The sequence below is a fragment of the Vitis riparia genome, chromosome 17, assembly GCF_004353265.1.
Source record: "Vitis riparia cultivar Riparia Gloire de Montpellier isolate 1030 chromosome 17, EGFV_Vit.rip_1.0, whole genome shotgun sequence".
NCBI lineage: Eukaryota > Viridiplantae > Streptophyta > Magnoliopsida > Vitales > Vitaceae > Vitis > Vitis riparia.
Genome location: NC_048447.1, coordinates 1,727,327 through 1,871,505, shown reverse-complemented (window position 1 = coordinate 1,871,505; position 144,179 = coordinate 1,727,327). Strand labels below are relative to the sequence as shown.

The 144,179-nt window shown below is 36.2% G+C and overlaps 7 protein-coding genes and 1 long non-coding RNA gene across 10 annotated transcripts; 3 read left to right on the top strand and 5 right to left on the bottom strand.

The window, feature by feature from the left end:
• Positions 1-31,821: 31,821 nt before the first annotated feature.
• On the top strand, positions 31,822-33,342 carry LOC117904786. Its single transcript, XM_034817544.1, has one exon. It carries the CDS (start codon positions 31,822-31,824, stop codon positions 33,340-33,342), a length of 1,521 nt encoding a protein of 506 aa, XP_034673435.1.
• A 58,328-nt stretch (positions 33,343-91,670) lies between these two features.
• On the bottom strand, positions 91,671-100,124 carry LOC117904785 (secreted RxLR effector protein 161-like). Its single transcript, XM_034817543.1, has 2 exons — positions 99,692-100,124; positions 91,671-91,855 (listed from the first exon to the last, which is right to left on the bottom strand). Exons 1-2 carry the CDS (start codon positions 100,122-100,124, stop codon positions 91,671-91,673), a joined length of 618 nt encoding a protein of 205 aa, XP_034673434.1.
• A 2,182-nt stretch (positions 100,125-102,306) lies between these two features.
• On the bottom strand, positions 102,307-102,965 carry LOC117905111. The gene is made up of 2 exons (XR_004649655.1): positions 102,686-102,965; positions 102,307-102,578 (listed from the first exon to the last, which is right to left on the bottom strand). It is a non-coding gene; the product is annotated as an uncharacterized LOC117905111 (long non-coding RNA).
• A 6-nt stretch (positions 102,966-102,971) lies between these two features.
• Positions 102,972-103,382, bottom strand: LOC117904784. Its single transcript, XM_034817541.1, has one exon. It carries the CDS (start codon positions 103,380-103,382, stop codon positions 102,972-102,974), a length of 411 nt encoding a protein of 136 aa, XP_034673432.1.
• Positions 103,383-118,217: 14,835 nt separating this feature from the next.
• Positions 118,218-119,021, bottom strand: LOC117904783. Its single transcript, XM_034817540.1, has one exon. It carries the CDS (start codon positions 119,019-119,021, stop codon positions 118,218-118,220), a length of 804 nt encoding a protein of 267 aa, XP_034673431.1.
• A 10,603-nt stretch (positions 119,022-129,624) lies between these two features.
• On the bottom strand, positions 129,625-132,045 carry LOC117905244 (uclacyanin 1-like). Of its 3 annotated transcripts, none has more exons than XM_034818199.1 (3): positions 132,006-132,045; positions 130,923-131,130; positions 129,625-130,311 (listed from the first exon to the last, which is right to left on the bottom strand). In XM_034818199.1, the coding sequence occupies exons 2-3, from the start codon at positions 131,101-131,103 to the stop codon at positions 129,842-129,844; spliced, it is 651 nt and encodes a 216-aa protein (XP_034674090.1). In that variant the 5' UTR covers positions 131,104-131,130; positions 132,006-132,045; the 3' UTR covers positions 129,625-129,841. The 3 variants fall into 3 exon arrangements, with proteins under 3 accessions (XP_034674090.1, XP_034674091.1, XP_034674089.1); XM_034818200.1 differs by having other exon boundaries at positions 130,923-131,140; positions 132,006-132,033; XM_034818198.1 differs by lacking the exon at positions 132,006-132,045 and adding an exon at positions 131,534-131,586.
• Positions 132,046-136,453: 4,408 nt separating this feature from the next.
• On the top strand, positions 136,454-137,023 carry LOC117904780. The gene has a single exon (XM_034817536.1). The coding sequence runs from the start codon at positions 136,454-136,456 to the stop codon at positions 137,021-137,023; it is 570 nt and encodes a 189-aa protein (XP_034673427.1).
• Positions 137,024-140,457: 3,434 nt separating this feature from the next.
• Positions 140,458-142,983, top strand: LOC117904779. Its single transcript, XM_034817535.1, has 3 exons — positions 140,458-141,318; positions 141,379-141,868; positions 142,868-142,983. The coding sequence occupies exons 1-3, from the start codon at positions 140,458-140,460 to the stop codon at positions 142,981-142,983; spliced, it is 1,467 nt and encodes a 488-aa protein (XP_034673426.1).
• Positions 142,984-144,179: the final 1,196 nt, after the last annotated feature.

The window sequence follows — 144,179 nt, the reverse complement described above, 5'->3', positions numbered from 1 at the left end:
AAATGCAGGTGATGTGGGCAATCTTAGACTAACCTTCTCATTTCACCTTTAGGAGCCTTTAATTTGAAAATGACACTGCTGAATTTCCAGAAGCATGACACCATTCACAACAGATACTGTAATCATCTTCTTCAAATCCCTCTAGAACTAAACTAAGCAAATGGTCCTGAGATTTTGTTGAACTCTTCTAAAATCAAACTGAAACCAAACCAGATAACCTTATTATTAATTGACCTTTGCAGCTATCATATAATATATTTAAGGCTTTTCAAATAACCATGTCATTAAAGATAATAAATGTCCGAGAAAGTTTAAATACCTCAGATGCTTCACAAGGACAAAGCTGAATGCATGGGGCTTCACAAGAGTTCATAATGTTAAGATATGGACTCACACATTCTTAATTAATGATTCATGATTAAGCTATTCGAATTATAGACATTTAATTTAATGTTCGTTTTAAGAGTATGGGCCACCTTATGTGTAGAGCCCAATGCAATCACGGGCTTTAGATGATGGGCCTAAGGCCCGTGAGGGCCAATAACTAATGGGTATGGTCCCTAAGGCAGCAGGGTATAAAAGGGCTTCGGCTTGTGTCTTTTGGGATATCACATCCTTTTGAAAGAACATAATCGTTCTCTCTCCCGCTCCCATTGCCTGAGAGAATCAGAGAAAGGTGGTGCCCTCCATCAGCCTTAGAAGATCCATACCGTCTTCATCAAAAGTGTCAAAATGGATTCAGGTTGGTTCCTATCTAAAGACTGATTGATGAATATATTCTGTATGTGTGTTTTGGTGTTAATGGAGAAGACATGAACAACTGACAATGGTATCAGAGCACTGGTTCCATTTTCCCCAAAACCATATTCAAGTTTTCAAAACGGGAATCAAACAGATCCAGGACCCTTTAGTGGATCCTAAACAAAATAATAATAATAATTTAAACATTGAAGGCGCTGTTCACGCGCCTTGGAGGCACGCTACAGGCGCCGTTCAGGGCGCTACTCCGGCGTCATTCTTGACGCCGTTCAGGCGCCATTAGGAGCGCCGTTCAGGCACTCTTTGCTACAACGTTCAAGTGCCATATGCAGCGCTGTTGGAGGCGTCGCCAGATCCGCTGCAACGCCGGTGGCATTGCGCCAATTTGGTGGTTGTGGAAGTGTCATCTCTAGGTTCACTCTAGGCGCCGTTATGGTGTCACTGCAGTGCCATTTCAGGCGCACGTTTCAGGCGCACTGGTGGCACGCTGGTACGCGCTGGTGGTGCGCGCTTCAGGCGCTTCAAGCCGCGCCGTTGAGGCACGGCTCAGGCACCGCTGTTGAGGTGTAGTTCAAACGCGTTTAAAGCACGCCGCTCCAGCGCCTTCAAGTGCTACTTTCGGCGCTGTCCGCAGCACCATTAAGGCGCCTTTGGGTGCCACTTTAGAAGTCGTGCTATTGGAGGCCAACGCCATGAATGGCGTTTTTTGATTTTAAAAAAAAAAAAAAAGGTCACCAAGGGAGTCGAACCCACGACCACAAGGATGGAAGCCTTGTGCTCAACCAACTAAGCTATGGGAATTTTATATGATTTTGTATTATAAATATTTATGATTTTGATAAATTTTTGTAGAATTTACCATTTCTTATTACATTTGTGTTTTATATTTTAAAATAAATGAATTATGTATATTGATTGCCAAAGTAACTTATATTATATAATTGATTTATTTTACAATATCTAAACATGTTATTATTATTATTTAAAATAATCGGCCCAAAGGAATATTATTTTAATATAAAAATAGGTAAAGTAGTCATAAATATGTGACATATAATGTTTATCTTGCATTGATATGTTAGTCCAAAGACAGGCATATTGTGTTTGATTTTATTGTCAATATTTATGAATTAATTTTGTATAAGGATACCAATTACAAGTTAATATTTTTTGTCCAAAGACTGAATATTAATGTTTGTGCTAGGTATCTTGCATGATGTTTATTTATTCATATATGTATGATGCTTATGTGACTGATGGTGAGTTTATTATTATGAATTCAGCATCTTCTATATCTGCAAATGTGAATAACATTCCTGTGCTTAATGGCACAAACTTCAAGAAATGGAAAGAGCACGTTATAATTGTGCTCGGGTGCATGGATTTAGACTTTGCATTAAGGGAGGATCGCCCTTCAGATCTTACTAGTGCCAGCACTGCTGAGCAAAGGTCTACTATGGAAAAATGGGAGCGATCCAATCGCATGAGTCTAATGATTATGAAGCACTCAATTCCAGAAGCAATAAGGGGTGCAATACCTAAGGAAACCCAAGCCAAGGCATTCTTGGACGAGATAGCAAACCGATTCGCTGCAAACGAAAAGGTTGAGACAAGCACTATTCTTAGTAAGCTTGTCTCTATGCGATATAAAGGGAAAGAGAATATCAGGGAGTACATTATGGAAATGTCTAATCTTGTGACGAGACTCAAGGCACTAAAGTTAGAGTTGTCGGAAGACATACTCGTGCACTTGGTCTTGATCTCTTTGCCTACATAATTCGATCCATTCAAAATCAGTTATAATACACAAAAGGAAAAATGGACTTTGAATGAGCTTATTGCTCAATGTGTGCAAGAGGAGGAGAGATTGAAGCAAGAAAAGATAGAAAGTGCTCACTTGGCTTCCACATCTTAGGGATTTGGTACCAACAAGAAAAGAAAGAGGGACAATAAAGGAAAACAAACTGCAGTTTCTAGGACATCAAAGCAAAAAGAGCAAAAGAAACAAGATAAGGAGATCACTTATTTCTTTTGCAAAAAGGCTGGTCATATGAAGAAGACATGTACCAAATACGCTGCTTGGCGTGAAAAGAAAGGTACACTTTTCAACTTTGTTTGTTCAGAAATTAATTTAGCTGTAGTGCCTACTGACACTTGGTGGATAGATACGGGTGCAACTACTCACATAAGTGTCACTATGCAGGGTTGCCTAAGGAGTCGAATGCCAACTGATGGTGAAAGATACATCTATGTGGGAAATGGCAACAAGGCTGCAGTCAAGGCTATTGGTCTTTTCAGATTACAGTTAGACTTTGGATGTACATTGGATTTGGAAGAGACTTTTGTAGTACCGTCGTTTAGACGGAATTTAATTTCTGTTTCATGTTTGGACAAATTTGGATATTGTTGTTCATTTGGAAATGGAATGGTTAGTCTTTATCTAAATTCAAATATTATTGGAACAGGTAGTCTAACAGACAAACTATATAAATTGAACATAAAGGCCACTAATGGAAATGAAACCTTGCATTCAAGTAATTATGGCATTAAGCGAAAATTAATGAATGAGAATTCATCAATGTTATGGCACAAACGTTTGGGTCATATTTCAAATCAACGAATACAAAGACTTGTGTTAGATGGAATTCTCCATCCACTTGATTTCTCAGACTTTCAAGTCTGTATAGAGTGCATTAAAGGAAAACAAACAAATATGAAGAAAAAGAATGCCAATAGGTGTAGTGACGTCTTGGAATTGATACATACAGACATTTGTGGTCCATTTCCTACCCCTTCTTGGAATGGACAACAATATTTTATCACTTTCATTGATGATTACTCGCGTTATGGGTATCTTTATTTGATTCATGAAAAGTCTCAGTCATTGGATGTGTTCAAGAATTTCAAAGCTGAAGTTGAGAACCAACTAAGCAAGAAAATAAAAGCCGTCAAATCTGACCGTGGAGGTGAATATTATGGTAGATATGACGGATCCGGAGAACAACGTCCAGAGCCATTCGCCAAATATTTGATGGAGTGTGGTATCGTTCCTCAGTACACCATGCCAGGGACTCCGAGCCAAAATGGTGTAGCAGAGAGGCGAAACCGTACTCTTAAGGATATGGTGAGAAGTATGATCAGTCATTCCACCTTACCAGAATCACTTTGGGGCGAAGCCATTAAAATTGCAGTTTACATTTTGAATAGAGTACCAAGCAAAGCAGTAGCCAAAACCCCATATAAGTTATGGACTAGCAAGAAACCTAGTATTAGGCACTTGCATGTCTAGGGTTGTCCAGCTGAAGCCAGGCCTTACAAGCCAAATGAAAAGAAATTGGACTCCAGAACAGTGAGTTGCTACTTTGTAGGGTATTCCAAAAGGTCGAGAGGTTTCAAATTTTATGACCCCTCATCTAGATCCTTCTTTGAAATGGGTAGTGCTAAGTTCATTGAGGATGTTGAGTTAAGTGGGAGAGAACCATTAAGAAAGGTGGTCTTTGAAGAGGAATATGTTAATATTCCTATTATTACTACTGGACATGGTCATATTATGGTTGATGACACTATTCAGAATGTACAGTCGATAACAGGGATTCAAGACACACCTGAGATTCCTCCTGCTCAAGTTATGGAACCGATTCAAGTTCATCAAGAGGTAACTCAACAACCTCAAGAACCTCAAGTACAATTGTCACTAAGGGGATTCACTAGAGAAAGGAGAAGTACAATTTCAGATGATTATGTTGTATATCTCCAAGAACATGAGTTTGACATGGGTTTAGAAGACGATCCAATTTCAGTAAGTCAAGTCAAACAAAGTTCTAATTCTAAAAAGTGGATAGAAGCCATGAAAGATGAGATGAAATCAATGAAAGACAATGGTGTTTGGGACCTAGTAGAGTTGCCTAAAGGTGTAAAACCGATTGGTTGTAAATGGATTTTTAAAACCAAGCGAGATTCAAAAGGCAACATTGTTAGGTATAAGGCACGCCTAGTTGCAAAAGGTTTCACTCAAAAGGAAGGCATTGATTATAAGGAGACCTTTTCACCAGTTTCATCAAAGGACTCCTTTAGAATCATCATGGCACTTGTAGCTCATTATGATTTAGAGCTACATCAAATGGACGTTAAAACTGCGTTTCTTAATGGCAACATTGATGAAACAATATACATGCTGCAACCGGAGAACTTTGAGTGTAATGATTCAAAGCAACTTGTATGCAGATTAAAAAGGTCCATATATGGTTTAAAGCAAGCATCCCGACAATGGTACCGAAAGTTTGATCAGGTGATTACTTCATTTGGTTTTAAAGAGAACACCGTTGATCAATGCATATACCTCAAGTTCAGTGGGAGCAAATTTATTATCTTGGTGTTATATGTTGATGATATTCTACTTGCAAGTAGTGATGTGGGACTTTTGCATGAAACCAAGCAATTTCTGTTTAGTAAATTTGACATGAAGGATCTTGGTAATGCATCTTTTGTGCTGGGTATACAGATCCATAGGGATCGTTCAAGAGGTATACTTAGGTTATCACAAAAGGCCTACATCGATAAGGTGTTGAATAGATTTGGAATGAGCAATTGTGCACCAGGAGACACGCATGTAGCAAAAGGCGATAAGTTTAGTTTGCACCAATGTCCGAAAAATGAACTTGAGAAGAAAGATATGGAGAGATTTCCTTATGCCTCGGTAGTAGGAAGTCTCATGTATGCACAAGTTTGTACACGTCCGGATATTGCGTACATTGTTGGAATGTTAGGCAGATATTTAAGTAACCCAGGTATGGATCATTGGAAAAAGGCAAAACGGGTTATGCGGTATTTACAAAGAACTAAAGATTACATGCTCACATACCGTAGATCAAGTCACTTAGAGATCATGGGATATTCGGACTCTGATTTCGCAGGATGTCTTGACAGTAGGAGATCCACTTCAGGCTACATCTTCATGTTAGCTGGAGGAGCAGTTTCATGGAAAAGTGTTAAACAAACACTTATTGCTTCTTCCACCATGGAGGCAGAATTCATAGCCTACTACGAAGCATCAAACCATGGGATATGGCTGCGGAATTTTGTCACTCAGTTACAAATAGTTGATGGGATTGAGAAACTGTTGAGAATCAACTGTGATAATAAGGCCGCAGAATTATATTCTAAGAACAACCAAAGTTCGTCAAAGTCCAAACACATTGACATCAAGTTCTTGGTTGTGAAAGAAAGAGTTCAGAGTCTTCAAGTATCGATTGAACACATAAGCACAAACTCCATGATTGCGGATCCGCTCACTAAGGGTTTGCCACCCAAAGTATATCATGAGCACGTCACACATATGGGTGTTGTACACATTGATGATGTGCCAGTATAGTGGGAGTTTGTATTCAGACTTTGTGTTTATTTTCTTGATGTGATATTATGTTGTGTTATTTGTACAGATCTTGATTTTAAAGACTATTGTATTTGAATTCTCTGAATTAAAATGATGACTTTCAAAAGCACTTTAGCATCAAGTGTTGAAAGTGGAATTTGACTATTTTTAAGTCATAAAGTAGGACCAATTGGAAATAGACATATTAAATATCACATTCTATGTAATTTCCATGCTACACATCCATACTTGATCCATATTGCTAATTTTGTTAATATTGTGATCATTGTTGGGTCTAGTTATAATTATAATTAACGAAGGCCGCTTTAATCCTATGTTAACTTAATTAGTAGATCAGATTGTTTAAGGATATTAAGATAGAATAGCAAGATGAGCTCGATAAACTACCATCATGAACATTGTTTGGTAACATGTGTGGTCCAAGTGGGAGATTGTTAAGATATGGACTCACAGATTCTTAATCAATGATTCATGATTAAGCTATTCGAATTATAGACATTTTATTTAATGTTCGTTTTAAGAGTATGGGCCACCTTATGTGTAGAGCCCAATGCAATCATGGGCTTTAGATGATGGGCCCAAGGCCCGTGAGGCCCAATAACTAATAGGTATGGTCCCTAAGGCAGGAGGGTATAAAAGGGCTTCGACTTGTGTCTTTTGGGATATCACATCCTTTTGAAAGAACAGAACCGCTCTCTCTCCCGCTTCCATTGCCTGAGAGAATCAGAGAAAGGTGGTGCCCTCCATCAGCCTTAGAAGATCCATACCGTCTTCATCAAAAGTGTCAAAATGGATTCAGGTTGGTTCCTATCTAAAGACTGGTTGATGAATATATTTTGTATGTGTGTTTTGGTGTTAATGGAGAAGACATGAACAACTGACACATAAGCCACAGACTGAACTATATAAATATGAAGTTATGGGCCATGATGCTACAAAAAGACCTATATAATGTTAGTCAAGAAAAGATCACACCAACTCAGAATAATGAAAGCTATTTGAGTTTTACCAGAGAATTGGTGCCAAGTTTTTTCTAAGAGTTCACCGATTTGCTTCTCTGAATGCATAAATATCCTGAGTTTTCAAAACCTTACCTGGCATGCCATTGAACGTATGGGAAAGGCCCGCGAGAAGCATCTTCTTCATGGTAAGATTATGCCACAAAGACAGTACATTGAACCCGTTGCTGAGGGAATTTTTCACTTCAAGTGTTTTTTTCTCTCCTGCATTTTGAGAAAAAAGTATATGTTACCATATGAAAGAAAAACCGAAATAAGGCTAATCAAATTAGGATGTGTCTGGTGAATGGGAAGCAAACCTGACTACAAAAAATGAAGGAAGAGCAGAAATTTGCTCGTATTTGCTGAACAGTTAATTATACATTGGAATGCAGGGGATGCGGGCAATATCATGCCGGTCTTCTCCACTCTTTGAGTATTGTCGGCTTAGAAGTGGACAGTTCCTGATGAAAAGCATTGAAACTGTAGAGGGAAGAAGCCCTTCACTTGGCAGAAATGAGTGGAGCTTAAGGCACTCTGTGAATCTTAGCTCTTTAAGAGAGGTGAGGTTCTGAAGACCAAGGGAGACAAGGGCTTTCAGATTCTGGATTGTGTCTTTGGAAAGATGTGTGAGAGTTGTAGGAAGAAGTGGGAAGCCCTGTTTGACTGAGAATGAGACCACATCCGGAAATAGGCCACCAATTCTGAGTCCCGTAAGAGAGGTGAGTCTGTGGAGGCTCCAATCATATTGGGGTGACTTGAGATTCGGCAATCTTCAATCTGAAGTGATGTGAAGCTGGGACTCAAATCGCCCTCCTGAAAGGACTTCAGACCTGGACACCTTCGTATACATAAACTTTGAACGGATGAGAGGCTCTGCATGAGATGAGATTGGAACTCCAAATTCACACATTTTCCAAATTCCTGTGGGGAAGCAGACTAGCGATGGACAGTTCCGTATCTCCAAGTATTCAAGGAGACAAGAGCTGATGTTGTTCCCATATGTCAATATTCCATTAGGTAGCCACTTCAAACTCGCACAACAGTTGATACTAAATCTTCGTAACTCCGGTGGGAAAATCCCTGGAAGTGACACAAGTTTTGGGCACTGCTCAATTCGCATATCTGTGAGAGATATGAGTCTCTGCAATTCATCTCCCAGCTTCTCCATGCAAGCAGAGTCATATATCTCCAAATGTTGGAGGGTCTCCAAGAACTGCTTAAATTCCTCTCGGCAACTTGTAATTTCCTGAATGTTGAATATGTTGATGAGGGAGCTGAGATCAGCCCCATCTCGTGTAGACAAGTGAGCCCTGCAACATCCTGTTAAACTTAATTTGTAAACAGATGCAAGTCTTTGAAGTGGAATTGCCAATTCTGCACATTCACATACATCAAGCTTTTCAAGGGAAGGTGGATGACAAGGTGACTTGATCAATTTTGGGCAGTTCCTTGTCCTAAACTGATGAAGCCAAGGAAATGCCCCAACTTCCTCAACCATATAAGGAAATGACCAGTTTTTCCATTCTGGCATATCCTCAAATATTAGAGTCTCCAAGGATGAAAAGGGCTTTACAGAAGGAGAAACCTCCCCATAAAATTCAGCACCATCCCTCTTCAAACCATCCATTCCTGTGATGCACAAGTTCCTGAGTGATGATAATTGCCCAAGAGATGCTAACGTTGTGCAGTTTTTGCAATTTCTTAGATTAAGATCCACCCTATTTGAGAATGAAGAACTTTTTATCCAACTTGGGAATTTTGATCCACCATAAAATGAGACCATGAGCTTTTTCAGATTCGTGTGAGGTTCTAGTAAGTCTAGGACATGCACTTCATCCCTTTCATTTCTTGAATCACTGAAATCTCTCGCCCACTCCATCATTAACTCTTGGAGTCCCTCCGTGTCCCTCAGAATGGCATCACATGAAGACCAAATATGCCCCGCTGTAGACCCCCATGTGGGGCTTGTTTTGTTGCAACATATTTGGCCACGTGTCACTCTCGGGTTGGCTATTAGTGGAATCAAATAGTGGATTTAGAGGACGAATAGGAGAGCAACACCTGTAAAGATGAGGAATATTCTAGAAGAAGGAGCATGCTTTCTGTTATGGAGATGGTGGGCTGCAGAGACTGTTGAGGGGCAAATCCGGGAGTGAGGAAAGCTAAGAAAAGGATAACATATTTCTAGAGAGAGGGGATTTTTTGCCAGGAGCGTATGAGAGAGGACTGCCAGCTGCATGGAGGGGTAGTGAAGGACTGCCAGCTGCATGGAGAGGTAGTGGAGGTTTGCATCTGCAGGGGGGAAGTGGTGCTTTTTGGTGCAGGGGGACCTTTTGCCGTTGGAGGATATTTTTTTTGGAGGCAAGCTAAGAAAGAGAGAAGAGAGAGCTTGGGAAAAAAAAAAAAGCTTCCGAGAGAGAGGGAGAGAGAGAGAGCTAGAAGGGCAAGTTTTCTGGTGAGGTGAAGACACCAAACAGAGAGATATTTGTGGGTGAGTTTGAGAGAGAACCAGAGAGAGCAGGGATTTTCCTAGAGCCGGGAGGAAGAGAGCTGTGAGAAACAGAGGAGATTTATAGTGAGAAAAGGAGAAAAAGACTAGAGAGGAAAACAGAGGGGGGCAGATTGGGTATAGGTGAGGAGTGATAGCAGAGAGCTTGAGGAAGAGAGGAGTCTGCTTGCTCATTTCTGCTAGAAAGAAGCTCTCCCAGGTGCGGGCATGGTGGATTTTCAGCTCATATTTTCCTATAACATTGTTTTTCATGTCTTTTTCTATGTGCTTAACATTGTTTTTCATGGTTTTCCTGTGTGTTTAACCCTCATTCACTGTTTAGATATACCTGCCTTGCTAATATCTCATTGTCTTGGGTTTCATTTGAAGCTACCGCGTACATGGATTGTATGAATTGATTTAATCTTCTCTTTCATCCCACCTGTTTTGAGCCCATAGATTGATCTTGTGATGAGACTACATGAGTTCTCTATCTTTCATGATTTTTATTTTCTTCTATTTTTTTTTTCTTTCTTTCTTCTCTTTCATTATTTGTTGTTGCTCAAAGAGATGCTCTGTTTCTTCGTAACTGTTTCATCAATACCTTGCATGAGGCGAGATTTATGAAAGGGGATACCACCTAATGCTTGGCTCATTCTGTTTGCTCTATCACGGGTACACTGTATCTCGTTGCTTTTCCTCCTCCATTTCTGGTATTTTAATCTATATCTTGGCTTCTGGTTCACATTTCTGGATTTATTTTGGACCCTTGGTTTTGTAATCTGATTTGTGCTTGAGGGAAGAAGCCCTTGGGGGCATGAATGACAATGAATGGAACATTCAAGTTCTGTAAGTTGTCGGATTCAACAATAACCCCTGGCTTCAGAAAAATGGAGTTTCAAGACGCGTCTATCATTGCTTGCCTGCTGAGAAACCACTTGAGCCAGTTTGTAGCTGCACCAGATTTGGATGAGCGTGATGTGGAGCACCTTGCTTTTCCTGACTGAGAACACGGTGGAAAATTATATGGCTGGTGAACGGTGCACATACCATTGCAAAGCAGAAGAATTATGATGTTTTCAATGCATTGGAGGCCATGCGAAATGAAACCTTTCTCAAGGAATTGATATTTGGACCGAAGAAAATGACAGATATCTTCATCATTGGCTCCTATTGATGTTGGAGAGGAGATTGACATGAGAAGTGCTCAAGCTCAGATTGATCTTGCAAGTGGAAGACTATGGTCTTAGTTGTTGCGTTTCAAACAAGAGGGATTTCTACTCGGTGCTAGGAGCCCTTCAGGCTCAGATGTGCATGTTTCTTCCAGTGGCATTGTGCAAGGGCATGCATACTCATTATTGCAGGTAAGAGAGGTAGATGGCCACAAGCTTGTTCAGGTTTGAAATCCATGGGCAAATGAAGTTGAGTGGAATGGCCTTTGGGCGGACTCATCACCTGAGTGGACTGAAAGGGTGAAGCACAAGCTCAAGCATGTTCCACAGTCAAAAGATGGCATATTCTGGATGTCTTGGCAAGACTTTCAAATTCACTTCCGGTCAATATATGTTTGTCGTATCTAGAACACTATGCACAGGAATGGCCAACCCATGCTCAATTCGCTTCTAAACCTCTTTTGTGTCCAACCTGCTGCCCACTTCCCATTTGTTCACCATACTCCATGTCTTCCTTTCCTCATCTGATCATCATCTCAGACTTAATCCTTTCATGCCATCATCATACCCACATCTCCTTCTTTCATCCTATCACCCAACCAATTTCTCTCATTATCCATCCCACTAATCATAACCCGCACTTTTCGAATGGTCATGCATGGTGTTCTGGGTACAAGCTTGGGGTGCACAGCCCATGTTCCATGTGCATGCATGAGCTTGGCAATGACAGATGTCTCGTTTTAAAGCGGATGGCTACTTTTCACGAACCTCCATACCCGTCCTTCATACCCATTCTTTTCATACCCACTGACCATCTCTCTATGCTCATATCAAACCCATCATTCCACGCCCCACCATACCCGCATCTATGCCCAGCATACTCATTAAACCCGACCTTCACCTATCACATCCAAGATCAACACCTGTCCCAACTCCCAAACCCCAACGTCTTCTCTTGGAACGCCATCATCAACGCCCGCATCAATTGTGGAGTATGGGAACACGTGCTCAACTGGTTTAACCGCCAACTCTCACTCCCCAGCGCGCCAAACCCAAATGTATATGTATACCTCGCTCATCAAGGCCTGCGCTGGCCTTGAGGCCATAGCCGATTAGCCTCAAGGTCCATGCTGTCGTGATCAAACCTGGGATGTGACACAGGCGGCAGTGCTGGTGGTGGCTCCGTCAGGTTCGACATTGGCAGCAGCGGAAGCAACATGCTCCGGTTCTACACTGATGACGCTCTGGGCTTGAAGATTGCACCAAATGAATTTTATGGCAGCTTCTCTCGTCCTTCACGTTTCCTGATTTTCGGTGTAGTTGCAAACACAAGGCAAAAATGCAGAACAAAGAGGATCAAAACATGAATCTATACATCCCTAAGAAATGTTCTGCCACAAATAGGCTAATTACTTCAAAGGACCATGCATCTATTCAGATAAATATAGGGCATCCAAAGATTATGCTATTATCGCCAGCCACAACTCTGATGATGGCACCAGCCGGATCAAGATCCCATCTGGGGTTAAGAAGATTGTTCCAAGTAGATGCAAAGAGAAGGTTGGGCAGGTTTGCAGGTGAAGAGAAGTGTATTCCACTAAGCATAGGCGACTGTGAGCATGTTTGCATGAGATACTGCCACGTGGAAGATGGGATTGATTAATGCACTAGAACAAAGGCAATTGTGATATGTACAGAAGATGGGTGCTTTAGAAGTGTCTAAGATGGTCCATAGACATCAGGTGTGGCGTCTGTTCTCTTGTATATGGCTATATGTTGGAGTGTTCCACGTGCTTGCCAATATGTTGAGTCTCGTATTTATTGGAATTCGGCTAGATCAAGAATTTGGGTTGGGGTAAACAAGAAGACTTTAACAGCATTGAAGCTGGTTGGCAGGTCAGTCCAGGTCTTTATGGTGACGACGAATGCAAGGCTATTCACTTACTGGATTAGTGATGTATATCAGGCCACAGGATGCGGAAATCTTCTCTGTTCGGGCTTTATTCGAATCAACAGTGAAATAGCAATGGGTGCAGGCATATCTCTTATTTCTGCGTTTAGTAATTCGCAAATACGACATCAATATACTTGTCTGAAAGTTCAAGGAACCAAATTTGATGCACCACAGTGTTTCCATAGTGTCGTTTTGACTAGTTTGTCATATCCCTGAAGGAGAGCTCGTTCAGACTACCCAAGTACCGGAATGGCCTGCTTACCAACCATCTTAAAAGGGTCCCAATAGCTCCTTTATATTTTTCCCACTCCACTCTGCATGGTGCATGGCCACCTTTAAGCCACGCGTCCTCTCTTCCTCTTGTTTATTTATTTCTTTATTTACTTATTTTTTTATTTCTTCATCTTTTATTTTAAAATAGATTCTGAAACTCTAGTTTGCAAATATTTTTTTTCAAATTCTTTTTTTAAAAAAATAGTTTCATCTTTTTAATTTTTCATCCTTAGTTTTTTTTCGTTTAGGTTCCAAGAATCCGCTTTTCAATAAAATTTGGCCGTCATTTTCTTTTTGGCGATCCACTTTCGTATTTTTCATGATTTTAAAACATTTTAAAATAAACATGAATTTAAATTCCGTAATTCCAATTAATGGAATTTATGGAATTAATTCATGCAAAATAAAACGGGCTTTGGTGGGGGCCCTACATAAATGACTGTATAATTGATTGATTGATTGGTTTTGCATGATTGATGTTATTCTGCTCTATAGCATGCTCGAAAATATTCCTTAATTGTGCACTAACCTCACTTCTTGATAGCGCATAACGGCTCGTTGCCCAGGTACGCACCTATTCTCACTTTGGTCACCCTATATACATGTATTGATTCCCATATGTGCATGATCAATTCGGGTATTCATTGATTTCTTTGTTAGATGCCACGATTGCTTCATTTTATTAGTAGAGACCCGACTTTAGGGACTTAGAGGGGTGCTACGGTCTTTACCGTACCTTCCCAATAAGTAACCTGACCCCCGAACCTGATCCGGTTTTTCGCAGACCACCTTTTCCAAAATAAGGAGTCACACTTAGGGTTTTTCTTTCTTATTTTGTTTACCCTTTAAAAATAAAACAAAAATAAGTGGTGACTCCAAGTCATTTTCTTAAATCAATAAAAATCAATCATTTTTCAAAATAAAAATCAAGCTCGCCATCGAGTGGGAAACGCATGAGCACGAAATGCGGGGTCCACACCCGCATTGTGCAACCCTGAAATGGAAAGCTTCCCTTGAAGTTTTGACAAATTCCTCAGTGCGGTTATCCCTAATCACTATAAGAAAAAACGTTAACCATGATGCTTTTTAAGTGTCAAGAAATACATTTAATGCCGTTTCCCCAAAGTGTCATCTAGTAGCCTGTCATAATAAGTATTTGCCTACAATGACACTTCTAGAAAGCGCCATTGAAGAAAACCTTGACGCTTAAAAAAAGTGTCATCATTTGTAATATCAAACTACATTGACACTTTTATAAGCGCCATTGTTGAGTATAAGCGCCATTGACAATGGTGTTTCCCCAAAGCGTCATCTAGTAGCCTGTCATAATAAGTATTTGCCTACAATGATGCTTCTAGAAAGCGCCATTGAAGAGAACCTTGACACTTAAAAAAAGTGTTATCATTAGTAATGTCAAACTACATTGACACTTTTATAAGCGCCATTGTTGAGTAGAAGAAACCTTGACACTTTCTATAAGTGTCATTGTTTAGCAGTTTCAAATATTGAACTATAAGGACACTTCTAGAAAGCATCATTGAAGAGATCCTTGACACTTAAAAAAAGCGTCATTGTTAGTTGTTCACACTACATGTGGTTACTCTCATTCCTTGACACTTAGTAAAAGCATCAAGGAAGATAATTTTTTAATTTTAAATTTAGTTTTAATTTAATAATTGTTGCACCTAATTTTTCACCTGCTATTGAAATAACGCATACACATAAGAAAAAAAATTATGTACCAATGAAATTAGTTGTTGCACTTAATTTTTCACCTGGTAATACATTTCCAAATTGCAGTATTTAATCACAAATCGGGAACTTCTATTTTATAAATAAGAAACACAAAAAAGCTAAAATATATTAAAATAACCAAAAAAAAAAAAGTCACAACTTTAATGTTTAGTCCCTTAACATAGTCCATTTTTTCTTTACATGCAACCCTATTGTGCTTTGGTCTTCAACATACTCCTCCATACTAGCTTATCCAACTACAATGTTAATTTCCTAAAAAAGATGACCTACATGCACAAAAAACTAAAATCAATTACAATTTCAAAAAAAGATATATAAGTGAATACTTCTAAAAATAGATAGAAAGAAATGACAATAAAAATATAATAGGAAAACAAGTGTGTATACCAATTGGCATATGTGACCCTAAGAATAATTACAAAAAAATTATTATCAATAGTTAAAACACAAAGTAAGAGATTAATCAAATACGGGACAAGAGAACATCAACATCAATAATCCATTAAATCTTTATTATAGCCCAAAAGAAAATAGAAAAACAAACCAAGTTTGGGACAAGAGAATATCAACATTAATAGTCCATTAAAATATTCAATTAGGCATTGTCTAATAGCAATAGACCTCATCGAATGCGCAACATTGACAAAGGAAGGTTTTTTGAATTCCAATTTATCTTAACAGTACAACAAACATAATTAATAACATAATCAATATATAATTAATAGTAAGACATGATGGGCATTATCATCCTTACAAGAGAGTAGTATAAGTTATAAAAAGAATGAGATTAGGTTTTCTTCCTCATTTTCTATATAAGCTTGAACCGCTGCCTTTGCTCACAATAAACTTCGATTAAGTTCGCAAAGCTTTTAAGTTGCCTATTTGTGGAGGCATTTCCTGTAATTGATCTGTGCCTCTGATATCAAGATGCCGTAGATTAGTTAAGTTCCCAATACTCTGAGGTAACTCAGTTAGACTCTTGCAGCCATGTAATAGCAACGTTTGTAAATGTAAAAGAGTAACCACTGATTCAGGTAACCCTTTGATTGCAGTCAGGGACAAATTAAGATACCGCAGATACATGGAAGTACCAATTGAATGTGGTAGCTCACTTAACTGATAACCCCTGATAGAGAGAATCCTTAAGCATTTGAATTTTGCCAACAATTCGTCAAGGACCCTAGTAGTTGAGTTGCAAACTGCTTCATTATCTTCTGGTGCAGCAGTTGGTAATATTGCTAAGAAGGTTCGTAAATAATTTACTTCTTTGAAGGTTTCAAACTTTTTTAACACTTCTACAACCTAACAAGTGAATGAAAACTGATAAGTTCTTTCAGAGATGACTTCGTTGTAATCCCTCTCATCCTCCAAGACGTAGTACGTATGTCCCAACAAAGGCTCGAGCTAAATCACAAATAAGGCCATGCATCACAAATTTTGACACGTTGATGGATTGTTGGAAAAAGGACCTTTTGAGCAACTCACGAAAATATTCAGCACCTAAGTCTTCCATTTCCGGATTTTCTGCTGGTTGCTGAATTAAACCTTCAGCCATCCATAAGAGGACCGACTCATTTACCTCAAATTCACAACCTCTTAGGAATATAGCACAGTAAGCAAAACATCTCTTCAATTGGAAAGGAAGATAAGAGTAAGTTAATCTTAAACGTAGAAGAATGTATTCATCTGCTGCAGTCCACATTTCGCTATTCAATACAGTTTCCCATTGATCGGATGGTTCGGACTGTAGAAGTAGAGACCAAGCGCATTTGTAGCCAAGGGCCGCCTAGACATATTCTTGGCAACTTCCAAATTTGGATGTTCATTCATATTTTGATTTTTAAATGCATTTTCAGCAAAGAGTAACCAACAATACTCTTCAAACAAAACTGCTTGGTGCAGGTAAACACTCCCATCATGTATAGCATCTCTTTTCTTCAATCATCATGGCAAAATCAGAGATTCCTACAGATTTCTCAAAGGCAGATATCTCCAATCCCTATTTCACTCACCATTCAGATCACCCAGGTTTGGTTTTGATTTCCAAATCTTTGAATGGAGACAATTATTCGGCTTGGAAAAGGGTTATGATTCTAGCTTTAAATTCCAAGAACAAATTGGGTTTTGTTAATGGCTCGATCAAGGCTCCTTCAGAAGAAATTGATCCTGAAGGTTATGCGACTTGGTCACGATGTAATGACATGGTTCACTCCTGGATCGTCAATACTCTCAATCCAGAAATTGCGGATAGTGTAATCTATTATTCTACTGCTCGTGAAGTTTGGGAAGATCTCTGTGAGCGATTCTCTCAGAGCAATGCGCCTCGCATCTTTGAAATTCAGCGAGATATTGCTTGTCTTCGACAAGAGCAACTCTTTGTCTCTTCCTATTACACAAAATTGAAAGGCCTGTGGGATGAACTGGCTTCCTACAACGTTGCAGCACATGGGGCACAACAAGATCAACAAAAATTGATGCAATTTCTGATGGGTTTGAATGAATCTTATAGTGCTATTCGCGGGCAAATCCTCCTGATGAACCCTCTCCCTTCTGTCCGCCAAGCATACTCCTCTGTCTCTCAAGAAGAAAAGCAGCGCCTCCTCACTTCGACGAACACAGCAGCGGAATCTGCCGCAAGTGTTGCTATGGTCGTGCACAGCAACGACAAGTCTTCGGCAACTTGGAAGGACAGAATAGATCGATCGAACACAGGAAGGATGGAACCGACTAATCGCCCCTCTGGTTCTCAAAATTTTCAGGTGAATCGGTCTTCTCAGGGACAAGATGGCAAACCATTTTTTGATCAAGATCGGCGCCGCATGGGTTCTGGAAGAGGACGCCCCTAGTGCTCGTATTGTGGAGATATGGGTCTTTGGGTCCAAAAGTGTTTTCAACTACATGAATACCCACCAGGCCATCCTAAAGCAAGAATGAACTTAGGCTCAAACTCAAATCAGAATAAAAGTTTTTCTGCGGCTAACCAAGTTTCTGAGGCAGATGAAGGGAAACATGCAGTTGCATTGTCAGAAGCCCAACTCAAGCAACTTTTGTCACTTCTTAATAACCAAGATGAAAACTCTAGTTCCAAAGTGAATGCGGTAACAAAGCCAGGTTTGTCCAAAGTCGCTTCCCGCAATTGGATTATTGATAGTGGGGCGACAGATCATATTACTTCATCCTCTAAGTTATTGCATAAAGATAAAAATTGCTCGTTACCGCCCGTATTGTTGCCTAGTAGAGAAAAAACGAATATTATTACAAAAGGGACTTTGCCTCTGAATTCTGTATATTATCTGCATGATGTCTTATTTGTGCCTACATTCAAAGTTGATTTAATATTAGTTAGTCGTTTGACAAGAGGTCTAAATTGTTCAGTGACGTTTTTCCCTTATTGGTGTATTTTGCAGGATCTGGCTACGAGGAGGACGATTGGTTTGGGTAAACAACGTGACGGACTATACTATTTGGTGGCACTAGCGACAGAGAAATCTTTAACCAACCATTCCTCATCCACAAACCAACCAGCCTGCAATCTCGCCATCTCTTCCACCGATCTCTGGCACAGTCGCTTAGGTCATGTATCACCTTCTCGTTTGAGTTTCATTGCCAAGAATTTTTTGAATTTTTTTGTTCAGTCCAATAATGCTTGCCCTATATGTCCTTTGGCTAAGCAAAGTCGTTTACCTTTTGGTACTAGTGCTATTTCTTCTACAAAACCTTTTGAGATTATTCATTGTGACATTTGGGGTAGTTATCGACACCCTTCTCTGTTTGGTGCCCATTACTTTCTCACTATTGTTGATGATTATACACGTTTCACTTGGATATTTTTAATGTGACATAAAGATGAAACACAATCACTTTTAAAACGTTTCTTCAACTATCTATTCACACAATTTGAATTTCGCATTAAAACTTTTCGAAGTGATAATGGTGGAGAATTTACTTCACTTCGTTCTTTTTTTCAAGATAATGGTGTCATCTTTCAGCATTCTTGTGTTTACACGCCTCAACAAAATGGGGTTGTGGAACGTAAACATCGTCATATTTTACAAGTAGCCCGAGCTTTGAAATTCCATGCTCAAGTTCCCACTCAATTTTGGGGGGAGTGTTCTCTCACTGCCGTACACATCATCAATCGGTTACCTTCACCAGTATTGTCTTTCAAAACTCCTTTTGAATTGCTTTACTCAAAACCACCTTCTTACTCCCATCTCCGTGTTTTCGGATGTTTAGCCTATGCCACCAATGTTCACACCTCTCACAAATTTGATTATCGTGTCATGCCATCCATCTTCATCGGTTATCCTGTTGGTCAGAAAGCATACAAATTATTTGATTTATCAACCAAAAAGGTCTTTACTAGCCGAGATGTCAAATTTCATGAAGATATTTTTCCTTATGTCTCTCTCAAGCCCAACTCTACTCTCCCTTCGTTGACCCATAATTCTGGTCTGATCCCCTTGGTGGCCCACGACATTTCTTCCTCCCTTAACTCTACTTCTCACGCATTTTCCCCTCTTCTTTCCAACCACACAAGCACACCATCTCCCATCACAGAAAATGACGACTTTTCCTCTCCTTCTCGACCTTCCGAACTCGTTATCAAACCTTCTTCTCAGATTGATCCAAACCCTCCACCATCGCCTTCTACAACTCTAGTATCACCTTCTCCGGTGCCACCGTTTGCATCCATCCCGTCCGCTCCTCCAGCCGAGACACCCATCTTTTCACTAGAAACACACTCACCCAAACCAGCCACTCCGTTCCGTTGCTCTAGCCGCCATATCGCCCCGCTAATCAAGCTCCACGATTATGTTTGCTCCCACGTTTCCTCCGATCAATCGTCTTCCTTGATTCCAAGTCCAACTAAAGGTACACGATATCCACTGGCCAATTATGTTTCTTATCACAGATATAAGCCTGCATATAGATCTTTTGTTGCTCAACATAGTGCTGTCACTGAACCCAGGTCTTATTCGGAAGCCGCCGTTCATCCTGAGTGGCAAGAGGCAATGCGTTCTGAATTGCAAGCTCTCCAAGCTAATGGCACTTGGTCTCTCACTCCACTTCCGGCCGGCAAGACACTGATTGGCTGTCGATGGGTGTATAAAATTAAACACCGTTCAAATGGGTCTATTGAGTGTTACAAAGCACAATTGGTAGCGAAAGGCTTTACTCAATTAGAAGGTGTCGATTATCAGGATACCTTTTCCCCCACTGCCAATATCATATCTGTCCGCTACTTGCTTGCATTGACCGCAACCCGTGGCTGATCTCTTCATCAAATGGATGTTAACAACGTTTTTCTTCATGGCGACTTACATGAGGAAATATATATGTCTCCGCCGCCAGGGCTTCGACGACAGGGGGAGGAACACTTGGTATGTCGCCTTCATAAATCACTCTACAGTCTGAAACAAGCTTCTCGCTAGTGGTTCGCCAAGTTCTCAGAAGCTATTCAATCCGCCGGTTATGCACAATCTCGAGCCGATTATTCTTTGTTCACCAGAAAACAAGGCAAGTCCTTTACTACCCTCTTGATATATGTTGATGATATTCTGATTACTGGAAATGATCCTATGAGCATTGCTACAACAAAAAAATTTCCGCATAGTCATTTTCATCGGATTTTTATTGAGGTTTCTTGGAATACTTTCTTGGAATTGAGGTTTCTACTTCTAAAAATGGGATTTTTATTTCCCAACGTAAGTATGCATTAGAGACTATTAAGGATGCGAGATTGTTGGGCGCTGCCCCTATTGATACACCTATGGAACGAGGATTGAAATTGTCTGATAAGAGCGATTTGCTCAAGAATCAAGGTCATTATAGGAGATTGGTTGGAAGGTTAATATATCTAACTGTGTCGAGGCCAGATATCACTTATGTAGTTCATGTGTTAAGCCGGTTTATGCATCAACCGAGAAAGGCTCATATGGAAGCAGTGTTTAGAGTTGTGCGTTATCTCAAGAATGCACCTGGTCAGGGTCTGTTCTTTTCTTCGAATAATGATTTCAAATTGAGAGCCTATTGTGATTCTGATTAGGCAGGTTGTTCACTTACTAGAAAGTCCACTACAGGCTACTGTGTATTCCTTGGACCTTCACTGATTTCTTGGAGATCAAAGTGACAGAAAACAGTGTCACTCTCTTTAGCCGAAGTAGAGTATCGTGCAATGACAGGAGCTTGTTGTGAGTTGACGTGGCTTCGGTACCTTTTGAAAGATTTGGGTGTTTTACATTAGGAACCTGCCTTGCTGTATTGTGACAACAAGGCAGCGTTGCACATTATAGCTAACCTTGTTTTCCATGAGCGTACTAAACACATTGAGATGGATTGTCACTATATTAGGGACAAGATCTAAGATGGTTCCATTATTACAAGACATGTGAGCTCAGCACACCAACTTGCAGACATTCTAACCAAACCATTGGGAAAGGAGATTTTTGCTCCTATGATTCGCAAGTTAGGAGTGCAAGATATCCACTCTCCAACTTGAGGGGGAGTGTTGGAAAGTCAATCTTCCTAAATCTTCCATATTAAGAATAGATGATATGTATATGTTAGTTTTCCTATTGTAATTCCTGACTTATAGCTGGATAGTTTAGAATATGGTAAGCTGATTCCTGACTTATAGAAAAAGATCTCAAACCTCCTTGTATAAATACACACTTCAACATCAATAATATAATTCAGCCAATTCTCTATGTCATTCATCTTTTCAAAACAACACCCCAGAGGAAGAATAAAGAGCAACACCTTCGACAGCTTCCATTCGTGATTTCAGGAGATGGAAGAGATAGAGAGAGAGAGAGGGATGGAAGGCGGAAGGCGTGCATAAGCAACTAGAAAAGTTGTTAGGTGGTGTTTGTTTTTTTACTTAATTCTAAATAGAACTTTAATACTTAATAATATTAAATATTATGTTGTTTATTTTTATGGTATTTTGTTTCTATTAAGTATTAAAAAGTAAAGAAAAACCAATATGTTATTTTTTCTATTTAGAAAAAGTTACATATTTTGGTTTTTTTACTTAGTAAAAAGTTTATAATAAATTATGAAAAAGTAAAAAAAAAAAAAAAGAAATTATCTAAATTCTGAAAACAAATTACTTTCAGCAAAAAATAAAAAAAAAACTAACACCATTAGTGTCTTGTGAAAGCTTTAGCAACTTAAAAGGCCATGTTAGGTGAGTGGGAATAGGAAGCGGGAATGATTATCCCCATTCCTTTTCTAACTTAAAAGTGATACAAAAATGGAAGGTGCAAAGTTATTTTTAAAAATTAAAAAATCAAAAACTTTTTTTTTTTTAATAAATTGATTTTGAAAATAATTTTTTATTTTGATTTTATTAAAAAATCATAATTTCAATTTATATAATATAAAATAATTTTAATTTCAAGTCTTAATAAAAATAAAAATAAATTTATGATTATAAATAAATTAAAAAATAAATAGTTTTTAACAAAATATAAATAGTAATATTATAATAAAATCATAAATTATATTTTTAATAAATATTATAAAAAATAATACTAACATCCTATAAAAATATAATTAATTTATTTTGTTAAAAATCAATAATAATAATTTAAAATTAATCATTGTTAATACTGTTTTTAAACATTATTAAATTTATAACTCTCCTTTTAAAAATTACTTCTCAAAAACAACATCAAACAATTATATTAATTTTTATGCCAAACTCCTACGTATAGTTATGAATGATATTGACATTAAAATGCATGTAGCATCTTTCTCAATTCTACCCGATCTAATTATCCTTTTCCCTTTCTCTTTTTTTTTCATTCATGCTTATGTTATTTTATTAATAATCTTTTTAACAAGCCATTCTTTTTTTTTTTTTTTTCCTTTTGAAGCAAAACATAAAATGGTAAACAAAATCGTACGCATTTCTAAAAATTATTATATTAAAAGATTTTTAAAAAATAAAAATATAATTTAAAAAATGCGTAGCTTTAAGTAGATTCGGAGTATATGGATAATATATTAAATATAATAAATTTACCTGTCAAATATTTAAATGATCCATATTAATATTTATTTAATTTCAAAGTCATTTGTTAATGCACACATTCTTTTATACTCCAAGTATCAATAATTTAATTTTCTTTTATACACCAATATATATAACTAATTTAAAGGTAAATTTTTTTTTTTTCAAAAAACTAGTTTTACATATATATGAATTTTATGTGGTCCATGTGTTTATTATTATGTAATATTTATTTAAATATTATGGTTTAATAAATAATAAAGCTAAAAATCCTATTAATCAATTTTTGAGAAGTTAGTTTTTAAAATTAAAACCACTTTGATGGAAAGTGCAATTCTATTTTTATAAGGAAACTAATCCTCTCTTCATCCTATAAAATAAGCTATCTATTTCATCAATAAAGAACAAGTTCAAAGAAGGTTATTTCAAGCCACATCTTTTTTGGGGAAAGCTTAAGTACCAAAGAGTTGGTCCATTCATTGTTTGCAAGCTATATCCAAATCGAGTATTGATGTAAAGGTTAATGGGCTTAGTCATGTCAATGGCTAGCTAGTCCAATGGTTTCTTATTTATCTACTTTCCTTTGAATTTTGATTTTTTTTTATTTTTCTTTTAGTTTCCATTAAATAAATCCATCTCAACTCTTTGATTTGTGTTTTGAGGACTTTCCGGATAGATGGAATGCATAAAGCAAAGGAAAAAAGAGATTTAATGGTTCATCACCAGTTTGCACATTCATGCCAAAAATAGGGGAATTCATGCCAAAAACAAGGGAGTTTTCATAGCTTTGAAAATGCGAAAAATGAGTCTCTCTCCCAATTCGCATGATCATGCAAAATTTTTACATGACTGTGTGAAACTGATAAGGATAGTTGTAGAAATTTTATGCCTCTGGACCATTTCGCATGACTATGCGAAAGTCATCTTAAGGACTGCAATAAAATGAACCATCTGAACCACTTCACACACATGCGAAAATTTCACGTCTGTGCCAAAAAAAAAAAAATTGCAACAAATATAAACCTCTGTTTCATTTCGCACCATTAAGTGAAAACAAGCCCTCGTGCCAAAACTCTTCGTCTTCGTTGGACACGAGAAACTGAAGAGGTAGAAGACCATCAGTCATTTTTCCCTTTCATCCACACTCTCTCATATCTCTTCCTTGCCCTAAACCATGATCAAACATCGGGAACTCTCATTATTTTCATTTTTTAATTCCGAAGATTTACTTCAGCACTCTCAGTATTTCAGGCATTTCATGTATTTGGATTTCACTCATCTCTTTCTGAAATTGCAAGATGAATCTGGATTGAAAAGTTTGATTTGCTTTGAGAGGTTGCTGTATTTTTTTACGAATTTCGGACAAATTGATATCCTTTATTCCAATTATCATTCAATTCATCAAATTGTCTGTTTTAATTTTTGGTTTTTTCTTGTTATAGATGGGGAATCAAAAACAAAAATCAATGGAAATTGAGGAAGAGTTCATGGTGGTTAATGATGGAAATGACGAAGACGTTGGTCTCGAATTTCCTCCGAGATTCTTCATCTCTAAACTTCCCATTTCTGGATATCCAAACCAGAGGGATGTCACAAGATCTTCACTAGATAAAGGCAAATCAAAGATGCTTGTTCCTGAAAAATTACCGGTGAAGAGAACATGAAGCATCAGTGTTCAAAATCCTTCATCTTTTTCGACATCCCTTGCTACTCCTTTAGTTCAGCATGCTGTAATTCAATCACCAGTTACTGAAGTCCCTACTCCTATTCCAGTTACAAAATCTGTACCTCCACCGAGCCAACCAATTCAATTTCAATTCATGAAAGCCCCAAAGAACAAACTAGCCATTGGTACAAGAGAAGACTGCTCAGGTAGAAAATTCCATAAAGAATGCTACTATGATTTCAAGGCATTTGTTACATCTCCTCTTACTAAATTCTCCATGGAGCTGTGTCGTCAATATTTTTTGGAGCCATTCATGGTACCTAGACCATTCTTTTATTCTTACATAATTTAGGAATTTTACCAAACCATGACTAGCAAAGAAGTCTAACCTCCTTCAATGATTTATTTCGAAATTGATGGGAGACTAGGTATGTTGAATACTGAAATGGTAGTAAGAGCCTTGGATATTCCTCTTACACCTCCAAATCCAGCTGAGTTTCAACCTATTACTCAAACTAAAGCTGTTGAAATGGTTCGGATTATCTCTCAAAACCAATCCACCAATACACATGCAGTGTTGATGAGAGAAATAGATTCCAAATTCTAGTTTTTGGATTATGTCCTACACTCCAATGTTTATCCTTGTCAACACGCAATGCAAAGGCAAGAACATATACTAATGGCATTATTTAGAATTGTTAGTGGGCAATGATGGACACCTGCTTAATTATTCATGGCTACCATATTCTATTTTGAAGACAAGGTGCATTTGAAGAAATTGCAAAGAGCCAAGAAATATCCGTTATTCTTCCCGTGGATGTTGGGGAGCATCTTGGAGTACTATAGCTTCCCTACTAAACCTGGAAAAGAAAATAAACATCATTGTAGGGAAGTCTACACTGTTTCCAGATGGTAAGGAAGTGTGACCAAAATCGAATCTACACTCACAAGTGCTTCATTAACTACTGATAATGAACATCATTATGTGCCTTCTCCAAATTTGATTCTTAAAGATTTTGGTGATGGGGAAGATACACCCCCAAGACCACCAGTTGCCCCCACACCAGAAGTTGCTTTTACTTTTCCAAATCTTGATGCAGCCGCACATATTTTGGCTAGTCTTTCATCTACACCAAACATAGGTCCTTCATCATCTGATGGCTATGTACATATCTCAGCTGAGGCTTTCAACCAACTCTTAGCTCGTTTGGACACGATTCAAGAAAATCAAGCAAACATCCTACTCACTTAGCAGCAACTTGTCCAAAGAGTTGATGAACTTACCATGGTCATCCAACAATGAAAATATTCTTCCGAGAAGCCAACTAGTGTTCATGATGCTACTCATCTATCCATCCCAACTACACAAGAGACTAATTCTTCAGAGAGGGAGTCCACAGTGCCTACCACTATTGTGACACGTTCAAAGATCACCCCTTCCCCTCCATCTCATGATTAAGGATAGGGAGTGCCCTCTACTTTTCTCCTTGATCGTCACTTTTTCATTACATATACTCCTTGACTTCCTTTGTGTTTTTTTTTTTTTTTTTGTTATGATGATAGTTTTCACTTTTTGTTTCCTCATTTCCTACCATACTTATACTTTTATATTGTTTTTGTTTCAATTATAGACGTTGAAAAACAATGTTTTGCAGCTACCTTTCCCTTCATTTCTTTGCATTTTCTCGATTAACATTGAGGACAATGTTTAGTTTGGTTGGGGGGATGATAGGAAAGGAAGAGAAAGAGGTTTCTTGGTGATTTAGAATTGTTTGATTTTTTTTTTCTTTTGTTTGTTTTGATTGTGATAATTTTTATTAGCTAGAATTCTTTTTAAAACAAATTAATTGATAATTTTTTGAGAAGAACATAGCACTTATGTTTGATGAATGGGCATTCCTAGCTTGAAAAAAGTTGATTTGGAATACCAGCCCATTTGCTTGATTTTAGAAAACTTGTTATGTTGATTGAATTTTATTTAACTTTGAAGTTTTCACTTTCCCAATAGTCTTTTCTAATTGAGTCTTGGCACACACTATGCACTCTAGACCCCTGATATAAGATGAAAGACTAGTCTAACCCTAAGAGTTGGACCCAATTATCTTAGTAACTTGAATCACTTTTAAATTGAGTTGAGACACCTTCAAAAGAGGCTAATGAGCCCACCTCTCTAAGGAAAAAAAAATTGATGAATAAAAAGGTTGAGTTATGCTTATCTTGAAACCCGAGCAAGGTCTAAGGGGTATATGGCCCAAAGGTCTTTGAAGCTCGGTGCCCTAAGCCATTTTGGTTGGGAGTCATCGACCTCAATGCTCGTTACATGGGTGGATAGGTGGAGTATGAGCTCAATTGTAGGTGCTAAGATATTAGATCATAATTTAAGGAGTCCAGGGTGAAGTCTAAGAAGTTAGCGGCTGGTTAAATAGTCCTATAAACTTGGTGCCCTATGCCTTATGGTTAGGAGTCATCGATGAATCCCCGCTACATGGACTGTATACTTGGAGATACCTTTAGCATTGCATTCTTACAATTAAACCTTTGATATATATATATATATATATATATATATATATATATATATATAAAGAAATAAAGATAGGTGCATTCTTGACCTATGAGAGAGTGTTTTTTGTTGCTTAAGATAAATTGAGCTAAGTTAGGGAGAGGATTAGTTTTGAGTACTATATTCGGGGGCTAACCTAATTACACTTAAGAATTGTTTGGAAAGATTGTTTGGGGAATGAAAATGGATATGTTTTTTATGCCTTGATTTGCATGATATTCTTTCTATTAGAGATAGTAAATAAGTTGGGATTTTGTTGATACCTATGGATAGTAGGGTGTGCTTGTTTATCAACCATTTATGCTATGGAAATTTCAAAGATTTTTTTTTCAAATGATTTGCTTATGTGACTTATGATTTCGTTTGTTTGGTATTGTTTTTCTTTCCTTTTGTCATACCATTGCTAAGGGACTAGAAATGTGTTGGTTGGGAGCAATGATTAATACTCAAAAAAAGCATATTTTAGATAATAATTCTCATGAGTTTCACATCTTTTGAGTAGTAATTATGCCTAAAACACTCAATTAACATGTTATTGCCCTTGCAAGAGTTACAAACAAGTTTTATGAAGTTTTGGAGTCATTTTAAGGTATGATTTTGATAAATTGGTGACAAAAGAGATAAATCAAATTGAAAAGAACAAATAAAGTTGATGAAAATCCAAATGCACAATGAAAGAAGTAATTCAATTGGTTTGGACTGGGATTTTGAGTTGATTTGGAGGTGATTGAGGTAGATTCAAAAGAAAGAAATGGAAAAAATGATAAAAAAAAGGAGTTGAAAAATTAAATATTTCCATTTCGCATGACTATGCGAAATGGACTAGAAGGTATTTGTGCTACAAACCAAAGGGAAATCTCAAAGCTGATTTCGCATGATCATGCGAAAATTTCACACAACCATGTGAAATGCTCCAAGAAGGTGAAAATTGTTGCTGTTGCATTTGTGATTTCACACAATCATGCGAAATTGCTGGATCTCGTGTGAAATAACCATTTTATTACTAAACTAAAGATTTCTTGGTGAAAAAGCCTCCACAAGACCTTTAAGATGATGTCAAGTGTCCACTTGACCTTGGTCTATAAATAGAAACTTGATTTTATCATTTGAGAGTTTTTTAGATATTTCTAATTTGTAGAATATTCCAGATTTTCTCTCTTAAGAGAATTCTCTATTATCCTTCATTTTCTCTTATTTTCTCTCATTTTCTCGCTAGCCAAACATGCCTTGTGAGACCAAATCTCCAATCATGAGTGGTTAAATCTCGTTTTTCTCAGAGGAATGAAGATCTAGAGGCAAGATCTATGGTGAATTAGAGAAATGAGCTTGAATTGCAAAGGTAATTTGATCTAATTGATTGATTAATTGAATTTTGGGGATTTTTCTCTTCAAATTATCTTGGATGATTACTACAATGCAAACTAGGTATATTCATTAAATTCTTAAAGCTAGATTTGATGAGATTGAATAGTTGCATTGTGTGAATCATTGGAAGATAATTTAAGATGAATTGAATATATTATTTGAATTGATCTCTTGGATTAAATGACCTAATTTGAAGAGAAATTTGATCTAGATCTAAAGCTAAATCAAAAATCGATTTAGATGAAAATTTATGTTTTCAATCTAACTTGATGAAAATTAGATCTCAACATTTATTCACCATGAAATTTGTTTTCTAGAAAATCCTAACTTCGAGAATTTCATTTCCTATTAATTTTCTTATATTTTAGTTTTTCCTCTCAATTTGAAATCATTGTTATTTTGAACTTTTATCATGAATTGTCAAATTATTTTCACTTGATTACAATCATTTCTTCTCCTCTCATTCAAGCCTTAATTATTGAGAATAATTCATCCTAGTGGATGACACCTAAAAACCACTATACTACAGTAGTTTGTACTAAAACCATTTTTTGATCGGATACAAGCTACGTTAGAATAGTGAATTAGGTTATAAATTTTGTTTTGATCCAATAAACTACGAAAAAATCCAAGCGATCATTTATTATTATTTTTTATTCACTATTATTTAATTATTTTCAAAGCCCATTTGGTTAATGTTTTTGGGCCTTTTTGTTATGCATTTTGGGCTAAACTTCTCATTTTGGAGAACTAATACTGGTCATTCATCTCAAGACCACATCCCCACAATTCATTTTCTTTAAAAAAAAAAAAAAAAAAAAAAGACAAAACAAAACAAAGACAAAAAAAAAAAAAAACAAAAAACAAAAACAAAAAAACTCCAAATCCCTAACTTCTCTCTCGTCCCTCCACAGTTTCCACTTCACATTCCCCTTTCCTCTCCTTTTTTTTTTCTTCTTCTTCTTTTCTCCCATATTCTCTTCTCCACTCACTATTCCTTTATGTTTTTTTCCCATTTTTTAGGTCCCTCCCATTTCCTTCTTTCTTTCCTTTTTCTTGTCACCTTATTTTGTTTTTGTAGACCCTCTATTTTTTCCCTTTAGGACATGTTTTTAAGTTCACTTCCAATGCTCCATAATGGCTCCTTGGTGGCCCATTACTACTCATACTACTTACCCTTTTTTAGCCACCTTGGAGACTTTGGTTGAGGAATTTATCTAACCCCAATTGTGACTCTTAGCAGCCCAAATTTAGATTTAAGCTTTTCTTTCTTTTTTGGATAGCTTCTAGGTCACTTAAGCCCATTTAAGCACACTTGGCCCATTAGGCTCCACCTTAGGCCTACCTAGGTCACTTAAGCCCAATTAGGCACACTTGGCCCACCTTAAGTACACTTAGGTTGCCTTGTAAGCATTTTTTGCCTGACTTATATGGCTTACATAGTTCGCATGATTTGTATTTTTAACACTTGCATGTGTTTGATTTCTTATTTATTTATCTATTTATTTATTTAGTTATTTATTTATTTATTTACTTATTATCTATATAGTTATTTGTTTACTTTTATATATTTATTTGTTTTTAGAAAATTGCATGAGATCAATTATCTTATCTCTTTTTATGATTATTATTATTATTATTATTATTATTATTATTATTACTATTACTATTAAATGTTTTTACTAATATGTACGTAAATAAATTTTTAGTAAGTTATTTTTTATTTTTTTATTTTTTTAAGGTGCTTTTAATATATTTGTGGCAAGTTAAGTTTTCTTTTTTTCTTTTTTTTTTTTTAAAAAAAAGGTGTTTTAATTACTATATATATATTATGCCAATTTGATAAGTTATTATTATTATTATTATTATTTTAAAGTTTGTTAATTTTTTTATTTTTTTGAATTGTGATTGTAGGGACCCATCCCTGATGACACGTGGCACACGTCCCCTGACGATACGTGGCACGTGATCCTATCCGGAGTATCCACATCCAGATTTCCCCGAGAGAACACGTGGTGCACTCTCCTCTCCGGACCCCCTGAAGTAAGAGCACACGAGACTCGCAAAGCATCACATCCGGACCGCCGCCAGTACTCATCCGGCGACCTTTCATATTCTATCCGGATATGTTCATCCGGATCACCGACCAAACCAAGCATGCCTCACTACGTCATTCTGACATCCTGTCACAATCCATATTCCGATGTCTGCAGAGTGAAAAGACAGAAGTGACAGCAAGTCACTTCCCACGATCTCTGACAGCCGTTCGTAGGATGAGGATGTCCCTGCCACTACCTAGTGGCATCATGGTAAACCAAAAAGCCTTCCATTATTTATGGAGAGAGAATTTCTAAATGCTATATATATAAACCTTCGCGCAAAGAAGAAGGTAAGCTTTTCCAACACCTAGTAAAAGGCCAACTGTGCCAACTGCTTTTATCTCTCTTTCCATGGTTGACAAAACCATCGGAGGGTGTGTCCGGACACCCCGTCCGGACGCCTTTTGCAGGAACAGCTGAATCAGGAATCTATATTGGTTGAGATCGTACGTCCATTCATTTGGCAACTACATGGATCATTGGGAATACGAGGCCTCAACATTGGCGCCGTTTGTGGGAAACTTTTTCGCTGATTCAGTAACCAGCAAATATGGCCACACCTTCCCAAAGCCGTTCATCTGGTAGAGGAGAGGAAGATAATTCTGAATGGCGCCATGCCATTGAAAAAAGGCAGTTAGCAAGCGAGCGACAACTGCAAACTCTCCTCCAGGAGACGACAAGGTTAAGAGAGGAAAATGCAATATTACAAATCCAGGCGTCATCGACGGGGCCTCCCCGTCGTCAGCAATCTAGAGGCCAAGTAGCCAACTCAAGGCCTCATCCATAGTCGATTTACCCCGAAACAGCGGGGGCAATCCCTGAAACACGCAACGCTAGGCCGCATGAGCCACACACACCCATGCCTCGAGCTCCCCGTGAAGAGAGCTCAGATTCCACTCATTTCTCATCAAAGAGACAGCGTGACAGAAGATCCCAATTGTCAGGCGCTATGCGTGCGAGACTGGGCCCCCAGCAACCTGGCAGGCCCAAGCCACCAATAACCACCACAGGGGGAGTGCACCATGATCCTGCGGTCACCCCATACCATAGAACGTTCTCCCGCACCGTGACCCCTTGGTCACCCCCATGGTGCAGAACGTTCCTCCGCACCAAGCGGTACGAACCATTGGGAAGAATCCCCCGAACGAGCCACTCATGGGCTCCATTAGCAAAAGGCTGGATGACATGCTCTCCACGCCTTTCTGCTCTCATATCATTCATTACGAGCCCCCAAGGGGGTTCCTTGTACCAAAATTCTCCACATACGATGGGTGCAGTGACCCCTTTGACCATATCATGCATTATCGACAGCTTATGACGCTCGATATAGGCAACGACCCGCTGCTATGTAAAGTGTTCCCTGCCAGTCTACAAGGTCAGGCTCTCTCATGGTTCCATCGCCTACCTCCTAACTCTGTGGATAATTTCAGAGACCTTTCAGAAGCTTTCGTAGGACAATACCTATGCTTCGCTCGGCATAAACAAAACATTAGCACCCTGCATAACATAAAAATGAAGGATAATGAATCCTTGAGGGAATTCGTGAAACGATTTGGCCAAGCTGTCCTACAAGTGGAAGCTTGCAGCATGGACGCCGTCCTACAGATCTTCAAGCGAAGCATCTGTCCAAGCACTCCATTTTTTGAGTCACTAGCTAAAAAGCCTCCCATGACGATGGACGACTTGTTTCGACGTGCGAACAAATACTCAATGCTTGAAGATGACGTACGGGCAGCCACCCAGCAAGTGTTGGTTGCCGGACAGCCGTCCAAGGGTAATACAGAAGGAAGCGCCAAACTTCCGGACAGGCCAAGGCCATCCGATCGAAGGCAAGAAGGGCCAAGCCGCCCGGAAATGCCACCCCTCACACCCCTCTCCATAACTTATGAGAAGCTTCTCCCTATGATCCAAAGCATGTCCGACTTCAGGTGGCCCAGACCCCTCGGATCGGATCCATCCAAAAGAGATCATAGCAAAAAATGCGCTTACCACAAGGAGCATGGCCACACAACGGAGACGTGCAGAAGCCTCCAATATCTGGTGGAAAGGCTTATAAAGGCGGGACATTTAAGGCAATACCTCCGCTCAAATGCCAGAGATAAAGACGCCTCCCGGAGCCACGACTCTGGAGCCCCCGTGGTTCTAGTCGCCCCCAAAGCCGTCATAAACTACATTAATGGAAGTCCGTCGGATGAAGAGATAAATTCCAAACGAAAGAGGCAAAAATTGTTACGAGAAGCAATGGTGCGTGAGCGCGTCAACTCCATCCGGCCTGGGATAACCGGAGGAAGCCCTCGCCCCATAGACGGGACAATCACTTTTCCACCAGTAGACCCTACACGGATATTACATCCGCACCGTGATGCCCTCATTCTATCCTTGGGGATAGACAAATTCGACGTAAGACGCATCTTAATTGACCCAGGCAGCTCAGCCGATCTGGTGCAAGCATCAATCATAAGCCACATGGGACACAACTTAGTCGGTCTCGAAAACCCTGGAAGGATTTTGTCCGGATTCAACGGGGCATCAACTATTTCCTTGGGAGACATTGTGCTGTCAGTCCAAGCTGGACCAGTCACTCTCAACGTTCAATTTTTGGTGGTACAAGATCTATCACCCTTCAATGTTATCTTGGGACGCGCATGGCTGCACTGCATGAAAGCCATCCCCTCCACATACCATCAGATGGTAAGCTTTCTTACTGAGGATGGGCAAATCAACCTGTACGGCAGCCAGCTAGCCGCTCGCCAATGCTACCAGATAGCAAGAGAACCAGGGACCAGTCAGGAAGACGAATCTCTCCCTGAGTCCACTCCCACACTTGACCAATAACAGTCACTGTGTCCGACGGACAGAGATCCCCCGGTAGCAGATCCCTTACAAACAATCCAAATTTCGAAAGAAGATGCTCACCTTACTCATATCAGTTCCCTCTTAACGCCTGAAGAAGCCCAGAACGTCGAAAACGCCCTCCGGCAAAACCATGACATTTTCGCATGGGCACACTCTGATATGAAGGGAATCCACCCCTCAATAGTCTCTCATAAACTTAACGTTTTACCAACAGCGAAACCCATCCGGCAGGGGGTTAGACGTTTTCACCCGGACAGACAAAAAATCATCTGGAATGAGATCGACAAGTTACTGGAAGCCGGATTCATCAAAGAAGTGGATTATCCGGACTGGTTGGCAAATGTAGTAGTGGTACCCAAAAAAGAAGGCAAATGGCGGGTCTGCGTTGACTACACCAACCTCAATAAAGCGTGTCCGAAAGACAGTTTCCCCTTGCCACGAATAGATCAAATTGTGGATTCCACTGCGGGGCAAGGGATGCTCTCCTTCCTGGACGCTTTCTCCGGATATCACCAAATCCCCATGGCCCCAGATGATCAAGAGAAGACAGCCTTCATAATGCCACACAGACTTTATTGTTACAAAGTCATGCCATTTGGCCTCAAAAATGCTGGCGCTACTTACCAAAGACTGATGACAAAGATATTCAAACCTCTAATCGGCCGCACAGTAGAGGTGTATATTGATGATATCGTGGTCAAAAGCAAAACCCGAGAGGAGCACGTTCTCCACTTGCAAGAAGTTTTTCACCTCCTGAGGAAATTTGACATGAAGCTAAATCCTTCTAAATGCGCCTTTGGCGTAAGTGCTGGAAAATTCCTGGGATTTATGGTCAGTCAAAGGGGGATAGAGGTTAGCCCAGATCAAGTCAAGGCAGTCATAGAAACACCACCCCCCAGGAACAAGAAGGAATTACAGCGCCTCACAGGCAAGCTTGTTGCCCTAGGGCGTTTTATAGCCCGTTTCACCGATGAGCTACAACCCTTCTTCTTGGCAATCCGCAAAGCAGGAGCAAGCGGATGGACGGACAGCTGTCAAAACGCTTTCGAAAAAATTAAGTGGTGCCTCATGCAACCACCCATCCTAAGCAGCCCCCTCCCCAGAGAAAAATTGTATATGTACCTGGCTGTCTCAGAGTGGGCAATTAGCGCTGTCTTATTCCGCTGCCCATCACCCAAGGAGCAGAAACCCATCTACTACATCAGCGGAGCGTTAGTAGACGTAGAAACCAGATATTCAAAGATGGAATTAACGGCCTTACCGCTTCGAAGTGCCGCTCAGAAACTCCGCCCCTATTTCCAAGCACACCCGGTGGTCGTGTTAACTGACCAACCCCTTTGCAATATCCTACACAAGCCGGACCTAATCGGGAGAATGCTTCAATGGGCCATAGAATTGAGTGAATTTGGAATCGAGTTCCAACCCAGATTGTCCATAAAAGGCCAAGGGATGGCTGACTTCGTGCTGGAATACTCCCGAAGGCCCACCCAACACGAGGAGCCAAGCGAAAAACAATGATGGACTTTACGGGTTGATGGGGCCTCCCGATCGTCCGAATCCAGAGTAGGGCTCCTGTTACAATCCCCAACCGGAGAGCATCTGGAGCAAGCCATCCGGCTGGGGTTCCCCGCCTCTAACAATGAAGCAGAATATGAAGCCATCTTAGCCGGATTGGACCTCGCTTTGGCCTTATCCGTCTCCAAACTTCGGGTTCATAGTGATTCCCAACTTGTGGTAAGACATGTTCAGAAAAAATATGAGGCCAAGGATGCACGCATGGCGCGATACTTAAACAAAGTAAGAGACACCTTGCAGCGATTCACCGAATGGACGATTGAAAAAATCAGGCGAACTGAAAACTCACGTGCCGACGCCCTAGCAGGCATAGCTGCTTCTCTTCCCATCAAAGAAGCTATACTATTGCCTATATATGTGCAAACCAAACCCTCCGTCACAGAAGCCTCCACTTGTAATGCCATTGAGGAAAATGAAACAGACGACAAAGGCTGGATGAAAGCCATCATCGAATACCTCCGGATAGGCACCCTGCCCGAAGAAACCAAGCAAGCACACAAGATCCGGGTGCAAGCTGCCCGCTTCACCATGATTGGGGGGCACCTGTACAAGCGATCCTTTACAGGCCCCTACCTCAGATGCCTAAATCATTCAGAGGTATCGTATGTATTAGCTGAATTGCATGAGAGAGTATGTGGAAATCATACCGGAGGTCGGTCTCTAGCGCACAGGGCCCATTCGCAAGGTTATTACTGGCCTACGATGAAAAAGGATGCGGTGGCATATGTCAAAAAATGTGACAAATGTCAAAGGCATGCCCTCATTCCACATATGCCATCAGGAGAATTGAAAACAATCTCAGGACCCTGGCCCTTCGCACAGTGGGGCATGGACATCGTAGGACCTCTACCAGTCGCACCCGCCCAGAAAAAATTCCTGCTTGTAGCCACGGATTACTTCACTAAATGGGTAGAAGCCGAAGCCTATGCTAGCATCAAAGATAAAGATATCACCAGATTCGTATGGAAAAACATTATCTGTCGCTTTGGAATCCCCCAAACCATCATAGCCGACAATGGCCCACAGTTTAAACTTTTTCATACTACTTTAAACTTTTTTCACATATTTAACTCGTTTATATAAATATTAAATAATTTTAAAATATACAAGTTTCTTAATATTTGTAATTATATTTGACTTTTTTTTTTTTCATAATAAAACCAAATTCTATTAAAAAATTATTTTTTAATTTTATTTTTCCTTCTCTAATATTTATCAGGACCAAATATGATCTAATAATGGTTTCTATTTTATGGATTTTTTTTTTTTTACTATCTATGTATGTATGTACGGAAACACTTTTTTCCAAGAAATGTAGCTGGTATCAAAGGCATGGCCCACCTAGCAAGTGGCTGCCCTCCAACTCAAGCTTTAACTCATAAGCTGATGAATGTGGTGATGGGCTTTGAATTAAGGATGATGGAGAACACTCACAAATGTTATCGGTGCAGAAGAAGTTGTCTCATAGACGTTTCCACTAATAAGAACAACTAAAGGCCTAAATGTCAAAGCCATGGGCCTAAATGTCGAAGCCATTTGCCTAGAAGTTACATCAAAGTATGAAAATTAATTCCTAACTAAAAGACTGATATTGTTTTGTTGGGTGGTGGTCTTTTGCTTCACACATACTTTGAAAATTCATCTCTTCAACCTTTTTCCTCTTTCTAGAATTCTTTTGGTCTCCCTTTTACCGCGTCTTTTGGAGCCATCCAGTGCTCCTTATCATTTTTGTTTTCCAACTTTGAAATAGTATGAGCTTCGTGTTTGAAACTGCTCACTCTTTCCAACATATTTGTAGATTTGGACCACTAATAATTTAGCACTTTTTTTAAAAAGTTTATGAATAAAAAAAAAAAGCACTTTTGTTTAATATGTTCATGAACCATACCCTTCAAACCAAAGCATATGTGTATATGATATTAAGAGTATGTTTTAGATGTCATTTTTAAAAAAAAAAAGTTAGACTTGTTTGTAACATTTGAAAATGTTTTCTTATAAAAATTAAACGTTTTGCAAAATTTTAAAAATTGTTTTTAAAAACACATATCCTATAATCACATGAAGTACATAATGATTTTCAAAATTTGTTATACACCTGAATATTAAAAACACGTCCAAATACCTTTTGGTGGTTCGAAACATCGATTGATTTTTGGAATCAAGTGTTTGTTATATAAGTAGTATCAATAGCAACAAAAAAAAAAAACAACCAAAAATACTATGAGGAAGATGGATCACTTCCCCTCCAAATCAAGAGTAGCAGCAACTTGCTTAGCTGATGGCTCCAAAACCTCTTCGATAGCTGGTGAGCTAGTTAACTCAAACTTGCATCCCACATCACATTCAAGGGGTTTGACTGTTCTCCACTGGCTACTAGTGAACATCAGAATGGTAGTGCCCCTTTTCCAATTGCCCTTTATTTATTTATGTATTTTTATTTTGGTTCTGCCACCTTTGAGGAGCACCCATGGAGGAGCTAGATAGCACTTCTTTTTGGGGGAGTGGGGGACGACTTCCATGCTTAGCTGCATGGGACACATGGCCAAGGACACCACCACCTCGCCATGGTGGTGGTTGAGATGAGACTCGTTCTGAAATGGATGACGGATGATGGGTATGGGAGCAGTGGAATAGGTGAGGAGAGATATTTTGGTGAGGGTATTCGTTGAGCTGAAAGAAGGGGGAGCCTTTTTTTTGGCTGAAAAAGGAGTTCGGGAGGAGGAATTGGTCAGAGAGAAACTAGAGATGACACCTAGTGCACTTTCAGGTATACTCATATTTAACGATACATTCTAGAGATGACACCTAGTGCACTTTCAGGTATGCTCATATTTAACGATACATTCTTTTATTCTGAGTATGATTCCCCTGAGAGGTCTTGCTTGATTTATTTGGCGTTTTTCTACCTATGTTGGGGGTTCCTTCTCTGTTTTGTTAATTTAGCTTTGAAAAATGGATGAGGGTCTCTATCATATCCATTGCGGGATATCCAGATATACGTATGGTATTTTTGTTTTGAATCCATTTATGTTTCTTCTCACCAACATGAGCTCATTGAGAAACCATGAAATGTAGCTATCTTTGGTTTGTCTTGTTTTTTTTTATTATTATTATTACTCTGTTTGTTTTCCTTCTTTTCTTCTTTTGTTTGGTTGCCTCCCTCTCTTTCTCTATGGATGCTTTGGGTGTATAGCACCATGGATACTACCAGGTGACTGTTACAGAGACGTGTTTTCTGAATGCTATCAAGACTCGGAATCAAACTTGCAAAGAGAAAACGGGTTTAGAGGCTTTGATGACTGATGTCCTATAGAGAAACTAAAATGGAATCGGTTGAATATGGGTCTTATAGAGCTTTTGAATATGGTGTTGGTTTGCTTGTAGCTGGCTTGGATGAATCGTAGGATCACTCCCATTATAACTGCCCAAGTATTTTGAGACGTTCCAAAACTCTTCATGAGAAATCTTGCAAGGAGAAAAGCTTAAGAGCTTCATATGCACATTCACAGTGGCTTGAAGTGGGAAGCCTCTCAATATACTAGATCAGGAAACGGTGCACAGTAACCATGCATATAAGGCCATCCTCTGTTCTCTTCCATACCCATTCCATCAACCACTCCATGTACCCATTTCTCTCTTTAACCATCCATCCTTGCTTCACCTCTCCTGTTTCACACTCGTCAACCTCACCACCTCTTTGCACCCATACCAATAAAACCCATTTTATAATACCCATCCAGCCCATTTCTCTCATAAACTCTTGTCCGCATGGTCCCCCTCACCTTTCTGCTTCTCTCATGCTCATCAACCCCCAATCTATCCCATATGAGCTCACCAACTTCACGTATTTCCCACTCATGCATGCAAGGATTATGCGCCCATAGCTGCTACCCAAGCCCATTTCCATGCCCATTCTTCAACCTCCTTGTCCCCACCCTTTCCTCTGGTAAGCTTAGCTTGGATTTTTTATCTTCATTTTTCAATATGAAAACGGTTTGATTTTGTGGATCAGAGCTAGGATTTTGTTGATAATTGTTGTTTGATTTGTAAGAGGAGGATGATGAGATTGTTTTAGAGTATTTACTTCACTGTTTAGAGTAGCAGGCCCCGCTTTATCAACTGGAGTTGCTGGTGACCCAAATAAATGAATCAATGATGAGTGTAGGTTATCATGGGGGTATAAAGGTTTGGTGGTAAGGCCAATGGAAAATGGGTTGACATCTCCATGCATGGCTCTTAATGGTTATGGTGGTGGTGGTGGAAAAGAATATATAAAATGGGTTTGTGGCCATTATACTGGAGACGTGCACATGATGATCACCACAATTCATATTTCTTTTTATTATTTCTTCACATTTTGATATCAAAACAAAATTTTCAAGATTTGACTTTCCAAATTTCATTCTCAAAATGATTTTTTTTTATATATTCCAATTTTCAAAATTTAATTTTCCAACATTCCATCCTTAAAATTAATTTTTCGTTCCGACATTCCATCCTGAAAATAAATTTTTCGGGTTTCCAGTTTCCGAAATTTAATTTTCTGACATTCCATCCTTAAAATAATTTTTTTCCGATATTCCATCCTTAAAATAATTTTTCGGGTTTCCAGTTTTCGAAATTTAATTTTCCAACATTCCATCCTTAAAATTAATTTTTCGGGTTTCCAGTTTTCTAAATTAATTTTCCGACATTCCATCCTTAAAATTAATTTTTCAGGTTTCCAGTTTTCAAATTTAATTTTCCGACATTCCATCCTTAAAATAATATTTTGGGTCTCCAACTTTCGAAATTTAATTTTCCCACGTTCCATCTCTAAATAATTCTTCCATTTTCCAATTTCTAAATTTACTTTTCAATTTTCACAATTATTTATCTAATAATTATTATTCTCGTTATTACTATTATTCCATTTATTTATCTATTTATTTATTTTAAAAATTCCATCTTTAAACAAATTTTTCAGAATTTCGTCTTCCAAATTTAATTTCCAATTTCGAAAATTTCACTATTCACGTTCATTCTTTTAAGTATTATTTTCGTTATTATTATCATTATTCCATTTATTTATTTATTTATTTTAACTAAAAATTCCATCTTTAAACAATTTTTCAAATTTCAAAAATTCCACTATTCATGTTCATTCGTTTAAATATTACTTTCGTTGTTATTATTATTATTCCATTTATTTATTTATTTCTTTTAAAAAATTCTGATCATTAAAGTTCAATTTTTCAAAATTCTGTTTTTCAAATTTAATTTCCAATTTCAAAAATTCCACTATTCACGTTCATTCATTTAAGTATTATTTTCGTTATTATTATCATTATTCCATTTATTTATTTTAACTAAAAATTCCATCTTTAAACAATTTTTCAAATTTAAAAAATTCCACCATTCTTGTTCATTCGTTTAAATATTGCTTTCGTTGTTATTATTATTATTTCATTTATTTATTTATTTATTTATTTTAAAATTTTCAATAATTAAAGTTCAATTTTTCAAAATTCCGTTTTCTAAATTTAATTTCCAATCTAAAAAATTTCACTATTCACATTAAGTTGTTTAATGATTATTTTCGTTATTATTATCTCATTCATTTATTTATTCACTTATTCATTTATTGAAAATTCCATCCCTAAATAATTCTTCAAATTTCCAATCTCTAAATTCAATTTCCAATTTCTAAAATTCTACTTTTCACACTTATTTATCCAATCTTTATTATTTTCGTTATTCAATTCATTCACTTATTCACTTATCCATTTATTTAAAATCCCCTCTCTAAATAATTCTTCAAATTTCCAATCTTTAAATTCAATTTCCAATTTCCAAAATTCTCATCTTCGTAATTATTTATCCAATCATTATTATTTTCGTTATTCTACTCATTTATTTATTCACTTGTTCATTTATTTAAAATTTCATCCCTAAATAATTATTTAAATTTCCAATCCCTAAGTTCAATTTCCAATTTCTGAAATCCTAACTTTCGCAATTATTTATCCAATCATTATTATTTCGTCATTATTATTATTCTATTCATTTATTTATTCACTTATTCATTTATTTAAAATTCTATCTTTAAATAATTCTTCAAAATTCCGATTTTCAAATTCAGTTTTTTGAAATTCCAATTTTCCAATTTCCGAACTTAATTTTCAATTCCAAATATTCTAATTCTCGCATTTATTCCGTTACTTACTTATTATTATCATTTTATTCATTTATTTCTAAAAATTTTGCCTTTGAATGATTTCCAAGATTTCCAATTTTTATAATTCAATTTTCATAGTTTTTGCTTCTCAAATAATTTTCAGTTCTGATTTCTTTCAAAATTTAATTTCTAAAGTCCCAATTTTCGTAATTTAATTTTTTTTTTAAATCCCAAACTCTCAAATAATTTTCAAAATTCCAATTTCTTTGAAATTTAATTTCTAAAATTCTCATTCTTACATTTAATTTCTAAAAACCCAATTTTCAAATAATCTCCAAAACTCCAATTTTTAAATAATCTCTAAGACTCCAATTTTCAAATAAATTTCAAAAATCTAGTTTTCCCTCGAACAGTTTTCATTTCTGTTTGGTGATACATGTGATATGTTTTGTGCTCTTTATTGTACACTGACCCCATTTTTATGATAGCGCATTGCTCGTTCGTGGCCCAAGTACATATCCACTCTCATTCTGGTCATTCTCTATGCATGTTTTGATTCCCATATGTGTATGATCGATTTGAGTATCCATTGATTTTCCTATTGATTGCTACGTCAACTTCATTTTATTAGTAGAGACCCGACTTTAAGGACTTAGAGAGGTGCTATGGTTTTTACCGTACCTTCCCGATAAGTAACCTGACCCTTGAGCTCGATCTGGTTTTTCACAGATCACCTTTAAAAATTGAGCTCACCATCGAGTGGAAAACGCATAAGCCGAAATACGGGGTCCACAATTAATTATATCTCAATTTATTTAAAATATATTTATTTAGTAAGAAAATTCAAAAAATCTAGTTGTGTGTATAAGGAAAACCATAAAATCATCATCCATCATGTATGTTGTGTGGGAAGCTTCCCTCCATGTGTCCTTTCCAAGCTCAAGACCCTTTGGTCGTCTAAGGTAAGTAAACAATTTGTTAAGGAGCAGTTCGTTTGGACCAAGACAAACTTCGTCTAGCACAAGAGGAAAGACAAATTTCCTTCTTCCCCAATGTCAGACAAAATGGACAGACCAAGCTAATTAAGACTTCCAGATGGACAAACTAACCCAGTCAAAAATTTCAGGCATTGGACAAATGATTAATCACCACCAATGTCTGAGCAACAATCTAGATTGTATTTACACTAAAAAAATCAATGGCTATCAGTTGTTACACGCAATCAGCGACATTGACAAACGTAAATGCACACAGTCAATGATATGGTCCGAGATTCTAGCACGATAGACAACAAATGATACCAATCAGTAGCTCTTGTTTGGTATGATTGCCTAATCTCTGCTAAGATGATGACGTTGACTACCTTATTAAGGCATAGTATCTGCCACGACGACGATCATCAGAACAAGAAATGTATGAATGCACAATTAACGTTGTGATGATGATGTCATATGTTCTATAAAAACCCCTCTAGAAGCATGAAAAATGTACGCTTACATAGCCATTAAAAAAAGTTGGATTCATTCTACCTAGATTCTGACTTAAGCTTCGGAATGGCGTGTCTGAACCACCTGTTCGGACATCATTTTGTGCAGGGAAGAAGTTTATCTATCTCCAGTGAAGCTACACGAACTTGCATCCAATTGACACAACACCAACATGTTGGGCCAATGGAAGCTTCAATGCAAACATGTTAGACACAAAGATAAAACAATCACACATACAGACCAATATGCCTACATCCATGGATAAGAGAGAATCTTTTTACTATATAATAGATAACGTTATGAAGAACAAAATCAAATACAACTATTGGGTTTCCGAAACATTTCATGTTTCCCTATTCCTTATATCCACATCCTATCACGAGCACCCTCGCTCTATCGGTATCTCTCGTTCTCCCTCACATCTCTATCCATCTTGTATAGTGTGTACAAGTTCATATTCATCTCATAACTTTTTCTCCTCATGACCTAGAATATTTATAGAGATATTTCCAACAACTTTTCTTATTTTATATGGAAATCTAATATTACAATAATAAATCACCTTAGGAAATATTGTATACAATATTCTTTATAAAAAGAATTTTTACTAATTAGGAATTTGGGTCACTTCCCAACTATATACAGTTTTAGTCTACTAGTTGTAGTGATTAATCTACTTTTTAAGTTTCAAATTATTTTTAGAAATTAATTAATTCAATACAAAATCTTATTTGATTTGAAGTTCATTCTTCTAGTGACAAAATTGTATAAAAATATAATAATATAGAGAAGAAAAATAACAGTCATTTTGAACTAATTTTTATTCATAAATTTTTATTATTAATTAATTCATTATTTTATTTTGAAATTATTTTTCAAAATCACTAAACTTGTTAATAAAGCTAAAGCATAGAGTTTTTGCTTAATTTGGAGTTTGTTTGTTTAATGAAAACAGGAAGTTATATGTGTACTTTTAGACTATGTTTGATTCCTTGAAAGTTTGAAGAAAAATGTAAGAAAAAAAAAATAGGAAGAAAAAATAGAAGAAAATAAAAAATAGATTTATTTTTTTTATACTACTTTAAACTTTTTTCACATATTTAACTCATTTATTTAAATATTAAATAATTTTAAAATATACAAGTTTCTCAATATTTGTAATTATATTTGACTTTTTTTTTTTTTCATATTTTTCATAATAAAACCAAATATTATTAGAAAGTAATTTTTAATTTTGTTTTTCCTTCTCTAATATTTATCAGGAACCAAATATGATCTAATGGTTTCTATTTTATAGATTATTTTTTTTACTATGTATGTATGTATGTGGCTGGTATCAAAGGCATGGCCCACCTAGCAAGTGGCTGCCCTCCAACTCAAGCTTTAACTAATAAGCTGATGAATGTGGTGATGGGCTTTGAATTAAGGATGATGGAGAACACTCACAAATGTTATCGGTGCAGAAGAAGTTGTCTCATAGACGTTTCCACTAATAAGAACAACTAAAGGCCTAAATGTCAAAGCCATGGGCCTAAATGTCGAAGCCATTTGCCTAGAAGTTACATAAAAGTATGAAAATTAATTCCTAACTAAAAGACTGATATTGTTTTGTTGGGTGGTGGTCTTTTGCTTCACACATACTTTGAAAATTCATCTCTTCAACCTTTTTCCTCTTTCTAGAATTCTTTTGGTCTCCCTTTTACCGCGTCTTTTGGAGCCATCCAGTGCTCCTTATCATTTTTGTTTTCCAACTTTGAAATAGTATGAGCTTCGTGTTTGAAACTGCTCACTCTTTCCAACATATTTGTAGATTTGGACCACTAATAATTTAGCACTTTTTTTAAAAAGTTTATGAATAAAAAAAAAAGCACTTTTGTTTAATATGTTCATGAACCATACCCTTCAAACCAAAGCATATGTGTATATGATATTAAGAGTATGTTTTAGATGTCATTTTTTTTTAAAAAAAGTTAGACTTGTTTGTAACATTTGAAAATGTTTTCTTATAAAAATTAAACGTTTTGCAAAATTTTAAAAATTGTTTTTAAAAACACATATCCTATAATCACATGAAGTACATAATGATTTTCAAAATTTGTTATACACCCGAATATTAAAAACACGTCCAAATACCTTTTGGTGGTTCGAAACATCGATTGATTTTTGGAATCAAGTGTTTGTTATATAAGTAGTATCAATAGCAACAAAAAAACAACCAAAAATACTATGAGGAAGATGGATCACTTCCCCTCCAAATCAAATAAGGATGGTGATAAAAGAAGTGATGGATATGATGACAACAACAAAAAAAAATGGCAGTCCACAAACCATAGTGAGGAACAGTTTGACTTGGCATCAAAGCATAGCAAGTAAGTGGTCCCAATCTTCCAACTCATTGCATGCATAGTGTGGAAGTCCAAATAAAACATCACCCATTGGATGTTGTTTCTCTTTCCTTTTTCTACTAATTAATATTATGGATTGTGAGCATCATATACTAAGATATAAAGGTGGGGCTCAGTTAAAAAAAAAAAATTAATTTCTAATCCCAATCTTATCTTGCTAATTAATGTAATGATTCATGTAAAAGTTTAAGCTCTCCATTTAAAAGATTTAAAGTGGTTTTGGTTAGAAATTTTGTTTTTCAAGATGGGTTGAAGATACAAGGACTAAATTCCAGTTGTTTCCAATCACATGGTTAATTGGAATTTGTAATGAACATGTGTAATCTAGCGAATTGTATAAAATATATCAAATATATAGCATAACAAGCACTCACAAATCTTTTTCTAGTAAGCTTTTTTACATAATATGTATATGCAGTATGCTAGCTAGAAATAATCACACTCCTCCATTGAGAATATCCATAAAGCGTTGATCTGATTCAACTCTCTCCAGTCGCATCTCATTCCTACACTTTTGAATGAATTCTTCAATTTTTTTGTTCAACTCATCATGGCTTAGCGATTCATCCTTCCTCAGGTATCGAATTGGAGTCTCCCTGAATGATGACCTTGCTTCCACACGAGTGTTGGACTTCCTCATCTCCCTCTCCCTTTCCCTGGGGCCCAAGCTGCTGCTTCCATGATCAACACAAGGTGGCACATCCCATGTCTCGTTCTTCCTGAGGTGCCGTGTGGCTGGAATCCCATGTTCCTCCAGGATCGCTTTCCATGTCGTCTCTAGGCTTTCATTTTGCCCTGGAGCAACTGCTGTGCTCTCCAATTTCACCGCTGTCTCTCCGGTTATGCACTTCCGACGACCGTGGTCCATCACCATGGAGGTCTTCACATGCGCTTCCTCATCGCCGGAGACCTCGGACAAAACATCTTGCACGGATGAGTAATCCAGTGCTGTGAATTCCTCTACAGGGGAGGAAGATAAAGAAGATGAAGAAGATGAAGATGAAGAGGCAATGATGATGATGAGGATGAGGATGAAATTGATAATAATGTAAGCATAAGGGGGAGACAACCAGGTTTTCAACCACACCCAAAAGCTTGGAATACCATAACAGAGGCTAAATGTGTATGAGATTTTTGGTGTTGGATTCAATGCGAGGACAGTGGAGATGATGCCTACTGATAACAGAACCTGCTTGACAACCCAGATGGCCATATGGAATCTGCTTATAATATTACAAGTAAACTTCCGAGGCATGTCTGAGGCCATAGCTAAAAAACTCAGTTCCTTTATCAAACTACAAGAACCGCAGTTGAGAATATATATATAGGGAGATCGATATGTATAGAATTAATCTTGCTATTCTCAAGCAAAAATAGGAGAAAGCAAGCTAAAGCTACCTGCACATTTCAGCAGTAGAGTGAAAAACAAAGCCTCCCTGCCAGTTTGTGATCAAAATATGTGTAGAGAATCAAAGGAAACACACCAGACATGAGATTGTATTTGGGAAACTGAAATGAAGCTGCCCAACAATCAAATGAAAGAGAGGAGATGAGAATAGGACTTCAAAAGGGGACAAAGGAGAAGCAAACACGGTACAGAGGAGAAGGTTACGGAAGGAAATATGACCACTTAGCCAAAGCGGGCTCACCGCGACAACAAGATGCTGCTTTTATAGAAGAAAAGGTGCTTCAACTCCTAGTTGTCTGCCTTTAATTTATCATATGTTAAATAAAATAATGATATTTTAGTGGTAATATTATCATGGTAAGTTTAATAAAAGTATGATATTTGAATGTCTGGATGAACTCTTTTAATTCATGTAATATTTATTGAGATTTCTATTTGATACTCCTTATTATAAATTATCAAATAAAAGATTTATTGTAATAAATGTGTTTACTTAAATTAGGCTGAATTAGGAAAATAAATATTCATTTGAAAAAAAATAAAATACTAAAATTTCACTTCTTAATAATATAATAAATTTTTATTTCAAAATGAAAGAAAATAATTACACTTTGAGCATATTTATTTTGGTCATTATTGTTGATTGTAATTTTAAAAATACATTTTACCAAATATTTACTTAATTTTTCTAAAAAAATACAATAATACCCTAAGTATGAAAACAAAATAATACAAAAATATAACTTAATTGTAGTCAGCAAAAAAAAAAAAAAATCTTTCAATTATTTTATATATAGTCTTGGTCCACTCTCCTCCCTCGTGCCATAGAAAAACAAAAGAAAGCTACATGAGAATGATGACATGATGACCTAAGAGATTTTGGCCATTGGAAAATCAGCCCTGGTCAAATAGTAGATTTATAAAAACTTAATTCAATTTTTTATTTTAATATTTGAATAATATGGAAAAAGGTTTTAAAAATACATAAAATAATAATAATAATAATAACAATATTTTTCTTCCTATTTTCCCTAAAAGATGTTTTTTTTTTTTTTTTGAAGAAAGTATATTTATTAGTAATTCATTTTTCCCCCTCAATTTTTCTATGAATAATCAAACAAGAAAAATTTAAAAAAAAAAAACAGAATAATATTTTCTCTTTTTCACCCCCTGTGACCATTAATCATAATTAGTATATCACAAATTTATAACCATTCATGTATCTCATTGATCTTTCAACGAATAAAATAAATACCATTAATGTGATTCCATTATTTAAGTCTGACCTGTGACTTGTAGCCCAGTGGAAAAATTCACGAAAATTGGAAGTCTACGGCCAAGTCTAGCTATTCGTTGATATATCTTCTCCTAATAATAATAAACATGCTTGTATGGGGTGACATAGACATGATCACCTCTTGTTTTCTGAAAATTACCCTGAGACGAAAAATAATAATAAATATCTAAGAAAAAGAGAAAAAAAATTTACTCAAAATTTTCATTTAAAAAGTTATGTGAAAATATTGTTTTTGCATATTACTTACTAATTTAATTTTATTTTTTTGCATCAAATTTTCCATAAATAATCAGATAAAAAAAAAAAAAAAAAAAACTTCAAGAATTCAATTTCAAGGAAAATAAAATAAAGAGAAAAAAACTAAAAAGAAAAGAAAAAAAATAAGGACAAACTATAAATTTTTTTTTTTTATACATGAAAAACTTGAGAAAAAAATGCATTTTTCAAACTTCTTCCATTTCCATTTTTTTTTTTTTACCATTTTCCTCCTCTTTTTCCACCCATACCATTTTTGTTACTTTTTTCTTTCTTTCTTTCATATTATCCACACACATAATTTTCTCAATATTATTTTCCCCTTCCGTTGCTTTTCAACATCTGCCCATCTGCCAAGAAAATTTTAGATTTTGAAATCCTTTGTAAGGTAAGCTATTTGAATAAACTTTGAAAAAGAAGGATCTTTTTAGACCTAAAATGTCCTATGCTTTAAAGTGTTACCAGGGTGTAGTTACACTTAGTTGTACAGCATTTGATCAGTTACAATCCACAAAGAGTTTTTTTTTTATTATTATTATCAAGAATAAGGGAGGTTATTGTTAATCAAAGCTCTTCCAAAAAGAAATGAGTCAAATTTTGATGATAATAAAATAAAATATAAAAATTTAATAGTTCCTATCAAACATATGCAATAAGAGAATCTTATAATTAAAAATGGATTTAAAGGCAACTTTTATTGGAAGGTACAAAGTGCTGGTGTTGTGTAGACAGGATGTAGGTCCGTCTAGCTTCACTGGAGTCATGCGGACTTTTTCATGCATAAAAGGATGTCTAGACACACACCTTTGAAGCTTAAGTCATAATCTAGTAAGGGTGAATCCAACTTTTCGAATGGATATGTGCGCATGTACCTTTTTCATGCCTCTTGAGGGGTTTTTATAGAACTTATGGCACCATTGTCGCAGTATTGATTGTGCATTCATATCTTTCTTGTGCTAATGAATGCCATTGTGGCGGATACTATGCTTTAATAAGATAATCAACGTCATTTTCTCAGTGTGAATTGGAAAATCATACCAAATAAGAGCTACTGTTTGGTGTCATTTGTTGTTTGTCGTGCAAGAATTCTGGACCATGTTATTGACTGTGCATTTATGTTTGTCAATGTCGTTGATTGCATGTAACGATTAGGTGACATTGACTTTTGGGTGTAAAAGCCGTTTTGATTGTCGCTTAGGCATTGGTGGTGATTAATCATCCGTCCAATGCTTGGAATTTTCGACTAGCTTGGTTTGTCCGTTTGGAAGTCCTCAATAAGCTTGGTTTTTTCATTTCGTTTGGCATTGGGAAAGAAAGAAATTTGTCTTTCCACTTACACCAGATAGAGGTTGTCTTGGTCCAGACATATTACTCTCAGATGGATTATCTACTTACCTTGGACGAGCAAAAGGTCTTGAGCATGTGAAGGACATGTGGAGGGAAGCTTCCCACAATGCCCCCTAATCCGCCTACCTTTGTTCGATCAGGTTGCTGATGAGTTAGGGCAATATAGGATAGATTATTTGTTTTTTCAAGTTTTTGGGAGCCAAGGGATGCGTGTCATTTGGTGTTTTAATGATGGGTCACATCGACCGAGACTGGTTATCAGGCGATGTGTTGCTTAACTAACTTTGGTAAGTGCTGCTAGGCGGTGTGTCTCTTGGGCTGCCTGGGTTTTTGTTCCCTATAAATAGGGAGGTTCAATTCATTTGGTTTACCTTTTGGCTTTCTCCTGCTTAGTGTTTTCTTGCCTGCATTGCTCCTTTGCCGTTACTATGCTTACTACCAATTATTTCCCTTTGCTTTCATCACCTTCGACGACTGGTTTGCTACCAAAAGATCTCCTCCCCGCCAGAAAGTGTTTCAGTTTTGACTTTGATAAGTTTTCTACCGTCTACTCATTCCTTTGTTGTGTTTGTTTTTGCTTTTCCAATTGTGTTGGTTCTATTTGTTTGGAGAGAAAATGGACATATCAATGTCTAGATTTAGGGCCCTTTGGTTTCCCTTGGTGTCTAGATCTAAGGCTTTTTAGGCTTCTTGTTTGCTTTTACATCGTCATTGTATTTATGTTATTGTCTCACGCTTTTACTGTCGTCGCAATGGTGCTTATTCTTCATTTGTCGTTGGCGAAAGAGCTTGTTTTGCAAGTTTTCACATCCAAATCCGTCTAGATTCGGATTATAGTTCATTTAAGTTTAGGTTTCCGTTACTAGGGTAACACCAAATGGCGAAAACGAGCCGAGTGATTAGTTCTAACAACTGCATTGATCTGCATAAGTTTCCATACAACCCAAACCTGTTTGATTTAATGGACAGAGAAGGTGTTCTACCAACAGAAGGCCTCAGCAAGGCGGATAAAAAAAATGCTAGAGCTGGGTGCTCTAGGTCGGATCGTCTAGCTGGGGACCTATGCAAGCGAGAGTTCTAAGCTCGTTTTTGCATTCCAAACACCATCTCGATTCAACTAACAAACGATAAAGCTTTATCGTCAATCGATCTTTCGAATAATATGATATACTTTACCAAGGAGCAGTTTGCTACAGGGCTCCGTCTCTCCCTTCCATCCTTTTTTAAACAATTTCTTCACTTCACACAAATTCCGCCTGCTTTCCTTTATCCGAACACTATCCAGATACTGATGGGGTTCAATGTGTTGGACATGTTCTTCTGGTTAGATTTCTCTTTGTTGGAAATCTTGTTCATCTACATTATCAAGATGAGCCTAAAAGAGAGGTTCAGCTTGTTTGCCCACATCCCTTCTCTCCAGTTTGTGACCAATCTTCCGGACTCGAGCAAAGGCTAGGCCAAGGGGCATGCTTTGGTGTCCAACCCTTGGAGCAATTCACCTAAGGGTTCAGACGAAGTTTTTTCTTCATAGCATTCATTGGAGATTCCAAGTAAACTATGCTTTTATCACTTTCATTTTGTTTTGCTGTTATTTCATCCTTATTGCTAATGTACTCACAATCTTTATGTTCATCTAATGTAGGTAAGGAGAGGAAAGGATGATTTGTAGAGTGGGTGGAGAAGGCTTTATTCACCCGTCTTAACAAGTTGTTCGAAATAAACACTGCTGAGCAGGCTCACAACGTTTTCCTATTAGACAAGAATCTGCAAGCGTTGATCGAAAATCCCAAGCCGTTTATCATCTCAGTGTCTCCCCGACTAGCTCCTCTGTCTCTAGAACCTGATAAACATTTTGTGTTGAAGGATTTTCCTTTCTACGAGGTTGCTCGTTTGGAGAATTCTGAAGCACGTCAGGCTTGTCTAGAGGAATGGGAGAAGAAGTGCCAGGAAGGAACATTGAGGCAAGCTTTAACTACTAGCCATCCAACTTCCAGCTCCGTTGTCTGTCATCTTACCCAAAAAAAGAAACTTACGGCTTGTCTCATCCAAAATGTGAGAACTCCGCTTCCTGCCACCCCATCTTCATCATCTACTTCATCCCCTTCATCTTCTTCGTCCTCTTCATTTTCTAGCGACGAAGTAGAAGCAAGGGTGGACCGACTAGTGCCCCTTATTATTTGTGAGGAAATGAAGAAAGAGATATGACCTCCAACTTGAGAGCCAGATTCCGCGAGAAGTAGCATAAGCATATGTTCGAATCTATTACTATTAACCCCTCTCCTTCAAAGAAAGCCCGTTTGACACCCGATCCAAACTCTCCGTCCAATCCAACACTGTCGACTCCTACTACAGCCGTCGCTTCGAGCTTAGATGAAAAACCTTCCTCTGTTAGCAACATTTCTTATCATAAGATGAGGAAACCCTTTGTCGTCTTAGGGAACATCAGTGAGGATTCATTCGAGTGTTTGAACTCTTCTCCTTTTCGCCCAAAGCTAGCCTATGGTCCCAACCGGGAGAAAGTGTTTAAGCTTTTGAGTTGTATTTCCTTTTTCATTGAAAGGGAGCCTCTAATGAAAGACATGGGGGTGCTCTTTTCGACTATGCAATGAATTCCAGTTGAGGTGGATGAAGACCCTAACCAGTCTTTCATGGCAAGACTTCCTTACGGTACTCCATACACTACCATTGCCTACATCATTCATATGAAGGACTACACTGCTTTACCAAAGTGGTAGGTCATTCCCTTTTTTTCACTTGTGATTTTTCTCATTTTTCTTCTAGTCGCTTGTTTCATAATGATCTTTGTTGCCCCTAGGTGATAGTTGGAGTTCAAAACCTCATGCGACAGAGACCACACCTCTTCTAAAGATTGGAAGCAGCCAAAACCATGAGGGCATACATTGCCCATAACATGGATGAAAATGAGAAACTCCTAGTCTTGGAGATGACAAGGAGTGAAGCTGTTGTTGCCCGGAAGTTGGTTAAGGAGGATGCCTATCTATTGAGGAAAGTTGAGGAGGAGAAGAAAGCATTACAGGTCGAGGTTTGCCGACTGGTTGAGGAGAAGGCTGCTATGGCGATCGAGAAAAAGAAAGCTGAAGAGGAGACTACCTAACTAAGGAAGGAGCTACAAGATCTTTGGGTAGGGTTTGCCACTCAGAAGGATAATATGAAAGCGAACTATTAGAATCAGGTGGATGGCATGTTCTTCTATGGCTACCGGTGCTATATAAAGAAGCATAACATTGTTAATGATACTCCCAACTTCCCTTCTAAGAATGAGAAGGATGAGTTTTTTAGCGACCCTACCAAGAAGACAGACCTATACTAGGAGACGGACATGCTCCAGAAGGTGAACCTTCTGCTGAAGACAGCTTCCATGGCGAGCAGACTTGACTTCTTTTTCATTTCTTTACTTTGGTCGACTATGACTTAGACTTTCATACTTGTACACACAATGCATTCTCTTTTGAGTTTTTTTTCTTCAATATGATTGGAAGTTTTAATTTTTCTTCAAGTGTGCTTTCTTTAGCCGTTTTTTCTTGCTACATTATTTCCATAAGCAACTTTTATTAATAATATTACTTTAAGTTGGTTACATTCCATGGGCTAAACAAGGGCATGTCGTCTAGTATCTGGAAATGGTATGTCCCTGAGTCTTTTGTCTTAATTACAACATAAGGTCTTTCCCAATTAGCTTGTAGCTTTTCGACTCCTACTTCAACTGTGTTTTTGAAGACTCTTATGAGGAATAAAGATCCTAGCCGAAAAAATCGTAGTCGTGCCCTTTTGTTGTATTGAGCGATTGCCCTCTAACGGTAAGAAATTATCTGAATAGCTGTAACTCCTTGTTTTTCGTCAACTTAATCTTGTTGTCTTCTGAGTTCTTCATCGTTGTCCTTTTGATCTTGCAGGACTGTTTGGCAATAGGCATGCCAATTTTGGTTGGAATGATGGCTTCCATCCAATAAGTAAGGGCAAAAGGAGTGGCTTCTATTGGTCATCTAGATGTTGTCTGGTAGGCCCATAAGACTTCGGGCAATTCTTCTCCCATATTCCTTTTGCTCTGTCCAACATTTTCTTCAATGCATTCAATAGGGTTTTGTTTGTCGCTTCTGCTTATCTATTGTTTTGTGGATAACAAAGTGTTAAGTACAAATTCTTGATGTTTAGCTCTAAGAAAAATGTTTGAAAGATGACACTATCAAACTAGGGCCTATTATCTGTGACGATTGCTCGTGGAATCCTAAATCCAGATGAACTTAGAGGCATTTTTGTCTTTGATACTGACATAGGCTTTTGTTTCCACCCACTTGTTGAAGTAGTTGGTTGCAATGAGTAAAAACTTCTTTTTTATTGCTCTAGTGGGCAAGAAGCCAACTATGTCCATCACCCATTGTGCAAATGGCCAAGGACTTGTGACTGGGTTAAGGGCTTCCGAATGTACACAAGGAATGGGAGCGTGTCATTGACATTGATCACATTTTTTGACATAACTTTCAGCGTCTCGCTTCATGGTGGGCCATTAGTATCCTTGCATGTAGGCACGATATGCCAAAGTTCGTCCGCCTGGGTGATTGACGCATACACCCTCATGGAGTTCGACTAGGACATATTTGACATCTGGCTTGCTCAAACACTTTAGGTATGAGCCTTTGAATGATCGTTTATAAAGTTGATCATTAATTAAAGTGAAGCGTGCTGGTAGTATGTGGAGTTTGTGTGTTTGTTTCCTATTTTTTGGTACATCCCTTATCTGGAGATATTTTATGATGTCAAGTATTCATCCCAAGTCTGTTTGATCAATATTACATACTAGCCTAAGAGTGATTGAAGGCGCGACTTTAAGGTAAATGGGCAACATTATTGTCCCATTTATGGGAAGACTAGCAGCGATCTCAGCTAGTGTGTTGGCCTTTCCGTTCTCTTCTCGTGGCACCCGTTTGATGATCCACTTGTTTAGTTTTTTTAGCTGACTCAAAGTGGCTAGTTTGTAAGTATGGTCACTTGATGAGCCTAGAAGTATGGGTAAAGCTTTCAAGTGACACTCTTTAGTGCTAGAGCAGTCTACTCTACTTGGGAATACCGTGTCTTAGCATCCATTGTTGTTTTGCTCACATAATAGATGGGTCTCCACTCATTGTCTCGTATATGCTGAAATATGATGATGCTAACAAAGTAGTCCGATATGGCCAACTATATGTAGAGTTTTTCGTTGGACTTAGGGTTGCTTAGAATGAGTGGTTGAATGAGGTAGCGCTTGATTGCCTCAAATGCCTGCTTACACTCATTTGTCCAGCCAAACATGCTTGCCCCCTTAAGTGTGAGAAAGAAATGTCACAACTTATATGTGAAATATGCTATGAAATGTCCCAAAGCTGCAAGACAGCCTGTGAGCACTTCCTTTTTGTTGTTTGGAGCGAGTGTTTTGAGGACGGATTTCACTTGAACCGGATTAACTTCAATTCCTCTTTGGGTTACCATAAACCCTAGAAACTTTCCTACACTGACACCGAAGGCACACTTAATCGGATTGAGCTTCATGTTGTATGCCCACATCAGACGAAATGCTTTTTCCAGGTGCTGGACGTGCTTAGCTTAGGTTTCACTTTTTAGAACAATATCGTTAATGTAGACTTCCACAGTTCGACCGATCAAGGGCTTGAAGATTTTTGTCATTAGTCTCTAGTAGGTAGCGCCAACATTCTTGAGTCCAAACGACATGACTCTGTAATAGTAAAACCCTTGTGAGGTGACAAAGACTGTTTTCACCTCATCTTGCTAGAATATAAGGATCTGGTGGTATCCAGAAAAGATGTCTAGAAAGGAAAGCATCCCATGGCCCCGACGGTGGTGTTGACTATTTGATCTATTTGGGACAAGAGAAAGTTATCATTTGGGCAGACGTCATTAAAATTGGTGTAATCAACATAGACTCACCACCTTCCATATTTCTTTGGGAATATCACCACGTTTGCCAACCAATACAGATATTTGACTTCTCTGATGAATCCAACCGTCAATAGTTTATCAATTTTCATTTGGATGATTTTTTTTTTGTCCGAATGAAAGCGTCGGATCTTCTACCGGACAAGCCACGAGGTGGGTGAGACATTGAGCTTTTGGGAGGCCAGTCGAATGGATTACCAACATGTCCAAGTGAGTCCAAGAAAATATGCCCTTATTGCGTTGAAGCATATTCCTTAGCAGTTCCTATTCATCTTATGCAAGTAAGGAACTGGAGTAGGTGAATCAACCGCAGGTAGATCTTTCTCTGTCAAACTTAGTAACTGTTATTGTTCCCTTATTTTTTATGGCTTCGAATGCGCATCCTCACCAACTGGATGTCTGGACTCTAATGCCACCTAATAGCATTGTCCTATGACTAGTTGGCTACCGAGGAGATCAACTTGTCTCGCTTCTATGAAATAGCTCACCATTTGATGGTACATAGAAGGAATGACTTTCATTTTGTGAAGTTATGCATGTCCCATAATGACATTGTATGGAGATAAATCGTCAACCATAGAGAACCGCACGCTCAATGTGACCGAGCCAACTTAGAGTGGCAACACAACATCGCCCAAAAAGGTTGTTATAGCTCCATTGAATCCGAATAGCAAATATCCTAGATTCTCTAGGGCAAATGGTGAGTAGCCCATTTGCCTATAGGCTAACTTTGCAAGAGATTAATTGAACTGCTTGAATCAACTAGGATTCTCCGCACATCGAATCCGCCCACTCCTAGTGTTAGGATCAAGACATCTTCATGCGGTTGCAACACCCGATTGACATCTATAAAAGGGAATGTGATTGTGCTGTAAACTAGACACACACTTCTTTCTACGAAGGTGTGTTGGACGGAGCTAATCCATTCTCTTATAGAAACAGTGCGGGGCAATCTTCGCCTTTATCGCCTAGAGCTATACTTTTCATTTTTTGAGCCTTTGTGTATATAGTTAATGAAAAATCTGGGAGCTACCAGCTGCCAGAGATGCAAAGGCTTGGACGACTGCCTCTGGTGTCGTTTTTCTTTGCCCACTGGTTGTGCGAACATATTGCTTAAGATGCCCGACCTTGATGAGTTTCTCCACCAAGTAATGCAGATTCTTGCATTGTTTAGTGGTATGGTTGTGATCCTTATGGTAGGAGCACTTTCTGTTCTAGTTTCGTCTAGCTGGATTTATCTTGATTGGCTCTGACCATCTGAAGTTAGACAGGTCGCAGATCTATAGGAGAAGTCTCTCATAGAAGATACTCAGGGGAGTGAGTCTCATTTTCTGTTGCTGCCAACCATCTTGTCTCTTGTTACCTTCCCTCAATTGGTTTGAGAGCTTAGAATTCCCTGCCTTATCATTCTTGGTTGGATGATTAGTGACCAAGATCTGTTGAGAGGCTTCTAAGACATTGTCTTTGAGCATAGAATACTTATCCACTCGCCTGAATAAGTCATCCATCGTTGTGGGCGACTTCTTCATGAGGGATTGAAAAATGGCATGCGCAAGCTAATGCTTTGCTTGAAGATCTATAGGATGACGTCCATACTGCAGGATTCAATTTGAAGCATTGCTTGCCTAAATTGCTTCATGAAGTCCTTTAATGTTTCATTTTCCCGCAACTTGATGTTCTACAAGGTGCTTATGTTTTGCTTTTGGCTAGCAAAACATAGGTAGTGCCCTATAAAGGCTTCTGATACATCTTAAAAAGTGTTTACGGAATTCTACAGGAAGTAATGGAACCAAGAAAGAGCTTGGCCATGTAGGCTGGCCGAAAAGACCTTGCACATCAATGCATCATTCCCTATGTCAAGGGTCATGAGCTTCCTGAAGTGTATGATGTGATCAAATGGGTTTCTCGTTTCGTCACACATTGTGAGCTTGGGCACTATGAACCTTCTAGGGAACTCATAGCTAATGATATGAGGGTTGAACGACGTGGAAAGCATATCATCCAACTATCAATTGATAGAGTCGGGCGTGGATAACGTCACTGGTACTTTCGCCTGCTACTGCTTTATTGGTTGAGAGGGCCATCCAGATGTCACTACTATAGTTGATTGACCTAGACGTGCTCTCAGGGTCTCTGATATGCACAGTTGTCCTTCTACGCTTGGTGCTTGGGGTCCCAATCGGGCTTACATCACGTCAAATAAATGCGATCCTCTACAGGACCTCATTTTCCTTGATGCTTAGGTGGAGCTGGTGCCTTCGTCTGACTACGTTTGATGAGTTAGCGAAGGCTCCTTCTCGGATTGTCTCGAGTAGCTGTTAAAGGAGAACTTTGTGCCCCCAAGGAAAGATGCCTCAACAGTTCATCGTGAGGCTGTTTGCCAACTTTGAGAGGGGCCCACTATTGACATTTGAGCTCGCAACTCTTTGTTCTCTTCTCTTAATCGTTCTATTTGGTGGAGTAGAGTCTACATCCATCGCTTATTTTCTCATTGGCGTCTCTCCATCATTTTTTGCCAGACAAAATAGTCTTTGTCACCCATAACAGATGATTGGTTTCTAGAGGGTGTTGACATTCTTAGTCGGTTCCCATAGACGACACTAATGCTGGTGTTGTGACAACTGGATGTTGGTCCGCCTTGCTTCACTAGAGTCAAAAGGTTTTTTTCCCTGTACAAATGGATGTTTGAACAAGTGGTCCGGGCATGCCCCTCTGAAGCTTAAGTTAGAATCTAGTAAGGGTGAATCCAACTTTTTGAATGATTATGTGTGCATGTACCTTTTTCATGCCTCTGGTTGGGTTTTTTATAGAACTTATGGCACCATCATTGCAACGTTGATTGTGCATTCATATCTTTCCTACGTTGATGAATGCCATCATGGTGAATACTATGCCTTAATAAGATAATCAATGTCATTTTCTTAGTGCGGATTGGACAATCATACCAAATAAAAGAAATCGATTGGTGTCATTTGTTATCTGTTGTGCAAGAATTTTTGAACCATGTTGTTGACTGTGCATTTATGTTTGTCAATGTTGCCAATTGTGTGTAACGATTAGGTGACATTGACTTTTGGGTGTAAAAGTCATCTTGATCGTCGCTCAAGCATTGGTGGTGATTAATCATCCATCCAATGCTTGGAATTTTCGACTGGCTTAGTTTGTCTGTCTAGAAATCCCTAGTCAGCTTGGTCTATCTATTTCGTCTAACATTAGGGAAAAAGGAAATTTGTCTTTCCTTTTGCACTAGACGGAGTTTGTCTTGGTCCAGATGGATTGCTCCTAAACGAATTATCTACTTACCTTGGAGGGTTAAAAGGTCTTGAACCTGTGAAGGACATGTGGAGGGAAGCTTCCCACAAAAAACATGAGCTTAAAGTTACTTGTAGATTTTGTAGGTTATGCCTAGGTGTAATTTCATGTCTATCTCAAATTCTTTGAAAATTGGGACCTTCGTGAAATATTTTCCAACTTAAAAATGTTCTAAAAGTCCATATTCATTGAGGATTTAAACACAAAGCTTAGGAACCCAATACCCTAAGACCTCAACATTTGGATGAAAAATCAACCAATTGCACCATTTGCAATAACCCAAATGTCTTCACACTCAGTTGACCAAGGAGTAGGATTGGCCTACAATGATCATTTGCAACTTGTATTTAATTTCAATAGCTAGTCAAACGGTCTATCAAGTATAAATCAAAATAATGGGAAATAATTTGTGATAATTATACTATTTTTATCCATTTTATTCCTAAATACCAATTTAGTGCGAATGGAAATATTTCTTATTTAGGTTCAATCCTCTCACCTCTTTTTGTCAAGCTTCCACAATCTTTACTGTATTCATGCTCTCCTCAAATTCTATATTCTTACTAACCTTTGCTCTTTCTTGAAATACATTCTTAGTTTCATAAAAATAATAATAATAATAATAATAACATAGATTAATTCTTCTATTACAAGGGATCTTTTATTAAGTACTCTAAAAGTTTTCTTTGTTGAATATTTTAGGAAATTTCCTACATTTGATTTAGAATCAAATTTTCTCAAGTCGTCTTTTGGGTTTAAAATAAAACATTTATATTTAAAAAATTAAAATAATTAATGTTAGGTTTTTTAACATTAAAAGTACTTATAGATTTGTCTCAATAAAAGATGGTTTAAAACATAACATGTGCTATTAACCGCTTTGACCCAAAAGTACTTCGGTAAATAATTTTCATTTAGATGGTTTTGAGTCATTTCTAATAATTACGAATTTTCCCTCAACAACCCTATTTATTTGAGGTGCTCTAAGACTTGAAAATTTATGCTTAATACAAGATTTATTGTAAAATAATTAAAAATCATAATTTTCAAATTATTCCCTATGATCACTTCTAATACAAGATATTATGGAACATTTTTCATTTTAAATCTTTTTATAAAACTTAAAATGAAAAAAAAAGGACAAAAAAGTTTCATTTTTATGAATTAAAAAGAGAACTCAAGTATATTTAAAAAGATTATCTATAATTATATATGCATAATATTTACTTCTAAAACTAGATATGCTTGAGGATTGAGTAATTCATATGCAACAATTGATTTGTGTAGTCTAATAAAGAAAAAAATATCAGTCTTTCAACACTACCTCTAGTGTTTTTGAGTTACAGATCTTTCTATTATTTGATCAACTGACATATTTTAACTTATAAAGAGTTTATGTCAAGTTCCACTTAAAGAATTACTTTAGTCGTAATTTATAAGAGCACACTTTCTCATGATCACTCAAGATGATACTCTGTCTCAATCTTATGAGATGTCATAAGATCTCTATTAAGAATACATATTAATGTCACTAACTTACGTCAACAATGATCTAATGCATAGGGAATATATGATCATCACTTTAGGATATCACCCGTAGGTCAAAGTTGGTGCCAACTTGGGCACAAATATAGTATTCTCTCAAGGTTAAGAGACGGTACAATGAAGCAGTTTGATAAAGTCATGACTACTTGATAATCTTATTTCATGACTCATCATAGGTCATGTTTAATATATAATCATACACACTAGTGTACTCACCATAAAAAACCCATTTTGATGGTCAATACCAATCATCCCTCTAATTAGGAGGTAGTGTACTATAACTTTTAATAGGTTACCTATGCCCATGTATTGGTTGTGAACACATAATCCACTTGCAAGAAGCTGGTAACTTGAATCTTTTGTACAACTTCTAATACACTCAAGTCAAGTATAATGTAAGATATGCAAACAAAAATGCTCTCAAAGTATAATGCATGAAAATAAGTTAGATAAAAATGAAGTGGAATTTCATTAATAAATAATAAAATCTAAAAGTTTATTATATCATATCATATTTTTAAAGGTTTATCCTAACGTCTTATACCACAAGTATGAAAATATTGACATAAAATTTTTAAGATATGTTTGTATATATGCAAGAATTTATTAAGCAATAGGTACAATCTATGATTTGTATTACCTTAAAAATGAAATGCATGAGAGCTAAATTCAAACAGAGGTGAAATCATAAGAAGAACTTTTTCTTAAAAAAGAAGTGTACAGATTAAATTGAAAGACAAATGAAATCACAGTATGTTTTTAATAATTTACCCGAATATACAATATTCCAGTGAAGCAGAAAGAACTGAGAAGGACTATCCAAATCAAAACTATGGGTGCCTTATGGAGGGTGTCGTGGGGTCATTAGCTAAACTCCAAAATTCTTGGCAATTTACTGGTGTTGGATGGAGACATGGGGCCACAACTTCACCATTTTAAGGGTTTATGAGGACGTCACCTTTACAATTTACTCTCCAAAGTGGTGGTGATGGTGGTGGCTCCACTCAACGGCGCCCTTTGCCTTCTCTTTTTCAATAATTTTCCATGTCTTTGTTTATCAAATTAATGGAAATTTCACAAGGCTATAGGCTACAAACTCATTGCTTTTGATGCCACTCCAAGCTATTCCCCTCTAAGCTTACATTGTGGACTCCCCTCTTCTTATCATCACACCCATGGCCCCATTCTTGTTTGTAAATATATTCTAATGCTTCTAATATTCCCTTATTATGGGGATTGTTTTGTTATGTAGAGTCATTGTTTGTGGATGATCAGGGGCTATATATATCTACCCCATTTCCTCCATTATTGAAAAAACATCCTACATGTTGTTTGACTTGTTGGATTTAGAGATTAAGCTTATAAGGTAAATATATTACAAAAATAATGTATATATTGTTTCTTAACTTAATTCATAAACCTTTTTTTTCTTAATTTATATGATAATCTTTTTTTTTTTTTTTAGCAATTTTAGAAAAATCATGCTCAAATCAAATAACCTTTGTACAAGGATTTTTCATTAAAAATAGTTTTTTTTTTAAAAAAAAAAAAATCATGTGATTACATGTGGACACCATACATGATGTAGATATGATATCATAATATTTGTGTCTAAATTAGATAAGTTTATTTATTTATTCTATTTTTAAGCAAACAATAAGTGTTAATTGACATTTAGATGTAATTACAGTTAATATTGTTTCAAAAAGTTTATGAACAAAATTGATTCGTCAATGAAAATGTAGAGGGAGCTTTATAATTTATGCTATAATCAATAAAAGTTTTAAAGGAAAATTATATGATGAAGTAATTTGATCTGGTTGTTGATGAAGGATAGGTGAAATTAATTTTTTACAAATTAAGAAAAATTGTAATCATTACACATGAAAACAAATATTACAAACATATTTCTTATAGATCTAAGTTAAGTTTAGATTAATTAAGATTTAAGATAATATCAAATCTATCTTGTTAGAGATTAAATGTCTGCCTATATGTACTTGTGTGTGATTACGAGTATATACACGTGTGTGTGTGTGTGTGGTGTACAAAAAAAAACTAAAAAAAAATTGATGTTTGTTTGTTTTTTTTTTTTTTTTTGATATTTGGTTTTTAAATTAGGTTGAAAATAACTTATTGTCATTAATCAATATAATTAAAGTAAAGTTGTTAATAATAAATTTAATTTAATTATATTGATTGATATCAATAATATATTTTTAATCGAATAAAGAAAAGTAAAATATTTGAACTTTTTTTATTCAACCAAAAAAACAAACATCACGATGTTTGGGTGCTATAAATTATAACATCTAGAAAGCTTACATTCAATCCATTCCTTAGTAGCCAAATCACCGGGGAAAAGAACACTTGAAATGTTCCTTTAATCATTTTTAGCTTATCATAATTCAGTGTATTTGGTGGTTGAGAGAGGAGACAATCTAGTAGTTTGAATAATGTGGAGGATATATTAAAATAAATAAATAAATAAATAAATACTAGACTCCAATAAAAATATATGATTTTCAAAGTCGGTAGAATTGCTCATAGCCGTTTAAATCTAAACCAATTCAATTCAACTTTCTCATGTCATCAAACTCATAGAGACTTGAGCTCTATATACACCAACTCCCAATTAATAGCTGATTAGGCAATAAACATATTTCTATAGGTTATTTTATTAATTTGTCTTCAACCTCTGCAATTTATTTTTATTTTTTAATACTATATATGTATAGTATAATCCCTTAATCTAATCATTGATAAATATTTTGGAAGAAAAAAAAAATACTTAGGTAATGTTTAAAGGCATCTCAATTAGTGGAGGCTGTCATTAAAGGATGGACCTTATCTTGAAAACATAAGATCCATATAAAAAGTAATACTACAAATTTTATTAATTTTGGTCACAAATTTCAAGAAGAGACTATAAAAGCCTATTTGGCAATGTTTTATAAAATAGTTCTCAAAGAAATATTTTTGAGAATAAATCTTAAAAATAGTTTTAAATTATTTTTAGGAGTAATTTTTTTTTTTAGGAAATTAAAATGTGAAAAATAGTTGTTTTAGTTTATAAAAGTTTTCAAAATATTCTCTACCTTTTTAATTATTACTCAAAAAATTCTACAAAAATAATTAAAAATATGTCAAAGTTATTCTAAAAAATAACTTATTTTTAAAACAAATTCCGGAAAAAAATTATATTTTGTCAAACATATTTTCAAAGTTATGAATGGTTTATTATCCTTTTAAAGAATTTTATCAAACAACCTCTAAGTTCTTATATATATATATATATATAAATTATTATATTTTACATATAAATTACAACTTTTTTATTTTTAAAAATATAAAATAATAAATGTATTTAAATAACACCAGATATTATTATTAGTTAATTATTTATTTTAAAGTTAAACATGTTATATTATTTAATTCACACGTCCAAATGTTTGGAACAAAATGAAGGGGCAAGAAGCCGGCCCCTAAAGATCAGAGCACACAAAAAGCAAATACAAAAGAAGACTGTGTGGGGAGGGGTGGAATGTAAATAAAAGTGGGCCTTGTTGTCAGCCAATTCATTCAAAGACAATAAAATATATCAAACTTTAGAGGACTTTGTTTGCAATAATATGTGGCTTTCTAGCCATTATTAGTCGAAGTATCTAATGCTTAACTTTAAAAAGAAACCCTTCATTGTAACAAATAACGTTATGGTGACTTTTGTATTAAATTCTTAAATTCATAAGCACCATCATTAAATTATAAAAATCACTCAATTTTACGGGAAGCTCCATTTAATCTCTTAATATTTTTTTATAGAAAATAAAAAATAAAAAAATGGATGCAGAAACCCTTATGACAAACATACGAATGACATGGCATTTTCATGATTGAAGTGCTGCCAATCGACAAGCATCGTCTATAAGACAAAATTGAAATATGAGATTTTTAATCATGCAAACATAAAAATCCCAAACACTAATGAGAAAAGCTTAGAGCTAAGAATCACCTTCAGACAAAAGTTAAACCAAAAATTCCCTCGTGAAGTTCTAAGAGAAAACTCAACCTCAAATTAGCCATGGTGGCCGCACCTATGTAGCAACCTGACCGGAAGTGTTTATTGATTTTCTTTAGTTCCTACAATCCAGGGTATAATCTTGTTCCCTCGCTGCCAACTGTTAGGTATGACCAAACACTCTGGCTTTCTTACACACTTGTCTAATATGAAAGAACTAAAACTTCTTCAAGCAAGAATCACTGAAATGTCAAAAGAATTATCAACCACATTCCAGTTGGAAGTACTAAAAAAAAAAGAATTTATCACAAACAAACCAGTAATTTAGTACAAATTGACCGACCATGCTTCTTTCTAATGCCATTGCTTTGCAAGTAATTTCTTGGACCGTCGAAGCATAGGTTCATGTCTTCAAGCTGCATCTCAAAGAACCCGAGTTTAGGAAATGGCCTTTTACTTCTTTCCACATGCCACCTGTAGAGGATGATGAGAAAACCATATTCTAGCATTATCACCATGAAAAACAGAGTACAGATTGTAATTGCTATCAGCTTCCACAAGGGAATGCTCCTGAATTATTGCTAGTTTTTTTTTAAAAAAAAAAATTAGAGAGAAAATGAAAATACCTTAACCTTAATCAGATGAAACTAAAAGAGAAATCATCTAAACCAGTTAATGCTTGGCCTCCAAGTCGGCCCAAAATGGTTCTTGTGTTAAAAAACATTATGAATCCAAATTCTACATAGGAATCTCATGTTAAATCATATAAAGAAATTATCGCTGACATTTTACAAAATGCGAACATACGGAATGCGAACAAACCTAAGTCCATTATAGGTGATGAAGTATGGATCTTCTAAGGTGATAGAGGGGAAACCACCTTTCTTATTCTCTCCGATGATGGGAGACAGGAGAGCGAACATTTTGTCTTTTCAAAATTATATCGAATCAACACCAAACCTGTTCAATTCCATATATATGAATTTCCTCTATGCCTTAGAGACCATACCCTTTGGAATGTTGGGCCTCACGTGTCTTAGGCCCATCATCTAAGACACATGTGGCATTGGGCTCTACCCATAAGGTGACCCATACTCAATGAATATTAATTGAAACATGTACAGATAGCTTAATCATAAACTATGGTCTATATATGTGAGTCCATAGTTATTCTAACAATCTCCCACTTGGACCACATATATTACTGAATAATGTTCATGATAGTACTTTATTGAGCTCATCTTTGCTATCCTATCCAAATATCCTTAAACAATCTGGTTTACTAATTATGCTAACATAGGATTAAAGCGGCTTTCGTTAATCATAATTATAACTAGACCCATCAATGATCACATCATTAACAAAATTAGCAACATGGATCAAGTATGGATGTGTAGCATGGAAATTACATAAAACATGATATTTAATATGTCTATTTCCAATTGGTCCTACTTTATGACTAAAAATAGTCAAATTCCACTTTCAACACTTGATGCTAAACTGCTTCTGAAAGTTATTATTTCAATTCAAAGTATTCAAACACAATAGTCTTTAAAACTAAAGTCTATACAAATAACATAAACATAATAATACATCAAGAAAAAAAACGCAGAACACAAATACAAACTCCCATTATACTAGCATATCATTAATATGTACAACACCCATGTGTGTGACATGCTCATGATATACCTTGGGTGGCAAACCCTTAGTGAGCGGATCTACAATCATGGAGTTTGTGCTTATGTGTTCAATTTATACTTGAAGACTCTAAACTCTTTCTTTCACAACCAAGAACTTGATGTCAATGTGTTTGGACTTTGACGAACTTCGATTGTTCCTAGAATACAATTCTGTGGCCTTATTATCACAATTGATTCTAAATGGTTTCTCAATCCCATCAATAATTCGCAAATGAGTGATAAAATTCCACAGCCATATCCCATGGTTTGATGCCTCATAGCAGGCTATGAATTCTCCCTCCATAATGGAAGAAGCAATAAGTGTTTGTTTAACACTTTTCCATGAAACTGTTCCTCCAGCCAACATGTTTAACACTTTTCCATGAAACGGTTCCTCCAGCCAACATGAAAATGTAGCTTGAAGTGGATCTCCTACTATCAAGACATCCCGTGAAATCGGAGTCTGAATATCCCACGATCTCTAAATGACTGGATCTTCGATATGTGAGCATATAATCTTTAGTTCTTTGTAAATACCGCATAACTCGTTTTACCGCTTTCCAGTGATCCATACCTAGGTTACTCAAATATCTGCCCAACATTCCAATAATGTACGCAATATCCGGACGCGTACAAACTTGTGCATACATGAGACTTCCTACTACCGAGGCATAAGGAAACCTCTCCATATCCTTCCTCTCAAGTTCATTTTTTAGACATTGGTGCAAACTAAATTTATCGCCTTTTGCCACATGTGTGTCCCCTAGTGCACAATTGCTTCATGCTAAACCTACTTAGTACCTTATCGATGTAGGACTTTTGTGATAGCCCAAGTATACCTCTTGAACGATCCCTATAGATCTATATACCCAGCATAAAAGATGCATTACAAAGATCCTTCATGTCAAATTTATTGGATAGAAATCACTTGGTTTCATGCAAAAGTTCCACATCACTACTTGCAAGTAGAATATCATCTACATATAGCACCAAGATAATGAATTTGCTCCCACTGAACTTGAGATATATGCATTGATCAACGATGTTCTCTTTAAAACCAAATAAAGTAATCACCTGATCAAACTTTCAGTACCATTGTCGGGATGCCTGCTTTAAACCATATATGGACCTTTTTAATTTGCATACAAGTTGCTTTAAATCATTAGACTCAAAGTTCTTGGGTTGCACCATGTATATTATCTCATCAATGTTACCATTAAGAAACGCAGTTTTAACATCCATTTGATGCAACTCTAAATCATAATGAGCCACAAGTGCCATGATGATTCTAAAGGAGTCTTTTGACGAAACTAGTGAAAAGGTCTCCTTGTAATCAATGCCTTCTTTTTAAGTGAAACCTTTTGCGAATAAGCGTGCCTTATACCTAACAATGTTGCCTTTTGAATCCCGCTTGGTCTTAAAAATTTATTTACAACCAATCGGTTTTACACCTTCAGACAACTCTACTAGGTCCCAAACACCATTGTCTTTGATTGATTTCATCTCATCCTTCATGGCTTCTATCCACTTTCAGAATCAAAAATTTTTTTTACTTGACTAACTGAAATTGGATCATCTTCCAGACCCATGTCAAACTCATGTTCCTGGAGATATACAACATAATCATCTGAAATTCTACTTCTCCTTTATCTAATGGATCTCCTCAATGACACTTGTTCTTGAGGTTCCTGAGGTTCTTGAGTTACCTCTTCATAAACTTGAACTGGTTCCATAACTTGAGTGGGAGGAATTTCAGGTGTGTCTACAATCTCTATTATTGGTTGTACATTCTGGATAGTGTCATCAAATATAATATGACCATGTCCAATCGCAATGATAGGAATACTAATAGCTTCTTCTTCAAATACCACTTTTCTTAATGGCTCTCTCCCACTTAACTCAACATCCTCAATGAACTTAGCATTGCCCGTTTCAAAGAAAGACCTAGTTGAGGGATCATAAAACTTGAAATCTCTTGACCTTTCAAAATACCCTACAAAGTAGCAGCTCACAGTTCTGAAGTCCAATTTCTTCTCATTTGGCTTGTAAGGCCTAGCATCAGCTAGACAACCCCAAACACATGCAAATGTCTAATACTAGGTTTCTTGCTAGTCCATAACTCGTATGGGGTTTTGGCTACTGCTTTGCTTGGAACTCTATTCAAAACGTAAACTGCAGTTTTGATAGCTTCGCCCCAAAGTGATTCTATCAAAGTGGAATGACTAATCATACTTCTTACCATATCATTAAGAGTACGGTTTCGCCTCTCTGCTACACCATTTTGGCTTGGAGTCCTCAGCATGGTGCTCTGAGGGACGATACCACACTCCATCAAATATTTAGAGAATGGCCCTGGACGTTGTTCACCAGATCGGTCATATCTACCATAATATTCACCTCCACAGTCAAATCTAACGACCTTTATTTTCTTGCTTAGTTGGTTCTCAACTTCAACTTTAAAATTCTTGAACACATCCAATGACTGAGACTTCTCATGAATCAAATAAATATAGCCATAGCGTGAGTAATCGCCAATGAAAGTGATAAAATATTGTTGTCCATTCCAAGAAGGGGTAGGAAATGGACCACAAATGTCCGTATGTATCAATTCCAAGATGTCACCACACCTATTGGCATCATTTTTCCTTAGATTTATTTGTTTACCCTTAATACACTCAATACAGACTTGAAAGTCTGACAAATCAAGTGGATCAAGAATTCCTTTTGACACAAGCCTTTGAATACGTTGATTTAAAATATGACCTAAACGCTTGTGACATAACATTGATGAATTCTCATTTGTTAACTTTCGCTTAATGTCATAATTACTTGAATGCAAGGTTTCATTACTATTAGAGGCCTTTATGTTCAATTTGTGTAACTTATCTGTTAGACTACCGGTACCAATAAAACTTGAATTTAGATAAAGACTAGCCATTCCATTTTTAAATGAACAATAATATCCACATTTGTCCAAACATGAAACATAAATTAAATTTCGTGTAAATGACGGTACCACAAAAGTCTATTTGAAATCCAAAGTACAACCAGAATCTAACTGTAATCTAAAAAGACCAATAGCCTTCACTGCAACCTTATTGCCATTTCCTACATAGATGTATCTTTCATCATCAGTTGGCATTCGACTCCTTAGGCAACCCTGCATCGTGACACTTATGTGAATAGTTGCACCCGTATCTACCACCAAGTGTCAATAGGCACAATAGCTAAATTAATTTATGAACAAACAAAGTTGAGAAGTGTACCTTTCTTTTCACACCAAGTGACATATTTGGTACATGTCTTCTTCATATGACTAACCTTCTTGCAAAAGAAACAAGTGATCTCCTTATCTTGTTTCTTCTACACCTTTTGCTTTGATGTCCCATAAAATGTAGTTTGTTTTCCTTTATTATCCCTCTTTTTTTTCTTGCTGGTACCAAATCCCTGAAATGTGAAAGCCAAGTGAGCACTTTTTATCTTTTCTTGTTTCAATCTCTCATCCTCTTGTACACACTGATCACTTCAAAAAAATGTTTAAGTGGCATGACTGATCAAACTCTCACATGGAACATTAAAGAAATAAAACTCAAACTTCAACAAGAGTTATCAAATAATTTGTCTAATCACAATTCTTAAAGAGAAGACATTATGCAAATTTAAGCTTCAAAATAATTTCCACTCCCAAAGGGTCAAACCTTACTCTTCCACAAAAATCTAAGTGTTATTTATTAGTTTCCGAATATAGTATGTTGAACTAATCTCTCCCCTCAACCTGGTTTTTTTCAAAGCTTAGCAAACTAATCAACCTCCAATAGGCTAAGAACGCACCTCTTTTTTTTTTCACAATTTTTTTCATTGTAGGAGTACAAGGCTTAAAGGTATTCTTTTTTAAATTGTCCATGTAACGGGGGTCCATCGATGACTCCCAACCAATCAAGGTTTAGGGCATCAAGCTTTAAGGATTTTTCAACCACTAACTCCTCGGATTTCACCCCGGACTTTTGAGAATGAATTTTTAATACCCAAGCACCTACAGTATGTTAAACTCCACCTATTCACCCATGTAACGAGCATTGAGGTCGGTGACTCCCAACCAATGAAGGCTTAGGGCACCGGGTTTTAAAGATTTTCACCATATACCCCTCAGACCTTGCTCGGGTTTCAAGGCAAGTAAACATTTTTCTTTTTTTTTTTTTTTTTTTTTTCAAAGGCTCATTGGCCTTTTACAAGGTGTCCCAACACTATTAAATGAGGTCAAAGGTACCAAGTCTAAAATTTTCCTAAGTCAAGAGGGAAAATAGTTTCTCATCTTATACTCGGAACCTAGTGTGCACAGTGTGTGAATAGCTTAAAGTGGAAGAACTAAGGTTGAATTCAATAGATGTTTCAACAATTCATCAACTTTAGTAAGCATAATACAAACTCTAAGTCAAGTAAAAAGACAAAAATTCAATTTCTCCCTTTTCATTTTGAAAATTTTTCCTTAATAACCATGGAGAGTAGAATAAAAAACTTAAAAATTTTAAAAATTAAGCAAAAAGCAACTAAATTACCAAAATAACTTAGCATTATTAACAATACTTACTTCCTCAACTCTCCCCCCAACCAAGCTGAACATTGTCCTCAATGTGACAAAAGCGATTAAAAAATAGGGAGGAAGTGGTACCTCCTTAGTGACATGAAGTCTGAGTCGTATAGGAGAAACCACATGTTTCAAAAAAAACAAAAGAGTTAGTGAGTAGAGAAAATAGAAAAAATGCCAAGTTTAAACAAGAAATGATGTCTATGTATGATTCTGAGAAAGTAAAACATAAGATATGATCAATGGATACCTCCAATCCCAGAATATAAAGCATCATAACATGGAGCTATGTATACTAATATAATATGTAAAGACATAAATAAAGAGATGATCAAGTAATGGAAGGGTCCTATGGAGCTGATGCATCTGTGGTGGCCTCTTGAGTGGATTGGATCAGGACTTTGGCCTCTGCTCTGGTAGTCTCCTTGGGTGGCATAGTCTCTTCAACTGGAGCTCTCAGTTGGTAGCTATGGGCTTTGATGGTTTAAGGAGGTAAAAAATGGAATGAGAGGCTTTGTGTGTGTGATCTCAGGGTGCCGTGGGGCTTTCCTCTAGTCTTGGCCATGGCTGAAATGGAGAAAGGTGGCTGTTCATGAGTTCCAGAGGGTACTCAACTGGTGCGTGGGGCTCTGTTGGCATTTTAGCAACTTCCCTTAGCTTTGCAAGGTGTTTTTGCAAACTTCCCTCCATTTTGCAAGTCAATTTCACAATTTGAAGGCCATTTCGACTTTTGGTGGTGATATCGCAGCCATTTTGAAGCTTGAAGGTGATTTCGTAGCCCAAAAGTGATGAAAAGGAGGAAAAAAAATTTCGCAGCCCATTTCGCAGCTGCGAAATGAGGGTCACTGTGCTGCGAAATGGCACTCGTGTGCCAAGAAGTGGTTTCGCAGCTGCGAAACACCCTTCCAAATGGCGTCTCGACTGTGAAATTCCCGCTCAGCTTTGCGCGCTCGTCTTCAAACGGCCATAACTTCTTCATTTTACCTCCAAATTGCATACCGTTTAAAGCGCTGGACTCCTGACTTCCCAAGCTTTGAAACGAGATATGGTATGTATAATTTGAGCTCCAGGAAGTGCTTCAAAAATGTCTCCAACAGTAGCGAAATGGAGGTGCGACATTTCCGCTCATGGTTTGCACAGTCATCTTCAAACAGCCATAACTTTTCCATTTCAAATCCAAATCGAGCACCGTTTGAAGCTATGGACTTCTGACTTCCCAAGCTTTCAAACGATATATGGTATGCATGAAATGAACTTCGGAAAGTGATCCAAATGTGTCCAATAGTTGCCGAAATGGGGGTACGGCTGTGACATGTCTGTTCATGGTGTGCGTTGAAGGATTTTAAGGTGTGGAGGTTTCGTAGCCATTTTGCAGCTGCGAAATGAGTGTACGGAGCTTCCAAATGGGACTCTTGTTCCAAAAAGTGGTTTCGCAACTTCGAAATCCTCTGCAAAATGGGGCTTTCCCTGCGGAAATGGGATCTTTCATGCTTTGGTGGTTCGCAGCCCACTTCGCAGGTGCGAAATTGGGGTTACTGTACTGCGGAATGGCACTCGTGTGCCAAAAGTTGGTTTCGCAGTTGCGAAACACCCCGCAGAATGGAGAAATTACTGAGAAATCGCTGCGGAATTGGGGCTTTTTACGCCTTAGTAGTTCGCAGAGCACTTCGCAGCTGCGAAATTGGGGCTCCTGTGCTGCGGAGTGGCACTCGTGTGCCAAAAGGTGGTTTCGCAGCTGCGAAACACCCTTCCAAATGGAGCTTTCCCTGCGAAATGGAGGATTTCATGCTTTGGAGCTTCGCAGCCCACTTCGCAGCTGCGAAATGGGGGCTCCTGTGCTGCGAGTGGCACTCGTGTGCCAAACATCGGTTTCGCAGCTGCGAAAACTTTCGCAAAGGGCTCAAAGGTGTTGCGAAGTGATTTCGCAACAAAATGCCAATTTCGCAGAGGCTGCGAAATCTCGCAGACCCCTGTTTTTGCTCTGTTTTTGCTCCGATTTCTTCCCGATTTCTTCCTTTGCAATTTCTCTTGATTTTGATCATCCAAAAACCTATATTACAACAAAACAAACTAGAATTAAAGCATTAAAATCAAAATTAAAGCATTGAAATCAAAATTAAAACATTGAAATCAAAATTAAAACAAGTAATAAATAAAACAAAAAGATATGGACTAGTTAGTCTTTAGAAAGACTAAGTCCATCAAAAAATTTGATCCTGATTTAGCTTGCCCGGATCCCATATGAAGTTTGCATCTCTCACTAGAGATTTGCTGAGTATGATGGCAACAAAACCAATTCCCTTTTTGCCATACAAAGCTTGGAGAAAAAGCGGATGCACGTATTTCATCATTTTTTCCTTGATGACTATCCTCTGTGGTTCTTCATCCAATTTAAGATCATAGTCATCTTTTTCTATCCTTTTCCCCTTTCTCTTTCCTTTGATTTCCTCACTCTTTTCTTTCTCTGTTTCACTATCTACCTCATGCTTTAGCTTGCATGTGGGCAGATCAACCTCTTTACCACTCCTCAGAGTGATCACTTCTTTGACTTCCCTCTTTTGTGAAGATTCTCCCTCCTTAGCCTCCATTTCATGGATACTCATGGAATTTTGATAAGGTTGAGAAGGAGAGTTTTCTTTTTCTTGCATTGTGTTGAGGTTGGCAAACCTTGAGATTGAATCTTGGAGATTATCTATCTTTTGAGATAGATCATTTTGCACTTCATCCATCTTTTTCTCTACACAGTCATTTCTTTGACTGAGCTGAGCATTGATGGATTTGTTAGCTTCAACAAAGTCTTCCATGACCTTGTTAAGATTCATCATAGCTTGTTCAAGGTTTGAGGCTTGCTGAGGTGCTTGAGCAGGTTGCTGATACTGAGGCGGCTGTGGTTTCCAAGAGAAATTTGAATGGTCCCTCCAATTGGAATTGTAGGTGTTGCAATCACCAAACATTTCCCTCGCCACTGGAATGGTAGGACACTCTTCCCCCAAGTGCTCATAAGATAGACAAATGGCACAAGGCATAGCTTGCAATGGTGTCTGAGAGATGGCTTGCACTTCTTGCATGTTCTTCATTTCTAGCTCATCCAATCTCCTTTCCATAGCTGCAATCTCTGCCTTCATGTCCATGCCGTCATTCAAAATATACATCTCACCCCTAGCATTAGGTTGAGACATCATTCTTCCCATATATCTAGCATTTGGTTCATCCCATCTTCTTGAAAATTCAGCCACATAACTGATGAAGTTCATGGCTTCCTCTGCTATCTCGTATTCAATATGGCATGCACAACTAGCAAATTGTGAATTAAGAACAGAGAACACAAAAGAAAACAAAAGAAAAACAATTCTAAGAAAAAACTAAGGTAAACTAAAAACTAAATAAAAGGTATACTAAAATATGAACAATAAAGAAATAAAAAGAGTTAGTAAAAGGAAAAGAAAAGTCACCAAACTTGTGATGAAGATCACAAGTACTCTCAAAAGATCATATCACTGCAAAGTGGCACCATCCCCGGCAACGGCGCCATTTGATTCATGCCTAATTGGTGTCTCAGCTGATTCGTGTCCAGCTGGTGCTCCTTGATTGAGGGATTAATCAACAAAATTTATAACCTATTACACCATATACTAGGGTAGCAAAGACAAAGCTACTATAGCATAGTGGCTCTAGGATCGTTCACTGGGATGGGTTTTCACTTCACAAATGATATCAATTCAAAGCTGAATTGGTGCCTTTTCATTTCAAGGTTAGCTTCAAAAGAAAACATAAAGATGTTTGAATGAAAAAGGAAAGGTTTTAAACTAACCAAAAGTAGTAATTGATTTTACTTACAAAGAAAAGTGTTTCTTGGAGTTTAGATCACTAGGCTCAGATTCCTCATGCAAAAAGGAGAGTTCCGGTCACTTGTTTCATTTCCTCACATTAGAGAATTAACATAAAGTCAATTCTCTAATAGGTGCTGCACAAATGCATCCCTCAATTGGATTTCAGCTTTAATTCTCTCACTGATGCAACTTGCAATGGTTTGAGCCTCTCACTAGCCTTTACCATTCAAGGTGATCTTTAACCTTGGATTACCCGTCAAAAGCTCGCAAGAGGTAACTAATGGATGTCTTCTAAGAGTCCAAAAGCTTACCAAGTGTTGGCTATTCTAGAAAATCCTACCTTCAAGTCACCTACCAGAGGCTCGCAAGGGGTAAACTAGTGCATCTCCATGGTTAGAGATCACTTGCCTTACCAAGTGTTGGCCCAGGTGACTCCAAGGTGTTTTAAGTTAACTAAAAACGTAGAAACCATTCATGGGACACACTTACTCTTCATTCCAAACTAAAACAACAAAACTTCCAATTTATGCCTGAGGAAACTTACCCGGTTACCTTAGCTCCAAGAGACAAAGAGTCTAGCCTCCCATCCTCTAAGAAAACATCTCAGAGAATGTTTGGCTAGCAAGAAAATGAAAATGAAAGAGAAAACAAGAATATATATGAAAAACAGAGCAAGTGCTCTGTATTTTACTTCCTTCCCAAAAACTGTACAAAGGATCTCCTGGAACCAAAACTCTAACACCCCCAGAACAGGCTCCTCGGGCTCCCTTTAAACCAAAATTACAATGATAGCTATTCCCTTGATATTTTGCCAAATTCCTAACTTAAAAGCTAAGGAAATCTATCATTGGTGACTTACAAGGAGAATTTGGGCATTTAGGCAACAAAAATCTAATGAAAAATATCTCCAAGTGTCGGTTACAAATATCGGGAAGCACTAAGGACCACTTCGCAGGTGAAAAGTGAGGTCTGCGAGATTTCGCAGGTGTACAAGAGGGGTTGCGAAATTTCTTCATAGCAGCCAGGTGATTCAACACCTTTGCAAAGTGGACTTCCATCTTGTGGAGTTTGGCTTCCATCGCGGCGTGAAGCTTCAGGGGAACTCCATAGCACTGTACAAAAAGGCTGCGAAATATCTCGCAACAAAAGGGTGATTCAGCAACACTTTGCTGAATCCTTCCTTCAGCTTGGAGTGATCAGCTTCCAACAGCTGTAACTTACTCATTTCAGCTCCAAATTGTACACGGTTTGAAGCATTGGATTCTTGACTTCCTGAGCTTTGAAATGGTATATAGCATGTAGAAAATGGACTTCGGGAAGTGCTCCAAAAATGCGAAGGAAGACTGCAGCTGCAGTCCTCTGTTTTCTTCTTTCTTTGCTTTTCTCCTCTTTGCTTCTCTCCTTGCATTCCGGATTTGCTTATGGCAAAGGACTTCAAAGCTTTGGTTCTTCATGTTTCTGAGCTCTTCATTGCTTTGCCATGGATTCCAAATAACTCTCCTCAATCTTGGATTGCTTTGGTGATCAAATTACTAACAAAAACACCAAAACTTACACAATTTGATTAGAAGTGATTGTAAGGGTCCTTAACATGTTAATTGGGTTAAAAGACAATAACTACTACTCAAAAGTGTTTAAAAGAGTTAATTGCAAGCTATGAAATAGCACTTTTTGAGTAGTAATCACACACTGAGCAATAAGCTCATTCAAAGTCCATTTTTCCTTTTGTGTGTTGTAACTGATCTTGAATGGACTAAATTGTGCAGGCAAAGAGATCAAGACCAAGTACACGAGTATGTCTTTTGATAACTCTAACTTTAGTGCCTTGAGTCTAGTCACAAGATTGGACATTTCCATTATGTACTCCCTTATATTCTCTTCCCCTTTGTACCACATGGAGACAAGCTTACTAAGAATAGTGATTGTCTCAACCTTTTCGTTTGTAGCAAATCGATTTGCTATCTGGTCCAAGAATGTCTTGGCTCGAGTCTCCTCAAGTATTGCACCCCTTATAGCTTATGGAATTGAGTGCTTCATTCATTAGACTCATGCGATTGGATCACTCCCATTTTTCCATAGCAGTCCTTTGCTCAGCAATGCTGGCACTAGTATGGTCTGCAAGGCAATCCTCTCTTAATGCATAGTCCAAATCCATGCACCCAAGCACAATTATAACGTGCTCCTTCCATTTCTTGAAGTTTGTGCTATTAAGACAAGAATGTTATTAACATTAGCAGATATAGAATATGCTGAATCCATAACATTAAAGCTCACAATCAGTCACAAAAAATATCATATATATATATGAATAAATAAAAATTTAACATATATGCATATGAGCCTATTACAAGATACCTAGCATAAACATTAATATTCAGTCTTTGGACAAAAATATCAACTTGTAATTGGTATTCTTTTACAAAATTAATTCATAAATATTGACAATAAAACCAAAGCAATATGCCTGTCTTTGGACTGACATACAACATGCAAGGTAAACTTTATATGTCACATATTTATGACTACTTTATTTATTATTATATTAAAATAATCTTCCTTTGGGCCGATTATTTTACACAATAATAACATGTTTACATATTTTGAAATAAATAAAATTACGTAATATAAGTTACTTTGGCAACAAATATACATAACTTATTTATTTTCAAATATTAAACATAAATGTAGCAAGAAATAATCTTTTATGGTACAGAATTATAAACGATCATAAGGGTTCCATAGCTTAGTTGGTACAGTGCAAGGCTCTCAACCTTGTGGTCGTGGGTTTCGAGCCCCACAATGGTTTATTATTATTATTATTATTCATGCAGACATAATTTGTGAAAATTGAATAGGGTTGGTTGGGTTATTTATTCATGCGAAATGAATGGCCCATCAAGTCTTGGGCCTTGATTACTATTAGGTCACGCATTCATTCATGGCCTTGCGTTCCATGATCCCACAGCCACTTATTCACCTGCCCCGGGAGACCAAAGGACACCAAACGACGCCTGCAGTGGCGCCAAACGACGCCTACAGCGGCGCCCCAAAACAACTATCTCCCATTGCTAAATGATGCCGGCAGCGGCACCAAACAATGTCACAACCCTTTTTCGATCGCCAAACAGGCGCTAGAACGGCGCTTCTCTACGCGGCGTCGCGGAGAAGCAGCCTCACCGGCATCACAGTGGCGGCCACGGGCTGACGGCGTCATAGGAAACGCCATGAGCTGATGATGTTGCAAGCTGAATCCAATCGACAAAAACTGACACCATTTCCGCACTGAGGCTCGTCTTTATCCTTGCCAACCACAACTCCATTCTCTGCTCTCCCAAAACCCGAATCACCACCCTCCCTAATGGCCTCTATATCGCCACAGAATCACGCCTCCTAGGTTGTGCCGCGGCTGTTGGTGTCTGGATTGATTCCGGTAGTCGCTTCAAGAACAACACCATCAACAGTGTGGCTCATTTTCTGGAATGCATGGTGTTCAGAGGCACGAAAAAAAGGCCGGCTTAGGGTTTTGGTGAAGGAAATTAAGAGCATGGAGATCACTTGAGTGCCTGAACATTGAGGGAGCATAGGGCATACTGTGATGGATTTTTATTTTTTAATTAAAAAAGTGGCAATTTCTTAATGATTTAACATGTAACTCTGATACCAATTGTTAAAAAACATTATGAATCCCAATTCTACATAGGAATCTTATGTTAAATCATATAAAGAAATTGTGCCTGATATTTTACAAAATGCGAACATACAAAATGCCAACAAACCTGAGTCCATTATGGGTAATGAAGAAGTATGGATCTTCAAAGGTGATAGAGGGGAAACCACTTTTCTTATTCTCTTTGGTGATGGGAGGCAGGAGAGCGAGCGTTATGTCTTTTCAAAATTATATTGAATCAACACCAAACCTATTGAATTCCATATATATGAATTTCCTCTATGCCTTAGGGACCATACCCTTTGGAATGTTGGGCCTCACGTGTCTTAAGCCCATCATCTAAGAAACATGTGGCATTGGGCTCTACACATAACATGGCCATACTCAATGAATATTAATTGAAACATGTACATATAACTTAATTATAAACTATGGTTAATATGTGTGAGTCCATAGTTATTCTAACATCTTGACCTTCATCACCCTATCATATTTCCAACATTCATCTGTAAAGAAAAGAAACTTCATGAAATGTCAAGCTGGTCCAAGAACCAACAAAAGAAAGTGTTAGAGGAGAAGTTTTGTAAATTAGTAAGCAATCTAACCAATTAAAGATTCAGGCAAGGAAGTTGGGACATGAAGTTGCATCTCTATTGAGAATATAAGAATAAGAGGTGTGTTGTGAATATTGTGGGACCTGATTGAATCTCAAGAGGAGTTGGATGATCTCCATAATTATTCTCTGTAGGAAAAACAGCATTTGTTCTGAACTTTTTTCAAGGATGAATTCATAATCGCAGTCTCTCTCCTTCAAGCACCATTGTTGAAGGCATTAAAGTTCTCAATGTGTAGATTGGAAAGAGTTGTTGTAAACAGCACTTCTCTGCAAAATAACGTACCCTTATCCCCATGGATAAGAATCCCATATTCCATTTGGTTGCTCACCACACTCGGAATGCCACAATCATCATCCTCAAACTTTTGTAGCAACAAGAAGTAAATCCTTCAACGACATTTGCAAAATTCATCTTATGGTGAAACTGAAACCATAATAAATAACATCATCACTAATTGACCTCAAAAGCATAAAACTGACTATCACTGGTACCCAATGGCTCCAGTTTACATGAACAATGGATCTCTACACTGATTTCAAGGATAAGAAAGGCAATGCACCTTCCTTAATGAAGCCCCCATCTAAATTTATGTAATAATAGAGGCCCATGGTCTGCAAAAGGGCAATTTAATCTATTATATATGCATCTTCCAACACATAAATCTCCTAACTTTGCCAAAAAAAAAAGAAAAGAAAATAAAAAAGTTACCTTAAATCCATGGAATTTATCTGGAAATGGGCTCAAGAAGAATTCCCAAAACAAAAAACTTTCTGTAGGATAGGAATATGCCACCATATGAGTTGGCAGCGCTCATGCTAGAGAATTTGTCATTTCATGTGCTTCTATCTTATCTTCCTGCATGTGGAGGAGAAATTTCTCTTGTTATATGAAAGGGAAATGATATGGGACTGGTGAAAATGGGACCATATGTTGTGAATTGGTATACCTGATTATAAACACTAAGGAAGAGTGTTCTCGTTCTCGTTTATTTAATAAAGTCAGTCATACATCTGAATACAGGTGATGTGGGCAATCTTAGGCTAACCTTCTCCTTTCACCTTTAGGAGCCTTTAATTTGAAAAGGACACTGCTGAATTTCCAGAAGCATGACACCATTCACAACAGATACTGTAATCATCTTCTTCAAATCCCTCTGGAACTAAACTAAGCAAATGCTCCTGAGATTTTGCTGAACTCTTCTAAAATCAAACTGAAACCAAACCAGATAACCTTATTATTAATTGACCTTTGCAGTTATCATATAATATATTTAAGGCTTTTCAAATGACCATGTCATTAAAGATGATAAATGTCCTAGAAAGTTTAAATACCTCAGATGCTTCACAAGGACAAAGCTGAATGCCGGGGGCTTCACAAGAGTTCATAAGCCAGAGACTGAACTATATAAATATGAAGTTATGGGCCATGATGCTGCAAAAAGACCTATATAATGTCAGTCAAGAAAAGAACACACCAACTCAGAATAATGAAAGCTATTTGAGTTTTACCAAAGAATTGATGCCAAGTTTTTTCTAAGAGTTCACCAATTTGCTTCTCTGAATGCATAAATATCCTAAGTTTTCAAAACCTTACCTGGCATGCAATTGAACGTATGGGAAAGGCCCGCGAGAAGCATCTTCTTCAGGGTAAGAACATGCCACAAAGACAGTACGCTGAACCCGTTGCTGAGGGAATTTTTCACTTCAAGTGCTTTTTTCTCTCCTGCATGTTGAGAAAAAAAGTTTATGTTATCATATGAAAGAAAAACCGTTATAAGGCTGATCAAATTAGGATGTGTCTGGTGAATGGGAAGCAAACCTGACTACAAAAAATGAAGGAAGAGCAGAAATCTGCTCGTATTTTCTGAACAGTTAATTATACATTCGAATGCAGGGGATGCGGGCAATATCATGCCGGTCTTCTCCACTCTTTGAGTATTGTCGGCTTAGAAGTGGACAGTTCCTGATGAAAAGCATTGAAATTGTAGAGGGAAGAAGCCCTTCACTTGGCAGAAATGAGTGGAGCTTAAGGCACTCTGTGAATCTTAGCTCTTTAAGAGAGGTGAGGTTCTGAAGACCAAGGGAGACAAGGGATTTCAGATTCTGGATTCTGTCTTTGGGAAGATGTGTGAGAGTTGTAGGAAGAAGTGGGAAGCCCTGTTTGACTGAGAATGAGACCACATCCGGAAATAGGCCACCAATTCTGAGTCCCGTAAGAGAGGTGAGTCTGTGGAGGCTCCAATCAGATTGGGGTGACTTGAGATTCGGCAATCTTCAATCTGAAGTAATGTGAAGCTGGGACTCAAATCGCCCTCCTGAAAGGACTTCAGACCCGGACACCTCCGTAAACATAAACTTTGAACGGATGAGAGGCTCTGCATAAGATGAGATTGGAACTCCAAATTCACACATTTTCCAAATTCCTGTGGGGAAGCAGACGAGCGATGGACAGTTCCGTATCTCCAAGTATTCAAGGAGACAAGAGCTGCTGCTATTCCCATATGTCAATATTCCATCAGGTAGCCACTTCAAATTCGCACAACAGTTGATACTAAGTCTTCGTAGCTCCAGTGGAAAAATCCCTGGAAGTGACACAAGTTTTGGGCACTGCTCAATTCTCATATCTGTGAGAGATATGAGTCTCTGCAATTCATCTGCCAACTTCTCCATGCAAGCACAGTCATATATCTCCAAATGTTGGAGGGTCTCCAAATGTTGGAGGGTCGCCAAGAACTGCTTAAATTCCTCTCCGCAACTTGGAATTTTCTGAATGTTGAATATGTTGATGAGGGAGCTGAGATCAGCCCCATCTCGTGTAGACAAGTGAGCCCTGCAACATCCTGTTAAACTTAATTTGTAAACAGATGCAAGTCTTCGAAGTGGAATTGCCAATTCTGCACATTCACATACATCAAGCTTTTCAAGGGAAGGTGGATGACAAGGTAACTTGATCAATTTTGGACAGTTCCTTGTCCTAAGCTGACGAAGCCAAGGAAATGCCCCAACTTCCTCAACCATTCCATTCTGGCATATCCTCAAATATTAGAGTCTCCAAGGATGAAAAGGGCTTTACAGAAGGAGAAACCTCCCCATAAAATTCAGCACCAACCCTCTTCAAACCATCCATTCCTGTGATGCACAAGTTCCTAAGTGATGATAATTGCCCAAGAGATGCTAACGTTGTGCAGTTGTTGCAATTTCTTAGATTAAGATCCACCCTGTTTGAGAATGAAGAACTTCCTATCCAACTTGGGAATTTTGATCCACCATAAAATGGGACCATGAGCTTTTTCAAATTCGTGTGAGGTTCTAGTAAGTCTAGGACATGCACTCCATCCCTTTCATTTCTTGAATCACTGAAATCACTCGCCCACTCCATCATTAACTCTTGAAGTCCCTCCGTGTCCCTCAGAATGGCATCACATGAAGACCAAATATGCCCCGCATTGTGCAACCCTGAAATGGAAAGCTTCCCTTGAAGTTTCGACAAATTCCTCAGCGCGGTTATCCTTGAACCGCTGCCTTTGCTCACAATAAACCTCGATAAAGTTCGCAAAGCTTTTAAGTGGCCTATTTGTGGAGGCATTTCCTGTAATTGATCTGTGCCTCTGATATCAAGATGCCCGTAGATTAGTTAAGTTCCCAATACTCTGAGGTAACTCAGTAAGACTCTTGCAGCCATGTAATAGCAACGTTTGTAAATGTAAAAGAGTACCCACTGAATCAGGTAACCCGTTGGTTGCAGTCAGGGACAAATTAAGATACCGCAGATACATGGAAGTACCAATTGAATGTGGTAGCTCACTTAACTGATGACCCCTGATAGAGAGAATCCTTAAGCATTTGAATTTTGCCAACAATTCGTCAAGGACCCTAGTAGTTGAGTTGCAAACTGCTTCATTATCTTCTGGTGCAGCAGTTGGTAATATTGCTAAGAAGGTTCGTAAATAATTTACTTCTTTGAAGGTTTCAAACTTTTTTAACACTACTAAAACCCAACGAGTGAATGAAAACTGATAAGTTCTTTCAGAGATGACTTCATTGTAATCCCTCTCATCCTCCAAGACGTAGTACGTATCTCCCAACAAAGGCTCGAGCTAAATCACAAATAAGGCCATGCATCACAAATTTTGTCACGTTGATGGATTGTTGGAAAAAGGACCTTTTGAGCAACTCACGAAAATATTCAGCACCTAAGTCTTCCATTTCCGGATTTTCTGCTGGTTGCTGAATTAAACCTTCAGCCATCCATAAGAGGACCAACTCATTTACCTCAAATTCATAATCTCTTGGGAATATAGCACAGTAAGCAAAACATCTCTTCAATTGGAAAGGAAGATAAGACTAAGTTAACCTTAAATGTGGAAGAATGTATTCATCTGCTGCAGTCCACATTTCGCTATTCAATACAGTTTCCCATTGATCGGATGGTTCAGACTGTAGAAGTAGACCAAGCGCATTTGTAGCCAAGGGCCGCCTAGACATATTCTTGGCAACTTCCAAAATTGGATGTTCATTCATATTTTGATTTTTAAATGCATGTTCAGCAAAGAGTAACCAGCAATACTCTTCAAACAAAACTGCTTGGTGCAGGTAAACACTTCCCATCATCTTTGCAACATTCTGACAGCGTGTTGTTACAATGATTTTAATTCCTTTTGCTCCTGCTGCGAAAGGAGATTGTAAGACCCATTTCCAGGGATCCTGATGCCACACATCGTCCGAAACTAGCAAAAACATTTTTTCCAGCTACTGCATCACGCAATTTAACTTGAACTTGTTCCAAGTCTGGTAAATCATCGTTAGTCGAAGTGACTGAGCAAAGAATGGCCTTTGTTATCCTGGCCACATCAAAGTCATCAGAAACACAGACCCATCCCTTTAGGTCAAAATGTCCTTTTCACTCTCATATCATTGTATACCAATTGAGCAAGTGTGGTCTTCCCAATCCCAGCCATACCGACTATCGAAATCACATCGCTTTCACTCTCTTGGTTACTAAGCAGCAATTCAACAATATTTTCTCTATCCTCATTCCTGCCACAAACTATGGTTGAATCTACCAAAGGTGTAGATGGAGTGACGGATGATCCTTTCAAAGCAGAAACTTTTCCTTCTGCACCCTTTTCCAATCCAAGTACATCTAGCCAGGTTTTGACTGACGGTTTTGACACCTGATTCTTTTCGGCGTCATTCAGCACTCCAACAATGCGAACTTGCAACTTCCTCAGTTTCTCGTGCTCAGTTTGGAAATGATGTTGCCGTGCAAACTTGTCCACATCAGAGGAGGTCAACATGCCAAACATGTTGGAAAGTCAATCTTCCTAAATCTTCCATATTAAGAATAGATGATCTGTATATGTTAGTTTTCCTATTGTAATTCCTGACTTATAGCTGAATAGTCTAGAATATGATAAGCTGATTCCTGACTTGTAGAAAAAGATCTCAAACCTCCTTGTATAAATACACACTTCAACATCAATAATATAATTCAGCCAATTCCCTCTGTCATTCATCTTTTCATGGTATCAGAGCAGGACTAAAATCCTGATTCATCGCTGCACTCTAATCTCTCGTGTAGCATCTCTTTTCTTCAATCATCATGGCAAAATCAGAGATTCCTACAGATTTCTCAAAGGCAGATCTCTCCAATCCCTATTTCACTCACCATTCAGATCACCCAGGTTTGGTTTTGATTTCCAAATCTTTGAATGGAGACAATTATTCGGCTTGGAAAAGGGCTATGATTCTAGCTTTAAATTCCAATAACAAATTGGGTTTTGTTAATGGCTCGATCAAGGCTCCTTTGGAAAAAATTGATCCTGAAGGTTATGCGACTTGGTCATGGTGTAATGACATGGTTCACTCCTGGATGGTCAATACTCTCAATCCAGAAATTGCGGATAGTGTAATCTATTATTCTACTGCTCATGAAGTTTGGGAAGATCTCTGTGAGCGATTCTCTCAGAGCAATGCGCCTCGCACCTTTGAAATTCAGCGAGATATTGCTTGTCTTCGACAAGAGCAACTCTTTGTCTCTTCCTATTACACAAAATTGAAAGGCCTGTGGGATGAACTGGCTTCCTACAACGCTGCAGCACATGGGGCACAACAAGATCAACAAAAATTGATGCAATTTCTGATGGGTTTGAATGAATCTTATAGTGCTATTCGCGGGCAAATCCTCCTGATGAATCCTCTCCCTTCTGTCCGCCAAGCATACTCCTCTGTCTCTCAAGAAGAAAAGCAGCGCCTCCTCACTTCGACGAACGCAACAGTGGAATCTGCCGCAAGTGCTGCTATGGCCGTGCGCAGCAACGGCAAGTCTTCAGCAACTTGGAAGGACAAAATAGATTGATCGAACACAGGAAGGATGGAACCGACTAATCGCCCCTCTGGTTCTCAAAATTTTCGGGTGAATCGGTCTTCTCAAGGACAAGATGGCAGACCATTTTTTGATCAAGATCGGCGCCGCATGGGTTCTGGAAGAGGACGCCCCCAGTGCTCGTATTGTGGAGATATGGGTCATTGGGTCCAAAAGTGTTTTCAACTACATGAATACCCACTAGGCCATCCTAAAGCAAGAATGAACTTAGGCTCAAACTTAAATCGGAATAAAAGGTTTTCTGCGGCTAACCAAGTTTCTGAGGCAGATGAAGGGAAACCTGTAGTTGCATTGTCAGAAGCCCAACTCAAGCAACTTTTGTCACTTCTTAATAACCAAGATGAAAACTCTAGTTCCAAAGTGAATGCGGTAACAAAGCCAAGTTTGTCCAAAGTCGCTTCCCGCAATTGGATTATTGATAGTGGGGCAACGGATCATATTACTTCATCCTCTAAGTTATTGCATAAAGATAAAAATTGCTCGTTACCGCCCGTATTGTTGCCTAGCGGAGAAAAAGCGAATATTGTTACAAAAGGGACTTTGCCTCTGAATTCCATCTATTATCTGCATGATGTCTTATCTGTGCCTACATTCAAAGTTGATTTAATATCAGTTAGTCGTTTGACAAGAGGTCTAGATTGTTCAATGACGTTTTTCCCTTATTGGTGTATTTTGCAGGATCTGGCTACGACGAGGATGATTGGTTTGGGTAAACAACGTGACGGACTATACTATTTGGTGGCACTAGCGACAGAGAAATCTTTAACCAACCATTCCTCATCCACAAACCAACCAGCCTGCAATCTCGCCATCTCTTCCACCGATCTCTGGCATAGTCGCTTAGGTCATGTATCACCTTCTCGTTTGAGTTTCATTGCCAAGAATTTTTTGAATTTTTCTATTCAATCCAATAATGATTGCCCTATATGTCCTTTGGCTAAGCAAAGTCGTTTACCTTTTGGTACTAGTGCTATTTCTTCTACAAAACCTTTTAAGATTATTCATTGTGACATTTAGGGTAGTTATCGACACCCTTCTCTGTTTGGTGCCCATTACTTTCTCACTATTGTCGATGATTATACACATTTCACTTAGATATTTTTAATGCGACATAAAGATGAAACACAATCACTTTTAAAACGTTACTTCAACTATGTGTTCACACAATTTGAATTTCGCATTAAAACTTTTCGAAGTGACAATGGTGGAGAATTTACCTCACTTCGTTCTTTTTTTCAAGATAATGGTGTCATCTTTCAACATTCTTGTGTTTACACGCCTCAACAAAATGGGGTTGTGGAACGTAAACATCGTCATATTTTACAAGTAGCCCGAGCTTTGAAATTCCATGCTCAAGTTCCCACTCAATTTTGGGGGGAGTGTGCTCTCACTGCCGTACACATCATCAATCGGTTACCTTCACCAGTATTGTCTTTCAAAACTCCTTTTGAATTGCTTTACTCAAAACCACCTTCTTACTCCCATCTCCGTGTTTTTGGATGTTTAGCCTATGCCACCAATGTTCACACCTCTCACAAATTTGATTATCGTGCCACGCCATCCATCTTCATCGGTTATCCTGTTGGTCATAAAGCATACAAATTATTTGATTTATCAACCAAAAAGGTCTTTACTAGCCGAGATGTCAAATTTCATGAAGATATTTTTCTTATGTCTCTCTCAAGCCCAACTCTACTCTCTCTTCATTGACTCATAATTCTAGTCCAATCCCCTTGGTGGCCCATGACATTTCTTCCTCCCTTGACTCTACTTCTCATGCACTTTCCCCTCTTCTTTCCAACCACACAAGCACACCGTCTCCCACCACAGAAAATGACGACTTTTCCTCTTCTTCTCGACCTTCCGAACTCGTTATCGAACCTTCTTCTCAGATTGATCCAAACCCTCCACCATCGCCTTCTACAACTCTAGTATCGCCTTCTCTGGTGCCATCGTTTGCATCCATCCCGTCCACTCCTCCAGCCGAGACACCCATCTTTTCACCAGAAACACACTCACCCAAACCAGCCACTCCGCTCCGTCGCTCCAGCCGCCATATCGCCCAGCCAATCAAGCTCCACGATTATGTTTGCTCCCACGTTTCCTCCCATCAATCGTCTTCCTTGATTCTAGGTCCAACTAAAGGTACACGATATCCACTGGCCAATTATGTTTCTTGTCACAGATATAAGCCTACATATAGATCTTTTGTTGCTCAACATAGTGCTGTCACAGAACCCAGGTCTTATTCGGAAGCCGCCGCTCATCCTGAGTGGAAAGAGGCAATGCGTTCTGAATTGCAGGTTGTCCAAGCTAATGGCACTTGGTCTCTCACTCCACTTCCGGCTAGCAAGACACTGATTGGCTGTCGATGGGTGTATAAAATTAAACATCGTTCAAATGGGTCTATTGAGTGTTATAAAGCACGATTGGTAGCGAAAGGCTTTACTCAATTAGAAGGTGTCGATTATCAGGATACCTTTTCCCCCATTGCCAAGATCATATTTGTCCGCTGCTTGCTTGCATTGGCCGCAGCCCGTGGCTAGTCTCTTCATCAAATGGATGTTAACAACTCTTTTCTTCATGGCAACTTACATGAGGAAATATATATATGTCTCCGTCGCCAGGGCTTCGGCAACAGGGGGAGGAACACTTGGTATGTCGCCTTCATAAATCACTCTACGGTCTGAAACAAGCTTCTCGCCAGTGGTTCGCCAAGTTCTCAGAAGCTATTCAATCCGCTGGTTATGCACAATCTCGAGCCGATTATTCTTTGTTCACCAGAAAACAAGGCAAGTCCTTTACTGCCGTCTTGATATATGTTGATGATATTCTGATTACTGGAAATGATCCTATGAGCATTGCTACAACAAAAAAATTTCTGCATAGTCATTTTCATCTTAAAGATTTGGGTGATTTAAAATACTTTCTTAGAATTGAGGTTTCTGCTTCTAAAAATGGGATTTTTATTTCCCAACGTAAGTATGCATTAGAGATTATTGAGGATGCGGGATTGTTGGACGCTGCCCCTATTGATACACCTATGGAACGAGGATTGAAATTGTCTGATAAGAGCGATTTGCTCAAGGATCAAGGTCGTTATAGGAGATTGGTTGGAAGGTTAATATATCTAACTGTGTCAAGGCCAGATATCACTTATGCAATTCATGTGTTAAGCTGGTTTATGCATTAACCGAGAAAGGCTCATACGGAAGCAGCGTTCAGAGTTGTGCGTTATCTCAAGAATGCACCTGGTCAAGGTCTGTTCTTCTCTTCGAATAATGATTTCAGATTGAGAGCCTACTGTGATTCTGATTGGGCAGGTTGTCCACTTACTAGAAGGTCCACTACAGGCTACTGTGTATTCCTTGGACCTTCACTGATTTCTTGGAGATCAAAGCGACAAAAAACAGTGTCACTCTCTTCAGCCGAAGCAGAGTATCGTGCAATGACAGGAGCTTGTTGTGAGTTGACGTGGCTTCAGTACCTTTTGAAAGATTTGGGTGTTTTACATCAAGAACCTGCCTTGCTGTATTGTGACAACAAGGCAGCGTTGCACATTGCAGCCAACCCTGTTTTCCATGAGCGTACTAGACACATTGAGATGGATTGTCACTATATTAGGGACAAGATCCAAGATGGTTCCATTATTACAAGACATGTGAGCTCAGCGCACCAACTTGCAGACATTCTGACCAAACCATTGGGAAAGGAGATTTTTGCTCCTATGATTCGCAAGTTAGGAGTGCAGGATATCCACTCTCCAACTTGAGGGGGAGTGTTGGAAAGTCAATCTTCCTAAATCTTCCATATTAAGAATAGATGATCTGTATATGTTAGTTTTCCCATTGTAATTCCTGACTTATAGCTGGATAGTCTAGAATATGGTAAGTTGATTCTTGACTTGTAGAAAAATATCTCAAACCTCCTTGTATAAATACACACTTCAACATCAATAATATAATTCAGCCAATTCTCTCTGTCATTCATCTTTTCAAAACAACACCCCAGAGGAAGAATAAAGAGCAACACCTTCGACAACTTCCATTCGTGATTTCAGGAGATGGAAGAGATAGAGAGGGAGAGAGAGGGATGGAAGGCGGGAGGCGTGCATAAGCAACTAGAAAAGCTGTTAGGTGGTGTTTGTTTTTTTACTTAATTCTAAATAGAACTTTAATACTTAATAATGTTAAATATTATGTTGTTTATTTTTATGGTATTTTATTTCTATTAAGTATTAAAAAGTAAAGAAAAATCAATATGTTATTTTTTATATTTAGAAAAAGTTACATATTTTGGTTTTTTTTACTTAGTAAAAAGTTTATAATAAATTATGAAAAAGTAAAAAAAAAAAACAAATCATCTAAATTTTGAAAACAAATTACTTTCAGCAAAAAGTCAAAAAAACAAACACCATTAGTGTCTTGTGAAAGCTTTAGCAACTTAAAAGGCCATATTAGGTGAGTGGGAATAGGAAGCGGGAATGATTATCCCCATTCCTTTCCTAACTTAAAAGTGATACAAAAATGGAAGGTGCACAGTTATTTTTAAAAATTAAAAAATCAAAAACTTTTTTTTTTTAATAAATTGATTTTGAAAATAATTTTTTATTTTGATTTTATTAAAAAAATATAATTTCAATTTATATAATATAAAATAATTTTAATTTCAAGTCTTAATAAAAATAAAAATAAATTTATAATTATAAATAAATTAAAAAATAAATAGTTTTTAACAAAATATAAATAGTAATATTATAATAAAATCATAAATTATATTTTTAATAAATATTATAAAAAATAATACTAACATCCTATAAAAATATAATTAATTTATTTTGTTAAAAATCAATAATAATAATTTAAAATTAATCATTGTCAATACTGTTTTTAAACATTATTAAATTTATAACTCTCCTTTTAAAAATTACTTCTCAAAAACAACATCAAACAATTATATTAATTTTAAGCCAAACTCCTACGTATAGTTATGAATGATATTGGCATTAAAATGCATGTAGCATCTTTCTCAATTCTACCCGATCTAATTATCCTTTTCCCTTTCTCTTTTTTCCTTTTTTCTTTTTTTTTTCTTTTTTTTTTCATTCATGCTTATGTTATTTTATTAATAATCTTTTTAACAAGCCATTCTTTTTTTTTTTTTTATCCTTTTGAAGCAAAACAAAAATGGTAAACAAAATCGATCATACGCATTTCTAAAAATTATTATATTAAAAGATTTAAAAAAATAAAAATATAATTTAAAAAATGCGTAGCTTTAAGTAGATTCGGACTATATGGATAATATATTAAATATAATAAATTTACCTGTCAAATATTTAAATGATCCATATTAATATTTATTTAATTTCAAAGTCATTTGTTAATGCACACATTCTTTTATACTCCAAGTATCAATAATTTAATTTTCTTTTATACACCAATATCACTAATTTAAAGGTAATTTTTTTTTTCAAAAAACTAGTTTTACATATATATGAATTTTATGTGGTCCATGTGTTTATTATTATGTAATATTTATTTAAATATTATGGTTTAATAAATAATAAAGCTAAAAATCCTATTAATCAATTTTTGAGAAGTTAGTTTTTAAAATTAAAACCACTTTGATGGAAAGTGCAATTCTATTTTTATAAGGAAACTAATCCTCTCTTCATCCTATAAAATAAGCTATCTATTTCATCAATAAAGAACAAGTTCAAAGAAGGTTATTTCAAGCCACATCTTTTTTCGGGAAAGCTTAAGTACCAAAAGTTGGTCCATTCATTGTTCGCAAGCTATATCCAAATCGAGTATTGATGTAAAGGTTAATGGGCTTAGTCATGTCAATGGCTAGCTAGTCCAATGGTTTCTTATTTATCTACTTTCCTTTGAATTTTGATTTTTTTTTTATTTTTCTTTTAGTTTCCATTAAATAAATCCATCTCAACTCTTTGATTTGTGTTTTGAGGACTTTCCAGATGGATGGAATGCATAAAACAAAGGAAAAAAAAAAAGATTTAATGGTTCATCACCAGTTTGCACATTCATGCCAAAAATAAGGGAATTCATGCCAAAAACAAGGGAGTTTTCATAGCTTTGAAAATGCGAAAAATGAGTCTCTGTCCCAATTCGCATGATCATGCGAAATTTTCACATGACTGTGTGAAACTGATAAGGATAGTTGTAGAAATTTTATGCCTCTGGACCATTTCGCATCATCATGTGAACATTTCACATGACTATGCGAAAGTCATCTTAAGGACTGCAATAAAATGAACCATCTGAACCACTTCACACACATGCGAAAATTTCACATGTCTGTGCCAAAAAAAAAAAAAAAATTGCAACAAATATAAACCTCTGTTTCATTTCGCACCATTAAGTGAAAACAAGCCCTCGTGCCAAAACTTTTCGTCTTCGTCGGACACGAGAAACTAAAGAGGTAGAAGACCATCGGTCATTTTTCCCTTTCTTCCACACTCTCTCATATCTCTTCCTTGCCCTAAACCATGATCAAACATCGGGAACTCTCATTATTTTCATTTTTTAATTCCGAAGATTTACTTCAGCACTCTCAGTATTTCAAGCATTTCATGTATTTGGATTTCACTCATCTCTTTCTGAAATTGCAAGATGAATCTGGATTGAAAAGTTTGATTTACTTTGAGAGGTTGCTGTATTTTTTTACGAATTTCGAACAAATTGATATCCTTTATTCCAATTATCATTCAATTCATCAAATTGTTTGTTGTAATTTTTGGTTTTTTCTTGTTATAGATGGGGAATCAAAAACAAAAATCAATGGAAATTGAGGAAGAGTTCATGGTGGTTAATGATGGAAATGACGAAGACGTTGGTCTCGAATTTCCTCCGAGATTCTTCCTCTCTAAACTTCCCATTTCTGGATATCCAAACCAAAGGGATGTCACAAGATCTTCACTGGATAAAGGCAAATCAAAGATGGTTGTTCCTGAAAAATTACCGGTGAATAGAACATGAAGCATCAGTGTTCAAAATCCTTCATCTTTTTCGACATCCCTTGCTACTCCTTTAGTTCAGCATACTGTAATTCAATCACCAATTACTGAAGTCCCTATTCCTATTCCGGTTACAAAATCTGTACCTCCACCGATCCAACCAATTCAATTTCAATTCATGAAAGCCCCAAAGAACAAACTAGCCATTGGTACAAGAGAAGACTGCTCAGGTAGAAAATTCCATAAAGAATGCTACTATGATTTCAAGGCATTTGTTACATCTCCTCTTACTAAATTCTCCATGGAACTGTGTTGTCAATATTTTTTGGAGCCATTCATGGTACCTAGACCATTCTTTTATTCTTGCATAATTCAGGAATTTTACCAAACCATGACTAGCAAAAAAGTCTACCCTCTTTCAATGATTTATTTCGAAATTGATGGGAGACTAGGTATGTTGAATACTGAAATGGTAGTAAGAGCCTTGGATATTCCTCTTACACCTCCAAATCCAGCTGAGTTTCAACCTATTACTCAAACTAAAGCTGCTGAAATGGTTCGGATTATCTCTCAAAACCAATCCACCAATACACATGCAGTGTTGATGAGAGAAATAGATTCCAAATTCTAGTTTTTGGATTATGTCCTACACTCCAATGTTTATCCTTGCCAACACGCAATGCAAAGGCAAGAACATATACTAATGGCATTATTTAGAATTGTTAGTGGGCAATGATGGACACCTGTTTAATTATTCATGGCTACCATATTCTATTTTGAAGACAAGGTGCATTTGAAGAAATTGCAAAGAGCCAAGAAATATCTGTTATTCTTCCCATGGATGTTGGGGAGCATCTTGGAGTAGTATAGCTTCCCTACTAAACCTGGAAAAGAAAATAAACATCATTATAGGGAAGTCTACACTATTTCCAGATGGTAAGGAAGTGTGACCAAAATCGAATCTACACTCTCAAGTGCTTCATTAACTACTGATAATGAACATCATTATGTGCCTTCTCCAAATTTGATTCTTAAAGATTTTGGTGATGGGGAAGATACACCCCCAAGACCATCAGTTGCCCCCACACCAGAAGTTGCTTTTACTTTTTCAAATCTTGATGCAGCCGCACATATTTTGGCTAGTCTTTCATCTACACCAAACATAGGTCCTTCATCTTCTGATGGCTATATACATATCTCAGCTGAGGCTTTCAACCAACTCTTAGCTCGTTTGGACACGATTCAAGAAAATCAAGCAAACATCCAACTCACTTAGCAGCAACTTGTCCAAAGAGTTGATGAACTTACCATGGTCTTCCAACAATGAAAATTTTCTTCCGAGAAGCCAACTAGTGTTCATGATGCTACTCATCTATCCATCCCAACTACACAAGAGACTAATTCTTCAGAGAGGGAGTCCACAGTGCCTACCACTATTGTGACACGTTCAAAGATCACCCATTTCCCTCCATCTCATGATTAAGGATAGGGAGTGCCCTCTACTTTTCTCCTTGACCGTCACTTTTTCATTACATATACTCCTTGACTTCCTTTGTGTTTTTTTTTTTTTTTTTTTTTTTTGTTATGATGATAGTTTTCACTTTTTGTTTCCTCCTTTCCTACCATACTTATACTTTTATATTGTTTTGTTTCAATTATAGACGCTGAAAAACAATGCTTTGCAGCTACCTTTCCCTTCATTTCTTTGCATTTTCTCGATTAACATTGAGGACAATGTTTAGTTTGGTTGAGGGGAGGATAGGAAAGGAAGAGAAAGAGGTTTCTTGGTGATTTAGAATTGTTTGATTTTTTTTTTCTTTTATTTGTTTTGATTGTGATAATTTTTATTAGCTATAATTTTTTTTAAAACAAATTAATTGATAATTTTTTGAGAAGAACATAGCACTTATGTTTGATGAATGGGCATTCCTAGCTTGAAAGAAGTTGATTTGGAATACCAGCCCATTTGCTTGATTTTAGAAAACTTGTTATGTTGATTGAATTTGATTTAACTTTGAAGTTTTCACTTTCCCAATAGTCTTTTCTAATTGAGTCTTGGCACACACTATGCACTCTAGACCCCTAATATAAGATGAAAGACTAGTCTAACCCTAAGACTTGGACCCAATTATCTTAGTAACTTGAATCACTTTTAAATTGAGTTGAGACACCTTAAAAAGAGGCTAATGAGCCCACCTCTCTAAGAAAAAAAAAATTATGAATAAAAAGGTTGAGTTATGCTTATCTTGAAACCCAAGCAAGGTCTGAGGGGTATATGGCCCAAAGGTCTTTGAAGCCCGGTGCCCTAAGCCATTTTGGTTGGGAGTCATCGACCTCAATGCTCGTTACATGGGTGGATAGGTGGAGTATGAGCTCAATTGTAGGTGCTAAGATATTAGATCATAATTTGAGTCCAGGGTGAAGTCTAAGGAGTTAGCGGCTGGTTAAATAGTCCTATAAACTTGGTGCCCTATGCCTTATGGTTGGGAGTCATCGATGAATCCCTGCTACATGGACTGTATACTTGGAGATACCTTTAGCATTGCATTCTTACAATTAAACCTTTGAATATATATATAAAGAAATAAAGATAGGTGCATTCTTGACCTATGAGAGAGTGTTTTTTGTTGCTTAAGATAAATTGAGCTAAGTTAGGGAGAGGATTAGTTTTGAGTACTATATTCGGGGGCTAACCTAATTACACTTAAGAATTGTTTGGAAAGATTGTTTGGGGAATGAAAATGGATATGTTTTTTATACCTTGATTTGCATGATATTCTTTCTATTAGAGATAGTAAATAAGTTGGGATTTTGTTGATACCTATGGATAGTAGGGTGTGCTTGTTTATCAACCATTTATGCTATGGAAATTTCAAAGATTTTTTTTTAAAATGATTTGCTTATGTGACTTATGATTTCTTTTGTTTGGTATTGTTTTTCTTTCTTTTTGTCATACCATTGCTAAGGGACTAGAAATGTGTTGGTTGGGAGCAATGATTAATACTCAAAAAAAGCATATTTTAAATAATAATTCTCATAAGTTTCACATCTTTTGAGTAGTAATTATGCCTAAAACACTCAATTAACATGTTATTGCCCTTGCAAGAGTTACAAACAAGTTTTATGAAGTTTTGGAGTCATTTTAAGGTATGATTTTGATAAATTGGTGACAGAAGAGATAAATCAAATTGAAAAGAACAAATAAAGTTGATGAAGATCCAAATGCACAATGAAAGAAGTAATTCAATTGGTTTGGACTGGGATTTTGAGTTGATTTGGAGGTGATTGAGGTAGATTCAAAAGAAAGAAATGGAAGAAATGATAAAAATGAGTTGAAAAATTAAATATTTCCATTTCGCATGACTATGCGAAATGGACTAGAAGGTATTTGTGCTGCAAACCAAAGGGAAATCTCAAAGCTGATTTCGCATGATCATGCGAAAATTTCACACAACCATGTGAATCCAAGAAGGTGAAAATTGTTGTTGTTACATTTGTGATTTCACACAATCATGCGAAATTGCTGGATCTCGTGCGAAATAACCATTTTATTACTAAACTCAAGATTTCTTGGTGAAAAAGCCTCCGCAAGACCTTTAAGATGATGTCAAGTGTCCACTTGACCTTGGTCTATAAATAGAAACTTGATTTTATCATTTGAGAGTTTTTTAGATATTTCTAATTTGTAGAATATTCCAAATTTTCTCTCTTAAGAGAATTCTCTATTATCCTTCATTTTCTCTTATTTTCTCTCATTTTCTTGCTAGCCAAATATGCCTTGTGAGACCAAATCTCCAATCATGAGTGGTTAAATCTCGTTTTTCTTAGAGGAATGAAGATCTAGAGGCAAGATCTATAGTGAATTAGAGAAATGAGCTTGAATTGCAAAGGTAATTTGATCTAATTGATTGATTAATTGAATTTTGGGGATTTTTCTCTTCAAATTGTCTTGGATGATTACTACAATGCAAACTAGGTAAATTCATTAAATTCTTAAAGGTAGATTTGATGAGATTGAATAGTTGCATTGTGTGAATCATTGGAAGATAATTTAAGATGAATTGAATATATTATTTGAATTGATCTCTTGGATTAAATGATCTAATTTGAAGAGAAAATTGATCTAGACCTAAAGCTAAATCAAAAATCGATTTAGATGAAAATTTATGTTTTCAATCTAACTTGATGAAAATTAGATCTCAACATCTATTCACCATGAAATTTGTTTTCTAAAAAATCTTAACTTCGAGAATTTCATTTCCTATTAATTTTCTTATATTTTAGTTTTTCCTCTCAATTTGAAATCATTGTTATTTTGAACTTTTATCATGAATTGTCAAATCATTTTCACTTGATCACAATCATTTCTTCTCATCTCATTCAAGCCTTAATTACCGAGAATAATTCATCCTAGTAGATGACACCTAAAAACCACTATACTATAGTAGTTTGTACTAAAACCATTTTTTGATCGGGTACAAGCTACGTTAGAATAGTGAATTAGGTTATAAATTCTGTTTTGATCCAATAAACTACGAAAAATCCAAGCGATCATTTATTATTATTTTTTATTCACTATTATTTAATTATTTTCAGAGCCCATTTGGTTAATGTTTTTGGGCCTTTTTGTTTTGCATTTTGGGCTAAACTTCTCATTTTGGAGAACTAATACTAGTCATTCATCTCAAGACCCCATCCCCACAATTCATTTTCTTTAAAATAAAAAAAAATAAAAATAAAAAAAAATAAAAAAAGACAAAACAAAACAAAAACAAAAACAAAAAAAATTCAAATCTCTAACTTCTCTTTCGTCCCTCCACAGTTTCCACTTCACATTCCCCTTCCCTCTCCTTTTTTTTTTTCTTCTTCTTCTTTTCTCCCATATTCTCTTCTCCACTCACTATTCCTTTATGTTTTTTTTCCCATTTTTTATGTCCCTCTCATTTTCTTCTTTCTTTCCTTTTTCTTGTCACCTTATTTTGTTTTTGTAGACCCTCTATTTTTTCCCTTTAGGACATGTTTTTAAGTTCACTTCCAATGCTCCCTAATAGCTCCTTGGTGGCCCATTACTATTCATACTACTTACCATTTTTTAACCACCTTGGAGACTTTGGTTGAGGAATTTATCTAACCCCCATTGTAACTCTTAGCAGTCCAAATTTAGATTTAAGCTTTTCTTTCTTTTTAGGATAGCTTCTAGGTCACTTAAGCCCATTTAGGCACACTTGAGCCATTAGGCTCCACCTTAGGCCCACCTAGGTCACTTAAGCCCAATTAGGCACACTTGGCCCACCTTAAGTACACTTAGGTTGCCTTGTAAGCATTCTTTGCCTGACTTATATGGCTTACATAGTTCGCATGATTTGTATTTTTAACACTTGCATGTGTTTGATTTCTTATTTATTTATCTATTTATTTATTTAGTTATTTATTTATTTATTTATTTATTATTATCTATTTAGTTATTTGTTTGCTTTTATATATTTATTTGTTTTCAGAAAATTGCATGAGATCAATTATCTTATCTCTTTTTATGATTATTATTATTATTATTATTATTATTATTATTATTATTATTATTATTATTACTATTAAATTTTTTTACTAATATGTACGTAAATAAATTTTTAGTAAGTTATTTTTTATTTTTTATTTTTTTTAAAGTGCTTTTAATATATTTGTGGCAAGTTAAGTTTTCATTTTTTATATAAAAAAAAGGTGTTTTAATTAATATATATATATATATATATATATATATATATATATATATATATATATATATATATATATATATATATATATATATATATTATGCCAATTTGATAAGTTATTATTATTATTATTATTATTATTATTATTATTATTATTATTATTTTAAAGTTTGTTAATTTTTTTATTTTTTTGAATTGTGATGTATATAAAATAGAAAACCACTTTCCATGAAAATTAAAATACCACTTTCCATTACAAAAGAAAAAAGACTTTGTATATAAAAATCAAAATACAAGTTTCCAAAAAAAAAAAAAAGATAATAATAACACATTGCCATATTGAAGGAGTCCGGGTTACTCACAACTGCATCTTTGAAAATTCTCTCTCAGGAAGCACATTCTAGAGCATATGAAAAGAAGATTAGAGGGGATTTTGGAAGGTTGCATCTTGGTTGATATGTGGACTGAATGCATTAGGAGAGCATCACGCATCACTAAGGTTGCAGAATTCTTGGGACGGCTACCACTCATGATAAAGGGGAAATGCTTGATTCTTCAAGAGAGAAGAGGTACAATTAGTAAAAGAAAGTCACCACGCACTCATGGGAGGGATTGGGACATGATCTGCACCTTTTGGGGATCTTTAGGACGACATTAATCTAAAGGGGTTGCCATCCTCAAGGGTACCACTACTAGAGTTCTAAAATGGGGCATGCACCACTTAGGATATAGAGGGGACGATGCCCAGATTTTCTAAAAGAAAAAGCGGGTTGCCTCTCAGCATATAGTGTTATATATCAACCAAGGTGAATACCCCAATTTCATATATACTGGAATATTTCTTGTTATAACTCAACCAAGGGTGAATACCCCAATTTCATATATACTGGAATATTTCTTGTTATAACTCAACCAAGATGAATACCCTAATTTATATATATACTGGAATATTCTTGTTAAAATCAACTAAGATGAATACCCTAATTTCATCTATACTGGAATCTCCTGATTAAAAAAATGAGTAGAAAAATAATAGCGGAAACATACCTGAATCCATTGAAAGAGAAACCTTATAGGAAGAAAACCCTTTGAGATGGTCTTCCAATTCTGGACACTAGATTCTGTGTCAATTTCTCTCTGAGAGGATTTTCGGAAATTGGAATGCGTAGTGGTAGAATGGGGACCATAACCCTATTTATAAACTGCTAGGGCAGTTTTAATTTTATCACAATTATATTTCTGCCCCTCATAGAAATAATAATTATCTAATGGTATCTACACAATAATCTCATGACAATTATACCCTTAAGCCAATTAATCAATTATTAATTAGATCACTATATTTAGGCTTAATTAAATGATAGCACACACATTTTAATTATTTACATGTGTGGCCCAAATTATAGATTAATTACAAAAATTAATCTAACAATCTCCCACTGGGCCACATGCATATGTAATCAAATAAATGTGCTTAACCTTATGAGCTCAAAATTTGCTATCATGTCCTTAGGGTATATCCGAACAATCTCGTCCATTAACTATACTGACATAGGATCAAGGTGGTCTTTGTTACATCAATCGTTACTAGACCAATCAATGGTCACATATATCTATACAGCTAAATGACATAGATCAATCATGAGTGCATAGCATGGAAATTACATGCAATGTGATCTGTTCATGCCTATTTCCAACTGGTCCTACTTAACTTTATTGAGATCAAATCTTTAGCATAATTTAACAGAGTGCAATAAAATGAATACTTTATTTCTGCAGAACACAATCCAAATTTATAGATAAAGTCTAAACATAACATAGAGCAATATACAATGAATAATATAAACTCCCACTAAATTTGGATATCCTCAAATGAGACAACACCCATATGAGCAGTGTGCTCATGAAAGACCTTAGGTGGTAATCCCTTTGTAAGCGGATCCGCTATCATGGAGTTTGTTCCAATATGCTCTATGGATATCTGTCCACTCTGTACTTTTTCTTTTACAACTAGGAACTTGATATCAATGTATTTTGATTTTGTAGAACTCCTGTTGTTATTGGAATATAAAACTGCTGATTTATTGTCACAAAATATCTTCAGTGGTTTTTCAATACCATCCAGAACACGCAGCCCAGTGACAAAATTTCGTAGCCATATTCCTTGATTGGATGCCTCATAACATGCTACAAACTCTGCTTCCATGGTGGATGAAGTTACGAGTGTCTGTTTGGCAGACCTCCATGAAATTGCTCCACCAGCCAACAGATAAATATAGCCTGATGTGGATCTTCTGCTGTCTTGGCATCCAGCAAAGTCAGAGTCGGAATACCCAATGAACTCTAACTGATCCAATCTCCTATATGTAAGCATGTACTCTTTTGTTCTCTGTAAATATCTCATAACCCTCTTGGCTGCTCTCCAATGATCCATTCCAGGGTTACTTAGATATCTGCCTAACATGCCAACAATGTACGCAATATCCGGACGTGTACATACCTGAGCATACATTAGACTCCCCACAGCCGAAGCGTAAGGAATCTTCTGCATTTCTTGACTTTCTAAACTATTTTTAGGGCATTGATTAAGACTGAATTTGTCTCCTTTAGCGACAGGGGTATCACCTGGTTTGCTATTTTGCATGCCATACCTTTGGAGGACTTTATCAATATAGGTCCTTTGTGACAATCCTAAAATACCCCTAGAACGATCTCGGTGTATTTGGATTCCTAAGACAAAGGAGGCATCACCAAGATCTTTCATCTCAAAATGTTTTGATAAAAATCTCTTGGTGTCGTGCAATATGCTAATATCATTTGTGGCTAGCAATATGTCATCGACATATAAAACCAGGAAAATATACTTACTCCCACTGAATTTGTGATACACACATTCATCCATAAGATTTGCCTCAAAACCATATGAGACAATAATTTGATGAAACTTGAAGTACCACTGACGAGAAGCTTGCTTGAGCCCATAAATGGATTTAGTTAATTTACAAACCATATTCTTTGAGTCTTCGGACACAAAATTTTCTGGTTGTACCATATAAATTGTTTCATCAATGTCACCATTGAGAAACGCTGTTTTAACATCCATTTGATGTAACTCAAGATCATAATGTGCAACTAGTGCCATGATTATCCTGAAAGAGTCCTTCGTAAAAACTGAGGAGAAGGTCTCTTTGAAGTCAATTCCTTCTTTTTGAGTAAAGCCTTTAGCTACAAGACGTGCTTTATACCTTTCTACATTACCATTTGAATCCCGCTTGGTTTTAAATATCCATTTACAACCAATGGGCTTCGTACCAACTGGTAATGGGACAAGTTCCCAAACTTTATTGTCTTGCATAGATTTGTACTCTTCATTCATGGCTTCAATCCATTTCTGAGAGTTGGAACTTTTCATGGCTTGCTGGAAGTTGATTGGATCATCTTCCATCATTCCACTTTCTACCTCATGTTCCTGGAGATATACGATATAATCGTCCGAAATTGCATTTCTCCTCTCTCTCGTGGATCTCCTTAATGGCATATTTTCTTGAGGTTGTTGAGTTTGTTCTTCAGGAGCAATGTCCTCATTTGCAATTAAGGGTTGAACAATATTGTCTGTTGGTTGAGGCTCCAAATTTACTTCTTGATCAATGATAGGTAGTGAAACCTGTACATTATCAAAAGCAATAGTAGATCCCTCTTCCTCCTCAAAGACAATATTCCTAACCTGATTTCTCCCCCCTAACTCAACATCCTCAAAAAATGTTGCAGTTCCCGTCTCAAAAATTGACCTAATAGCAGGATCATAAAATTTAAAACCCCTTGATCGCTCTGCATAGCCAATAAAGTAGCTGCTAACTGTTTTAGAGTCCAATTTCTTTTCATGAGGCTTATAAGGTCTCGCTTCAGCTGGACATCCCCAAATATGAAAATGCTTTAAACTGGGCTTTCGACCCGTCCAAAGCTCATAAGGCGTTTTAGCAGCCGCTTTAGTTGGCACCCGATTTAGGATATAAGCTGCCGTTTTGAGTGCTTCACCCCAGAGTTTTTCGGGTAAAGTAGAATGACTAATCATACTCCTTACCATGTCCTTAAGGGTTCGGTTTCGTCTTTTTGCTACACCATTCATGCTAGGTGATCCTGGCATGGTGTATTGAGGGACGATCCCACATTCCTCTAGGTATTTAGCAAATGGTCCTGGACATTGTTCACCTGATCCGTCATATCTACCATAGTATTCACCACCACGATCAGATCTGACGCTCTTTATTCTTTTGTTGAGTTGTAACTCAACTTCTGCTTTAAATGTTTTGAACACGTCCAATGATTGTGATTTCTCATGTATAAGAAATAGGTAGTCATATCTTGAATAGTCATCTATGAATGTTATAAAGTATTGTTGACCATTCCAAGATGCCGTAGGGTATGGTCCACAGATATCTGTATGAATTAATTCTAAGACGTCTGTAGCTCTATTTGCACCTAATTTCTTTGTTTTGGTCTGTTTTCCTTTAATACACTCAACACAAATATCAAAATCTGAAAAGTCAAGTGAATCTAAAATCCCATCGGACACAAGTCGCTCAACTCTAGATTTAGAGATATGACCTAGGCGTTTGTGCCACAATGAGGCCGAATTATCTTTATTCAATTTACGTTTTGTACCTCGTGATTCCACATGCAAGGTTTCATTATAGGACGGAACAGTTTCCAACAAATATAGATTATCATAAACATTAAGTAAACCGGTTCCTACAATATTTGAATTAATAGATAATGCAAATCTATTGTTTCCAAATGAACAAGAATAACCTGATTTGTCCAAAACAGAAACTGAAATTAAATTCCGTCTGAAAGACGGTACAACGAAAGTATCTATTAAATCCAAAAAATAACCAGATTTCAATAATAATCTAAAGTGCCCTATTGCCTCCACTTCTACCGACTGACCGTCTCCGACATAGATGCATCTTTCAGCATCACTTGGTTTTCGGTAACTCAGGCAACCCTACATAGAAACACAAATGTGAGTAGTAGCACCAGAATCTAACCACCATGTGTTTCTAGATACTGAAGCTAAATTAACTTCAGAACAGACCAAAGTAAGAATTATACCTTTCTTAACACGCCAAGCAGCATACTTGGTACATTCCTTCTTAGTATGTCCAGGCTTATTACAGAAGAAACATGTTACCTCAACTTTCTGTTTCTTTTGTTCTAGGCCATTAGAAGCAGCAACCTTATTATCCTTATTCCTTCGTTTGCCCTTATCCTTGGAAGTGCTAGCCAGATGAGCACTTTCGGTCTTGTCTTGCTTCAATCTCTCTTCCTCTTGCACACAGAATGAAATGAGCTCATTAAGAGTCCATTTATCCTTTTGACAGTTATAACTGACCTTGAATTAATTAAATTGTGCAGGAAGAGAGATGAGAACCAAATGCACGAGTAAATCATCAGATAACTCAAGTTTCAAAGCCTTAAGTTTTGAAGCAAGATGAGACATCTCCATGATGTACTCCCGAACATTACCCTTGCCTTTATACTTCATTGAAATCAAGCTTGCTAAAAGCGTGCTCGTTTCAGCCTTATCGTTTTTGGCAAAACGTTTCTGAATTTCCGCAAGGAAGTCACTGGCATTAGTAACCTCATCAGTTACCGCACCCCTGAAAGCTTCTGGAATTCCACGCTTCATGATCATAAGACTTAGCCTATTTGAACGTTCCCACTTACTCCAATATACCTCATCCTCTTGAGTACTTTGCTCATTGAGTTCATCGGGTTTGGGCATTCTCAAGGCTAAGTCTATATCCATGCAGCCTAAGAGAATCATCATATTCTCTTTCCAGTCCTTAAAATTAGTCCCATTTAACATAGGGACATTATTGATGTTGGCAGATATAGAAGTAGTTGATATAAAAGCTGAATCCAGAACAAAATAAAATGAATCAAATAAACCATCATGCTCACATAAAATAAGCAATTAAACACATAATCTTTAAATTTAAAAGCAAATTATGACATTTCAAGATACCTAGCACAACATTAATATCAAGTCTTTGGACAGTAATATTAACTGTAAGTGATACTCTTGTTGTAGTGATCAAACATTGATGATAAGTTATGTCAAATAATAAATCTATCTTTGGATTGATTTATTATTCACATTAAGTTACCTTTATAATCATCACATATTTATCATCACAGGTATGTATGCAATTTGACCAAATATTAACTTTCCTTTGGGCCAGTCAATACCCGCATGAATCACATACACACAAATATCTAACACCCCAAACAGACTAATCTACACGAAAGATGTCACTTTGGTGATTTTCCGCTTTAATTAGCCTATTTAAAATGTTAGATCAATAACTTAAATATTAATATCATAAAATGCTATTAAATAATAATAATAATAATAATAGTAATAAAAAAAAATTTATCAACTCAATATTTCATAAATCTTAATCCATTGACATATATATATATATATATATTAAAATAATAACTCAAAAATTAATCAAGGAGTTGGCTCTGATACCACTTATTATATATCAACCAAGGTGAATACCCCAATTTCATATATACAGGAATATTTCTTGTTATAACTCAACCAAGGGTGAATACCCCAATTTCATATATACTGGAATATTTCTTGTTATAACTCAACCAAGATGAATACCCTAATTTATATATATACTGGAATATTCTTGTTAAAATCAACTAAGATGAATACCCTAATTTCATCTATACTGGAATCTCTTGATTAAAAAAATGAGTAGAAAAATAATAGCGGAAACATACCTGAATCCATTGAAAGAGAAACCTTATAGGAAGAAAACCCTTTGAGATGGTCTTCCAATTCTGGCCACTAGATTCTGTGTCAATTTCTCTCTGAGAGGATTTTCGGAAATTGGAATGCGTAGTGGTAGAATGGGGACCATAACCCTATTTATAAACTGCTAGGGCAGTTTTAATTTTATCACAATTATATTTCTGCCCCTCATAGAAATAATAATTATCTAATGGTATCTACACAATAATCTCATGACAATTATACCCTTAAGCCAATTAATCAATTATTAATTAGATCACTATATTTAGGCTTAATTAAATGATAGCACACACATTTTAATTATTTACATGTGTGGCCCAAATTATAGATTAATTACAAAAATTAATCTAACATATAGCGATCGCAAAGTCCAATGCATCTCTAAGTGGGTTGCAACTTTGAGGGGAAACAACCAGCATCACCATAGAATATCTCTGCATGATGCGCCACAAGATGAAATATAGGTTGCACCATTAAAGAATGAAAGTGGTGGTTGCATATTTGAATGACCACATACGTACAGCTTGGAGACATTGTCACATTGCCACAATCCGCTCACCCATTCGAAAATGGGGAGATCACGATGCTTTGGAGGAGGAAGAAAAAAACCAGCCACCATGTCCACAAGAGAAAGATGCATAGTCCACCTTTGATGAGGATTCATACAACCACATAGAAGTGGAAATTGGCTAGCATATAAAATCAATACAGCCAAGCATGGATTGAAGGAGCAATCTACTTTCATATAGAAAAACGGCCAGCGCACCAAGAGAAGGGATCTCCACTTTCCATTAACAATCACATGGCTATAAATAAAAGGATGCCACGGATTCTCTTCATGACTGTGTTTACATTGAGGGGATGCACAGTCCATAATGAAGACAACCTACATGCATAAATGGATCTCAACACGAGCTACAATTTTTAAGAGAAAATAGTCTACGCCTTTGGACTTCGAAATAGCCCCCATGCATTGATCTGAAAGGTTAGTTCACATTCTTATATTCGTTTTATTTTAGTTTAAATTTATCCCTTCGGTTTAGATTTTTTATTTCTTGTTATTTCAATCCATTGGTAAAATTGATTTTATGCTAAAGTTTTTATTTTTTTAAACCTGTTTTCATCCATTTTAATTAGTTTGGATTTTAGTTTTGATAAGTACAGATGTATTAGCTATATTAGCTCTGATGATTGGATTTTAGTTTCGATAAGTACGGATGTATTTTGCTGTATTGGTTTTGATGAATAATGGACTTTAGTTTTCGATAATTGTTGATGCCAATTTGGATTTTAGTTTTTGATAGATAGTGAGGTTAGTTTGAGTTTGAGTTCTAAAATTTTCATTGAGTATTAGTTTCTTTAAGTTCACATGTTTGATGCCTTTTAAAAAAACTTATTGAGTATCCATTTGTTTAAATTCACATGCTAGATGACTCTTAAAAATTTATTGAGTTTTAGTTTGATTAAATTCACACGGTTGATACCTCTTTAAAAAATTCATTGAGTGATATATGGGATGTTATATTTGATTGAATTGTTAGTTCTCTTTATCTTTGATACTTATTTTATAGGCACCCTAGGGAATTCTTGAGTTTGAACTTTCTTTAAGAAAAGATTTTTTATTAAATTGACATTTTGAGTTGAGTCGATTTTTTTTTTTTTTCAAAAATGAATTTTTCCATCATAAGTTTGGCTCCTTGATCCCAAATGAAAGGTAGCTAAAAAGGGGATCCAATTTATCTTTTCTCTTATTTTCAAAACCCTCTTAAGTTAGAAATCAAAATTCTTTATTTTATGTCTATTGATTGGGATTTAAAAAATCATTGGGTTTTTTTTTTTTTACTTCCCTTAAAGTCATTTTCAAAAGCATTACATCACCAATAAAAGGTTTTAGAAAACATTCATTCTAGCTTTAGGCAAAGAACACACTTTCTATTAAAATTATACAACTTATTTCATTTAAGTTGCATTTCTCCTTTGTTGGTTTTTCAAAAATTTGGTTTTTATTCAGTTAGGTTTGGACTTGTGCTCCCAAACTAATGGGGATACATAGGTAAAACTTACGGAAATTGAATGGGGACTTGATGGAACCCCTACATAAGAAAATTTTTCAAAACTCTTCCTTACTACTAGTTTTCACTCAACCACTGACCCTTTAGTTTTAAAATTCGTTTCAGTAACTTTAGAATATTTAAAAAAAAAATTCAAAACTTGTATGATTTTTTTCACTTCTTGAACTTGAACTTGAACTTAAAATTTCATTTGAGTTAGAACGCAATTCTGGAATAGAAGATATAAATGAGTTTTTAGGAGGGCTCTGTTTTCACCCAGTTCTGGACACTCGAAATTTTTTTTAAAAATAAAATAATAGATGACTTTTTAAATTTGATTCAATACTTTTTCTTAATTCTAGACTTCTTGAAATTGATTTTAGACATATAAAATATTAAAAAATATGCTTTCTTGAGGGAGATATGATTTTTCAAAGTCATACCTACTGTACATGATGGAATCTAGACATCCGATTAACTTTTTAAAAATATTTTTGAGTACTACCCGACCCTGGATTCATTTTTATATTATATAAACACTTTGAACGATGTGTGTGATTTTTTGTATAATTTTATGTGATGACTTATTATTTTTTTTTAAATCAGTTTATGCATGTCACTATTTTTTTTTTACCTAATCTGGACCTTCTGAAACTTTTGGGTGTCTTTGATGCAATTTGTCATTTGAATGAGTGTTTGGTTTTTGGTATCTTGTTCTAGATGTGTAGGAGTTGTTTCTTGAAAATTTTTGTAATAAAATTCCACTCCAATATATTTTTTTAGAAATTGTTTTGTGATGCTCCCTTTTCTAATTGCATGTTGATGACCTAGTACTTGCTTGAATTTGTTATCTATTTTTAGAGTCATTTGACTTATTTTGGCTCAATTTTGGCTTTGGTACTGTATATTAGACATAATAAAGATGTTGTATAATTTATACTTGTCCTAAACACTCTAGCATTTTTGGAGGAACCTTATAAATTATGCATGTTATTCAGTTACGCTCTTTATCATTTGTTTTTCGGAATTTTATGAACATGCATGTTGTTGTGAGCCTTGTCCATATTTGATTCCATCCTTAGGTGCCTAGATGTTTGTTCGATTTGCTCTGATAAAATACATGTCGTATGCTATATTTTTGTGCTAACTTTAACATTTTATGATAGCACTTGAGAGGCAATCCAGGTACACATCTTAACCTTCCTTTGCGATTGCGATTTGATTTCTTTTTTGGTATGCTAGTTTTGAAATCACCTTAGCCTACCTAGGGTTTTCTTTATTGTTTTATTTTCCCTTTTTAAATAAAATAAAATAAATGGCGACTCCAACTTTTCTAAAACTAATTTTTCACCAATAAAAATGAGTCTTGCCATTGAGTGGGGATGCACGTGAAAAATGCGGTCCACAAATTGGTGACTCCAACTTTTCCAAAACTAATTTTTCACCAATAAAAAAGAGTTTTGCCATTGAGTGGGGGACGCACATGAAAAATGCGAGTCCACAGTTTTTTTTTTTCTTTCTCATCTTATTTCTCGTCCACGACACCTTCAATGCTAGGAGCATTGGCCCACATGCCATCGCTGATGGAAACTAGTTACCAGCAGCCTCGCGCGTCATCACTAACAACAACCAATAATCGATAGCCCCACAATCGTCGACCTCTCTCCGGCCACTTCACTCGTATCTCTCTCTTTCTTATCTTTTATTTATTTAGTTATTTATTTATTATTATATTATTCCTTTTCTTCCTTTTTCCTTTTACTTCCCTTTGTGCATCGCCATAGGTGTGCCACTATCTTCATTGTCGCTCCCCATGGCTACCAATCTCCCATTGTTGCTTCATCTTTATCCACGGTTTTGAGAGATAGGTAAGTTTTTATTTTGTTACATTTATATTTACTTTTATTTTATGTAATGTTATTTAATTTCTATAATATTCATTTACGGATTTGAGCTTGAATTTCGTTTAATTGGACTTGTGTTTGATGTATTTGTTCCATTTGGGTTTTGTTATTCAGGTTGTTGCTTTGTATTGGACTTTATATATTATTGATTTGGGCCATTAAATTTTATTCATATTGAGTTTTCTTGCAATTAGGTTGTGTTTTGGCATTGTGCTGAGAATAAGAAGAGCAAGATGGGAGCAGTTAGGGTGGTTGAAGCAAGGTATGGGCATGGGCAAAAAGTTGGTGGAGCTTGATTTGGGATAAAAATATCACTTGTAGCAAGGAAAAGGGTGAGAGGACCGCTCTTTAAATTTTCTCTTCTTTTTGGATTTTTTTTTTCCTATGTGAGGATTGAAAGTTCTTATGTATTTTGGAGACCTATTTGGGAGGTTGTTGGAGAGCTATAGACTGAGGGATTGCATTGTAAAAGGGTAAATGTGTATTCATCTTTATCCTCATTTTTTATTTTATTTTTTGTACATATTTGTATATGTTTCTACGCACATCTATATTTGTTTCAATGTATTTTTGTGTATATGTTTGATTGTTTTTTGGTATTCATTATTTTGTAGACATATTACTGTCATAAATATTCCAATATTATTCTGTTTATAATTTTTGTTTAATATTTATTTATTTATGTTGTTATTAAAGGAATAATGATATTAGTCATAGGTTATTTAAATGAATAAGGATTATTTGTTCATTGATTCACTATATGATTTTTCTTGTTTGAAATTTTTATAGTAAATAATCTTTTTATTTTATTATTTATTTATTTATTTTGTCTCTTGTTTAAATAAAGTGTTAAAGTTGATTCTCTTTAATAAACTAAAGTCATGGATAATGAATCTTGGATTTTTTTTAAAAAAAATTAAATAAAGTTTTTTTATCAATAAATAAAAGTCTACTTTCTGTATAAAAGCTATTGACATTTATTCTTAAATAAATTGAACTGATTTAGTTTTGTAAATAAAATTATAAAAATCTATCTTTATTAAAAGTAAAAAAAATTCAACCATTAAACTCATAATTTTATTCTATTATTATTGTTGTTATTATCTTAGGCAAAATTATCTCTTTAAATATATATTTTTTTTTAAATATCCTTTTTAAGTTAGGTAAAATCATTTTTTAGATAAAATTATTATTATTATTACTATTATTATTATTATTATTATGTTCTTCTTATTCCTTTTCAATAAAAGTCAAGTAAAAAATCATCCTTAAAAAAAAAATCATCCTTAAATAAATACTTACTTTGTAAATAATTTTGTAAAGGTTCTTTTTCCAAATAATTTGTAAAGATTTTCCTTAAATAAAATTAAGATTGGAATAATATTTTCGTTACGAACAAAAAATCTTTTTTTTTTTTTAATAAAACTTGTGCAGAATTTAATTTTTTTTATTTTTTAAGGAAAAATTCCTTTTAAATAAAATTGTAAAAATGTGTCTTTAGTAAAGGTTTATAAAAATTCAATCTTTTAGATAAACTCATAATTTTATGCTATTTTTAAGGTAAATCTTTTTTTAATAAATAAAATTAAAAAAAAAATCTTCTTTTTAGTTTTTATTTTTTTAGCTAAGCAAATAAAATTATAATTTTTTTTAGACAAAATTCTTTTTTTAAAAAAAATCTTCATGAATCTTTTAAGCAATTTATAAGCATCTTTATTTATTTATTTACTTATTTTTACTTGTTTATTTTTAATGATAAAAATAAATCAAATTCTTTTCAAATAAAATTGTGAAAATGTAGATTTCCATTTAAAAAAAAAAATCCTTTTAAAATAAAACAAAAATCAAATTGAAAAATCAAATTGGAAAATCAATTTAGAATGCTTTTGCAGATAAAATATGAAAAATTGGTTTTCTTTATTATTATTATTATTATTATTATTATTATTATTCTTGTTGTTGTTGTTGTTGTTGTTGTTGTTGTTGTTGTTGTTGTTGTTGTTATTATTATTATTATTATTATTAATTCATTCTTTTATAGTAAATTGAATTTTAACATTTCTCTAAATAAATCTATAAAAGTCTTTTTTTTAAATAAAAAAAAAAATCTTTTGCAAATAAAGTTATGTATTTATTTATTTATTTTAAATAATTTGTATAAATCACTTTTCTTAAATGAAAAATCAAATTGAGATACTTTTGTAAATAAAGTTGTAAAAATTCATTCTTTTCTATTAAAAGCAAGTAAAAATAATTTTTGTTGTCAAATTGAAATTTTGTGATAAATTCTTTTGATACAATAAGTGTAAATAACTATTTTTGAAAGTTGAATACAAATGAAATTGAATCAAATTACTTTAAAAAAATAAATTGACTCTTTTTTTTCCTATAAATAAATAAATTGAAATCATTAATTCAAAATTGTTTTTAATAAAATCCTTTAAAGTTTCTTGAAAACTATTTTTTTTTAAATGTTTTTTTTAATCAATTCAATAATTCATTTTGCATAATTCTCTTGTCATTTATTTTGTGCATTCTTGCAATTAGATTTTATTGTCATTATTGTTTTGTTCCTTTAATCTTGGTATCCATGATTAATTAACTAATTGTTGCAATTCTCTTAATTCATTTAGTAGAGACCGTAGGTATAAGGGCTTAGAAGGGTACTACGGCTCACCATCGTACCTTCTCGATAGGTAACCTAACCCCCGAATTCAGACTCGATTTTTACATACATGTATTTTCCAAATAAAGAGTCACACAAGGTTTTCTTTCTTATTTTGTTTTCCCTTTAAAAAAAATAAAATAAGTGGCGACTTCAAGTCTTTTCTAAAAATCAAACTTTCACTAAATGAAAAGTGAGTCTTGCTATTGAGTGGGAACATATTTTTCATTTTGTGGACCCGCATTTTTCACATGCATTCCTGCTCAAAGGCAAGACTCGCTTTTCATTTAGTGAAAATTGCAGGTCCACAAAATGGCAACTCCATTGGGGATAAAGAAGATCAAACTTGAACTCGAGTTAAGGGAAACGTGGCATTTGTTTAATCTATCAATGGATATCCTCTCATGATCCCTTTGTTGTATATTTGCATGTTTTTAGGGCACATGAGTGTTGACATGATGATTATTTTCTATATATATTGAATGTGCCTTACTATATATTGATTCTTGTTATTATGTGTGTTTGTATATATTTGTTTATGTTTGTATATATCTATTTTGAATGATTATGTACTACATGACTACTATTTTTTTGCACGATGATTGTCTATGCTCGATTGCTATGATCAATTATGATATTGACACGTTGATAATATTGATTGATTCTCTTGCCATGATTATCCTGCTCATTTTGATATGTATATTTACATTATTGTATATCTTATTTGTCTCGACACATTGATTTTCTCTATTGCACATTATTTTGATCATTTTTCATCATGTTATTTATTCTTGTTGTATACTTATCTTGCTTGTCCTATTTCTTGTTTGGCTTGCGTGTAGATATGGATGATATATTTGTTCTTTGTATGACTGTCTATTGCATTACTTCTCTCCTTCTATGTGATGCATGTATTGCTTGTTTGTGTGGGACACATATCCATCCCTTTATCTCCAACTCCCTAGTCTCGGTCGACCTTGTGTCCCTTGATCTCGTATTTCATGAGACTTGTTATCTAACCAAGCTAGTGATTTGGATTAGGGTCTAGTGATAGGTTATATCTCTGTTTGGAAGCATTATGGAGGTGGTCAACACATTGATGCTGATTAGAGTCTGATATTTGAAGACTTGTATAGCCTAGAGCTAGATTTCAAGATATTTGTGTGACCGATGTGTTTTCTTTCTAGTCTCATAGGATTTTCAGATGCAACCACACCGTTCACTATGCACTTTAGATCATCACTGAGTGTTGAAAGATGTGAGAGCCTTCACCATTAGGAAACCCCTTGGGATGCGAGGTAGTACATGTGTGGAGGTGATGACCACCTTGCATGGAAGCGTTCTATCTCTTCGAAGGTGTGTAAGAGGTTGAATACTATTGGAGGGTACGATCACTTCTATTAGAGATCCTTTAAAATCCACCCCTACACCTTTTAAAATCACCTTAACCCTATAGGTTAAGCCTTAGATCTTTTTATTAGGATTTCTTCCTCGCACGTGGTGCATTTAAAAGCCTTCATGGCCACTTTAGTCATAGCATGGATCCAGTACTCCCTCTTTTGGTCTCCAATTGAGCGTGCTTAGAGATTGGTGCAAGTTTATATATCAATTAAACCATCATTTGTCGTTTTAAGTTAGATTCTTTCTTTCGCTCATTGAGTTTGACGTGTTTTCTTCCTAGGACTTTGGTCAACCTCTATTTCTTAACTTTATCACTTTCTTCCAGTTTGTTGTTACATTCTATGCTTAATACTTTGGGATATTTTCGTCAATCATGATCACATTTTTGCATTGTACACTTGTCATGGGCCTGATACCCCATTCTTTATTTGATGCTTGATTTTATTTTCATCTGGATGCTCATATTTTCATTACAGAAAGGTGAAATGCATGTTTTCATATTCACACTTTTTTTAGAGATTCGCCTTTATCACCTTATCATTTTCCTTTATAGAGCTCGATTTGGAAGTTAAGTCAGGTGCCTCCAGTCAACTGGAGTATTGATCTCGTGATAACGTTGTTCTACACACCTTTTTTTTTTTTTTTTATCTTGGATTATGAATTTTCTAATCATATTTGTAGCCTCATAATGGACACCTTTATGACTCTAAAGTTCCTATCATACATCCAGATTTTGCATTCCCACCTTAGGACCATGTGTTTGCATGTCACATTGTTGTCTTTAGAGTCTTTTCTCATGTCCCACGTTCGTTTTGATTATTTTGCATTGTAAAAAGTCAGTCTAGGAGTCAGTTGAGTCTGGAGTCGCAACTTTGGAGAAGGGTTGAAGGTCAATTAATCAGATAAGATTCTTATTAGAGTTCAAACAATTCACTTGAGATGTTAGACGGGTTAGCTGCCAGACTGGCTTCTATTCAAGAGTTCATGACCGAGATGAGTACGTGTTTAGATCAAATAGAGAGCTCACACCAGGATCATCAACCAATCGGTATCAACACTATCGAGACAATTCCCCATGCATCTCAGACAGCACAGGTTCTTCCACTTGGGACTTCATATGACGTTTCATTTCATCTATCAGATCATTGTGAGATTGCTCCACCTCCTATTGCCATAGTGTTGCCTCTCATTATTCCCACTACTGATGACACTAGATTGGCTGAGTAGAAGGCTAGGGTTGAGAGACTTGAGTCCAGGATAAGACAAATTAGATTGTAGGATGGAAATCTGACTTGGGATGATACAGATGGCATACCGATGACTAGCTTACCCACCAAGTTTCGCATGCCAGACATTGAGTGTTATAATGGAGTTGGTTGTCCAAATATCCATCTAAGACTCTAAGCATAGTCATGAGAGCATATGGGTTAGACGATGCACAGTTAGTGGCTATTTTCTCCATGTCACTTAGTGGGGCAGCACAAAGATGGTTTGCCTCAGTTGAGTCTTCGAGACTTCGCTCTTGGGAGAATCTAGCTCATGAGTTCCTATCTCAATTTGTTTCTAATGTTGATATTGATATGTCCAAATGAGAGCTGAAAGCCACTAGACAAAGGTCGGACAAGTCCATTTCTTCCTTTGTCAATTTTTAAAGGGCAAAGGTGGTCAGTATGGTGGACCAACCTAAGGAGCAAGATCAAATTGATATGGTTCTTCAAAGCCTATAGTCGAGGTTTGCTAGACGTCTCATGGGCATTCCATTCCATAATCTCAGGAGTTTGATTCAAACAGCTTTTAGTGTTGAGGAGGCCATTGCTCGAGGATTATGGATAAATATTGTTTCTCCCCCTTACAGTAAGGAGAAAAGGCCAATTGGATCATCTAGCATATCTAAAGAGGTTAACACTATTAGCTATCAGCATTAGAGGCCTTCACATCACTCATACTATAGGTCTCTTACAATCAGAGCTCATTTCCCTCATTTGCAGCATCAGTATCAACTGGTTTATGCTTAGCAGCCTTACATTGCTCAGACTAGCATATAGTCACAACCGTCACCTCTGAAAGCTATTGGTCCCTAACCACCTAGACCATGTGCATAGAGGCCTGCGAGACAATACACTCCATTGGACATGAGTTTGACTAGAGCTTTTGAGAAGCTCAGAGATGTTGGCTTGATTGTTCATTTGTCACCACACCCTTTGCCACATCCCATTCCTCCTCATTTTCATCTACATGAGCACTGTTTATTTCATTAGACTCAAGGACATGCTATTGATTATTGTTCGTTACTTTGCAATGTCATACAGGATTTGATTGATACTAGGTTGGTCAACTTGTCTGGACTACGTGTGACTGCCAATCCCTTGCCTACACATTCTACGCATACAATTCCCTCACCTCCTAGTCTTCAGTAGGATTATGGATGTTGATGATATTCTGGGATCACTTGACATTTTGAGATTTTCTTGTTTGAGGATTTCTTTCAATTGATATGGGTGTGTCGCTTTGTAAAGTTTCAATACGAAGTGCACCTTGGTTTGGTTATGGAAGTCCTTAAAGTTTTTTTTTTTTTTTTGTTTTATTGAGTCTAGTTTTGGTTCAAAGTCTCGGTTTATAGTTCATGTTAAGAGTCCAGTTGTTCGTAGTCCCTTATGTTACACACATGATGTACTCACTAGCTCATTTAGTGATACGATATTTTTGTTATGAGTATATTTTTTTTCTTTCTAATGAGTATATTTTACATCTTTTGTATTGATGTGTTGCATTGTTGATATGAGACATCTTTCACTTGCATAAATTGATCACTTGGGTTGACCTATCATGGAGGATACTAAGCATATTGACCTAGGATCAAGGGATCGACCTAGGGAGTTTGAGACTATAAATCATCCCACCTTTTGATCAGAGTTGTACCATATCCACATTCATACCTGGACTCGTTGGACTCGATGACCCATTTATGATGAGCTTTGTATGGCATTACTTATTCACACTTTTACATGACTCTTCCTTCCATTCATATACTATTCTTTCCAGACCTTCTTTGATATGACCAGGTATGGTTTGAGATAATTGGACCTATGGTCAACTTTGCATGTTGATGTTTTAAAAAAAAAATTGGGACATCGTATAGGTTGGATATTATTTAAATGAGTTCATTACACTTAAGGGGTATTCAAATGATACCCAAAAATCAAAATCCAAAAATACTAAAAAATTAGCAATGGTACGAAGAATGTGAGGAATCCTCACTTTCTTTGTATCCTCTTCATTCTCCACTTCTATGATGTTTTAAAAATGTTTAGGGAGTTGATATGGCTTAGATATTGTTTACATTCGTTCATTATACTTAGTGGGTATTCAAATGATGCTTGAAAAAAATCAAAATCCAAAAATACTAACAAATTAGAAAGGGTACCAAGAATGTGAGGAATCTCACATTCTTCATGTCCTCCCTACTCTCTACTTCTTTGATATTTTTTTTTTAATTGGGACTTCATATGATTTAGATATTGTTTAGATAAGTTCAGTACATTTGGAGGGTGTTAAATGGATCCTTGAAAAATTCAAAATGGAAATTTACTAAAAAAATCAGCGAGGGGTTTGGATTTCCATATTGTTACTAATTATACATTTTTCGTATTTTCAATATTTCAACCAAATTTTTTTGTGTAATTCAATTCAAACGCTGAGAAATAATTTAGTCATATACTTCTCAATTAATAATTAGTACACAACTAATTTAATTTTAAATTAATATATATTTTTTAAAATTTATTTCTATTTTTTCCTATTTTTTCACTTCATAAACCAATTATATTGCTTTTCACACTTCAAATATTCATCCAATTTTGTCAACAAATAATTTGATGTTAAAATAAATTAAATTTACTTTTCCCTAATTTATAAATTATATCACCAAATTATTTTGAAATTTTTTTGTTTATTTTAAATTTAATTTTTATCTTTACCTCTCGGATTTAATCACTTTATATTACAAAAATAAAAAAAAATTCAATTTATTTTTCCAAAATTTTCTTTATTTTTTTGCTTCATAAAAAAAATTTCTAAAACAAAATAATTACATTAAACATGATTTTATAATTGGTCATTGTAATCGATGTTAACAATGTGTGCTGCATGGGATTAATTCCCATGGCAACCGTTGGGTACCTAAAGAATTGTTTTTTTATTTATTTATTTTGCATGTCATGTGTCTTAATCCTATTAGCCTAAAAAAGTGGGTATGGTGTGAAAAGTGATTTCCGGTATTGTAGCATTACCGTCTATTTTATTTTATTTTTGGCCCATCATAAAAAATAAAATCAAATCAAACTGTTTGTACACGTTAAAGCCTACACTTTAGCCTTATAGGTAATTAAATATAAAGCATAGGCCCACTTTAATAATTTCCCTAACATTTATTATTTTCTATTATTTTTGGAAACCGACCATGGCCTTAGGTTTCTGTATTCTATAAATTTTTTACTATGTGTGGAAACAGACATTTTCCAATGAAATGTAGTTGGTATCAAAGGCATGACCCACCTAGCAAGTGGCTGCCCTATTCTACCAACTCATAAGGGAGAACACTCACAAATGTTATCGGAGCAGAAGAGATCATTGTCTCATAGTTTCAAACAAAGGCCTAAACGTCAAAGCCATGGGCCTACAAGTTACATCAAAATATGAAAATTAATTTCCAAAAGGTTGATACATATCTCATTTCGTTTTACGGGGTGGAGGTCTTTTGGCCGGCCATGCATGCTTTGAAAATTCACCTCTTCAACTTTTTTCCTCTTTCTAGAACTCTTTTGGGTCCCCCTTTTCCGGCATCCTTTGGAGCCATCTATGACATTAAGTTTGAAAACGTCAAATTTTTGCTTAATATGTTCATGAACCACACCCTTCAAATATGGTATTAAGATTATGTTTAGATTTGATTTTAAAAAAAAAAATTAGACGTGTGTTGTAATACTTGAAAATGTTTTTCTTTGTCAAAATTTTAAATATATATATATATACAATAATCAAGTGATTTAATGATTTTCAAAATCATATTTTTGTTGTTATATGTCCGATTATTAAAAACGTTTTCATAATACCTTTTGGGGTATATATATGAACATTAATTGATTTTTGTAATCAACTGTTTGTTTGTTATGTAAGTAGTATGAATATTAACAAAAATAACCAAAAATACTATGAGGAAGATGGATCACTTCCAGGTTCCAAACCAGAAACCACTCCGCTCCAAATCATAGTGCTTGGCTTGGCATCAAAGCATAGCAAATAAGTGCTCCCAATCTTCCAACTCAAGCAATGAGTGTGTGGCCTCCTTAGCCTCCATCAATTCTTTGGTATAACATCCACAAGAAAAAGAAAACATCACCCATTGGATGTTGTTCTTTCCTTTTTCTACTAATTAATTAATATTATGGATTATGATCTTCATATACTACTAAGATACAAAAGGTAGGTAGGGATCACTCTAAAAAAAATTAAATTTCTAACCCCATTCTTATCTTGCTAATATTAATGGAATGATGCATGTAGAAGTTTGTTGAAGCTCTCCATTTAAAAGATTCAAATTAAACTTTAAAGTGGTTCTTGGTAAGAAATTTTGTTTTTCAAAATTCTAGGTTGAAGGATGCAAGAGGACTAAATTCCGGTTGCCAAGAGAGTTCCCATTACAAGGTTTATTAGAATTTGTAATGAACACATGTAATCTTATTCTAATAAGCTCTTTTACATAATGCATATGTAGTATGCTAGCTAGAAGTAATCACACTCCTCCATTGAGAATATCCATAAGGCGTTGATCTGATTCAACTCTCTCCAGTCGCATCTGATTCCTACACTTTTGAATGAATTCTTCAACTTTTCTGTTCAACTCATCATGACTTAGCAATTCATCCTTCCTCAGATTTGGAATTTGAGTCTCCCTGAACGATGACCTTGCTTCCACAAAAGTGCTGGACTTCCTCATCTCCCTCTCCCTGGGGGCCAAGCTGCTGCTTCCATTACCACATGATGGTGGCACATCCCATGTCTCGCTCTTCCTGAGGTGCCGTGTGGCTGGAATCCCATGTTCCTCCACGATCGCTTTCCATGTCGCCTCTAGGCTTTCATTTTGCCATGGAACAACTGCTCTGCTCTCCAATTTCACCGCTGTCTCTTCGGCAATGCAGTTCCAGCGACTGTCGTCCATCACCATGGAGGTTTTCACAGGCGCTTCCTCATCACCGGAGACCTCTAACAAAACATCTTTTACTGATGAGTAGTCCAGTAGTGCAGTGCATTCCTCTACAAGGGAGGAGTAGTCCAGTGCAGTGAATTCCTCTATAAGGGAGGAAGATGAAGATGGAGAAGATGAAAATGAAGATGCAATGATAATGATGAGGATGAGAATGAAATTGATAATAATGTAAGCATAAGGGGGAGACAACCAGATTTTCAACCACGCACAAAAGCTTGGAATACCATAACATAAGAGGCTGAACGTGTAAGAGATTTTTGGATTCAACATGAGGACAGTGGAGATGATGCCTATTGATAACAGGACCTGCTTGACAACCCAGATGGCCATATGGAATCTGCTTATACTATTACAAATATACTTCCAAAGCATGTCTGAGGCCAGAGCTCTATAACAAGTTCTAACCCAGAAAGAAAGAAATGATAGAAAGAAGAAGCAACCTCAAAAACTCGGTTCCTTTATCAAACCACAGCAACCACGGCTGAGAATATCTTTAGGGAGATCGATATATAGCCTTAATCTTGCTATTCTCAAGCAAAAATAGGAGAAAGCAAACTAAAGCTACCTACACATTTCTGCCAGTTTCTGATCAAAATATGGTGTAGAGAATCAAAGGAAAACACCAGACATAGATTGTATTTGGGAAACTGAAATGGAGCTGCCCAAGAATCAAATGAAAGGGAGGAGCCCAGAATAGGGTAAAGGGGACAAAGGAGAACATCTTCAAAGAAGCACAGTAGAGAAGGTACGGAATCAAATAGGAGCACTCAGCCAAACTGGGCTCACCACAACGCCAAGCTGCTGCTTTTATAGAAGCAGACGTGCTTAAACTCCTACTTGTCTGTGCCTTTAATCATCCTATTAAGGAAATTATGAACTTATCAAATTCTCAATAGTCTTTGATGCTTCCAATAATAACATTTTAAATATTTATAATATTATGACTCTTGGTAGTATCACAAATAATTACATTTTTAGTCTATTTATTTTGGTCATTACACACGTTGATTGTGTAATTTTACAAATATATGTGACCAAATACTTTCTTGATTTTTCTAAAAAAAAAATACAATAATACCAAAGTAGCCCTAAGTATGAAAACAGAATAATACAAAAATATGAATTAATTGTAGTCAACAAATTTATTAAAAAAAAGACATTCATGTATCTCAAGAGTCTTTCAACCAATCAAATAAATGCCATTCATGAAGTTTTACTATTCTCCAAAGCATTCCCATTGAAAACGACTTTTATTTTTAAAAAATTGAAAAATTATATTTAACGTTACCTTTTTCTTCCGGTCATTCCAAGTCAATGCCCAAGTCTACGCATTCATATCTTTTCTCCTAACAATAATAATAAAGGTGATTGTATAGGCTGACGTCATACTCATGATCGATCACCTTCATCATCAGTCCATCTCCCTTCTTATATGGAAATTACTAATTAAAGAAAAAATATTTTAAAAAATTATTTTTTAAAATATTTTAATAATAATAAATATCTAAGAAAAAGAGAGAAAAATTACTCAAAATTTTCCTTTAAAAAGTTAAGGAAAGTTTATTTAAGCATATTCTTTACCATATTTTATTTTTCTTTCATCAATTTTTCTATAAATAATCAGATTAAAATCATCAAAAACACATTTTTCCAACGTCTTCCATATTTTTTTAATAATTTTCCTTCCTCTTTTCCACCCATACCATTTTTGATATTTTTTTTTTCTTTCATATTATGCTTGAATAATTTTCTCAATATCATTTCCCCTTCCTTTGCTTCTCTGCCCATCAGCTTTGTAAGCACTTTGAATGAACTTTGATAGATAAATTATCTTTTTGTCCTATATTTTGAAACATAATTAGGGAGTAGTTATATTTAATAGGTATTTGATAATAATTTTAAAAAATATTTTTAACATTTTTAATATTTAAAAAATAAAATTTTTAAAAAATAAAATTTTTAAAAATATTAGAAAGACTAAAATTACTTACAAACTCTTAATTATATAATCTATGAGAGTTGTTAAATTTTTAATTTTTTAATTTTTTCTAATTTTTTAATTTTTATTTTTTTCCTTTTGGTCAAAAGGTGTCAAATTTTTATGATAATAAAATAAAATATTAAAATATAATAGTTTCTATCAATCCATGCAGTCAAAGAGAATTATCTGATTAAAATAATTCTCTATCAAGAAGAATAATGGATTTGAAGGCAACTTTTATGGGAAGGTGCAAGGAAGGAGCTTAAAGTTACTTTAGATTTTGTAGGCTAGCGTAGGTGTAATTTCATGTCTATCTATTTCTTTGAAAATCGAGACCTTCTGGAAAAATTGTTTTCAAAAGTCAATATTCCGTCACATCAAAAAAAAAAAAAAAAAAAAGGTTTTTAAAACTTTATTTTTACCATTTCAATTTTAATGTAAAAAAAATTAAATATTAATTTTAATGTTCATGTATACTCATAAAACTTCTTTTAATATTAATTTTTTTCACTTTCTAATGTCTCCATATTAATTGATTTTAATTATTATTTGAACATATTAATCTTAAAATCATAATATATAATAAATAGTAATATAACAAATTAAATAAAAATATAAATATATAATTGTCAAAGATGAAATATTATCCCACAAATAATATACTTGATGATTTAAAATATTAATTATAATAATACATTTGATAAATTAAGGTTTAAATTTAAAATTTATGCTTTATTATTTAGAGGTTTATGATATAAGATTTTTTTATATTAATGTTAAATAAAAGATTTATTTACTTTGTAAATCCTATCACACATAAAAGTAAAAATATATTTGTAATACTATTTTATTATTTTTATTTTTATTTTAAATTTATTATATCAAAATCACAATAAGTGATGACATTTCTATCTTTTTTCTTATGGTTTTAATTTGATCATGGATTTCACTTTTTGTTTGGTTAAAATCTTTAAATTTTTAATTAAAATAAAATATAAAAGAAAATACATTTTTTTTTTGGTAAAAAAAAAAAAAATTGTATTTAACCTTTTATAATAATTTCATAAAAAAAAATAGGTACATCTTTAGGAAAAATAGGTATATTAATTCCTAGGGGAACTAGAACCCCCATCTCCCTTATCATGGTCTATATATTCCTTTGAAGACTTGCAATAAGTGATTAGAGGTCCTCCTCCATCCTAGAAGTAACTTTGAAATCCTAAGTACGTCCTTGACAAAAATAGGTACATCTATTCTTAGAGGAACCGGGACCCTTATCTCTATTCTCATGATCCATATATTCCTTTAGGGACACTTGGGATGGGATTAGAGGTATTTCCCCACCCTGTAACGGACTATGGAACTCTAAGTATATCCTGAAAAAAATTTGATAAATCTAATCATCGAGCAACCGGGACTCCTATCTCTCTTCTCATGGTCCATTTGTTCCTTATGGGACCCTTGGGAAATGATTAGGGGTTGTTTCCCACCCTAAAACGGACTTTCAAACCCTAGGTACATGCTTAAGAAAATTTGGTGGATCCAATCCTTTACCTACCAAGACCCGTATCTCCTTTCACATGGTTTATTTGTTCCTTTAGGGACCCTCAAGAAGTGATTGGAGGTTGTTCCCCACCTTGGAATGAACTTTGGAAACCTAGTATAATCTTAATAAAATATGGTACATCCTAAAGAAAATTTAGTACATCCAATCCTCGAGCTATTGGAAGCCATATCTCCTTTCCCATGGTTCATTTGTTCCTTTGTTTGAGGACCCTCAGGAAGTAATTTGAGGTTGTTCCCCACCCCGAAACAAACTTTGGAACCCTAAGTATATCCTTAAGAAAATTAGATACATTCTTATTAAAATTCGGTACATATAATCCAAGGGCTACCAAGACTCTTATTTCCCTTTCCACGATACATTTTTCCTTTAAGGATCCTCGAGAAATGAGTGGAGGTCATTCCCCACCTCAGAACGGACTTTGGAACCTTAAGTACATCCTTAAGAAAATTGGTTATATATCCTATTCTCAGGCTACTCAAACCCCCATCTCCCTTCTCACGGTCCATTGGTTCCTTTAGGGACCCTTGGGAAGTAATTAAAGGTTGTTCATCACCTCGAAATGGACTTTTGAACCTTAGGTACATCCAATCATCGGGCTATCGAAACCCTTATTTCCCTTCCCATGATCCATTTGTTCCTTTAGGGAACCTCGACAAATTATTGGAGTTCATTCCCCACCCCAGAATGGACTTTGGAACCCTAGGTGGCCATTTGAAGGGAAAAACCTTAACTAGTTAACCTATTTAGTCAACTGATAGTTTCACTGTTTAAACTTCCATCTCAACAAATACTTACTGCTAAAATAAGGTTTGAGCAATCCACAACAATGCACCTCGATCAGTTGACTTGGGCAATCAACTAGTCCTCTTGCCCCTTTACAAAAAATGAAAATTTTCTCAATTTTGCCTCAAAACCAAGGGGACTAGATTGATTATTTAAAAATAAATGAAAGATGCCTTAAACATGAGTGAGATGCATTTGAACACTAATGCACTAGCTCAACCTCACATAGAAAAACTCATCAATTGTAATTTTAGAATCATTTCAAAGAATTATTTAGATTTTAAAGATTTTTAATATTTTTCCAAACAAAAAAAAAAAAAAATTGCTTTTAAGTATTATAAAGCACAACTAATCCACCCAAAGTCACTGTGATGGGCTCAAATTCAACAACAAAAGATAGGGCAAAGTTACAAAAAATAACTTTGTATTTTCACTCATATCTTAATTTTTAAATTATACTCAAATATCAAATAAACCTTTTGCTCAATTTTTTTTTATATATAAAATTTATATAGAATCTTATGTTGGCATCTTAGATTTAAGCAATGAAAGTAATACCAATTTTTCAAAAATTGATTTTTATGGTTAAGATATTAACCTTTAGGTTTGGATGTTCTCAAACCTTAAATTCCAAGTGGTGAAGAATCAAATTGATGTCTTCAAAAGTCTCATAGATCCACAATATTTTGTCTGATGACTCAACCCCGTTCCTTAGCACACAAATGGCGGGTAGTTTGGGAGAGTGAAAGTTAGGGCTCTCTTTTGTTCCTAGATGGTGGAAGACAAAGTGGTCGAAACCCTAACCCGTAGGGAGGGGTATTTATAGGGTTCTTAACTAGGCTTAAGTGACTTGAGCCTACACTTAATCTAATCCAAATTGGATCCTGATTGTTTAATTAACCTCATAAGGTCATGTAATTACATTCAATTAGTCCAATCTAGAAATGTCGTTCACCAACCCATATGCAACTTTACATAATTGCCAAAATGTCCTTATAGACATTAGTGAACCAAGAGTTGATCCAACTCTTAAAACCGTGCTAACAAGGTATATGAGCTTAAGCGGAGACCATTGGGACCATAGAACAATATTAGCTCCCTCAAAATCTAATTATAAAGTTGATTCAACATCCCACCACAAAGTATTAACTGCATTTCAGTATCCAATATAAATTATAGCGAGACATAAAGTGCTTAGGTTCATGACCTATTATCCATTGCATTTAGTTTCCCCATGAATTGACATTCGTAGTCTAATAAGAAAAAAAAAAACTATTAACTTTTTAAGATTATCTTTGTTATCCTTGAGTTATAAATTCTTCTATTGTGCGATCAATTAACATATCTTAATGCACAAAGAGTTTATGTTAAGTTTCACTTAAGGAACTACTTTGATCATAATTTACATGAACACACCTCCTTAGGATCACTCAAGAGGACGCTCTGTCTTAATCTCATGAGATATCATAACACATCTATTAAGAATACCTATACCACCAACTTCTATCAACAATAACCTAATTCATAGGGAATATATGATCATCACTTTAGAATTTTATTTATACATCAAAGTCATTACTAACTTGGGCACAAGCTAAATATTCTCTAAAACTTGAAAGATAACATAAAGAATCGGCTTGATAAAGTCATGATTACTTAATAGTCTTATATCATGACTCATCATATGTCCTATCCAATATGTAACTATACACAATAATGTACTCACTATTGAAAAACTATTTTAATGGTCAAGACCAATTATCTCTCAAATTAAGAGGTAGTGTAATATGTAACTATACACTTACCATAAGAAACTCATCTTGATGACCAAGATCAATCATTTCTCCAATTAAGAAGTGGTGTATTAAAGTCTCTAATGGGTTACTTAGGCCCGCGTACTAGTTGTGAACATGTAATCCACTTGCAAGGAATCTATGACTTTGATCTTTTGTGTAACTTTTAATATATTCAAATTAAGTACAATGCAAGAGATGTAGATTAAAATACTCTCAAAGTATAATACATGGAAATAGAGTAGACAAAAGTAAACTGAAACTTTATTAATAAATAATAAAATTCAAAATTTTATTTTATCATGTAGTGATTTTAAAGACTCTATCCTAACATCTTACACTACAAATATGAAAATATTGACATAATTTTTTTAAGATATGCTTGTACATGTGCAAGAATTTATTAAGCATTTGATTACAATCTATGATTCATATTACTTATTAAAAAAAATGTGTGAGAGCTAAATTCAAACACAAGTGAAAGCATAAGAAGGACTTTTTCCTAAAAAGAAGTATAAAGATTAAATTAAAAGAAAAATGAAATCACAGGATGTTTTTAATAATTTACCCGAATATAAAATATTCCAGTGACGCAGCAAGAACTGAGAAGGACCATCTAAATCAAAACTATGGGTGCCTTATGGAGGGTGTTGTGGGAGCATTAGCTAAGTTCCAAAATTCTTGGCAATTTACTAGTGTTGGATGGAGACAAGGGGCCACAACTTCACCATTTTAAGGGTTTATGAGACAATTCACTCTCCAAAGTGGGGTGGTGGCGGCTCCACTCAACGGCGCCCTTTGCCTTCTCTTTTTCTATAAATTTCCATGTCTTTGTTTATCAAATGAATGGAAATCTCACAAGGCTATAGCCTACAAACTCATTGCTTTGATGCCACTCCAAGCTATTCCCCTCTAAGCTTAATTTGTGGCCTCCCCTCTTCTTGTCATCACACCCATGGCCCCATTCTTGTTTGTATATATATATTCTAATATTGCTTCTGATATTCCCTTATTATGGTGATTGTCTTGTTACGTAGAGTCAATGTTTGTGGATGAGGGGCCACATGTATCTACCCCATTTCCTCCATTATTGAGAAAACATCCCACGTGTTGTTTGACTTGTTGAATTTAGAGATTAAGCTTAATATAGATTCAAGGGTAAATTACAAAAATTATGTTTATATTTTTTCTTAATTTACTTCATAAATCTGTTTTTCTTAATTTAGTTGATAATCTTCTTTTTTTAGCATTTTGTTTTAAATAATGCTCAAATCAAATAACCCTTTGCACAAAGAATTTTCATTAAAATTATATTTTAAAAAATTCATGTGACAACATGTGGACACCAAACGTGACGTAGACGGGAGTTTTTATATGATATCATAATGTTTATGTGTCTAGATTAGATGAGGTTTTTTTTTTTTTTTTTTTTTTTTGTCTATTTTTGAAGCAAACAATAAGGGTTATTTGATATATAAATGTAATTACTGTTAATATTGTTTCAAAAATTAGATATGTAGTTGTTAACAAATAATAGGTGAAATTAAATTTTTACAAATTAAGAAAGATTATAATCATTATACATATGAAAACAAATATTTGTTATATATCTAACTTAATTTTAGATTAATTAAGATTTAGAGGTTGTTTATTTTTTTAACTTTTTACTGAAAGCAATTTGCTTTCAGACTTTAGGTTATTTATTTTTCTATTTTTTCATAACTTATTATAACTTTTTGTTGAATAGAAAAAATCAAAATATTTTACTTATCTAAATGAAAAAATTAACATATTAATTTTTCTTTACTTTTTAATGCTTTATAGAAATCAAATATTACAAAAACAAACAAATACCACCTTAATATAATATCAAAGCTATCTTCCTAGAGACTAAAAGTCCATTTATGTGCACTTGTGTGTGATTTTGAGAGAGGTTAGAAGTGTTTCATATTATTTAGAAGTGTCTTCTTAAAAAAACTATATATTTGGCAAAGTTTTAGAAATTTAGATAAGACAATTATTTTGTAGATATTTCTTCCAAAAATCATTTCTTTTTAAATTATAAACATCATTTTCTTTATATCAAGATATTAATATTCGGGAAAGTAACAAGGAATATATATATTATTTAATCTTCGTGCAAAAGAAAAAAAAAATGATGGCGTTTTCTTTTTGGTTAAATAGAAAAAGTTAAAATATTTTGGTTTTTTCCATTCAACTTAAAATAAACAAATTTACTTTAATTATATTAGTTGATATCAATAGATTACTTTTAGTGAAAAGCTAAAAAATATACACCACCTTAAACTTCCCGTGTTTGAGTGTTATTAATTATAACATTTAGAGAGCTAGCATTCAATCCATTTGTTATGTTAAATTCCTATAAAGTAGTCAAACCATTAGGAAAAAAGACATTTCAAATGCTTATCACTATTCAGTGTATTTGGTGGTTGAGAGTGGAGATAATCTAGTCGTTTGAATAATGTGGAGGATATATTAAGAATAATAAAAATAGTAGACTCCAATATAAAAATATATGATTTTCAAAGTTGGTAGAATTGCTCATACACCTTTAAATCTAAACCAATTCAATTCAACATTCTCATGTCATCAGACTCAGAGACTTGAGCTTTATACACACGAACTCCCAATTAATAGCTCATTAGGCTATAAGCATATTTCTCTAGGTTTTTTTTTATTATTATTATAATTAATTTGTCTTCAACCTCTACTTACAATTTTTTTTTTTTTAATACTATATATGTATAGTATAGTCCCTTAATCTAATCAATGACAAATATTTTGGAAGAAAAAAACAATAAAAAATACTTAAGTAATGTTTATCGACATCTTATCTTGAAAAGATGAGATAATGCTACAAATTTTATAAATTTTGCTCACAAATTTCAAGTGGAGACTATAAAAGCCTATCTGGCAATGTTTAATAAAATAATTCTAAAAAAAAATTAGTTTTGAGAATAAATCTTAAAATAGTTTTAAATTATTTTTAGATTTTTTTTTTTTTTTTGGGAATTCAAATGTGAAAAATAGTTGTTTTAGTTTATAAAGTTTTCAAAAAATTCTCCACCTTTTTAATTATTACTCAAAAAAGTCTGCAAAAAATAATTAAATGTTAAAACAAATTCTGGAAAAAATTATGTTTTATCAAACATGTTTTCTAAGTTATGAATGGTTTCTTATCCTTTCAAAGAATTTTATGAAACAAGCTCTAAGTTCTTTTTTTTAAAAAAAAAAATATATATAAAATAATAAATGTATTTAAATAACACCAGATATTATTATTGGTTAATTATTTATTTTAAAGTTAAACATGTTATATCATTTAATTCACACGTACAGAAAGCCCCTAGACTGGGCCTAGTAACTGGATTGGGCCCATATGCAGAATACGGCCCACAAGGGTAGTGCCCTTAAAAGTTAAAAGTTAAAAGATGCGTAATATGATTTGGGTAGGGTTGGATTTAGGTCAACTTGAGAATTGAATAAAATTGATATTCTTTAATTAAATCAAAACATTGATTCAGTTAAAAATATGCAAAATACATTTTAATTTTTTAAAAAATAAAAACATATTTTAACTTATCTTTAGTACATATTTGGAGGTAATGTTGAATGCCGTTTCTAATTTCTATAGAAACCACATTTTGAAAATGTGTTTTCAAACTAATTTTTTTAAAATAATAATAATAAGTATTTTGAATAATAATTTCATAAGATGCCTATAATCTACCATTGGTTTGGTTAAAGGACTAGTTTAATCCAAAATTCACTTCAATTACTTGATTTTTTTAATTAATCCAATAAACTTTTTTTTTTTTTTTTTCAAATTGTCACAAAATATACTCCAATTTATGAAACTTGATACTGGACTAGTCAACAAAATTTTGAAGTTAGAAACACTTAAAAAGGAAGATGAGGATGATAAAAATAAACAAATGGTTTGGAAAGCTTATTAGTCAATTATAAGGTTGATTTTTAATAATAGTAAAACAAATGAATAACATTAACCAATAAAAACTTTTGAGAAAAATATGATCCTAATGGATTCTCTTTTGTAAGTACCAATTTAATTTTTATTGATACAATTTTACCATTAATAAGATTGGAAAGAGATGCATTTTGTTTCCAAGTATTTAAGGTATGTTTAGGTTATTAGAAATGGTTACGGAGAGAAAAAAATGGTAAATAATTATTTTTTATTTTTTATTTATAAATACTAAAGAAAATGTCCTTAGTGGTGAGGAAAGTCTGGTGTTTTATTTATATATTTAATTATTTTTTCAACAATTTTTTTATTGATAACTAAATAAGAGAAAAAATTTATAAGCTTTTCTTTTTTTTCCACTTTGATTTCTTTGCTTGGTATGGCTAGTACTTAAAAATTTTGCTGTAAAATGGAAAAAGAAAAAATAAAAAACAGAGAAAATAAGAGGTACAGTAGAAAAAGAAATAAAAAATAGTAAAAAATAGATTTAAATAATAAATTAATATTAGATACTTTTTGAAACTTATTTTTTCTTAAAAAATATTTTGATTTTTAACTTAATTTTAATTATATTTGATTTTTTCTACATTTTCAAAATAAATCAATATAAGAAAATCATTTCAGTTATTTTTTAGTATTATTTTTTGTCTCTTTCGTTTGCGACTTTCCTCAAACCAGACATTCGGAAACCAAATAGTCTTGCAAAATCACCTTTTCACGCTTTTCTTCTTCTTTATATATATATATATAGAAGAAAAAGGCAAAACATAGAATAGAGCTTATCACTATCATGAAGATCAAAACAACAATCATGCATGAGCATGAGGCAATATCAATTGTATTTCAAAAAAATTTCGCAAGGCCATATATTTCCTTTTCATATTAGCCAGAGAGTCAGAGTGCAATTCAAAAAAAAAAAAAGCAAAATGATCAACTGCTTCAAGATTTCACCGATTATCAATTGATCATCAACCCAACCCAAGTATCTATGAGTCATGCCATCAGTGAGAGATATTTGTACTAATTGAACTCATCAATGAGATAAAGATCAGAAAACATTACCAGGACAGCAGCCAGAGCTAGACAGCACCACACCCAGCCTCCAATGCGCACTCCTACACTGCAATGTGCTTCAGCACCCGGACTCTTGGCTGGTGCTGCTCCCATGGCGGCAGGCGGCGGCGGCGACGACTTGTCCCCTTTACCTGGCGGAGGAGCCCGTTTCCCTATGGTAGGTTCGGAGGCTGCACTTTCTTCGGCGGGTGGGAATGCTGGAGCTGCAGAAGGGAGATCGAGGACTTGGACCATAAGTCTGAGTCCCCTAGTGCAGTGTCCGCGGCGGCCGCAGATGAAGAACCTGGTGCCAGTGTTGGTCAGCGGCACCACTGTCTCGCCGTCGCGGTGGGTGGCGAGTGGGTTGATGGTGCGACACCTGGCGAAGTCCAGCTGGTTCACCTCCAGGACGTCGTGGTTTGGTGTGTAGCTGAACACTGCCACGATTGTCAGACAAAGGACATCGTTACGATTCGGTTACTTGAAATCTGAGTACTTCAACCAATTAAAAAACAATTACTATCGTTTGGTTGCTGAGAAAATGGAAGTGGGTGGGAAAAGAAAATTATTTTCTTGAGATTTACTTGGTGGAAAAATTGGAAGATTATCTGAACTAAAAGTCGCATAACGCAACCCATTTATCCTAAGCAAAAAGTGGAACATCGAATATCTCTGCCATTTTCTCCTTTTCTATATTTTCTCAGAAACTAAACAAGACCTAGCAGATTCAGCGATGAGTAATTTACGGTCAGATCTTTCTTATTTGTTCAGCAAACGAAATGAACAGCTACAGTAATAAGTCTCCAGTCTCACAATTTGGTCTAGGTTCTTCATTTCATTGAGATTTTCCTTCAAAATTCTGATGTGATTCAGCAATTTGAAAGAATTGATTCTCGGATTTCACATCATACGACAGTGAGAGCAAAAAAACAAAAAATCAACAAATAAAATCAAGCAAAAAGATCAAAAGCATGCTTCAACCGTGGCTAAGAAAGAGAAAGCTCCATCTGAAGAAAACAATTGAGGCTTCAGATCCACGGACACGAACCTAGATTGTCGCCGGTGTAAAACGTCGAAGAACGAGACCAGACTTGCAGGTTGGACGCTAAATCCCAACCGTTTGGTCCTCCAACCGTGTGGTTCCTTGCAGAGACGCAACGGAAGAAGATCGATGCAATCACGATCACCATGATCACCTTGACTGCCCAAACAGGACGCGGTCCTTCCATTTTCCTTCAGATCGTTGGTCTTAGAAACTACACAAACCTACAAAGATTAAAATAATAATAATAATAATGGATGTTTCGTACTATTTGAAACCAAAAATTTCCACGAATTTTTTGCCACATACAAGAACCATACGGTCAATAGAGTTTCATTTCCATGAATTTTTATGCATTTTAGCTATTTTTGTAATTATTCCAAAGAAAATGCATGAAAATCAACACTAAAATGTATGATTCATACTGCAATAGACCAAAATTTTCCACGAAGATTTTCTAAGAAAGCAAACCTCCCAAAACAATGTCAAACAGAACGTGCAAAACAAACGAGAACTGTAGAGTCATTGGAATTAAGTTTCTATTAATCTCTATATGTGTTTCGGATGTTTTTCCGATTATTTCAAACAGGAGGCATGAAAATGAAAGGATGCAGTACCTGAAAAAGTAAAACGCTGAGAAGAACGAAGCAGAAGAAGAGAGATCGGAGAACTGGACAATGGAACACACAACAGTGAAAATCAACAAAACAAGTGATGAAAAATACTACATCCAATCAAAATTCCACATGAAGTCTCTAAGAAAACAGAAAGGAACCGTATGGCAAAATAGAGTTGAATTTCTATGGATTCATATGCACTTCGAATGCTCTTCTCATAATTTCAAAGAAAATGCACAAAAACCAAAGCAGTGTCTGAAATGCAAAGAGCTAAAGGCATAGAGAAACGAAGAAGGAGAGTGATTAAGATGCTAAACAAACCAACGGAATCAACAAAACAATGAAGAAGAGCTCGAGAAACAAAGGCAACTGTACGATCACATAAAATTTGATACCGGTGAATTCAAATGCGTTAATCATTCGATGAAAATGAAGGGAAAAAAAAAAGCAAAAAACAAAATCAAAGCAGTACCTGAAAATGCTAAGCGCCAAACGCAGAGCAAATGAAGAAGAAGAGTGATCTGAGACTAGTGCGCACACAGCGTACCTTAGCTCCCCTTCACGCCTTTTGTTATATAGCTCTCACTCACTCACGTTGCTCGTACTGCGTTGTGGAGATTTATTACCTTGCCAGATCCCACGCTCCGTCGGAGCGTTTCCAGCACGTAGCCATCTTATGCGTTGGAGCCATGCGCCCATTTGATTAATCGACGGTACTTATTACTACGATTATATTTTGATTAATGCAAATGACTGTACTCACGCCATTTGATAAATTACAAAACTAACTCCTAGACTTTCAATTGCACCTTACTGTCATCTTTCTTTTTTTCTTTTTTTTTTTCCTTTTTAATAATGAACAAATAGAGCCTCAAATTTTCATAAAAGTGTCTCACTTATCTTATAACTTTGTTTATTTTGCTAAATACACTTATTTCTGTAAAGAGCAATATAAAAAATGTAGAGGATAAAATAAAATGTAGCAAAGACGATTCTTCGACGATGAACAACAGGTGTTTTTTTATAAGCTTACAAAAATAAACTTGAAAACTTTCCATTTAATACTCATCTCTAAGATAAGTAATAATACATCTGCCAGTGATTTTATAAAGCTTAATATTTTTTATATTTGAAAGATAAAAAATTTCATATATTAAAAAGATTATAAGCACTTCCTAAACCACTACCAAATGTACTCTAAGAGTGCAGTTGATAGTTATTTTCAATAACATTTTTAACACCTATGATATGTTTGGTTCCCAAAAAAATTGAGAGAAAATGTAAAAAAAAGAAAATAGAATGAAAAAATGGAAGGAAAGAAAAAAATAGATTTAAAATTAATAAATTATTTTTATATATTTCTTCAAACTTATTTCACTTAATTTCCTCCATTATTAAGGATTAAATAATTTTAAAATATATAAATTTTTAACTAATTTTAATTATATTTAATTTTCTTTAAAAAAATATTATAGTAAAACCAAACATGAGAAAACTATTTTCTTTTATATTTTTTTTCTTTCTTGGTACTTTCTAGGAACCAAATATAACATTAAATTTTTTTTAACTTCCATGTATTAGAAAAGTTGAAAATACTTCTTAAAACCACAGTCAAACATACTTTAAATGGTAATGTACTAATTATATTGATTATCTTTAATGTGATCTCACATTCATTGCATTTACAACATTCTCATTTGGATATTCATCATAATGAAAGGAATATATCTCATTATAGTCATGCTAGAAAAACCTATGAAAATAACTTAATGAAAGAAAAAAAGTACAATATTCTCGTAATGACTACCATTATAAGAGAAAGTTAGGGCTTGTTTGGTCATGTGATTTATAAACATTTTTTTTAAATAAAAAACCATTTTTAAAAATTCATAGCACTACTTAATTGTTGTTCTCTAGAAATAGTTTTTAAAAACAAACGAAATGGAGAACAATTTTCAAATAACAAGTAAAAGTTGTTTTCACCGATTTTTAAAAATAAAAGGAAAACATAAAGAGATTTTTTTTTTTTTTTTTTTTTTAAAAAAACCCATAAGAACAAATAAAATTGAATATGTGTAGACCCCCACTGGGGCCTCATTCTTCATGCAGCTTGGCTAGCCACGTGTCGACTCCTGAGGAGCTGCTGAAGAATCAAGTAGTGGAATTGAGGAGCAACCAAAAGGTGACACCTGTTATGGAATCTGCTGGCCGTTAGTGCTAGCTGCCAGGAGCGTATGAGAGAAGAGGCTTCTGGTTGCAGCTGCAGGGGAGGGAGGCAGAGGGGGCCGTTGGAAGATATTTTTTTAGAGAGAGAGAGGAAGGGAAGAGCATGGTGAGTAGTAGCTGAGGGAAGGAGGAAGGCTGCTAGAGAGTGTTTTTGAGCTAGTTGCAGACTGTGAAGCTCGAGGAAAGACACCTTAGAGGGTGTTTTTTGGAGATTGCTGGAGCTGCAGAGGAGAGGTTTTGGCTGCCGTTTTTCAGAGAGTTTTTGAAGAGGGGAGAGCTTGAAGAGAGGAGAGTTGATCTGAGAAAGATAGAGTTGAAGAGGCGAGAGGAGGGACAACTCAAGAACTTTGAAAGGACATCCCCAGGTACATCGGTAGTAATCTCTTGGACTATACTCACTCACTCTGTTTTATTTTCTATCTTACATTTTCTCTTGCTGTCTCTGTTTTCTTTTCTGATCCTTGGTTGGTTGTTCGGGTATAAGTGTGAGTTGTATTACTTTCCTCTGTATTTTTTGCTTATTTGGATATGGCTCATTCCCCTTTTGGCATTTATTTTAAACTCTCTTGATGCACCACTGGCCAGAACCCCTGGATCTCAATATGAAAGGGGATCCCGCTTAATGTTTTGCTCACTCTGTTTTGCTCTGTTCTGAGCACGCTATATCCCATTTTTCTTTCTTCACACTTCTTGACTTCTAGCACCCCAATCCGTATCCCTTTTTTATGGCTCACAATTCTGGGGTTATTCTGAATGATTTGGCGGTGTATATTCTGATCTGGTCTCGAGGAGAGATGGCTATGTATCTCGGCTCGCCACCATAGATTAATGGTTTCCAGTGGACGAGATGCATATGGCTCTCAGGGTGCCAAATGAGCTCAATAGCGAGCAGCCAACAGGATCAATCATGTGCACAGCCTCGGCAACGTGGGTCAGATTATGAGGGTCGGTTCCCGCCATCGCCTAGTGATATATACCAAACTCAGTTGTCCTCAAATGACGCCGGCGGCGAAACGCCTCCGCCATCACCACCACCACAGCGGCAGCGTGTCTCGCCTTATAGATGGTATGAGGGGTCCCACGAATTCTGTGAATGCACGTAGCTGTTCCCCATAAAGAACACAGTCCCCACTTGGTGCTGCTGGTATAGGGAAGGAAAAGCCGAAGGCGTCTGATGATGATGATGATGATGGTGGCGGGAAGGACAAGTTTAGAGGCACCAGTTTCTTCTGGCGTTTTGATGCCTGAACTTATCATGGCTAGAAACGGAGCTTGATTCTACATTCTTTAATGCTGTTAAATGCTTTTTCCGAATCTGGAAATGTGCAGGAAGCCATGAAATGCTTCTGGAAAATAAAGGAGGCTTTGCAGTTTGTCTACAGGATGACGGATCTTAAGTTGCAACCTAATTTTGTTCATTTTCAACTCATTGATCAAAGGCTTCATTGACGCTGTGGACAGAGGTGTGGGGTCTCTAGGTTCTGTGAAGATGATGCTTCTGGTCATTATCTCACCATCACTTGATTGATAGCTTTTTTTTATATAAACGCCATAAAAAAAACGTGCCATATTCCCTAAACAGCCCCTCACTTGACCCGTTTTTAGTTCCTTTGCATCATAGACTTCCACGTATACATTCTCCATGCATGGTAATCTAATACTACCAGAACTCCATTCCTACCCTCACGCTTCATTAAACCTATTCCCATTTCCATTTCTATGCTTCTATCATCCATTTCCCTTCACCACTTCCCATCACCTTTAATGGTCCCCACCATACCCGTCACTATGTGTTCATATCCACTCACCCATCTCTTCATCACCATACTTGTTGATACCCATTACCACTTTCCCTAGCCATACCATTACACCTATGTCCTTTCCTTAAACCTTCCTCTGTCAATACCTATTTCTTACCCATTTCTTACCTGTATACATAGGAATGACGCCACTGTTCGCTCTTCATGCCCCTGATATCCACCACCAACCTTACTTGTTGTCTTTCGTATTACTTCCATCACTACCCAACCTTCATCATCTCCCAAACCTGAAACCCTCAGCCGAAACACCTCAAACCAATTCCTTCAGCTTTGGTTAACTCCTTTCTCAGAGGAGACTGTTTTCAGAATCTCAAGTGGGAAGATTCAGTTCTGGAAGCTCCAGGAGTCAGGCTTATCCCAACATCCTTGCATTGCTTTTCGCAGACTTATTCCGGGAAAGTGATGTACTTCTCCATGTTGCGGATGCACTCTGGGTATCTCATCTTATCCAGAATTCTTCCAGAAATGCTCAGCAACTCGAAGCGGCAGCAGGGACGAGAGTCGCTGTGAACCTTGCTATGGTAGCCCATGCACGCTATATCGAAACCCTTTGTGACGACATGCTCTTGCCATTCCTTGTAAGTTAAAAAGCTGAGGTTTTTCTTGATCTCATGCATCATGGGGTCCTGGTCATCCGCCTGCCCTAGTTGTATCTTGGAGAACAACATGATTTCCAGCCGGGTTTAGAAGAACCAGATCATGGAGAGGTCTCACCAGCAGCGGCTGAGTTTCTTCGCAGTGATGGATGCTATGCATCTTCGGACTTGCTCCCTTTTGGTGCTCTTTCCCACGTACACCATTTCTAGGGGAATCCGTGCAGCTGGTGCAAGCATAGACAGACGTGTTTATATATAGAGTATTTCTGAAAGCCCAGATGAGGAATTCCCGCGTCTTGATTTGGCAAAGGTTAGGATGTTGTAGTAGTTGCTTCAGGCAGAGGGAAAGACTTGGTTTCCAGCAGGCGATTATAGGACTGGGAATCGTTGGGGTGACACCTGTAATTGGGAATTTGTCTGATGAACATGGAAGGAATGCTCTGCTCACAATTCCAATGGCCCTCTCCATTATTCCCTTGGCTATATTGCAATATAGCAGGACTACCACCTCCTTCTACGCATACTTTGTGAACAAGACTCCTACTGCCATGATTGGTGAAGGCAGTATAAATTGCCTTGCTCTCGCATACGTGGCAGACAACATCTCAGCAGGCCAGCAAGCCTCAGCTTTCGGAGTTCTATCTGGGATAGCATCTGCTGTTTTTTTTGTCTGTGGAATTCTAGCCGCTCGCTTTCTCTCCACTGCCTTCACTTTTCAGGTTGCCACCCTTGTATCGATGATTACAACCATCTACATGAGAGTTTTCCTCAAGGAGACTTTCCCCAAAGGCGATTCTTCACAGGCATTATTGAAAAAAAAAAAACCGAGTATAAGGGAAATGTACTGAGAGCATGAACAACCTTAGTTCAGGCTGAATGTTTCAGAAGTGGTGGCAGATAAATTAAGTGATAGGAAATCTGACATGGGGAATTATATACAAAGCTTCCAATCACCAGTCCATTTTTTTTCTGCAGTTTCATGCCACGCTTCCCAAGCTTCAGATCTTGTAATGAGCACACATGAAGACAATTTTGAAGTGTCTGCTGGCAATAGACAATACAGTGTTGTAGTGGAAAGATCTGTAGCTTCTCAAGGACAAGTTCTAGCTTCAGAAAATGCAGAAGTTAATGATTGGAATTCATCCTTTCTGGGTACATCAGTTCTTGAGGAGTATAATTTTGATTACAAAGAGAGTTTGAACTCAATAACTTGAAAGACCTCCCTAGTCGCGTCCAGCTGTCAAAGTGGTTGACATTGTGGACTTCAAGAGCCACAGTCATTTGATAAGAAGCTGTTTGTCATTTACCTAAAGTGATACATCAAAATTGTTGACACTTGAGCTCATTAAAGAAAATAGCAGCAGCAATCAGAACATGCTCAGCGGCATCTCAGGCCCATAAATCATCCCTCAAAATTCATGTTTGCAAACATACTTCCGGAACCTCATTTCTTAAGGGTCCAGTTTTCAAAACTATTCAATTCACAACTCCCTATTCCTAGTATTCTTCTCTAGGCCCCATAGTCCCATTTTTAATAACATTTTTGCTGCCACTTTCATTTCTGGCAGGCAATTTTCATACATCTTTTGTTTTTAAAACGTTTTGAAATAAGCAAGGGTTTAATTTTGTAATTCTCAATTATAGAATTTACGAAATTAATTCATGCTAAAATAAACGGGCTTTGGTGGGGGCCCAACATCAAGTGAATTTTCTTTAAAATAAAAGTGAATTTTGAGTGAAGTGTCATGCGTACCTTTGATGATTTTGCACTCAATTTAGTGACATGTGAGCTATGTTATGCTATTTATTGTGCACTAACCTTTTTCCTTGATAGCGCATGATGATTCGTTGCCCAGGTACGCGCTCACTCTCATTCTGATTAATTCATATGCATTTTTCGACTCTCATACGTGCATGATTGATTCGAGTATTCATTGATTTTCACATTGATTGCCACGTCAGCTTCATTTTATTAGTAGAGACCCGTCTTTAGGGACTTAGAGGGGTGCTACGGTCTTTACCGTACCTTCCCGATAAGTAACCTGACCCCCGAACCCGATCCGGTTTTTCGTAGACCAATCTTTTCCAAAACAAGGAGTCACACTTAGGGTTTTTCTTTCTTATTTTGTTTACCCTTTAAAAATAAAACAAAAATAAGTGGCGACTCCAAGTCATTTTTCTTAATCAATAAAATTCAATTTTTCAAATAAAAATCGAGCTCGCCATCGAGTGGGAAACGCATTGAGCAATCGAAATGCGGGGTCCACAAAATGGCGACTCCACTGGGGACTTTTAGAGGGTCAAGCTTGAACTTAAAGTGAAGCAAACGTGGCGTTTGATGAGTCGATCAGTGGGTACTCATCTCTTGATTGCACATTGAGGGTTCTCGAGTTTTCACTTGGGACATTGACATGATTGATCGTATTGGTCGATTATCTAGATTGGGATTCTGATATAGCCAGTTTCTTCATGCTTCATTGATATATTTGCATGAGATATTTGACATGCTGATTATGAGATTGATTATCATGATTGAGGATTTTGATTTTTCTGTGCTTCATTGCCATGTTTGTTGAGTATATTGACATGCTGATTATATTGATCGATCATCTTGCCTTGCTTAGCATAATCATTCTGATTTTGCCATGATTGTTCTGTTCACCTCACATGCATGGATTCACTGGTGTATATCATTCGACTTGATGTGTTGTATATTGCCTTGATTGTCTTTTGAGCATGATGTCTGTATCACTATTCGTCTTGATCGTCATAGTTTGTGTAGACTTGAGTGATATACTTGTACTCTGCTTGACTGTATGGTGCATGACTACCCTTCTTTTGTGTGATTGCGTGTTGCTTGTCCGTGTGGGTAGCACATCTATCCCCTTATCTCTGACCCTCTAGTTTCGGTCATTTCCTTCATTTCGGTTCTCACTTTTGCAAGTGTGAGGCCTTGTGTGTGCTTGTACTCTGACCGAGATAGAGGTTAGGAGTAGGGTCTAGCGACGGGCTATACCGATGTTTGGGAGAGTTCAGGATGAGATCGACATATCGATGCTGATTGGAGTCCGATCATTGAAGACCTATATAGCCCCGAGCTAGGTTTCATGGATAGTTGTGCGGCCAATGTGTTTTCTCTCTTGTTTTAGCTTCTTAGGGTTTTCGGATGCACCCACACCATTCACTGTGCACTTTAGTCGACCGTTGAGTGTTGAGAGTTTGAGAGGTTTCACCATAGGAAACCCCCTGGGATGTCGAGGTAGTGCATGTGTGGAGGTGATGACCACCTTGCATGGAAGCGCCCCGTCTCTTCGGAGGCGTGCAGAGGGTTGCGTACCGTCGGAGGGTACGATCGCTTCTGCTAGGGATCTTTTAAAGTCCACCCATATCCATTTAGAGCCACCTTGACCTCGTAGGTTGAGCCATAGATCCTTCGATTAGGACTCCCTCCTTACACGTGGGTGCATCTGAGAGCCTTCAGAGCCTCTGTAGTTACAGTTCGGATCCAGTTCTCCCTCTTTTTAGGCTCCAGTTAAGAGTGCTCAGAGATTGATATGAGTTTGAGTATCGGTTGAATCACTTTTGTCCTGTCACCTTGGATTGAGTTTTTCACTCGATGAGTTTGTCATGTTTTCCTCCTTAGGGTTTTCGTTCTCATTCCTTGGCTCGACACACCCTTTGTTGACACTCACTTGCTACTTTGGGATATGTTCATTGATCATCTTTTTACACTGTACGCTTATCACAAGCTCAGTACCTCATCATTTGTTTGATCCTTGGTTCGATTTTCGACTCGATGCTCATATTTTCATTACGGAAAGGTGAAAGGCGCATTTTCACATCCACACTTTTTTTTCTAGAGATTCGCCTTGATCACCTTATTATCTTCCTCTTATGGAGCTCGAGTCGAAAGTTGAGGTAAAGATATATGTTTATAGATGGAGTATTGATCTCGTGATAGCGCGTTTTTCACACTTTTTTCATCTTGGATTATTGATGGGAATTCTCTAGTCACATTTGTAGCTACCTCACAGTGGACACCTTTATGACTCTAGAGTTTTCGTCATTACATCCAGATTTTGGATTGCCATCTCAGGACCATGTGTTTGCATGTTTGTATTGTCGTCTTTTAGAGTTCTATCTCGTGTCCTTCATCCGTTTTGTTTGCATTGTAGGGAGTCATTTTAGGAGTCGATTGAGTCTGGAGTCACATTCTTGGAGGAGAGTAGGAGGTCGATTGATCAGATCAGATTCATATCCGAGTTCAGACAGTTCAGTAGAGATGTCGGACGAGCTAGCTTCCACACTTGCTTCCATCCAGGAGTTCATGGCCGGAGTCAGTAGACGCTTGGATCAGATAGAGAGTTCTCGCCAGGATCTTCACCCAGCTGGCATGGTCATTGATGAGACGATTCCTCATGCATCTCAGACAGCACAGACTCGTCCACCTGGGGTTTCACTCGGTACTCCATTTCATCTGGCAGATCATTATGAGACCATTCCACCACCTACTGTCACAGTGCCACCTCCCATGGTTCCTACTATTGAGGATACTCGATTAGCTGAGCAGGAGGCCAGGGTTGACAGGCTTGAGTCCAAGATGAGACAGATCAGACTGCAGGACGGAGGTTTGACTTGGGATGATAGAGATGGCATACCGGCGGCTAGCTTGCCCGCCAAGTTTCGTATGCCAGACATTGAGCGCTATAGTGGGATTGGTTGTCCCAAGATCCACTTGAGACTATACAGCACAGTCATGAGAGCACATGGGATAGATGATGCACAGTTGGTGGCCCTCTTCCCCATGTCACTTAGTGGAGCAGCTCAGAGGTGGTTTGCTTCAGTTGAGCCTTCGAGACTTCGCACTTGGGAGGACGTGGCTCATGAGTTCCTGACTCAGTTCGCTTTCAGTGCCGATATTGATGTGTCTAGACGAGAGTTGGAGGCCACCAGGCAGAGGCCAGATGAGTCTATTTCTTCATTTGTCACTCGTTGGAGGGCAAAGGTGGCTGGTATGGTAGATCGGCCTAAGGAGCAGGATCAGATTGACATGGTTCTTCGGAACCTACAGCCGAGATTCGCGAGACGTCTTGTGGGCATCCCGTTTCAGGATCTCAGGAGTCTGGTTCAGGCAGCTTTCAGTGTTGAGGAGGCCATTGCTCGAGGATTATGGACAGATACTACTCCTTCCCCTGACAGTAAGGGGAAGAAGCTGATTGGGCCGTTTGGTAGATCTGGAGAGGTTGGCGCTATTAGTTATCAGCATCGGAGGCCTACACATCACTCACTTTATAGGCCACCTACAGTCAGAGCTCCTTTCTCTCTTCCACAGTATCAGTATCAGCTGGATTATGCTCAGGAGCCTTACATTGCTCAGACTAGCTTGCAGCAGCGACCACCACATCCGAGAGCCGCTACTCACCCGCCACCTAGACCATATGCACAGAGGGCTGCGAGACAGTTCACTCATTTGGGCATGACATTGACTAGAGCTTTTGAGAAGCTCAGAGACGCTGGGGTGATTGTTCCTTTGGCGCCGAGGCCTCTGCCCCATCCTATTCCTCCTCATTTCCGTTCACATGAGCACTGCTTGTATCATCAGATTCCGGGGCACGATACTGAGCGTTGTTCAGCACTCCATCATGCGATACAGGATTTGATCGATTCAGGGGTGGTTGACTTGGCTAGGCCAAGTGTGACCACCAATCCTCTGCCTACACATTCTACACATGCAGTTCCTCCTCCTCCTGGTCATCAGTAGATTGATTTGGATATTGAGGGTACATATGGCATATGGTGTTCTGGGATCTTCCAAGTTGAGGACTTGGGTCAGTCGGCATGGGTACATCACTTGGTAGTAGTTCAGCTCAGAGCACCTTTTCATCCTGATTATGGTCGTCATCAGAGTTGTTTCCGTTTTGTTGAGTCCAGTTTTCAGTTCGTTAGAGTTGTTTTTGTTTTGTTGAGTCCTGTTTTCGGTTTAGAGTCATTGTTTTTAGTTTCATGTTGAGAGTCCATTTGTTTGTAGTCCTTTATCATTTCACACATGATGTACTCGTTAATTCAGTTAGTGATATGATATTTTATCTGAGTATTGTGGCATTTTTCTCGTGAGTGAGTTTTACATATCTTGTGTTGATGCGTGTTATGCTTTCGATATGATGCATCTTTCACCTACATCGTGATCACTTTGGCCTGACCTATCATGGAGGATATTGAGCCTATTGACCTAGGATCAGGAGATCGACCTAGGGAGTTTGAGACTCTGACCCATTTCACTTCTGATTAGAGCAGTACCATACCCATATCCACACCCTGACTCTGTGGACTTGATGACTTACCCATTTTGAGCTTGACATGACACCACCCTTTGGTACTACTGCACAGCTTTACCATCCATTGTTCACCTTAGCATATTACAGTACCATTGCCTATCCTTTCCATCATTTCATGGATCTGACTAGTTAGTGTCTGAGATGGTTTGACCCAAGGCGAGCTTTGCACGATGATATATGGATCGTGATGAGAGAGTGGCTTGATGGTTTGATGATATTGTTGAGATAGAGGGATTATCATGGAGCATCCAGATTTGAGCCATTGCATATGACTTCAGAGAGTCGGTATGATTAGAGATGGTGATTTTATGAGATGATAGTGAGTGGCTTGTGATGATAGAGTGAGTTGATTTTCAGAGGACATTGATGGTTATCATAGAGCATCAGTGGGAGCTTTTGCACGATTTCAGAGGAGTCGCCATGACTTTGTTGGATGGACTCCAGTTTTCAGTATTGACCATGTGAGATCTTGAAAGCACAATGTTTGAGGTTGTGGTCAAAGGATGGGTGGCCATCATTTCATGAGCCGATTTACTTTATCACCTTCACATATAGAGTTACCCGTTGCTAGCCCTTTGAGCCTCGCACGAACATCATAGCCTTTTCTTTCATCACCTCATTTACCTATTACACTGGGTTGGGGACCCTATAGTGCTTGCATGCTATGTTTGGATACGTCATGAGTTCCAGACCTGACATACTTATTCGAGCCTCATTATTCACTCTTCATTGTGATATTTTCCATTTGGATATCATTTCATCACTATTTTCCGATATCACATATCACCACTTGTGATGTTTGTTCTCTGTCTTTTCTTTCATCATTGCTTACTCGACATTATCCGTGTTTCACCTTGAGTGGTGGTTTTTCACACGTCACTACATGGAGGATTGTCACGTTTTTCCCCCGTTCGCCTTATGGGCAGTGGTCCAGGGATCTTATTTGAGAGGTTGTCTTGTTAGTGAGGATTCATGTTACATCAGTATATGGGGAGAGTTTATTCATTTGGCTATGTATTTCATGGGAGATCATTCATTATTTATCAGAGTATGCGCAAAAAAAAAAAATATAATAATAAAAAAAAATAATAAAAAATAATAAAAAAAATAAAAATAAAAAAATGATAGCGCATTATTCATTTTATCATTCACCATTGAGCATGTGTATGGACGTGCCAGGTTGCTTCATTGAGTTCATATGATAGAGAGAGTTCGTATGAGAGCTTCTTTCTGGGATTCATCTTGATGTATATTTTGGGTGAGAGTATGAGTCATCCGTTCGATTTTTGTGAGAGAGGCGAGCGACCTTTTCTTTAGTATCTCTGGATCCTTGCTCTATCCATCATTCCATCTATTTCAGATGTGACTATTTTCTATGCTTTGATGCGAGTTGACCATCACTCACTTTTCTATCTCTTCGTCTTCTTCTATCTTTATTTTATTCCTCCATTCCACTCTACCTCATCTGATTTCTTTATTTTCTCACCCTGCTTGATGTTTGACTTGGGTTCAGCATCCACACATCATATTTGTTCATTCGATATGACCATTCCTTTATCATCACTTTTCGTGTGGGGACCCCTAGGTCCGGGACTCATGACGTTTTCTATACATTGCATCTCATGCACGAGGGGTATGGGGGATTATATCATTGGGATCTTTGAGCCTA

Excerpts from the sequence above, each read along its gene's own strand:
- LOC117905244 (XM_034818199.1), bottom strand. The coding sequence starts at position 131,103 with ATGGAAGGACCGCGTCCTGTTTGGGCAGTCAAGGTGATCATGGTGATC. Across the intron at positions 130,312-130,922 it reads TTACACCGGCGACAATCTAG|TGTTCAGCTACACACCAAAC; the intron begins GTTCGTGTCCGT and ends CAATCGTGGCAG.
- LOC117904785 (XM_034817543.1), bottom strand. The coding sequence starts at position 100,124 with ATGCAGAAGATTCCTTACGCTTCGGCTGTGGGGAGTCTAATGTATGCT. Across the intron at positions 91,856-99,691 it reads TGGGCTGCGTGTTCTGGATG|GAACAACCATCTTTGATTTG; the intron begins GTATTGAAAAAC and ends GTAATTTTTCAG.
- LOC117904780 (XM_034817536.1), top strand. The coding sequence starts at position 136,454 with ATGAGGAATTCCCGCGTCTTGATTTGGCAAAGGTTAGGATGTTGTAGT.
- LOC117904779 (XM_034817535.1), top strand. The coding sequence starts at position 140,458 with ATGTCGGACGAGCTAGCTTCCACACTTGCTTCCATCCAGGAGTTCATG. Across the intron at positions 141,319-141,378 it reads TGGTTCAGGCAGCTTTCAGT|GGGAAGAAGCTGATTGGGCC; the intron begins GTTGAGGAGGCC and ends CCTGACAGTAAG. Across the intron at positions 141,869-142,867 it reads GGTTGACTTGGCTAGGCCAA|AGGACATTGATGGTTATCAT; the intron begins GTGTGACCACCA and ends GTTGATTTTCAG.
- LOC117904786 (XM_034817544.1), top strand. The coding sequence starts at position 31,822 with ATGACGCTCGATATAGGCAACGACCCGCTGCTATGTAAAGTGTTCCCT.
- LOC117904784 (XM_034817541.1), bottom strand. The coding sequence starts at position 103,382 with ATGGATATAGACTTAGCCTTGAGAATGCCCAAACCCGATGAACTCAAT.
- LOC117904783 (XM_034817540.1), bottom strand. The coding sequence starts at position 119,021 with ATGGCCATCTGGGTTGTCAAGCAGGTCCTGTTATCAATAGGCATCATC.